Genomic DNA, 144,179 nt, shown 5'->3' with positions numbered 1-144,179 from the left:
GGTTGCCATTGAGATCCATGGCCTTATACGATACCGGTGTGTAACCCATCGGGAATGACGAAGCAATGGAAGATGAAGACTCAAAACTCTTCAACAGAAAGTTGTCTGTTGCTATGGGTACATCCCACGTGACTGATGACCTAGAAGTACTTCCGGAGTCAGCAGGTATGGTGATGTCTGATGGACAGTTTGTGATTTTGGGTGGTTCCTCGTCTAAACGGAAAGGATGGTCACAAAAAAAAAACAATTTGTTTTCCGAGGAAATTGAGGAAGGGCTATTAATAAAGCATGCATTTGTTTTTGTCGAAATCAAAATTCGTGGAAAATTGCTTCTTTCTCGAAAACAACGTCACTTCAGAAGGAGCCGTTTCTCACACTGTTTTACACTATATCAACAGCTCCCCATTACTCGTTACCAAGTAAGGTTTTGAGTAATTACGAATAGTGTCCACTGCCTCTAAGAAGAGTTCACGCTTGACACATTAGCTTTATAATAATAATAATAATAACCAATTCTTATATAGCGCATTTACAATAACCGTATCAATGCGCTTTACATTAGTGCCCTGGTCATAGGGCCAATAACATCCCTTTTTAATGTTTCTCAGCTCCCGTGGGAGTAGGCCTATACAACCTGGGCAACAGTTTATATCGCTCCAAAGGCTTTTCATTCACAATATCAACCTCTACCCTCGCAGGTACCCATTTATTCCCCTGGGTGAAGAGAAGCAATTATAGTAAAGTATCTTGCTCAAGGACACAAGTGTCACGACCGGGATTCGAACCCACACTCCGGTGAATTCGCACCAGAACTTGAATTCGATGCTCTTTATCAGCTTTTAAACGTACGCCCATCAAGTACGACCAGCTAAATAACATTAAAACTGTAGCAAGGTAACAGGTAGACTCTTGTTCTTTGAGAACTTGTCTTGCTCTATATTTTACTAAACCGCGGAGAAGGTTTTCGGAATTCGGGATCTCAGTTCTGAAAAGTATTGTTCTGCTTTTCAATTGCTACCTGGGAGGAAGGTAGTAAATCGGCTAGGACTATTAGCTTTAGCTTTAATGATCTAGGGGACTTCTGGTTTTTAACTTCACAACCGAGGAGTGAGTTCTTAATTGGTTTCAACGTTTCGACTCGGAGCTTGCTTTAATAGTCATCGTCAGGAGACCGCAAACCGAATATTGATACCTCGCCATGCAATGCCTCAAATCCCATAATTTAAACGGGCTTACGGAATAATCTAAGTTGGTTTTGGATTATGTTAGATCATGGAGGTACAACTTTTTTAATTCTACCTCCATGGTATTTTTAGGTGGAGATTGTCTCGCAACCCACATTCACCTTTCGCATTCCTTTACGCCACTTACCATCAACTCGCACCACGAAACTACACGTAACCTTGTGGGTTCCGTCAACCTTTGAGTACCTAACATCATGAGTGCCAACAGGAAACCTGTAAAAAAAAACCGTGAAAATTGTGAACTTGTTAAACTGTCTGGGAACCTCTACACGCCAATCTCAATTTTGTGGTCGAACCCTCATGGGATGGTCATTACCATGTTGACTCGTTAGTTTCCAATCAACGGTATTTCTGTAATTGACATGAAATGTTAATCTGTGACCGAGGTCAAAGTAAAAGGCGTCATCGGTAGATATGATCTCATGTTAGTTCACGATTAGTCAATCATGTTGATGTAAGGGCAGTCAAATCTGGGTTGGTGACAGAGATGAACATTATGTGGGAAATGCAGGTATAAGCACTATAAGAGTCAAGATGGCCCAGTACCCCCCCCCCCCCCCAAATCTTCAATAATCCATAACAGAGTTGATTTGCACCTGACTAGTTAATCATCCCCAATGCCATCCATCTAAACTTTATTTAAAGACAGTGGACACTATTGGTAATTGTCAAAGACCAGTCTTCTCACTTGGTGTATCTCAACATATGCATACAATAACAAACCTGTGAAAATTTGAGCTCAATCGGTTGTAGAAGTTGCGAGATAATAATGAAAGAAAAAAACACCCTTGTCACACGAAGTTGTGTGCTTTCTGATGCTTGATTTTGAGACCTCAAGTTCTAAACTTGAGGTCTCGAAATCAAATTCGTGGAAAATTACTTCTTTCTCGAAAACTATGGCACTTCAGAGGGAGCTGGTTCTCACAACGTTTTATACTATCAACCTCTCCCCATTACTGGCAATAAAGAAAGGTTTTGTGATGATAATTATTTTGAGTAATTACCAATAGTGTCCACTGCCTTTAAACCATTTGGGAGAACTTGGGTGGACAACCGTATAATGTGTATAAAAAATACAAGAAGGCAAAGTTGAAGATAATCTTAATAGCATTTGACGTGTAGGTTCCTACTCAGTAGTTCCTTAATAACTCAGCTATTTCTATTCAAGGGTCTTCACCCAACAAGCTATGCTTCTAGGAGACTTGTTCATTACATTGTAGCTATAGTGTATTGTGTAAGCTAACTGATTGAGTGAAAATATTCTGAACTGAACTGAATAATCAGATGTAAGGAGGTATTTGTGATCGTTACCAGCACAGTGTTGGTATTTTTGCTTCTACATACCGTGGTTGCACACGAATATTCAGTGAGTTTTGTGAGTTAAATCACGAACCTTTCTCCGGGGTTGTGGGTAACCTTAGTCGGTGTTACCTCCACTCCGTCCAGGTCGATGAAACGAGGAATTATCCAGACGACTATTGCCCAAGACCGTCCTAGTTCAGTTGGAACCGAGATACCATGGGGGCATCCCACCACGGAGATTTCTGCTGATGAGTCTGAAAAGGAAACGGTTGGATTCAATTCAATTCAATTCGTTTTTTAAAGACACAGACACTTTGGGTAATTCAAAGACCAGTCTTCTCTCTTGGTTTATCTCAACATAGGCTACGCATAAACTAACAAACCTGTGAAAATTTGAGCTCAATAATTGGCCGTCGATGTGGTGTGCTTTTCAGATGCTTGATTTCGAGACCTCAAATTCCAAATCTGAGGTCTCGAAATCAAATTTGCGGAAAATTATTTCTTCGCGAAAACTACGTCACTTCAGAAGGAGCCGTTTCTCACAATGTTTTATACTATCAACTATTTGGAGTAATAACCAATAGTGTCCACTGTCTTTAACAGTCCCACAATGGAGAGCAATTTATTTGCATACATGCAATAAACAAAATAATTTCACACAATCGTACTACTGAAAATAAATTAGATAAATTAGACAGTATTATACCTCACAATAAACAACAAGGGAATCAATTAAACAATTCCATTAAGAACTTCATCATGGGCAGCCATTTTGAATCAAGTCATAGGTTTGATTATACATCATATTCCCTCTTTGTTCAAAACATACTTATTTCCAGACATGCACTGCAAATGGCGTTACGGCAAACAAAATAATACACTAATACTTCTCTATGCAATGCCTCATATCCCACACAACTTTTTTGTATTGGTCTTTATTTAAAGACCTTATCTAGGTCTTTAAAAGTTTGTTCTATCAACGTTTATCACTTCTTTGTGAAGGCATCGGATAATGGTTCATGTTGTACATTTAGAAAACTCTACCTTCCAGAACCAATAGGAGACTTTCCAACGCTAGGCGGCAGCAGACATACCGGGTAAATTCCCATTGTTTACGTAGTTCTGAACATGCGCATAATTCTGAGAACAATGGATTTACCCGGTAAGTCTGCTGCCCTCTATCGTCCCAGAAAGTCTCCCATACAATGGGGAGATAGAATTCATGAGATGGTTTTACCGCAAACCTTATTGTATCTCAACCATCATCCTATATCAAACATAATTACTTATCCGCTGCCAAAACATAGGATTCGAACTGCCTCTAGCTGCCGGGCAACCTCGGTAGTCTAGTTGGTAAGACACTGCTCTAGAATTGCAAGGGTCGTGGGTTCGAATCCCACCCGAGTAACATGCCTGTGATATTTTTTTTCACAGGACTCGGGAAAGTACTGAGTATACAGTGCTAACACACATCGGTGTGTGGGTAAAAATCAAAACTAATATTTTATACATGTTGGGATACACCAAGTGAGAATACCGGTCTTTGACAATAACCAAACATGTCCATGCCTTGTATCAATAAAGAGCCGCGTATACAGTGCTAACACACATCGGTGTATGGGTAAAAAAACAAAATTAATATTCTTTATCCCCGATGCAAATTTAACATCTATTATATAATTACTTTACCAAACCAAAGCAAAAAATGCCCTAATGTGCCTCTTCGATCGTGCATCCATTAAGGAAATGAAATTAGTTATTAAACTTAGCATAATACTAGAAACTGTCACAGATATCAAACAGTGTTTTTTTGTCCAACTCACACCATGTTTGTGCCGTGACTTCATCACAAAGAGTCATATAGATGACGAGAAGTGCCTCAATTACCCACACTGCTGACGTCATCGTCTGGAGAAATAAAAGTAAAAGGAGAAAACAAAAATAAAAGTTTAAGAACGGTTGCAACATAAAATAAAAGTGCTATGTTCTTTTTAAGTATTCATGAACACTACGAGTGTACATGCATTGCAATCTGAGTGATGTACATGCAGTTGCACCAATTTGCAACCGGGTAAGTTCGTGTAAAGAGAATTGCTGATGATTTCCGAAATGTGTTTCATTCATTACCATGATGGAGATGGGGGGAACTGAAGCGAACTTTCATCCAACCTATACTTTATTCCCCAAGTCTAATCAAGAATGAACAGTTTAACGATCAGACAGACAGCTTGTTCCTTTGCTAAGTACTTCATTTTATCGGCAAATAAAATACTTTTTTTATGCATTTCAAAAAAAGTGTCTTGAAAGCGTTACATTGAAGAAACTATTCTAGTAACTGAGCATAACACCCATGACCACCTGGAACATAATTCTGTTTGTAGAATTATTATTATGTTCTTGGGAGAAAGTTGACCATTGAACAAAATGCAACCATTAACTTTGACCGAGGAAAGTAACTTTTGTAAAGTTCCAAGTTCCTGTCATTGCCTCATTTTTATTTTGTTAACTTCAGAGTCTTGTTAAACAAAATAATTGCAGACCAACGATTGGTGTCACCGAGTTGTTTTGTACCTCGTTTGTAGTTAGCGACGTAATACCACGAGGAGATTTCTGCAGCAGCCACCAAAAATGTTCCCCTACCTCCGTAGCCACTCCCATCCATCTTTCTGAACTACATCAATATATAGGGTTTGCATGGCAAAGAATTTATTTATTTGCGTCTCTCTACATGACTATAGTTCCGGAGTAATATATCGTCAAACACACCATAACCATGCGATAACATACGGCCGAGAGTTAGACAAGTGAGAGACACTATTTTCACCCATTTCGCATTGTCGTCATGTTGTAGTCTGTTTTCTACTTTACTCTTGAAAGTTTAAAGACAGAACAATACAAGTCTTAATTTGTGCCGTCATCCTTAAGCGGATACCACCCACCGATGCCGTTACCAAACTTGTTTAACTGTCAATACATCTCGTCAATGATTCGGTTCAGAAAACTCAAGGAAGTATTTGGGGGTTGATTATGATTTAAGAAAACACGGAAGTGCATGGGCTTGTTTGCAATCACCAAATAAAGATCAACTTCCTTATGGTGCAGATTCAAAAGCACTGGCTGGACACGTTTGGTAATTGTCAAAATATTCTCACTTGATCTATCCCAACATTTGCATAAAATAACAAACTTGTGAGAATTTGGGGTCAATTGGTCAGCGAATTGCAAGAGAGTAATGATAGAAAAAACACCCTTGTTGCATTACTTTGTGAGCACTCAAATGCATAATAAAAGGCTATTTATGTTTGAGTGGAAAGTTGCTTACGGACGCGTTAGCCGTAACAAAGTGCTGGTGAGACTTTTTACCCAGCCTGCATATCGTCAAGCTATAACAAATAACGCCCTCCGAATTAGACCACTTCTGTTTTTAGACCATGCATGAAGCGAAGTCCTAATTAGTTGTGATGTCTTTTTACCAAACTTTGGCTCATTTTGAGTTGCGCAAACTCATTCAGCCAATAATCAAATAAGATATATTTAAACATAATACCCTAATGAGCCGGTTCCTTTTATAAAGCAGATCGTTTTTTTTGTAGGTTAGTCTGTTTAAGGGTACCTATATCTATTTAAGTTTGTGTTGAGTTCCCATTTTGGAGTCTGCTGAGTTCCCATGGGACCCAGTGCTCCGTCTTGGTTGAGAGGTGGGTTTAGGATGCTAGCTAAATTAATAAATTGTTGGCTTCTTTTCAGCATTTCCCATGGTACTTGGTTGAGTGTAATGGTTTAAGGAAGACATTGATTTGTCGTCTTCCAGGGCACAGTGTACTGAAGACTGAAGATGTAAACAACCCAGGTGTTCCACAAGACGTGTTACCGTATTGACTTATACCTTACTTCAAAGTTTGACTAAATATTTGTGTTTGGTGCTTTTTCTATATATATGTTTTATGTTGGCAACTAGTGATTTATACTCGTCTGCTTTAGTTTAAGCCTACACCACTTCTAAACAAAGTTCATGACTTGAAACAAGCTTGGTACGAAATGACCTGGGTGAAACGACTTTGGATACGAGTTTGGATACTTTAAACAAAATGTTAAGGTACGGAATAATTTTGGGTACGAAACGACGTGCTTCTAACCTTGCGAAATCGGCATCATCAAGAAAATTATACCACCTTCAAATTGCGTGGGTACGTGCAAAACGATTTCGAAACGGCCTGGGATACAAAATGACTTGGGTCAGATGTGTTGGTAAAGGGCTACGAAAGTATGAAATGACACGTACGAAACGACCTGGTTATAGAATTGGCTTGGGTCAGAAATTGTTGGTACGGACTTTGGTACGAAACAACCTGGGCATGAGATGACCTTTGTCAAATTTTGAGGGTAGCACGACCTCGGTACGAAACGACATCGATACGAAACGATCTGGTTAAAGTGACTGACTTTGGTAGGACATTTTGGGTTATAGGTACGGACTTAGGTACGAGATGACCTGCTTTAAAACGGCCTTTGCCAAGGTGAATATGATTAAACCGTTAGACAATAACTAAGTAGTCATAAACTAAATGCAGTCCAAATGAGTACCAGGTAGACATGACATTCTCGACATTCACAGAAACTTCCGCCTGAAGAACCTCAGCAACTGAGTTCTTTTCTCAAGTTTGATTCAAGTGATTTTTGTTCAAGTTTCCTGTTTTTATGATCAGTGCATGACATTGGAGTCGTCCCCTTTTCGACCTTCACCTACTTAGGCTACCGTCTTCATTCACAAGGTTTCTGACCTCTGGGGCAAAATAGTGACAATTACTAATTTTGTTTTCAGGTCTCAAAGGACTTCTCCTCAAAGGACTGAGTCAAGTTTATGTTTACAGACAGTGAAGTCGCGTAGCCATCTTTGTAGATTGTAACCATACAGCAATGACTCATCCAAAATTTCGGAAGTTAGTTTTTTCCCGGCAGCATTCTTTCCAGTTGAAGGCAAAAATAACTAGAGCCTATATGCGTCGATTGCCATCTAAACACTATTATGGTTATAATTTAGGGCAAATGATATTTTGGTGTAGGCCTACACTCACACTAGATCCATTTGATAAAAACACCTAGAATATGGAATAATTTGTTTCTTTTAAAGTTGGACTGTTCGAATAATCATCGCTGAGCAGTGACGAGTTTTCCCAGGGTGTTGAAGCATCTGTTGTAGTTTCCTGACATTTTGGTAAGAGTCACCACACCTTATATGGAAAACTGAAAACAACACGTTATTTTATAAAACAGATGTGCCATCGTTAGCAGCTTCATTAAGTTACCGTTGTTCGTTTCCGAAAACTCCATAAAGGTAGACCTGTAGGAATATTTATTACGTGTTTTGAGAAAACCACGTTAAAAAAAAACGTAACGGTAGTTTGTTAACGATGTTTCAGGTTGCTGGTGACTGTTTTATTTCACAGGTTAAGCAAGCTTTCGAAATTCACAAAATTTCGAAAATTGGTGATCTACGAGTCAACGAAAAACTGACTTTACAAGTTCGCCAAACAAACAATACGTACAGTAGTAGTATCAGGCTGTCTCAAGACACACCTGGCTACCGTTTTTGAGTTACCGACAGAAAACTATCAACGGCCAACAGAAAACTATCAACGGCCTACAAGATCCTTACCGAACAATATATCTGCAAGTCTATCTTACGACATAAAACAATTGTCTAGAAAATCCCCAAACTACGTTGAATGCACACGTTTCATTCAGATTAAAAGTCTTATCTGTAGTTTCACTGGCAATATTCATAAGCGTTTTTTCTAATTCTCAGCGTTCAGTGTAAACCTCATAATTTGACTATGTATACGATAACTACAAAATGTCACCACAACATAATTGCCGGTTCACCAAAACGGAACTCTGGATCTTAGTTCATAGTTCTAAATCCAGCATTGTTTCCGCACATCATCGACTGCCATTTCAAATCGACAAATACAGAGAGACCCAAATACTACTTGATATGATTTTATCATTATAATAAGACGATTAATGGCGCAGTAAAAACGTTTAGAAGTTTCCTCTCTGCTGGTTAAACTTGAAGGGGTGGTACAAGATTGACTTTCAACTCATCTAAGAACACAATAAGCAAGTACAGTTTTAAATTAAACAAGGCTAAGAGATATCCGCTTTTTAGTTTGACTCCTTTCCCGCCATTTTGTAGACGATGCATCACTCTCGCGTTCGTTCAAACCAAATAAAACAAGTGGAGTTAAAAATGTGGATATCATCTGACAGGCATGAGAACTGAATTTTGTGTGATTATTAAATAAATCCAAAAGGCTTTTGGTGGTTGCGTGCGAATGATACTTGGTGCACTTTGTAGATTGTGCTGCTTCTCATCATCCCCAATTATTTGGTAAATTAAACTTCTTTAAATATTGCCAGTTGGCGCAGACCTATCTATCTTTAAAATCAACAATATATTGCACTCGGTAGATTGTGCTGCTGCTCATTAAAGTTATCCCGTTGGTTACGTGTGGATGGTGCTTGAAAAGTATATTGCACTTTGTAGATTGTGCTGCTTCTCATCATCCCCAATTATTTGGTAAATTAAACTTCTTTAAATATTGCCAGTTGTCGCAGACCTATCTATCATCTTTAAAATCAACAAGATCTCTATAAAGGCTTATAACCTCTTTCTACAATCCAACGTATTTGTTGAGTGTTCATTGCGCACTGCTTCCTCATCGGGTAAGACTTCGGAACTGGAATTCCTAAAAATAGACACAGCTGTAGTGTGCCATGTTTTTGTCGTTTCCCCGCTGGCTGCCTCGCTTCATTTACGTTTAAATTGAACGCGGATCGTCAGGGTATCAGACTCCGGTATGTAAGCCCTATACATCCACATAGATTCAGGGATCATTCATCGCTTTAGTCAAGAACAAGGATAGCGTCACACAATCTAAACCTACGAAAGAATTAGAATAGGCCTAACTTGTTTTTGTTTTTTTCAAGCTCAGACTATACCCAGTTCTTGCACGATTTAACGGCACTGGGCACTACCGGTAATTTCTCCAAAGTTAGCATAAAAACTTACTTGGTAACGAGCAAGCCAAAAGGAGAGTTAGCTGTTGATAGTATAACACATTGCAAGAAACTGTTCCCTCTGAAGTAACATAGTCTTTGACGAAGAGGTAATTTCTCTTTCAATTAGAAGACTGCATGCCTGAAGCCCTTTTTAGGCATCTGAAAGCACACACATTTTGTGCAACAAGTCTTTTTCTTCATAACTTCGATGACCGATTGATTCCAAACTTTCACAGTTTTTTTTTGTTATCTTGGGAAACACCAAGTAAGAATTGCCAAAGGTGTCCAAGCCTTGAAAGCTTTCAATGTACGTATCAGTACTCTATATTTTCAACATTCTTTTAGTACATTTGTTTTGCGATGGTGTAGTTGAACGAGTTAGGTCAGGTTTATAATTTAACCCATGTATAACATCACCCATAGCGTGCCTGGTTTACAGAAATGGCAACGTTGTAGGATCGGGGACACCACTATAGCTTGATTTAAATAACGAGGCGCCTTATGATTATCAATAACATGTCTCGAGAGATTGCTAAACAAAATGAGTCATACAAAAGAGTTAAAAACAATTAAGTTGTTAGGCTTTTTGCCGATAAACACCCAATAGTTCGTACAAATTGATACCTTGCCAAGTTGGGAGAAATTAATCCTTACAAGTTAGCCAGGTTTTGCAGACTAAATAAAATGTATTATAGGATATACAAAAAATCACCCCAAATACACTCACGACCCAGATAAGCGAACTAAATGTCTTGAAGTATGCATCATTAGAATAAAATGTACTCTATAACACTAAAAGGATACCATTTGAATCGTCAATTTCATCAAAATATTGTTATGAATACATCAAAATAACGATTTATTTTTGCTCTGAAACTTTGTGCACCTGCATATTTTAAAGGCATGGTTATTTTTTTCCCGACTGCACATATCAGACAAAAAAAAAACGTGTGGTGATGTTTCAGGTGTTCGGTCGGTCTTTTCTCTCAACGGGTACTTTGACAGAACTTCAGATTAAAATATATTTCAATGTCTGGACGATTGATACTGGTGTATGAACATTAAAATCACTGGGTAATTTTCCGCACGTCGCCACCAAATTTATCCGCCGTTAATTAACTCCAAAACCACTGAATATTTTTCTTACCTGAGAAGAAGGGTTGCATACATACATCCATAAAACAAGAAGAGAAAAACAGTTTGTAAACAATGGTCAAAATTGGGCCGTTTTTGAAAAAAAAAACCGGCCGGACGTTGGTGGCGAGGTCGTAACATTTTTCCAAATCACTACATGCGTTCGTATTGAAATTAATCTGTGTTGGGTTTTTTGTGTGGTGAAATTCAACTGTTTGCCCATAACTTAATTGTCATATCGATTTAATGATAACTCTGAAAATCAATGGCAATCAAACTCAATTTGGAGAAGGCCTATTAGCAGTTTTGGATTGTATAGTGCATTTTGATGAACTTTTCACTTCGAAATACTGCGGTTTTTGAAAAAAAATATATATCAATTTTATCACAACAAATTGTATGAGAAGCGTTACTTACAGTAAAAGTAACGCTCCTTAGTTTGTGTATAGAATTGTCTTCCTCTTCAGATTTTCGGCAGTATATAAAAAAACGCTACCATCTTTTGAAATTAAATGTTTTACAGGTTAGTGTTATCATCCATGGTTTTACGTTGTATCATGGAGGTAGGAACCATTCCTACATCCATGGTTGTATACAGGATTGAAAAAATAGTGGGTAACATACCAAATGTATGCAATCCCTTTAAACTACTAGTAGTGGTAGTAGAAGTTATTTATGTTAAATTATCAAAACAAAAAGCAACTTATTTTTTGTGAACACGCACAGGTTAAATAGCAAACAGAAGCTATAGTTAATTATCTATGTATGCTCTATATAAACAAGGTATTAAAGCATTGCTGTTTTTGTCACTTCAACGCCATTTACAATCATTGTCACTCTTGCAATATCTTCAACTCAACATACTCAACAAAGAAAGCAAGTTATTGTCTTACCGTATTTCGCAGTCGTCACTGCACCCATAGGATGACTGAAAACGGTTGACTCAGGACGAACGGCGCGGCGCTTGCTTTGCTTGTAAATCCCAGCGAGTCAGTGGCAGCTATTCCTGTCGGTAGGAAGGGGATTGGGTCGCTTCAAGTTCACTTAGAGTGTGGGGCAGCCCAGTCACATTAAAGGGTTAACATAACCACGATCACTCAGGTTTTCATTTTCACTACCCCCCCTTTGTGTTTGCCTTACTGAAGTGAACAAGAAGCTAGTAGTAATAAACTACAGCTATAGAGTTCATACATTGTGAGCAGGGAACATGTTCATAAGAATTTGATGAACTCTGGAATTGAAAGACTGGGCTGATTGGGCTTCAACGGCAGAAGCAGGTAGGGAGTTCCAAAGACCGAGAGAAAGAAAAAACAGAAAACGAAACACAAAAGGTCTTTATTTTATGAGAATTCTAAAGGCTAGGGTGCTCGGAAAGGAATTTGTGATCAAAGTAAATGGGAGGTTCCTAACTACGGGGACAGAACAAAAGGTGTCTCCACAGGTATGAACAAGAATGTGTGTTGTAGTGCGTGTAAACAACACTAACTGCAAGGGAAATTGCTTGTAAACCAGAAACAATACAAACAAGTTTGTGGAAGCTCGCTATATGCAGTCAATATAAGTAGAGTTATAGGACCCGTGCCGATTATTAATCGTGTCAACACAGCAACATTCTCAAAATGACGATGACACTTCTATATTTATTCCAGTTCAAAACACTTACATGAATAGGGGCAGATGGTGGACAAAAAATATGATACTAAACTGGTCCTTAATCGGGAATTTCTAAACTGAAACGGATCACAGGGAACTGAAGGGCAAGATAACCTGGAAATTGGTTTAAAAACTGGTTTCTCTTTTATGTAGCTAGGCGTCAGTTTGACTCAATCGGAGTCTTTTTGACACACATTCAAGGTCAAACTAACCAAGAAATGTATCAGGCATGCCTGGACCTGAAACTGGGTCATTTATTTCTGACCCGGGAGTTATTAGAGTGACAAATACGCCAACGATTTGTGTAATAATTGGACAATATATTTTCTGCCAATAATCACCTTTAATTTCTTGATAGTCACTGTATGACTGTTAGTCCTTGGAAAACCATTCACCTCTGACGTCGTTTGTGTCTGATGGTTATTTTGTGAATCCACACTGACAGACAGACTGATCCAAACTGTGGAGAAGCTTGATGCTTGAAGCAACAACATTTTTTTAAGGAGTCACGTTTTCTAAGATCGGCAACTCTGGATAGTCTGTGATAGAAGTAGAGAAAAAGACCCCACACAACGGAGGAAACCAATGAATACAAGAAGGAATCTCTCCTTAAAGGCACTGTACACGTTTGGTATAATTGTCAAAGATTAGTCTTCTCACTTGGTGTATCCCATCATAAACATAAAATAACACGCCTGTGAAAATTTGGGCTCAATTGGTCATCGAATTTGCGAGAAGATGATGAAAGAAAAAGACCTTTTTGGACGAATTTGTGTGCTTTCAGCTAGGAATAAAATACTTCAAGCTAGAAGTCTTTTAATACTTTAGTGAGAAATTACCTCGTTCTCAAAAACTACGTATACTGTCAACAGCTCTCCAATGCTCGTTACGAAGTCAGTTTGCAAGTTAATATTTGTTTTGAGTAATTACCAAACGTGTACCTTCCCTTCAAAGCAGCAGGATCGCACCGGGTACCCGTAACGGAGGTGTGGACGTTTGGCACCGGGTAAATGAGGACAGGGTCAACCGGAAACCATTGACGAGACGAGAGGCAATTTTTGTTTTGCAGCCAGAAATTGCCACTGTCGTAGTGCTTTTCCTTTCTTCTAAATCGACTCAAAAATAAGAGTCCTTATAAAACAAAAATGGAAATATTTTGAGAATGGAAGTTCTTATGTGCAGACTCCTTATTTGAAACCTGATTGGACAACGACTTGACAATATTAGAATATGTTCCATATTCATAGTGCAGTCAGCCGCCGGATAAACCAACAATGTACAAACAAGCTAATAATTTTTTCGTACCGTACTACGAGATTATGACGAAGATGTGAATTTCGAAAAGTAGCCAGACTATTTGAATTTGCATATGTATCCAATAATTTTGGGTATGCAAATGATCCAATACCAGGGTAAAAGAGCGGTTAAACTTGTAACTACTCGACACACCCTTGGGACGAGGTTGCGGCTTTGGCTTTTGGATTCGGCTAGCTTGGCCCCGCGGTTGTTTTGACAATATTGCGCTAGCTTTGCGTACGTGCTCAGGGATTCAGACGAGAGAACGGAGCCTGAAGCTGATATCAGATGCAATTGTGTCCGCCATGCAATACTGTCCGCTCTGGACACTTTTGCATATGCAATCGTGTCCGGGGCTATGCAAAAATGTCCGGTGGACATGTACATGACTGTATTTATGTGCGAGCGTGCATGCACTGAACCTACGTATGCAGCATGGATATTCACGTATTTTGTGATTGCAGCGAATACCCAAACGGCCAAACATTTCCCATGTCATTTATGACATGCACTTAGCTTGTAAAAAAAAATGGCGAACGTGTTCCGTCGACCAAGGGCGTTTAATTAGTACTGCAAGGGTGGTTTTGCACGGTGGCGGACACAACTGCATATGAAAAATGTCCGGGCGGACACAATTGCATTGTGCAGCAGCGTCTGGGCGGACACGATTGCATATGCAAAACCTTCCGGTGGACATTATTGTATATGCAATAATGTCCTCCAGATAGTATTGCATAGAGGACATAACTGCATGCGACACCGACTCCAAAGAAGAAGCCGTGGATTAGAAAAATAATGACACAGAGCAGTGTCATATTTGGTTAGGAAGACAGCTTCACCAAAACGTAATAGGACATGCCATAATGTGCCCACCATCTATAAAATGGCTTGAAACTGGGCCCATGCCTGCAGATTAATTCTACTCTGACTACACGGTTTTGCAAACTACGAAGTGTTGAAGTGTTGAGGTCAGACAACGCTCTCCTTAAGATTCTATCTATATCCTATAAAAACAGGACGCCATTTATTAAACCATGGTTCCCGAGGGGCAATCGAACATCCTCTTCCAAATGTAGTCGGGAAGAGGCTTAAGATCTTACTCTAATTCGTAAATTCACTACAAATTCCACATGCTTACTTCAAGGTGATGCTTGTGTCTTTACAGATACAGGGGTGATTTCACAAAGATAGTCACAACTTTAAAGTTAAAAGGTCTCCTCAAGGGTTATTGCTAGTTCCAAATTTAAGGACGAGCAAAATCGTCCCAACTCGAGATAAGAATCCACCCCGGATGATGTAGAACATGATGTCGTCATGTTCGTTTGAAGAAAATTTATAAAGATCTTGAACGGGTCAGCAAGGAACGATAAAAGGAACCTGTAGCATGTATTATTTTTAACTTAAATGTATTCGGTGGGACTGGAAATTGACGCTCAATCTGAATTCTTGTTTTAAGGTGGCATGTTTCGGTAATGTTGAAAGGGTGCATTAATGTTTCGGTTTCATGATTGAGTTTTTAAGATGCACCAATGGTTTGTTTGCTTTTGTGCTAGTGACTCGGTGGTAGTATAGTAGAGCCAGTGTCAGCAACATAGGAGTGCCAAGTTACAACAGAAGTCGGTGCTAGTGGAGTCAGTGGTATTTATACCTTCATCAATGTGCAGCCATCTTGAATTTCTCCCATTGGTATCAATGTTCACAAACCGAGGCTGGAAGAACAAAATAGTCTGGTTCTTATTGCAACAATGAACACGACCAAGATTTAGGCAGCATGATAAAGTTCTATTGTAGGCAGTGTTTAGTTGAGTTGGTGCTAATACATAGTGGAGTCGGTACTGGAGCCAGTGGTGTGGAGTAGGCCTACTTGTGGTGAGTGCTACTACATGACTAGTTCACACACCGGGGCGGTGAGTTGACTAGGTCAGGTGAGTCGGTGCGGGCGCTGTTGGTGAATTGGCTGCGGTGTGTGTGAAAGGAAAACGAGAAACGTCTTGCACCAAGACTAGCTTAGGTGTTGGTGGTCTTGGTGCGGGAGGCTGCAGGGTTCAGAAATTAGGGTAACTGATCCACACATACACACACATTGAGCCATTGGGAGTGTTTTTTAGTAACATGAACATGTCTTTTATTACTGATTTCAGCATAAAGGCAATAAAATACATCATTTCTGTTTTTGTCTGTATATACTTTCTTTATCAACGTCCATTAGTTTGTCTTGGGTCCCTGTTATTGTTCAAGGTTTTCGTCTGTCCCACCAATCCTTCTATTCGAAGATACGTCTCAAATCTGACAACCTTTTTTCAAATCTTACAAATTCAGTCTTTCATTTTGTGTTCTACTTAACAAACTACTTGATTAATTAAACGGGTAATTACACAAGAAAGTTGAACAAAGTAATAATTATGGCACAGCATCAGATATTCATAATTCACCAATTCTCAAGTTTAAATTACTTTGTAAAACATTCAATTGTCTAAAGAAAATGTAATGGTGGCATATTTTGAAGGGGAAGGATCGAAAATACAAAGATTCATATTACTTTGGATAACGAAAAAACACCAACAACTCAAAATGTTGCATGGATGGAATCTTTAACGCAAATGTGTGTGTTATTTCCCGATTTAAAAAACCTTACTTGGTAACAAGTAATGGGGATAGGTTGATAGTATAAAACATTGTGAGAAACAGCTTCCTCTGGAGTGACGTAGGTTTCGAGAAAGAAGTGATTTTACACAAATTTGATTTCGAGACCTCAGATTTAGAAGTTGAGGTCTCGAAATCAAGCATCTGAAAGCACACAACTTCGTGTGACCGTGGTGTTTTTTCATAGTTATCTCGCAACTTCGACGACCCATTGAGCTGAAATTTTCACAGGTTTGTTATTTTATGTATATTGTTGAGATACACCAAGTGAGATGACTGGTCTTTGACAATTACCAATAGTGTCCAGTGTATTTAAAGGCAGTGGACACTATTGGTAATTGTCAAAGACTAGCCTTCTAAGTTGGTGTATCTCAACATATGCATAAAATAACAAACATGTGAAAATTTGAGCTCAATCGGTCATCAAAGTTGCGAGATAATAATGAAAGAAAAATAACCCTTGTCACACGAAGTTGTGTGCGTTTAGATGGTTGATTTCGAGACCTCAAGTTCTAAACTTGAGGTCTCGAAATCAAATTCGTGGAAAATTACTTCTTTCTCGAAAACTATGGCACTTCAGAGGGAGCCGTTTCTCACAATGTTTTATACCATCAACCTCTCCCCATTACTCGTCACCAAGAAAGGTTTTATGCCAATAGTTATTTTGTGTAATTACCAAAAGTGTCCACTGCCTTTAAACGGGGTCACTAGTTACTGAATCTGTTTAAGGGAGCGAAGTAGGCTCGGTACTCTCCTAGAGTGTCGGGACAGGGAGACTGCTACAATGTATAAGTAAAATACTTTAGGAAAAGTGTAAAACTCAACAGAACGTTTTGAATCTTGTGGGTCTTTCTGGAGGTAACTAAAGCCGACATTACTGTTCCGGGCAATGTTGATTCACAATTCAGATTTAAAATTTCAAATAACCAGAAATCTACCGTGTTCGTAATCTACACAATAAAGCGCTTCACCTTGCAAACTACAACACTCACTTTTCCCCCCAGCCACAATATTTACAACAAAGCTCACCGTGGCGACGCAACTACTAAATAACTAGCTTAGTGCAGTGGGCCAAGTTCCATCACACATGTTGTCGTGTTAATAAAAATGCACCGAGCCTTTTTCCCCAGGGGTGGGGAAAAGGAAGACCCTTCAACGGGTCTTCTAAAATGACCTGGGTCCAATTTCATAAAGCCTGTAAGCACAAAAAACTTGCTAAGCACAGACAAACATTGCTTTATAGCAGACACTGGTTACCAGCCAACAGTCCGTAAAGTTAACATTGATGTGACTGGTTCCCAACCTATTGTGTTGCTTGGCAAAGAAATTTACGAAGCAGTGTTTTGTGCTTAGAAGTTTTACGAAATTGTGCCCTGTTAGCTTATGATTGACTTCTGACTGTGACCTCATGTATTATTGACCTATACAAAATTCATCGTTCAGTCACAACTTTCGTCTAGTCCCCTCATAACAACAGTAGTGATGACCGTCGATGCTTTGAGGGTGCCAGACTATTTCAAGCCCAGGGCCTTCATTGAGCCTGTGTAAGCACAAAAACTTGCTAAGAACATACCAAATTTGCTTAGCTAAAACAGGTTACCAGCCAAACTTTCACAAAGATATACATTGCTGACAATGGTTTCCATTTTTTTCTTTTTGCTTAGCTCGAAATTGGCTTAGCGGTGTTAAGTTTTGCAAAACAGTTTTAAAAATCGACCCCTTGTTCGTGATGATGGCACACCGTTAGAAAGGCATCTTCCCACACATCTACCGATTTTGCAGTTCTACCGAAATATGATTATTATTTTGCTTACTTTTACAACTGACACTCTTACTAATAACACATCTACGGAAATAACTTTTGAGTTTAAAACAAATATTTTGCTGCGGTATGCCAGATAAGATTAGCCCCCTATTTCTGCAAGTTTTCCGTATTGTTACACTACACTTACAATTGGTATACTGACCCGAATGCTTTGCTAGTTTCCAATTTCAGTAAAATGTTTCCCAACCATCCAGAAATGTCGCACAAAGCTTTACCTTTGCTTCCATTAATTAAGACATTAATGTTGCACTCGGAGACTTTTGGACAGTTCTTAACACAGTTCTCGCCAGTGTGCGAGTGCATGCTCAGACTCGCGCGCACACCCAGAAGCGCAAAAAGAGGCAGGATGTCTGCTGCCGCCAGCGTTCCAAAAAGTCCCCTTTCATTTTCGATTTCGGTTATAGTAGTTACAGAATAGTCATTCTAACTATAGCCTCACAAACCCCTCGTGTTGTATCGTCCAACCCAATTCGTTGGAAACAGATTGCATTTTAGGCGCGAATTTGCATTGCCATAAACCCCCAAACACTTCCTTCCTTTGCTTCGTCTAAAACTACCCCAAACAATGACATCATTCAAAATTCCTCCAATCAAATCAGTCATACAAGTTCCATCAAGATGTTACGTCACAACAAACATTATAATAATTGAGCCTACAAGAGTCGTCCATTACCATCTACGTCGAATTATTTTCTACAATAATTAGTAAGTTGAAGATAAAGATTAATTGTAAATGTCGTTATATTATCAGTTCAATCAAGCAACACGATCAACGCGGATGCCTCAATAAAGTTCAAGATAATGACATAATTATCTTGACTACATTAATTTGTACATGAATATATAATATTTATTTAATATTAACACTTAGTATTATATCACACGTCATCCTGTGATGCATCATTGATAGATATCATCCTTCTATAACGGATAACGGAACTTTCTGTTTCATATATTAATTGGCCTAACCTCTGGCAAAACTATGTACAACCGTTTGTTTACCATTACATAATTAATTGCTATGTATTTGCACATGACCGGAGAACATACCATGGCGAGAAATCGCAACCCATGTATCATCACTATACAGGCACAGCTTTATAACAAATCCTTTAACTAGTGAAGTCAATCTGCAAAATGGTGTTATTGAAGTATTTTGTTAAATTCGTAAAATTACAAGATGAAGAAATCCACTAGGTTTAATTCTGACCCATAGGGTAGTTTGTAACTCGGATTTTTACCGCGTAAAATTGATATTTTGTTTCTTCTATCTCGGGGTGGTCCACAATACATGGATTTAATTGGTGTATATTGTAACGCCAAAGTATGTTCTTTTGAATTTTATCTTCCAAAATATACATGTACATCCAAATTACTCAATATATTATTTCATAATGAACCTACAGCGACAAATACACACTAAAAACTTAGATAGATTTCAGAACATGATTTTCAATAAAATATAGAGAAAATATAGAACGTGACGAGAAAGACGTTTTCTAAGCATGGTTATGGCAACGAATGTTGCAAACATTAATTTATACATTGCTAATCATCCAATTTATAACTTAAAATTATTTGTATATTACAATACAAATACAAATTTGCACATCATGACAAACCTCCCACCTTTGAGACCCTCAAAGGCACAAACCAAGTCGTCTCAGAGGGGAAAATACTTCTTAAGTAAATCAAGTCACCAATATACTGTGTTTCTTCCTTTATGCTTACAAATATAACAAATATAAAAAATATTTTATTGTACATAATTAATGTCGCGCCGGTTCGTAAAGTCAGTTTTATAAGCGTTCATTTTCAAACGTTAAAGTCGTCTCATTCTTTCGTTTTGTTGTTTATACTCCGGGTGTATCAGGTTTTTCTCAAGCGGAGAATGATTGAAAGTTTCATTTTTTTTGGAAAAATAAAAACACGTTGTTGAAGTTTCTTTTTAAATTTAGAAATACTGACCTTTCTTTAAAATAACCAAGATAAAAATGCCAGACACTCTAAACATCATTTTGCTGACGCATGATAAAGTTTATGTTTGTCTCTCGAATCCTTTCTTTTCAAGGTGTGGATGAATCAAAAGGTGATTCTAATATTTGTTGGTCTAAAATAAAGAAATATAAAAATACAGTTGTAATAGTGTGTAAATAATATATTATGGCCGACAATAATTATCCTAGTGAATTTTGATTGGTTTCCACAATATTGTTTCTCGATACACGTGTACCCAACACAGAAATTGAGAGGGGATAAACAGTTCTTGTATAAGGTAGGCCTACTCGGCATTATTAGCTCATAAATCTTGTCAAGCAGAAACAAGTTACCAGCCAAAATTACATGTCATTCACGTCCTATGAATGGTTTCCTCATATCGGTTAGCCTATAAACTTGCTTAGAACAATTTTTTGCTCAAAAGCGTTTTGGAGTTGGGACCGTGTCTCGCACAGTTTGACTTCAACCTACTTTTCCTACCTACTACTTGAAATCACTTGTTAAAACCTTCGCAAATCAGAACATTGTGAATCCAATGACGTGTTATTACTTCAATAGTTGATTCAAACAACCAATTTACACGTTTGGAATCAAAACGTGCCTGATTCGAAACCTTTTCATCCACGATAACCTAGTGAGTAAGATAGTTAGTGAGCCTTATGAAAAAAAAAGAAAAAAAAAAAGAAAAGAAGATAAACATGGCAGTTGGAATGAAATCCTTCCTAACTTAGCACCTAATTGGTACCATACCAACAATTAGTACCAGAACCATTAACTAATTAACGATGCTAATTAAAATGTCTTGACAATGTCAGTTCAAGAATTCAACGACATTCAATGGGTTATATAGTCCATCAGTGCAATGTAACTGTCAAACGTGTGTTTGTGTATGTGTGTCAAATCAGTCACTACATTTAAAAAACAGGGTGACCTACGACCTTATGGTGTGCGACAGCGCGCCACCAAGCGGTGATCGGTCACTCAATTTTGTTTAGCTGCCCAGTGGAGTGTGTTTCTTTTGTAATCTTGAAATACAAAATGGAACGTTTCCTAGAAGGATGTTCCAATTCGCGTTCCGAAGAGATTCGCTGCAAAACTATTTAAGAAAAAATACTCTACAAAAAACTTAACTACAAAATCTAAGTCAACGGTTATAGAACAAAACAAAACTCGTAGGGAAACTTCGTGATAAAAATGCACAATAATCTTGGTGGACCTAATAGAAATTAACTAAATAAATGCATTGCCTAAAAACAGTAAGTCATGCTATAAAAGCAACTATAACATCACAAACCGAATAATCTCATAAGAAACTCTCACTGCAAATCGTCAGTTATTTACCAACACTTGGTGGCAGCAGACTTCAAAGAAGAAAATCCGTTGCTTTACGAAATGTGCGCATGCTCCGACATGCTTAAACCTACCATGTCTGCTGCCACCTTGTGTCACAAACGTTCCAGTTAAGCACCCTCAGAAAAGTATTGCAATTTCGTTACGAGAAAGACTGGACCACAATCAAGCCTTAAATTATTATTATTATTATTATTTAAAAAAATCCATTATGCCTGAAACGATCTGCTACAAAAGGCACATGATCAGACAAGATATCTACAAAACAAATAACAAACTCCTCCAATTAAACCTTAAACAGTGTACCATTTCTTGAACTTGGTGGACGTTCATTCACTTTGTTTTTGAGAGAAGGTTGTCAAATGCTGACTAGAAAAACGATTGCTTTGTTCAAGTAGATCCCGGCAGGCCTACTTGGGCTAAAATTCATCATTTTTGGGGGTAAGATTTCTCATCAGTGTACACAGATTTACTGACCAACTGAATGAGTCGATTATGTTTATAGTGATGTGTTGTAAAGCAGACATCTTTGCTAGTGTATGGTTCCTCTGCTGACATATGGAACTGTTTATGATAGCCTTTTGCAAACCTTTCAAGCATTCGATAGCAACCAATCAAAATGTACATAATAAAATAAATAAAAAGGTTAAGTGGTTAAAACTTACTAGATAATTTTCTTAAAATTACTAATGAAGTGTTGGAAATAAAACAATTATTAATTGAAAGCTATCTGTAGTTATGCTTTAAAAAGGATAACAATTTGGATTAAAAATAATCCAGCAAGCAGCCTGTGCCACTGGACCCCGAACAATACATTAAATAATAAGGTAATATTAAAATCGTGGTTTGTTTTTAAGAGAAACCATTCTGGATCAATTGTGTTCAATTTCGACTGAGACAAATACAAGTTGCAATTTCTTTTTCTAAAGTAAAACTGGTATACTCTGTGGAAAATTGGTGTCTCCTCCAGCTTTAGACCTTCTTTTCATGGTGCATTTTCATGGTGCATTCAAGCCATCTTGAATTTCTCCCATTGATATCAATGTTACCAAACCGAGGCTGGAAGAACAACATAGTCTGGTTCCTATTTGCAAAAGGATTATTAGCATGCATTTTTGTTGTTTGATACTAGGAACAAGACCAAGATGGAGGCAGAATGAAGGTCTATACCATAGCGCAAGGTCCTTGCTATATGGCTATACTATTGATCTAAGTATTAGCAAACAGGTACCAGCATTTCAGAAGCTTCTACAGCAATTCTGATTGGAACTTAAAGTGCACCATAACACAGTATAACAGCTGCATAGACTGGAAACACACAAAGGCAATCCATGTATGGTACCCTCTGCAAAATGAACTACAAAGATACTTCATTTGAAAGGAACAGACTAGTTTTCCTTCTATTCATTGTTTCATCTGTTCTTATCAAATGATCTGGGCCCAATTTCATGGCTCTGCTTACCGTAAGCACAAAATCGGCGCTTACGGAAGCAGGGAATATTGTGCTTATGTCAAGCGTATTTCACGGGATAGCAGCGAATTTTGGGTTCTGCTTACAAGGCTAGCACAGAAATTCGACGCTAGCACGTAAGCGGGGCATCGTGATCGTAAGCGCAGAATTGGATGGTAAAAAAGTAGAGCCATGAAATTGCGCCCCGGTATGTGAAATATCTAGCAAGATAATCAGCAACATTTTAATTTCAAATGTTCTTTGTTTTCCCTGTGACCAGCACAGTACGGATTTTATAACATGTTTAAAAGAACACTTTGTATGTTTTGACCACTCATTAAAATAACACAATTGCATTATTACAAGAGATCCTTAATGTATGAATGTTAGCACCAGCTAGTTGGACATTCAATAGAAATTGAAAAATCTGAAAAAGATCATTGTTAATTTATACTTAAATTCCTGCTACACTTACAATTCAAACATTTTGTCTATGGATTATTGTGTGTGTGGCAAGGGGTTTGTACACACAGTTTGGATGTATCATAATTTTTCTTTGAGATACAGAATTTCAAAGTTATGACAGTAAGATTCAAATAAATAAATATATTTATAAATATATATCATCAAAATGAATAACAATACCATTATAAATGTCCTCCTTCATCTAATAAAAGTAAATGAATACTGAATAAAATGTATCTCCAATTTTAGGTATCATTTATGCTAAGGCAGAAGACATTTTGTAATTTAGTATTTATAGGTCAACAAGTGGTTTTCAAAACATCAATGGTGCAACGAAATTAAAAATAGAATCCTTTAAAATTTCAAATTAAAACAGTTGTAAATCAATATGAAACGGCAATAATAAAAAAAAACTAATGACATTTTCAGTGTAGTTAATAATAAGTTAAAAAATTATTTGATAGAAATTAATTCTTGAAAATAAACTGCTTTCTCTATATTCAGTTGAAAGCCTGCATCGTAATGAAAACAAATCAAAGAAAATTGAAACAAGGATTTGGGGGGGAGTAACTGATTTTTCATGGTTTCCTCAAGGTTTTATCTTTTTACACAGACAATGGGAATCACAAGGCAGGGTCTGAGACTACTCAGAACATCACCCAGATTCTATAAACATAAGAAAATTTCCGCTTCTTTCCTTAAACCTCAATTGTTTCTCTTATCTGCTTTTTTACATGTGGCAAAATACTCCCCTGAAGTTCTTTCATTCTACTCCGATGTTTCATCTTTAAAAAGAAAATGCGTACAGTTAAAACAACTTCCCTGCAAAACACACAATTGCACATTAATCTATTAACCCAACATTATTTAAAATTATTCCTCCAAAAATAAGCCATATGGGTTGCCCATTTTTTCCAAATCGAGACTTAGGCTGTTGCCAAATTAGGCTGGCTCTTTTTAAAGATGTGGTTGTCAAATGCTAATAAGCAGTCAGTGTGCCAGACACATGTTAGACTAGCTATCACTGTTCTTTTTATCGACTTCTTCAATCCTCTTTGTTGATTTGAATTAACTCCAGTTGGCAACAGTCCTAATTTGAGCAGGTCGAAATTAGCATAAAAACAGTTTCATTAGACAAAATTAACTAAAACAGCTGCAAGCAAGGACACTAACTTATTATTCACTCAGTCATCGTTTGAGTTGATGGAAATTATGGGGTTTTATAAACTTCTTGTCAGACTATAATGCCAAGGTGACTACAGGAAGTCTATGATTCATAACACTTGTGCCTTCCGCCATTGACCAAAAAGCAATAATGCACAGAATCACGCTGGGTCTAATAGACTTGCTACAAGTCTACTGAGCTGTGCTGCCCTCTGCCTGGATGAGGATAAGGTATAATGGGGTACATTCAAACCACCATTTTAATAGCGAAGCCAGCCTTGCAATTCAACTTTCTGAAGGCATTGTGTGATATCAATTGACTTTACACAATATGTACATGGACGTACATTGACCTTCCAAATTTTTGAGAAAAACAAAATCGTCCAGAACTCATGTAATCTGTGAACTAATGACTGATGGAAACAATTGACTTCCAATCATAGTCTAACAAAACAGACGAGCAGTGTTCAAAAGACTGACATAATATCCGCACCCTGGCTTTATCACACCAATAGAGGGCGCCTGAAGACACAGCGTTCATTGTTCTTCTCCTTTTGTGCAGGAAGCAGCTACTCAAACTACTGATGACTCGTTCCTCTCCCTTGTAGTGAGTGAGGTTGATAAGTTCAGTGACTGCCAAGATTAAAATCTTGGACTCGGTGTTTCTGCATCTTGAATGCTAACTTTGGTCCATGATTGTGATACAATATAGGCATCTAAATATATATAAAATCTTTGTTTTTAATTCTGGGAGAGGATCTAGGATGGGGGGGGGGGGGGGGTCATTAGCCACTTACTCTAACCCAAACTCATTATTAACAGGTAACTTCCAAGGCCATGACTGCAGTGTGTTGTATTTGACCTTTGAGTGACCTCTCCTATACAGCTGTTTCATGGTCTTCGGATAGCATCAATTGATATCGTTCTCGACCTGTAGATAGAGGGATGGAAAGGGAAGGAATGGAGTCATAATGAGGAGTAAACTTTATCTTGATCAGGGCCCAATTTAATTGAGCTGCGTAAGCATATTGCTTAACAATTGTCTGTTAAGCAGAAATGAGTAGGACACCAGTCACAAACTGTACATGTTTCATTGTAATTTGGCTGGTAACCTTGTTCTGAAGCATAATTTGTTCGCGCTTGGCAGATTTTTTTGGATGGAGCAGCAATTTATGCATTATTTCTGGCACACTCAAATATATGTTCAACTCTTTTTGGGAAGAAAACTCTACACAAGTTTTCTAAATGAACACTTCCATGTTTTGTACCCCAAACTCACTACACATTTTGGACGGCATCCGTGTTTACCCCAGGGTGGTGAAAGGTAAGGAAGTAGGTACTTTATAAAAAGCCAAACTAATCTTTTGTCATTAATTATCTTGGGACTGATGATGCACTTCCAGTACCTCATGTCATTTCTATAACGTCTTCACATTTAAGAGTGTTTCTAGTGTATTTCGACTTTACCTTTACCAGGAATTGGATCTCAAAACAATGTCACCAAAATGTATTATACATTCCAATGGCTTATCGACAGAAATGCATTTCTTTACTATTACCCCTCCCCCACTCCCCTTCCATAACAGTATTTTTTTCTGAGACCAGGCATTTCAGATAGATTCATTATTGGTCTATACACTTTCTTTAAATTGAACTCTTCAAGTTGGTTTGGATAACCAGTAAAAGTTTCATAGCTGCCAACATTGAACATTCTCCTTGGAAATAAATTAGCTTTTAAAAACAAAAGTGTACTTTGAAATCGACTAGTAAGCTATCTTATCAAAACATCAATTAAATCTTCATTAACAAGTTACAACCTAAACCACAAGTAAACGGTTTGCTCAAATTTTGGAACACAGTTTGAAGTTGTTGTGCGAAGTATTCAGTCATTGTTACCAGCAGTACCATGCTTATTGGATTGCCCCACAACTAAACAAAGAGTTTTATCATCGAACACTGATATTCACACTTTTCATTAACTGTTTCTGTCCAATTCGTCATCGCTCAACTTGTCTAATTAAAAAAGTTTCGGACCTTCAAGAGAGTGTTGTTATTGTTATTTTGTGTTCTTATTATTTATGCTTTAATCCAAAATAATGTAATTAAAGCTCCCTGTGAAATGAGGTCCTCACAATACTCCTTCAGGCACCCTTCTATTTTTCTCATAAGCTTTATTCTCAATTACTTGAAATGAGTCTAGTGTCCTGACTGATTTGTGTTAAAGCAGACTGCATACTTGTGGCTAAGGCTGTGTCCATATTGTCAGCTCTAGCCATGGCTATGGCTAACTCATCATAGCGGTTTGCTGGCTGGAGCTGCTCAATCCAGACACAGTCTGTTTCCTACCAGTTACCATCATGAGAGAAAGGGAAAATGTTGTCAGTGCAGGTGACAGGGATGTTTGTGGGGGGGGTGTTTCTGCCAGGGGTGCCAGGAGGAAGGAATTGGTGGTTGGGGATTGTCAGAGGAGGGCTCAAAACTCTCAACATCAGCCAAAAAAGATAAAACCCCAAATCAATCACCACTTTGGATGGATATAATAATGCCATGGATGATTTACATGCATTTGGAGATACACATGGGTTACTGTACGGATGATAAACGTATGTTACCAAACTGGAAACATAACAATGAGCATGGATTTCAACTAAGCGGATCACACTCTAGGATGGCATAATTAAAGCTGTTTAAACAAACTGTCACGAATCAAGCTACAGGCGAGATGATCTTTTATTAAGAAGTCTTCTACCAATAACGGAAATTTTACAAGCTGTTATAATGTTTTTCTAGTTATAGTTTTCCTGACTGGAAATGTCGTAAATTCGAGTAAAGTCAGATGAGGCATGCAACTTTTGCAAACCAAAGGTAGTAAAATCGTTTTGTATGAGATGGAAACTAAAAGGGCAAAGTTCAAAATGCACACGCTTGCCTCTGATGTGAATCTGCGAGGCTGCAATACTAAGGTCAAAATTCACAGTTCGAGGATCATTAACTTCTATGGCTTCATGGAAATCAAAATGACTGTGTCTCAGCAAACAATAAAAACGCTGTTAACACTTGCAAGGGATACTTTTAAGGGCGTCTTTCTTCACATAATAAAGTTTTTTTTTTAAACTGCAAAATTGATTTCAAGATGGACGCCACTTACCCAAAGCGCATGCATGGAATTATATGCCATTATAAATCTCAAAACAAAAGTATTATGACGAGAGCTATATATAGCATGCAGCCAATTGGATCACATTATGAAAAAAGAACAAAATGGAAATATATACAGCCAAACCAACCACCAAACCCAAACCAAACTGACCGCAAAAAATAAAAAAAATAAAATATGGGACACTGAGATTTTTCCACCTGCCTGAGAACCGTTAACCGGTTGCGCGCTGCCTGCCGGCGTTTATACATCCGGGGAAGATGAGGACCGGTCTAGACTCTTACTTTCTAGGTAACTGGCGAGTTCGTGATCGTCTGCCTTGAGTGCCTGGAGGCGTGGAGTGTTACCCTGGTAGTCTGTCTTGGTGAGCGATGCGCCAGCTTCAACGAGCATTGCGCAGATGGTACGGCGCATGTACCAGGCTGCCTTGTGGAGTGCCGTCTGATTCTTCTCAAAGTCTACAGCATCCAGGATGCTCACAGGCGCTGGAGAATGATATCACAATTAAGAATAAATTATTAGTAGAATGAAATTATAAGATTCTCTGCTAGGATAAGTGTGGACCAAGTATTTGTGAAAGTCTTGGATCACAAAGACATAATTTGACAATTCAATCCTAGCCTTTTTAAAGCCTGGGGAAAAAAATCACAGTGTAAACAGGAAATAATATTGATATGAACTCATAAGATTCTCTGCTACAGGTACAGTATAGACCTGCTACAGGCACAGAAGACCAAGTATAGACCTGCTACAGGCAGAGTAGACCAAGTATAGACCTGCTACAGGTACAGTAGACCAAGTATAGACCTGCTACAGGTACAGTAGACCAAGTATAGACCTGCTACAGGCACAGTAGACCAAGTATAGACCTGCTACAGGTACAGTAGACCAAGTATAGACCTGCTACAGGCACAGTAGACCAAGTATAGACCTGCTACAGGTACAGTAGACCAAGTATAGACCTGCTACTGGTACAGTAGACCAAGTATAGACCTGCTACAGGTACAGTAGACCAAGTATAGACCTGCTACAGGCACAGTAGACCAGGTATAGACCTGCTACAGGTACAGTAGACCAAGTATAGACCTGCTACAGGCACAGTAGACCAAGTATGACCTGCTACAGGCACAGTAGACCAAGTATAGACCTGCTACAGGCACAGTAGACCAAGTATAGACCTGCTACAGGCACAGTAAACCAAGTATATACCTGCTACAGGCACAGAAGATCAAGTATAGACCTGCTACAGGCACAGTAGACCAAGTATAGACCTGCTACAGGCACAGTAGACCAAGTATAGACCTGCTACAGGTACAGTAGACCAAGTATAGACCTGCTACAGGCACAGTAGACCAAGTATAGACCTGCTACAGGCACAGTAGACCAAGTATAGACCTGCTACAGGCACAGTAGACCAAGTATAGACCTGCTACAGGTACAGTAGACCAAGTATAGACCTGCTACAGGTACAGTAGACCAAGTATAGACCTGCTACAGGCACAGTAGACCAAGTATAGACCTGCTACAGGTACAGTAGACCAAGTATAGACCTGCTACAGGCACAGTAGACCAAGTATAGACCTGCTACAGACACAGAAGACCAAGTATACATAGACCTGCTACAGGTACAGTAGACCAAGTATAGACCTGCTACAGGTACAGTAGACCAAGTATAGACCTGCTACAGGCACAGTAGACCAAGTATAGACCTGCTACAGGTACAGTAGACCAAGTATAGACCTGCTACAGGCACAGTAGACCAAGTATAGACCTGCTACAGGTACAGTAGACCAAGTATAGACCTGCTACTGGTACAGTAGACCAAGTATAGACCTGCTACAGGTACAGTAGACCAAGTATAGACCTGCTACAGGCACAGTAGACCAGGTATAGACCTGCTACAGGTACAGTAGACCAAGTATAGACCTGCTACAGGCACAGTAGACCAAGTATGACCTGCTACAGGCACAGTAGACCAAGTATAGACCTGCTACAGGCACAGTAGACCAAGTATAGACCTGCTACAGGCACAGTAAACCAAGTATATACCTGCTACAGGCACAGAAGATCAAGTATAGACCTGCTACAGGCACAGTAGACCAAGTATAGACCTGCTACAGGCACAGTAGACCAAGTATAGACCTGCTACAGGTACAGTAGACCAAGTATAGACCTGCTACAGGCACAGTAGACCAAGTATAGACCTGCTACAGGCACAGTAGACCAAGTATAGACCTGCTACAGGCACAGTAGACCAAGTATAGACCTGCTACAGGTACAGTAGACCAAGTATAGACCTGCTACAGGTACAGTAGACCAAGTATAGACCTGCTACAGGCACAGTAGACCAAGTATAGACCTGCTACAGGTACAGTAGACCAAGTATAGACCTGCTACAGGCACAGTAGACCAAGTATAGACCTGCTACAGACACAGAAGACCAAGTATACATAGACCTGCTACAGGTACAGTAGACCAAGTATAGACCTGCTACAGGCACAGTAGACCAAGTATAGACCTGCTACAGGCACAGTAGACCAAGTATAGACCTGCTACAGGCACAGTAGACCAAGTATAGACCTGCTACAGGCACAGTAGACCAAGTATAGACCTGCTACAGGTACAGTAGACCAAGTATAGACCTGCTACAGGCACAGTAGACCAAGTATAGACCTGCTACAGGCACAGTAGACCAAGTATAGACCTGCTACATGCACAGTAGACCAAGTATAGACCTGCTACATGCACAGTAGACCAAGTATAGACCTGCTACATGCACAGAAGACCAAGTATAGACCTGCTACAGGCACAGAAGACCAAGTATAGACCTGCTACAGGCACAGTAGACCAAGTATAGACCTGCAACATGCAGAGTAGACCAAGTATAGACCTGCTACAGGCACAGTAGACCAAGTATAGACCTGCTACAGGTACAGTAGACCAAGTATAGACCTGCTACAGGCACAGTAGACCAAGTATAGACCTGCTACAGGCACAGTAGACCAAATATAGACCTGCTACAGGTACAGTAGACCAAGTATAGACCTGCTACAGGCACAGTAGACCAAGTATAGACCTGCTACAGGCACAGTAGACCAAGTATAGACCTGCTACAGGCACAGTAGACCAAGTATACATAGACCTGCTACAGGCAGAGTAGACCAAGTATAGACCTGCTACAGGCACAGTAGACCAAGTATAGACCTGCTACAGGTACAGTAGACCAAGTATAGACCTGCTACAGGCACAGTAGACCAAGTATAGACCTGCTACAGGCACAGTAGACCAAATATAGACCTGCTACAGGTACAGTAGACCAAGTATAGACCTGCTACAGGCACAGTAGACCAAGTATAGACCTGCTACACGCACAGTAGACCAAGTATAGACCTGCTACATGCACAGTAGACAAAGTATAGACCTGCTACAGGCACAGTAGACCAAGTATAGACCTGCTACAGGCACAGTAGACCAAGTATAGACCTGCTACAGGCACAGTAGACCAAGTATAGACCTGCTACAGGCACAGTAGACCAAGTATAGACCTGCTACAGGCACAGTAGACCAAGTATAGACCTGCTACAGGCACAGCAGACCAGGTATAGACCTGCTACATGCACAGTAGACCAAGTATAGACCTGCTACAGGCACAGTAGACCAAGTATAGACCTGCTACAGGCACAGTAGACCAAGTATAGACCTGCTACAGGCACAGTAGACCAAATATAGACCTGCTACAGGTACAGTAGACCAAGTATAGACCTGCTACAGGCACAGTAGACCAAGTATAGACCTGCTACAGGCACAGTAGACCAAGTATAGACCTGCTACAGGCACAGTAGACCAAGTATACATAGACCTGCTACAGGCAGAGTAGACCAAGTATAGACCTGCTACAGGTACAGTAGACCAAGTATAGACCTGCTACAGGCACAGTAGACCAAGTATAGACCTGCTACAGGCACAGTAGACCAAGTATACATAGACCTGCTACAGGCACAGTAGATCAAGTATAGACCTGCTACAGGCACAGTAGACCAAGTATAGACCTGCTACAGGCACAGTAGACCAAGTATAGACCTGCTACAGGTACAGTAGACCAAGTATAGACCTGCTACAGGCACAGTAGACCAAGTATACATAGACCTGCTACAGGCACAGTAGACCAGGTATAGACCTGCTACAGGTATAGTAGACTAAGTATAGACCAAGTATTTTTGCAAACCTTGGTTCCAAAAGACATCAAGTTCAACCCTAGCATAGTTGTTTTTGAAGGCTGGGGAAAAAAGAAACAATTTCACCGTCTGTCCTAGTACTCACCATTCTCAATAAGGTATTGAACGATATCCTTATGACCGAATCTGGCTGCATGGTGTAAGGCATTCATCCCATGTTGATCTACCGTCATAAGGTACGCCCCTTTCCTGTGTAACTCAGAGAACTTAGCTACATCACCTCGCTTTGATACGTCCATCAGAGCTGTCAAATACAACAATCACCAAAAAATATCAACACAAATAGGAGTTGAGAAAGATTGAGGGATGAATGGCAAGTGACGTACCAAAACTCCATCCCACAAAGAGCTCAGATTGATCTTAACTGCTAAGCAAAGTGGGACGTTACACTGCAAATCACAACTTGTCTTAACTCTCTCAGTGCCTGTCAAGATCGTACATGTGCAATCTATTTTATGTATTCAAAAAGTGTACTTCAAAAAGCTGGGCATTTTAAGTTCACAGCGCAAAACAAATTGTGGACACTAAGAGTCCAGAAAAATCTGAGTGCTTTGTGAAATCAAGCACAGGAACACTCATCAGCAAATAGAAAACTTAAAAAACATTAAAAAAGAGGTTTGGTTTATAAAATTATAAAATAAGGAGTTCATTATGACAGCAACTTACTCTTGTCTAGCGGATTGAGATGTGCTGTGTCAGACACACACAGCGTATCCCTCCTAGGTGGCTGTGGGGAACTGTTGGATACTATCGCCTCACAGCTAAAAACAAACAGACACCTTTGGTAAGTTCCTTCGCAAATTTATTTTATTAATGGCGGTTTATTATGATCATGCATCGCTGCCAAAAGCTGAATTGCATATGATTCACAGTAAAAACAACTTTAGGCGAATAACACTATAACATGTTTCTGAAAATGCGTAAATACAATACACAGAATAACATCAAACATTTAAAAGTTAAACAAACAAGTTTCTTTGGTTGGAGGGGGGATATTTTCATATTATTCATTAAAATTCTTCTACATACAGGCATCTTTGTCATTAAAGAAACAGTGAAGGAACGCACATGTTAGCAGAGATTGTTATTACTGCAGTATTGAAATAATTCAGGGGTAATTGGAGTCAATGCTTACAATAATTTGGAAACAAAGATCCAAATTTGAGAACAGCTGCGTTACCCTGGCACAAATTTACTTGCTCATATTTTTCTTGTCAGAGTGCCAAAAGGCACACCAGAGAGCTTACACACACTAATCGTTGTCGGGACTTCAGTGTCTTTATTTGGCAAACCAACGCTTGAGATAAACAGGGATGCTCAAGTATTCTTGAGAATAATGTGTTATGCACCAGTATTGAATGACCTCATACATGCATTTAAAAATAAAGCACAAATGAAACGACCATGCATCAATCTGGGCCAATCTTCGTAAAGCTCTTCAACACAAAAACTGCTTAGCACACAAAAGTCTTACTTAGCAGAAAAGGTTACTGGCCAAAATGCCATTAGTCTTTTTCAGATTCAATTCAATTCAATTAAATTAATCTCTTTTAGATCTCAAAAAGGGTAATTCAAATACTCGCATATATGGCAGACACTATAAAGGAGTGTACTGTTTGGATCAAGTCTACACAGATTTACCCAAACCTAATAGTTGCTTATAAATGTGCCCGCCATAACTCAAAATGGCTTATAGCATTCTCACCGCCATTATTTAGGTTAGCAATTAACTCTACTGAAAAGCTTTCTGAAATTGGGCCCAGGTGAAGTGGTTTCTGGACAAGCAACTTGGAATCCCATGACCAAATTATGAGGGTACCTGCTGCTTGTCGCTGGCTGGTACTCAATATCAAAGTTAGTGTTCTCCGAAAGGATGCCAATAGCACCTTCAGGTAAGTTGGGCAGTTCGTCTTGGTCTGTACTATCGCTATGGTTATGGTTAAAATAAAAGGGTGAGAGCAAACAAAACCGGAAAAGAAAAGTAAAGTTAGTGCACACTTGTGGTAATGAAGTATTAGAAGTTAAAATGTGAGCACAGCAGACGGTGAATGTTTGTTTCCAAGCCATAAAATGTTAAAAGGGTTTCTGTAAAACAGTTTAGGTATACCCAGTTAAGTGAGTCAAAAAAAAAAATGGATTTCTCCCACCATTCTCACGACTTCTTCAGGGGTCTGAATTTTGCAAAGTTGTTAGGCATAAATATTTGCAAGAGGTGTGATGGTGATCTCACATTGCCCCCCAACAGAGTCTTTCTCAAATGCTAACAAAGACTGTTAAGTTTGAAACATGAGGCAATCTACCATTCTTTAATAATAAATAATAATAATAAGACTTGTAATGCGCACATATCCATCCTGCTGGGTGTTCAAGGCGCAGTAAAACCAAAAACAAAACAAAAACAAAACAAAAACAAAACACAACACAAAGAAAAAACAGACACAACAAAATTAGTCATTGAAAACCTGTGACATAAGATAAGTTTTGAGAAGAGACTTGAATTTTGCAGTACAAAGACAATATCGAAGATTAAGTGGTAGAGAGTTCCAGATGCGTGGGGCGGCTGAAGAAAAAGACCTGTCACCCCATGAGTGTCGAGACTTGGGTTCAATGAGGAGAAGCATAGAACTTGATCGAAGATTCCTTGATGGAGTGTAAACTTGAAGCAGTTCAGAAATATAGTGGGGAGCTTTGCAATTAAGAGCTTTGTGGACAATGAGCATCAGCTTGAAGATGATTCGTTGAGAGATAGGGAGCCAGTGTAGTTGTTTCAGAATGGGGGTGATAGAACAGGATTTTCTAGACAGTGTCACAATGCGGGCAGCAGTATTTTGGAGCCGTTGAAGTCTGGAAATCTGGTTGTTAGGAAGACTGTAGAGAAGAGCATTGCCGTTGTCAAGACGAGAAGTAACAAATGACGAGAAGTAACAAATTGCATTTATACCAAAGCTTATTTTGGCTGGAAGTTTGTTTGTAGTTTTTGTTTATGAAGTTATGGAAGCTATTAAAATGAAATGAGAAATGTTAGTGTAAAGCAACCATTAGAGGGATAGAAAGCCATTATTATAGTTAAGCTGCGTTTAATATGACAATTTTTATTATAACCACCTGAGTAAAAGCACTAAAACTCCTTGGACCATTTGACAGTTCGGGATTCATAACAGATGTTCCCTCTTTATTTCATTTTTGATAACTCGTAGAAAAGTCACATATAAATACTTGAATAAAGCCTCAATTGCAAATATAATTTTCTGCATGGTTAAGATTGCTTATTAGATCCAACCTTCTCCCTAGGGCACCTATAATACTCAAATGCCTTGGGGACAAAGTTGTTCATAAAGTGCATTGTCAGTTACAATAACAATTTGTTTACATCTTGAAGGAGCACTGTCACAGATGATAAAAGCTAGGCCTGTATCGCGAGTTCATCAATCAAATGATAAGGACTAGTCGAGTTATTAAGAACCTTGCAATATCAGATTCCAAGAAACTACCACAGCAATTAGACATGTGTTAACTCTTTCAGTACCCGCTTTTGTTGGTGTTTGAACCTAAAATGCCCAGCTTTTTCGAAATTGTTTGTATCAAAAAAGAAATATATAAACAGATCGTAGATGTAGGACCTTGGCACTGAAAGGGTTAACTCAGACTGTTTTTTTTTTACCATCCAGCAGGGTGGATATGTGCGCATTACAAGTTTTTGTTATTCTTCTTATTCTTATTATTATTAGGTTTAGTAAAATAACAATAATAATATTGGAGAAGTATATAGCCCACATATCCATCAATAAGGCTCTCATCGTAATTGAAATGAGTATACTGTAAAGAGGAGGTGTGGCTGCGAGAAAAATGTTGGCTTTGCAAACCTTTCATACAAAATTGTCTCAATACATTGGTACATACCTCCTTGCCTGGAGCAGTTGAGTGGCACTATGTGTCTGTGGTAACTTGAGGATTGGTGATGGGGTACGATTGGCTGCTCCCAAGACTTCCTGCTGTACCAAGAGGTCAGGCATGGAGCCTGATTTACTCTCTGGGGAGAGGTTTGAGGGTTTGGTTCTCTCGGGGTCCAAGACGTAGAGGTCGTCTGATGAGATATCGGTGATGTAGTGAAGATGTTCCTGGGAGCGATCGATTCTGAAGAAGCGGTCCGCTGTGGTTGCTGTGGTTACAACAAAGTCAACAATATCATTAAATTTGCTTATTTATTTGTTCTTGTAATTCACAGAACGAGGAGATTACTGTGATTGGTCTTAAAATATGTTATGTATATGACCCTTGGCATTATAATAATGCATGGGAATTTTTTTTTCATTTGATTTGAAATGTTTTGGTGATAAAAAATATAATCCATTGTATTAGAGAACTAATAGTTACTTAGCAAATATTCTCTCAGACAAAAACAGAAGTGAGACCATTTTTCTCAAACAGAAATCTACAAAAAAAATATAAATAAAAAAATATTTAAACTGCAAGATAAACTATAACTATAAGTGAGAGAAAAATTTATATGTGGTAGATAAAATAAAAGCAGTACAACAACTCAGGTACATTTTGGCCAATGAACAATTTGTAGAAAGCAACACGTGTGATAGGCTTTTTGCAATTATATGCAAGTGACCCTTAACATTATGCGAATGCAAATCAGTCTGAGCCAATGACACAATGCAGGAAGCAACACATGTGGGACAGGCTACAGGTAAAACTTGTATTGTTCTTAATATATGCAAGTGACCCTTGACATTATGCAAATGCAAATCAGTCTGAGCCAATGACACAATGCAGGAAGCAACACATGTGGGACAGGCTACAGGTAAAACTTGTATTGTTCTTAATATATGCAAGTGACCCTTGACATTATGCAAATGCAAATCAGTCTGAGCCAATGACACAATGCAGGAAGCAACACATGTGGGACAGGCTACAGGTAAAACTTGTATTGTTCTTAATATATGCAAGTGACCCTTGACATTATGCAAATGCAAATCAGTCTGAGCCAATGACACAATGCAGGAAGCAACACATGTGGGACAGGCTACAGGTAAAACTTGTATTGTTCTTAATATATGCAAGTGACCCTTGACATTATGCAAATGCAAATCAGTCTGAGCCAATGACACAATGCAGGAAGCAACACATGTGGGACAGGCTACAGGTAAAACTTGTATTGTTCTTAATATATGCAAGTGACCCTTGACATTATGCAAATGCAAATCAGTCTGAGCCAATGACACAATGCAGGAAGCAACACATGTGGGACAGGCTACAGGTAAAACTTGTATTGTTCTTAATATATGCAAGTGACCCTTGACATTATGCAAATGCAAATCAGTCTGAGCCAATGACACAATAGGAAGCAACACATGTGGGACAGGCTACAGGTAAAACTTGTATTGTTCTTAATATATGCAAGTGACCCTTGACATTATGCAAATGCAAATCAGTCTGAGCCAATGACACAATGCAGGAAGCAACACATGTGGGACAGGCTACAGGTAAAACTTGTATTGTTCTTAATATATGCAAGTGACCCTTGACATTATGCAAATGCAAATCAGTCTGAGCCAATGACACAATGCAGGAAGCAACACATGTGGGACAGGCTACAGGTAAAACTTGTATTGTTCTTAATATATGCAAGTGACCCTTGACATTATGCAAATGCAAATCAGTCTGAGCCAATGACACAATAGGAAGCAACACATGTGGGACAGGCTACAGGTAAAACTTGTATTGTTCTTAATATATGCAAGTGACCCTTGACATTATGCAAATGCATAACAGTCTAAGCCAATGATATACTCACAGTCAAGGAAGCACCATGTAGGGGACAGGCTAGAGGCGGAGCCATTGGCGTTGGAATCTTGAAGGATGTAAACTTCCAGTAGTCGATCTATGTGGGCTCGGATGTGCTCTAAATTACTATCACTGTCTACAACGATGATACCTAGAGGCACAGCTGTAGGTTATTAAAAAAAGAGGTATAGTTCAAATTAGTATAATACGTTTATTCAATGTTGAAGAAATCACCGTAATTCAAAATGAATAATACAAAAAGTTATATATTATAGTGATGCAGAAGCAGGTGACAGACAGACACACCAACCCTTTAAGAAATGAATCGACTGTGAAAAACTATGCTAACCATTTTACTCTGAAGGGAATCCTTTCTTTGGACAGAAATACTTTAATGACACTGTACACACTATTGGTAATTGTCAAAGACTAGTCTTCTCACGTGGTGTATCTCAACATATGCACAAAATAACAAACCTGTGAAAATTTGAGCTCAATTGGTCGCCGAATGTGCGAGATAATAATGAAAGAAAAACCACACTTGTCGCACCATGGTCACACGAAGTTGTGTGCTTTCAGATGCTTGATTTCGAGACCTCAAATTCTAAATCTGAGGTATCAAAATCAAATTCGTGGAAAACTACGTCACTTTAGAGGGAGTTGTTTCTCACAATGTTTTATATACTATCAACCTCTCCACATTACTCATAATCAAGAAAGGTTTTATGCTAATAGTTATTTTGAGTAATTACCAAAAGTGTCCACTGCATCAACAGCTGCAGTGCGTCTGACCAAGTCAGTTTTTATGGTCAGTATTTACAAATCTATGGCCCTACCCTTATTCGAACCCTCTTATTGTCAAGAAATGTATAAATACAAACTTATCTTTGTTCATTTTTTTTATTTGTTGACAATGTTTGGGTTCAGATTCTTTAATTTGTTACCAAAGGAATAAAGAAAGTTGACTCACAAGCTTTCTTGAGTTTTTCCTTGTCATAGTTGAGTCTCTCATAATCATGCATGCTGATACGACTCACTTGAATTCTCAGTCTGTCGTTAGACAACGGTGTACTGTATAAAGAGAATGACAAACAAATTGGAATTTATTATTAAGGGAATCAATGTGTGGTGAAGAGGTTTTCAACTAGTAGTTTAATCCCAACGAGTCCTGGTTCTTGATAATTTTACCGAGACGAAGTCGGGGTAAACTATAAAGAACCAGACCTCGGCGGGTTTAAACCACTAGTTAAAAACCGATTCAACACACTTTGATTCCCATTCATAAATACCTTTTCGGTCAAAAACATCATCACTTTTTGGTCAAAAAGTAAAATAAATGCAAAAATTATAATTGTTAAATGATTCCTTATAAGGGAATGCTGTGCGCGTCGCCCGTATCGCGTGATGTGGCAAAACTGTTTCAGCCGTTGCTCTCGACCAATAGGAATGAAGAAACTGTCTTATAAGAACAGGTGCATGGTCACGTGTCACGCCCATGAATTAACACTTTTTACTGGTTATAAACAAAGGTTTAAACACACCCATGTGACGCGCTCTCCACCAATAGGAATAGCGAAACTGTCCGAGGTATTTATGAATGTTGTTTTACCCTCACACAAATGCATCAAAAACATTCTTTACACAGAGATTTCTGAGTCCTGTAGAAAACATTTGACAGGTTACTTTGGTGGCATTGCAAAAGGTGGTCGCATTTTTGAGACATTGCAAAAAGAAACACACGGAGCGGTTATGTCAATGCAGGAAGAATACTCAGTAATTAGAATACACAATCTGAGAAATATTTTTAACATTAACATTTCTCAAATTAAAATTTTGGGGGATAATAGCTGCAGTGATTCTCAAAACGCTTTACACTACTACTAACCAAGTAATTTGTTATTGCCATTAATGTTAAAAGTGATTACCAACCGTATACCTTCCCTTTAACTATTCTTCTCTTTTCATCCCTTTGCTATAATTTAATAGGGGGATGTCAACATTTGTAATAATAATCAACCATTTTTATAAAGGCATATCACTTTGAGGTCTCTATGCGCTGTCAGTATTTTCCTACATAGAAAATATGTACTTCATATGTGTTGAAGTATGAGACTGATTCTTTAACAAAGCAACATGGTTTAAAAGGTACTGTAGCACAACATGCAGCCAATCAGCCAAGTGACTGAAGCTTGGCAGGACTCACTCTGTATTGATTGGCATTGAGCCTCGTCTCTTTGGTTTCAGCACAATATTTGCCTGGTTCCGCACATTGACCGTGATTATACTTGGTGCTAGACGGCACGGCTCCCCATCTACTTGTACAGGGATCATTGCATTGGTGATGACTTTGGCCTCTCTACACTGGCAGATTCGCTCTCCGTGTCCTCCGACATACAGCGCCGCCTGCATTAAGAGCACAACAGGATTTAGTAATTATTAGTTAAATGAGAGTTGCGGTAGTACCATGTGTAAATCTCTTTTGAGTTATGGTGGACCTGAAAAGAACCAGTGGTTGACAACTCAACGTTTTGATCAGTATGTCTTCAGGATTTAGTTAGGGTGTGGTAAGCTGACTGTCACTGGTGGACCTGAAAAAAACCAGTGGTTGACATCTCAACGTTTTGATCAGTATGTCTTCAGGATTTAGTTAGGGTGTGGTAAGCTGACTGTCACTGGTGGACCTGAAAAGAACCAGTGGTTGACATCTCAACGTTTTGATCAGTATGTCTTCAGGATTTAGTTAGGGTGTGGTAAGCTGACTGTCACTGGTGGACCTGAAAAGAACCAGTGGTTGACATCTCAACGTTTTGATCAGTATGCCCTAATCGTCTTCAGGTTTTAGCTAGGGTGTGGTATTCTGACTGTCATTTAAAGAAATAAATGATATTCTGACTTACAATTTGTGATGGAGTGAAGCCTATAACTTCAAAGAAACCATCGTCATGCCTCTGCTGCTCAAATGTATGTACACTTGGATTCCCCCAAGGTGTGGTCCCGCCTCCATATCTACAAAGTCAAATCACAATAAAGTCAGTTAGGTCAGTGTTTTAGACAGATTGTGAGACATCAAACCTACAATGGGAGACTTTTGAGATGCTGGAGCAGCAGACATAATGGTCTTTTCTGTGGTTTTGAGTGCGCACACATGCTCAGTATTGCGCGCGTAGGTTTGAGAACAAGCACTACTGGCGAGAACTGTGAAAAAGGACCGTCTAAAACATCTCCCATTAGTATGCTCTAGTCGTAGATTGGTTTCCCCAGTATGTCACTCCTCATCAGGGTTCAAATTTGGGGGACAAAATTCACAAGACTTCAGGGCTCAGAGCTCAACACTTTTGCTGGACCAGAACACTTTACACAAAACTCGAACCAAAATGAGAAAAAAATATCTACTGTACACAGACTCATGATTTAACTTTTTTTTTTAAATATGCATGGGTACAACTTTCATAAATACTGACCAGAATAGAAAGATATTTGTCCGACTCGAAATCAACATTTGAACATTTTACGGCTAGATGGCTCAGTTGGTGAAGTCACAGGCTCTAATCAATTCTTATTACTTCAACCAAACCTAATGACAGTAGTTTTTCTCCAACTTCAAAAAGTCTCTTACTTTGGTATATTGAGGAATACTATACAGTGAAGTTTGAGTTCCTGTATTCTGCTTGTGTAGTCTACACCATCACACTCTAAGGTGATCTGTTTTGTCAGATCTTTGGACGTCCGTTTCAGGAGATCAGTGCCTCCTGCTCTTGCGTAGTACATTCTGTTGCGGAATCGGCTGTTAAACTTCTCTGGATTAGCCTCTGAGAAAAGTCAACATAGGAATAGTACATTTTATTCGTTCATTTCATACAGAATTTCACAGTAAGGGTATAAAAGAACAATGAATCCTTACAGAGACAGCAGTAAAAAAAAAAAAAAGGTAACACACCCATTTTGTCTGCAATTCTTAGAACAATTAGAAATTAAATAATTTATCACAACCAGTCCATTTCCTCAAAAAAAGATAAAGGAATTCCCCTTACCTCAAACAAACAAAAACTAGACAAATTAATCCAATCAAACTCACATTATATTCATCAAAGATTACACTAATCACAGAAACTGTTCTCAGAGACCTCTAGGCCAAGTTACTCATTTGCCAAATTAATTATTCATTTCCTAACTATATGAGTTTGACATGGCAAAAGTGTGAAATTAAGCGCAGGCCTTACTTCTTCAAATTTCACAGAATCTCTTACCCCTTGATTCGTGGAAATCCAAGACAGTTCTTGCATCTGCTCCAAGGCTAAAGTAATTATTGAATACATCGAGTGGTCCACTATTATCTGCTTCTCTGTCCTCTTTGGTAAGTTCAACGTCAGGGTTTTTGTCCACAGTCAAATTCCATCTGTAATACAAGAAAAGTATGCTCGAAACGTAAACGAAAATTCTATGAGTATTGGCTGTGTTTTATAGAAAATTCTTTTGGTAAGGTTACTTTTTGGTGTTAACAAGGTATCATACGTCTTTTTTTGAAAAAGTAGGAATATTTGATGAGACTTGTGCACAAAAAGAAACGACCAAACCTTACTAAAGAAAGATCAGGAAGAAAAAATTCTTTTAAAGCAAAGTAAACCTTTGGTTTTTGGAATGAGTCAATTGTTTTATAAAAATGTAGATAAATATAAAAAAATTCTTTCAAAAGGTTTAAGTGTTTCTGAGATATTGCAAACAATCTAGAACAAAATATAATAGATGTTAAATTTGCATCGGGGATACAGAATTGTTTTTGTTGTTTGTTTTACCCGTACACCGATGTGTGTTAGCACTGTATACTCAATACTTTCCCCGAGTCCTGTAAACAAATATCACAGGCATATTTACTCGGGTGGGATTCGAACCCACGATCCTTGCAATTCTAGAGCAGCGAGATTGCCTGGTATTTTTTTACGGGACTCGGGAAAGTACTGACTATACAGTGTTTACACACATCGGTGTATGGGTAAAATATAAATAAATAAATAATATTCTCTTCCCCGATGCACATTTAACATCTATTATATCGTTGCAGTACCCGCTACCAAAACATAGGATTTGCACTGCTTCTAGCTACCGGGCAATGTCGGTAGTCTAGTTAACCCTTTCAATACTCGACCGCGCAGTGCAAGCGCTTCCTTACCATTGTCGAGAAAACTCGACTGTGCGTTGTGTTGTTGCTCCGTCCCAATGTCGAGAAAACTCGACAGAAAAAAGCCTTGCCTTTGAGAGATTGTATTTATTTTGTTTGGCGCCCTCTGTTGTTAGGTTTTATATAGACGGGTTGCTTGTTTACCAAGCATTGCAATGGTATGTATTGTATAGGGGGTCGCCATTATGATTTTCCGAGAAAAGTACGTTTGAAGATTCCACCCTTCGGTTTTTTATGGACAAAAATCACCATCATGTCTCCTCATTGCACGAAGGTTTTGGCTGATATGTTTGCCTATAGTGACTCTATAAAAAGACTTGGGAAGTTCTGAGAGAGAATCTAGTGAACATTTGGCAGCCAATCGTGGTATTTCGTCGCCAGACATGCAGTCAGATGATGACAAAACCGGACTATATAACAACGGTAGCTAACTGGACCGAGCACGTCACCCGTTCAACGCCGTGGGCTTGGGAGTGCATGGCGGGCGGGCCCCGACCGACGCGTGCTGGTCGAAGTGACCGTGGTGGCTGAACACTTTCAAAACAGATAAAAATTTTCAGCAAAATAGGTTCCGATTTTGGAACAAATGGAAATAGAAGCTTATAATAAAAACGATTATATTTTCTGAGTAGTTTTTACAAACTTTTTTTGAGGAAAATTAGGTTGAAAATCTTGTCGTTTTTCGTGAGACAGAAATCCTGAATAAAAATAGAAGTAATTCGTTTTAGCCAGAAATCTTGCAAACAAAATTAAGATAATAAATATACAAATTTGACATCGTAGGAATATTTCATATGCTACAAATTGCATGCACAATGTTTTTCCAAAAAATATTGTCTTCCCACAGAAATTCAAGATTGAAAATTGCGTTATATATTTTTTAGTGTGAAAAAATACGGTACACAGCATTGTGACCTTTGTCAACAATGCGGTATCCGGTTCGGCGCTTGCAATAAACAATGTGGTATTGAAAGGGTTAACAAGACACTGCTCTAGAATTGCGAGGGTCGTGGGTTCGAATCCCACCCGAGTAAATATGCCTGTGATATTCCACAGGACTCGGGGAAAGTACTGAGTATACAGTGCTAAGATGTACACATCGGTGTATGGGTAAAACACTTTTATTTTTATTTTAAATAACCTAGAACAGTTAAGTCCTGTGCAGAAAGAAATTATGAAGGGAACCGTTTATCAGAATTGTATACATTATCAATAGCTGAATTGCTTCTTGATAAGTTTTTATGATAATAATTTTTGGAGTAATTGCCAAAGGCATTATTCCCCCCCTTTAAATGGAGGAAAAAGAGCACATTGTAAAGTGGTATGTGGTAGAATGTTACATCACCTGTCTAGCTGTGTGACAGGCCCTTCTTCTACTTGTGTAAGTATCTTGGATATTGGTTCATCAGTGTAGCCCTGTCAGGAATAAATGGGTAACATGAGATTTAAAAGCACAATCTGCCAATATTCAAGGCTTTCATTCAAAACTAAAATTGAGTTATTGCCAGGATCCCGACATTGTCGCCATTCATCAGCAATGTACAAACAATTTTTTATGTTACATGTATTTTGGCATCTGCAAAAGTTTATGTATGTTTTTCATTTTGAAACAGCACCATATGTCAAAATTCGTTCACAGAAAAACATCTTTAACAAAACTTTTATCAGCAAAAAAACAAGGCATGCAACTTCAAATGTTTTTAAACAAATGCTCATCATTAAGACATACATCTTACTTCTATCTCTAGGACCCAGGACAGTAAAATTACAAACAATATAACGTAAATAACTTACCCTTCCCCAGTTCGTTGTTCTAGCAAGGTCATTACCAGTTCCGAGAGGTAGAACAGACACCGGAGGAAACGGCTTGAATTTTAATTTGTCAATTTCAGAAAGAATCCAGCCCACTGTTCCGTCACCTCCACATGCCAAAATCCGTAGATTAGGAACCTTCCTAAAAATCTCCAGGCTGAATGAGAAAAGAAGAGAGAAAAGTGAAGAAGAAGATTTATAACTTTTACAACAAATACAACTTTTTGTTCTTAACAAATTTTGCAGCCTTTCTTTAAGGACCCCTACATGTTTGTGGAAACAAGTTATTTGCATTTTTTTTTTAATGCAGGTTTGTATTTGTTTTCTGTTTTGGTTCATTTTATTCCATTGTTTAAACTCCTGATGCTGTGTATGTGTTTTGCCATGCTGTATTTTATCAGCATGATTCCAATCAATCAATAAACTGTGGCAGAAGCTGGTTTGGATGATACAAAAATTTGTAATTTGTCTTCTACAGTTTCAGGTTTGATAAATAAAAAAACATAGTTATCTGGAGTAACCAAGTTAAGTATGGCCCCCCCCCCAAACTTCCAACCTCCTGGATATGCCATCAAAGAACCCTTTTGGGAAGAAGTTTTCATTCTAGAGCAGATGTCTTACCAACTGGACCACAGATTCAAAAGGAATTTAAACTGCCACAAGATCTGCTCTATAATGGCAAAGGGTTAGAATAATAATAACAAAACAAATTCTTATATAGCGAATTTCACAATAACCGTATCAGTGCGCTTTACGTTAGTGCCCTGGTCATAGGGCCAATAACATCCCTGTAATATTTCTCAGCTCCCTGAGGAGTATACAGCCCTGAGCTGCCTGTATACACAATATCAACCTGTACCCTCGCAGGTACCAATTTATACCCCTGGGTGAAGAGAAGCAATTATAGTAAAGTATCTTGCTCAATGACACAAGTGTCATGACCAGGATTCGAACCACACTCCGGTGAATCAGCACCAGAACTTGAATTCGATGCTCTTAACCACTCGGCCATCTCAGAATCCCACCAGAGTAATACATGTACGCCTATGGAATTTTTTTCAGAGGATTCAGGAAGGTACCGAGTCTACAGTGCTTTACACCCGACAGTGTACGGATAAACTCCTCACCCTTCTTTTGGTCCACCTTGTGACAAGTCAAACACCTGTCTTGGGTTCAGTAGCCATTGGAACTTGGACATCAACTTTGCCCCCTGAGTGAAAAAAAAAGAAGAGGAAGACATTCAGCTGAAGGAATGTTTTATTGTGGTGGTAAATATTAATTGTATTATGTTTTATTCCAAACTGGAACAAACCCCATAACCCTGGGGATGGTAACAATATTTTAAGAATAAATTACAGTTCATTAGTAATCGTAATAATAATAATAATAACAATGGTTTCTTATATAGGACACATATCCATCACTCAGTGAGGCTCAGGGCGCTTTAACATACAGAATTTTCCTGCAAGGTATTTTGGACTACGTTTGAATTATGAGACCTAATCCGTTTACATAGCACCGTGTGATGGTTTAAACGGTGCTTTGGCACAATATGCCGCCAATCCAGCCAGGAACACTGCGCCGAAACCCTTCTCTTTTCAATGGTGCACTGGGTTCTTTTGCGAGCGTTACTCAACACACATGACCAACGGCTTTACGTCCGATCCGAAGGACAAAGCATCGAGTGTCTTGCTTAAGGACACAGGTGTCACAACTCGGACTAGAACCCACACACTGCTGATCAGAAACGCCAGAGTTTGAATCCGATGCTCTTAACCGCTAGGCCATGATACGCCACGAAAATGAAACAACAAAAAGACTGCTCCTCTTACCTGATTCCCGCCACTCTTTGGATTGATGAAGACAAGGACCGGTTTCATCATCGGTGATGGAATAGGCTTGATGATGAAAGGCCTCATCTTTCCTTCCTCCTTTTTGGTAATTGACTTCCGTTTGAAGGATGGTCTTTTCTTCTTCCTCTGGGATGACTTGAAGGATCCCTGAAAGTGAATAAAACCATAAAGTGAAACAGGTAAAAAGGACCAACATTGGAACCTTGAGGTAACAGGATCACTAAACGTAAGTATAACCATAGTAATATAAGCAATGCAAGTACAAAAGGACTAAGAATGGAACCTTGAGGTTACACGTCATAGCTTTGTCTACAACCAAATTCCCATACCCAAACCTTAGATATTGACAAACTAGGGAGGCTGCAAAAATAAGGTTAGATGGCTCAGTTGATTGAGTGCCAACATGTTTATCTGGAAGTGCAGGTTCAAGTCCCACATTAGTAAGTTTTTCTTAGCTCAACCCACAATTAAGACGCTATTTGAAAATTGAGACCAAACAAAATGGGAGACTTTTAGACGGTCATTTTTTTCTTAGTTCTTGCCAGTAGTGTGCAAGCTCAGAGCCTGGCCCATAATACTGAGCATGTGCGCGCACACCCAGAGTCGCAAAAAAAGACTGCTATGTCTGCTGCCACCAGCACCTCAAAAGTCCTCACAGCAAGGACTATTCATAAAAGAGATTACTACAAAGTGTAAAGAACGATATAGAGGTAAATCCACCATTTTACATACCTGTATTCTCTGTTTTGGAAGTCTTATAATCCAAGATGGAGGGATGATAATACCAGCATGTATCCCTAATGAACAAGGTTCTTCAATCTGTTGCATCATAAAGCACGCTACTTTGTTGTGATACTAAAGTACAAAAATAAAGCAACAATGTTTTTTTAACAAGAAGGTACATTGTATAATAACTGTAGAGACACAATTTTCGAAAGTGTAATTGTTTTTTTCCCACTAGATCTCTTATGATAAATGCCTGAACATCTCTAAAATTTGATATAATCTACGGTTAAGTTTAACTGGTAAAAACAGAATTCAATTAGTGTAATATTTACTTGAAGGACAAAGAACATTTTGCCCACATGAGTATTGACCCCTTGCACGCACGTCACGCACGCACGCCACCTAGTGTTGGAAAGTCTCCTATTGGGTTTTACAGAGTTCTCAGGTTGGATTCGAACCCAAGACCTTTACCACTAGATCACCGAGCATATCCGGTGATGTTAGACAAAGTTTGAAACCTTTAATAAGAGTTTCAGAATAATTCAACCTGCAATACGTTACAATTCCAGAGCTGCCAAAATTTGCATCTTGCAGTCCGAGAGATTTTGTACAACAATCTGGGAGACATTTAACATAATGGGGACAAGGTCTCCATAATCACGAAGAGTTTGTTTTCTTCAGAATCAGGGAATCCAATCTTTTATTGACTTCAGCAGCATTTAGCACAAAAGCCTGGGATGTTATTCTCGAAAAAGCCAATCCACTTTATCTGAGTGCAGCGCTGTTTAATTAGAACATTTCTACAGGGTCCCAAAAGCTAAGTCTATATTTGCAACAGTCTCTCGGTTAAAAATAGACTGCTTGGCACACATATCTGTTTACGATGTCTTTCAGGAAAGTCAGATACGCATCTGAGAAGCTACGAAACCTAAGAATCTAGGCATGTTCCTCTCAATGCCTGTACAAACCATCCTTGGTACTTACAGCCACTTTACACCACGAGCAGCTGATTGCTATGATTTCTTTCTGTTGGAATAGCTTCTGTTGGAAGCTCTTGCCACACTGTTTGCACTTGCCGTCCTGACGTCTCCGATGGACCCAGTGGTGACGCACCACTTGGTTCTCTCGGTAGTTACGGATGCCTGCATCCCGAAAGGTTGGCTTACACTTGAAGTTTATCTGGAATGATAGAAACCATTAAGAATGCCGGGAGACAAAAATTCATGACCTTTTGATAAATTTGGGGAAAAAGGATTAGGGGCTCTTCCAAACTTTTTGTGATGGGGTTCTTACTATACGGAACAATGATGTGCCGCAGTTTTCTTTTAGATGGCCTCTCGCAGTACGGTAAACCCAAGATTGACCTCAAAGTTGAACTTACTTGTAAGACATTTCAGACCAAAACATTACACTTATTTTACAAGTTACTTCCAAAAATCAACGATGCATATTTTGAGTGAATGGTTTAAAATAAAATTCCGTTTTATGCAGTCTTTTTCCTGTTAAATTTAAAAGAAAAAGCACATTGTCATTTGAATTGTAGTAATTGTGTATGGCTTAAATAAAATCATTAAAGGCATTGAAAAACAAAACTCAAAAACTGTAGAAAATGTTTTTTTTTTTATAAGCCTCCTTTCCTGAACAATTACAATTTATAATGAAACATGTTTTTTTTTTCCCTTAAAAAAACACACCAAATTAAATTAGCTAGATTGGCCTACTTCATCAAGGAAGGCACACTGATACTTAAATTCCAAGCAAATCTTAAGACCAGAAGCAGAAAAACTTACTCTCTCCAGTTGGAGCATACATGCTGTGTGAACGATGATCTTGCAGGCCGCACATTTCCTTCTTGATCCAGTTTTCTAAAGAAGGTTAAAGATCATTTAGAGACTAAGATTTACACCCAGGGGTTTCTTGACATAAAATAACAATAAGGAAAATCATAAGAAAGCAGGCATGAATGATACTGAATGATGAACGTCTGCATGTAAGTTTGGGCTTGGCAATAATCTCATGCACAAAAAAGATGATAGCTTTTTGGGCACTGTGATCACGCGAACCAGACTTTCTTAGGCCCGGTCACGCAGGCCTCGGTAACCAGAACAAAAAACGAGAATGCTAACAATGCACGCCCTGGATTGGTTGAATGAGCGTGGGCTTATTCTGCGTGGAGCAATTCAACCAACAGAATGCGTTCTCTGTGCGTCGTGATCATTATCGTTTTCGTTATCGGCCCTTAGTCTTTTGTGCATTGAAACGTTGTACACATCTGTCTAATCAGGGTCCATGTTCATAGAGCTGCTAAGCACACAAATTTGCTTAGCATGAAATTTTGCCTTGATAAAAATAGGATTTCCCAACCAAATTTCTATGTGATTTTCAAAATAACCATACAACAGCTGAATACAAGTAACTAGGAAATTCAACAAAATGGAAATTTGGTTGGTAATCCTGTTTTTACCAAGGAAGAAATTTTACGCAGAACAAACTTTTTGGGCTTAGCAGCTCTATGAAATTGGGCCCTGGAGGTTGCAGGTTCAAGTCCTGCTCCTGTTCATTTTCTCCCCAAATATCTATCTTGGTGTTCAACCAATATTCTTCTTTAAGATAGTCTTCTTTAGGTATTTTTCTTTTTGTAGATAATTATCACTTTTTAATGTTTTTTTCCTTGTAATTGTATTTAGCCATAGAACTTTGTTTAATGTTTTTTGTGTGCGTTTCAATGTTTTAACTGTATGTGAGCATTTTAATTACCCTGTCTGGGATCTAATTAATATTAATTGAATTGAATTGAATTGAATTGAATTGAAATGAATTGAATTGAATTGAATTGATTTGATTTGAATTGAAGATTGATTTCGTCCCGTAATTTTGCATAGCAATATATTTAACCTAATGTATAGTACACTCTTTATGCTACCATTTTTGAGCAGGAAGTGAGACAGTTTGTTTAGTCACTGTTTGCAGGCAGCTGTATATATGACTTGGATTTGAAACTTTGCATGGTGGAAATATGATATAGTAAGGTTTGCGGTATCAGGTAATGATAACCTCTAAATGAATTGGGGTGGTTCTGAAATAAAAAAGTTGACAAGAGTTTAAACCCTCAACTCATTACATGGTGTACCGCAAACCCATCTTGTATCAATTTGAATTAACTGTGGCACTGGGTCTATCGGTAACAAATTTGTTTTAAAAACATTTATCTCCAATTTGGATCCCTGGGAAATTGTAATAGACTAATTAACTTGATTAGTCTATAACTAAATAATTTTAATTATTTAGAGGCAATGTCTATAGTTGTCAGACAATGAGCTCGATCAGTGAAGATCTGCACCTTTTACACATTATTTATGCATCATGCAGAAAGGAGGCTTAATTTGAAACCCGCTTATAGCATGTATACTGTACATACAGGGTCAATGCATGTGAAACCTTCCATGGTCATATTTAAGTGCTTTTCAGCTACACCATCATTGATGCTGGTCAAGTCTTAATCACATTCAAAATTAATACCAAAATTAGATATCGAACTAGTCAGCTCTTGCAAATTACGTTATTGCATGTATACAAATATGTATTCATAAATACCTCAGACAGTTTCGCTATTCCTATTGGTGGAGAGCGCGTCACGTGGGTGTGTATAAACCTTTGTTTATGACCAGTAAAAAGTGTTAACAACATGGGCGTGACATGCGAGCTCATAAGACAGTTTCTTCATTCCTGTTGGTCGAGAGCAACGGCCAGGACAGTCATGCCACATCACGCGATACGTGCGACATGCACAGCATCAAGGAGTTGTTTACCCGAGGGCGGCGGACCTGGGCCTTACCATTTCATAGCTGGAGGGGTGTTATGTTGAAATAAATCATTGAACAATTATAATTTTTGCATTTATTTTACTTTTTGACCAAAGGTGCTGATGTTTTTTGACCGAAAAGGTATTTATGAATGGGAATCAAAGTGTGTTGAATCGGCTTTCAACTAGTGGTTTAAACCCGCCGAGGCCAGTGGTTCTTGATAATTTACTTCAACTTCGTCTCGGTAAAATTACCAAGAACCAGGCCTCGTTGGGTCTAAACCACTAGTTGAAAACCTCTTCACCACAAGTTGATTCCCTTATTTATTGGTATACCATGTTGGAGTAAGTGTAGACCTACAATGTACAAGCTAATTATTATGATAATGAATAGTGCTGACCCCTGATTATTAAAAAAAGGTCATTTACAAAAATGTTATGTGTACATGTAACACGTGCCTGAAGTGATATAGATGCCAGAGGCTATGGCTGAATCACCTGCAAAGGCTAGTTCTACAGTAACTACAGTCGTAGCCAAAGACTGGACATGGTCTGTAAAACAAACTCCCTCCCCCCTCAATTACAATTTTTACTTATACAAAACAACCCCCCCCAAAAAAAAATAAAAGGGACATGAATTATTTTCATTTTGAAGTCTGGTACAGACTTGTTCATTATTGTAGACAAACAATTAGCAGATAGATCATTAAAGGCACTGTACACATTTGGTAATTACTGAAAACAACTGTTAGCATACAAACTTACTTGGTAACGAGCAACAGAGAGCTGATGATAGTATAAAACGTTGTGAGAAACGACTCCCTCTGAAGTAACGTAGTTTTTGAGAAAGAAGTAATTTCTCACTATAACAGACTTCTGACCATAAAAGCCTTTTCTGAGAGCACACTGTTTTCTACAACAAGGGTGTTTTTTCTTTCATAATTTTCTTGCAGCTTCAATGACCAATTGAGTTCAAATTTTCAAGGGCTTGTTGTTTTATTCGTATGTTGGGATACACCAAGTGGGAACACTGGTCTCTGACAATAACCAAACGCTGTGTTCAGTGCCTTTAAACAACATATCAGACATAGTAACAGAACAGATGTTCCTTCAGAAAGGAAAGCACCAATTTCCCTGCCTTCTACAAAATATAACCATGCCTCAAAAACAGTTACGTTGTTAGCTTCCTTCACACACAAAGAAAAAAATTGTCATTAAAATTTGACAAGGACCTCTCCCTATGCCAAAGAATTTAATTTAGCTCTTAATAAAATCCATGTAGATTGAAGTACAAGGTGTTGTGTAAGTGAAACATCTTGTCTTTAGTAACCGTGGCATTTAGACAGTGCAAGCTATCAGTAATTACACAATGGAGTACTGGCCTTATGTTGGCATAGTGGCAGATTCTGTTATGTGCATTTTTAGGTCTACATGTACATGTACATGTACATGTAGTGGGCAAGTGCAAAAATCATAACGGTACATAAATGCCTGGAATTGTTTTACAAGCATATACATGTTGCCCTACAAAATTATATTTTCTCTGCATTGTTTTTGGATAAAGGAATTAGACAGCGCAAGCTATTCAGTCATTCAACAATGGAGTATCAACCAAACATTGCCATATATAAGTAACAACGTTGAACATGTACACTTAAGGCAAGTGCCAATTATATAATATGGTACACAAAGAAAACAAAATTGCTGCCTTAAATTTCATCAGCAAACATAAAGAAATAATATTTTGGGTGAGCAATTTCTGTAATATTTTGATTTAAATAAAGGCATGTGAATTTTGTATAAATGCTTTTCATCATAAACAGACCTTTATCATAGTGTCTAAGTGTCGTATGGTTCCCCATAGCAATCGTACACATTGTCAATGACTTCATTTACTTTTCATGGAAGGAGGCTGACTTTTTTCTGTTATCACATACCCAAACACCATCACTGTGGTAAATAAAGACCCATCATTTGACCCCAGCGAGGTTGGTCTTTGCAAGGAGTCTATTCAAGGATATCCAGAAAGGAAAAAAAAAAATGCAATAATAGTATGAGGCATGTAACATAAATAGATTATAAAATAACACAGCAATTTCAAACAACAAAAACCAAAATAAAACAAAATAAAACAAAGTGTGTAAAACAAATTATGCATACAAATTGAAATGAATGCAGTAATGATGTTTTTTTATTTTTACTTATTTATATTGTTGTCATGATATGTTTGTAAGAAGCAACGATAAATACTTAATAGTACAAAAAGAACCGGTGTGATATGACTTTGTAAATGTTGATCAAGGTACCTGATGCTGGGTAAAACATATAAATCTAGCCATGATATGTCACTATATCTATCACTGTGTTCTCAAAGATCTGAATGAATACTTGATGATTATCAAATAATGTCTTTTTTTGTGTTACATGTATTTCTTACTGTATTTCATTTCATTGATTATGGTTGTGAAGCCATTTTGACTCACAATGTATGATTAGCACACAGTACAATTTCTAAAAGAATTATTTCAACCCCCTATCCTTCTACTTTCTGTGGCCTGTAATAAAAATTCTTGAACAACAAATAAAGTAACCCTTGCTAAGCTTAAACTTTATTTATCATCAACCTTCTACAGTACATAATCTAAATTTTCTGTGGTCCTGGTAAAAAAAAACTTGCCAAGAGTTTTTTTAGCATCAGCCTTCAATCAAGGAATGAAACAATCTATAAACAAAAACTTTCACTATTTCTATTTCTTGATCACTGTTTAAAAAAAACTTGTAGTACAACAATTCTTCCCTTCCCACTCTCCCCCATGGGGAATCAATCTTGCAAATTCATTGTTTCCGAAAGCCGCAATCTCTTAGGGGGAAAAAACATTCACTGGAGCACCTACTATCCCGGAAAAGCGTATGACCAAAAAATATTCTCAATCACAGGTGGAAATATTAATTAATGGTTTTCAAGGTTGGCTTCACACCGTGTTTACTCATGTCCTATAGCAGGATATCGTGTAATTCTTCTTCCCGAAGCAAGCTCTCAAGCAAAAGGAAAGTAAAAACATTCCGGTTTGCCAAAGTAAAAATAGTAACACCATCAGATGATGAGTACATAATGTTTTCTTATAATGTTAGACGGAATATCATTTCATTAAAATTATGAAATGTGGTTTCAAGAATCAAGTTGCTGGTTTAAGTAATAACAACTAGCCAAGTTCTTTAAAGACCTTGTGATAAATGAAATCTTCAACAGCTGTTGCTACTTTCCGAGGAAACGTGGAAGGTGAATCGGAAGGACTCAGAATAGAACAGCGGACATTTTTTCTTCTTCAGATGGGTTAGGAAATTAAGCTGGACAGTTGAATTGGACTAATTGGAAATGGGAAATTATTTGCTATGTTGCCAGCATCCACTTTATAAACATTCAGTTGGCAATCATGCATGACACTTTAAAATTAGATTGATCTATAAAAGAGCAGGGATTTTTCAGTGGTGTCTTAACCATTATAAGCCTTTTTGAGGTATGGCGGACGTGATACGCGCGCGTCACAGGCCGTGACTGATGCCACGCTCACCATGTTGGTGGTCATTAGGTTTACGTGTAAGCGCCGCGTCACCTAAAATGCGCACTTCACTGAATAACATACGTTCTATTTCTATGGTCAATACGCACAAATTTAATACAACTTTACAGTGTTGTAGCATTGTGTCCGCCATACCTCAAAAAGGCTTATTATAGGCTAAGCGAGGTCGTTTTTCAATGATCCAAAACAAAATGATATGTATATTCCAAGTACAGTACGAGTTTAATGAACCATTCTGATATGTTACCATTTCATGTTATTGAAGGCAGTTTTGGAACTGTTCGAATATTTAATACTTTATCTTCAAGTACGTGCTTATCCTCCAATCAGATTGGCAGAATGGAGTGGTGATAAAAACCTATATTGCACGGCTTATGTCACTACCTGCGTCTTGGGGTTCTGCGCCAAGTTTGCTTGAAGATAAATGCGTTATCACTAGGCGCTTGTGGAAATACGGAAAATATAGCACATCTGTGTCCCATTTCCAACGAGGCCGAAGCGCTATTTTTCCGTATTCCACTCGCACTTGTGTGATAACTTATTATATAAATATAGATACACAATGAAACTAACAGTTTAGAGCGAATTTGTATACGCAGGAAGAATAATCCCATTACACAATCTGAGAAGTGTTACGGGGTAGCGCTTCTCAGATTCAAATATTTAGGTTTAAAAACTGTCATTTTACATAACAGTTCCTTTGAAGTGAAATATTTATCAAAATGCCTCATACTATTGAAAGCTGCGGTAGCTTCTAACCACAAGCTTTTATTGACATTAATTGTTTAGAGTGATGATCAAACATAAACCTTCCCTTTTACATTGTACAATCTCAGTCTGTGGAGGCTCTCAATTTTGTTTTATTAACTTATCTGAGAAAAGATAAAGGGTTGTCTTAAAGGGATTTCACATAAAAAAAAAATGGGTATTTGTTTTAATTAGAAACATTGTCCTTCCATAATGTATGTTTAATATAAATTTAAAAAAAATAATAAAAACACTTTATAAAAAATCACTTTTGAAACATGTCACTTTCACTTGCACCAAGTCAATGCAATGATCTGAGTAAACATTCCTCAGCCTCATGTAAATTTGCAGTGATGTATTAATCAAAATAACGGATGTGTTTGAAACAAAAAAATCACGTCAGAAACTAGAGCCAACAGATTGGATGGAAATGATGATAAAATAAAAAAAGATTTTGCAACTGATAAAATAAAAACTTAAAATAAACAAAATGAAAGTCATGCATACCTTGATGTTTTTTAAGGGACACATGGCCTTGGATCGGGCGAGTTGGTACTTTAAAAGCGTTTGAAACCGTTTGTTATAAAATGCATAATTATGGTTAAAAATATGTCAAAAGTGGAATATAATGATCCACACAACCATGCCTCAAAATTGCACTGTTGTCCTTATACGTCGCGAACTAACTAACCATTTTGTGAAGTCTAATTTTTGACTACACAAAAAGTGACCGTCTGTGTTAGTTTAAAAAGTAAAAGGAAAACCACGCAATTTCAAGGCATATTTGTGCTGATCATTATATTCTACTTTTAAAACATCTTTCCAACAAACATGTATGCATTTCATAACAAATGGTTTGAAACGCTTTTCATGGACCAACTCACCCGATTCCAGGGCAACGTGTCCCTTTAACTGCAAAGAATATTGTGACGACAGAGCATCAACCAGCAAACACACGAACATGACGATCACTAGACACAAAGCAGGCGCTGTATCATCAGGGTACAGAGATGCAGTCCATGCTTGTAGGAAGTGACAATGGACTTGAAAAGGGGAGAGCCCACGGTTGTGATTTTCAAACGCGGATTTCTTATTTTGATCAAGGAGCCCATGGATATGTTTTTTTTTCTTTTTTTCTTTTTCACGTTTACCTTATTTTGATCGAGGAACCCATGGCTGCCTTCTTTGTGCAAATCTTACTTTGATCAAGGAACCCATGACTGTGTTCCTTGTGCGCATACATCTTATTTTGATCATTTGCAATGGTGCTGCAATCTGCATGTTACTGCCAATAATGCAATAGTTTTGAGATTAAGATGAACATTTCCTTATTAGTGTTGTGTTTTATATTTTAGGGAATATGGAAATTGTATTTTAATCAACTACATGTGTTTAAATAAGCACTACAATACAAGAAAGCCCCTTTTCTTCCCAATTGCTTTCATAAAATTTCTATGGTTATTGCAGTAACCTTGCTCCAAAAAAAAAGGTAATAAAAGTGAACCTTTTCAGTGTATCACATTCTTCAAATCCTATCATTAAGAGCTACCCCATTGGTAATTGAAGGAATTCAACATTAATGTTGGGAGGTAGAATGTTGATATAGACAGTAGCAGCTGCAGCAATGACAATGTCTATTTTTATTCAGCACATACCGTTGGGCTCCCCCCGTGCAAGTCCAATGGCCGAGTGACAGCATTTTTTGGTTGGACACTTACCCAGTACTGACTTACCAAGCAATCTTGCTCACCGACGTAACAGAAGTCGCCCGAAGCGTTCGTCTCCGTCCATATATGGTCACCGCTGATGGCGTTCTCCTATATGCAGGGGTCAATGAGAGGTCATGAATAACATTGAGTGATGATGATATCTTTGATTCTGTGGCTGGAGGAATTGCTTTTCTTATAAACAATGACTGACGTTGATGCAGCTGATCACACTGTCTTGAGTCACTTCGCTCCTTTTTTTTTCTCCTTCTCTATTTTTTAACCCATCTTAAAGGGATAGTGCAGCACTTGTAATCAGTTAACTTGTTTCTGTTTTTCCTCTTAAGTGCAATTTACACTACAGGATAAGTTAGTCTTGGTTCAAGTCGTTATTCTGTTGAGATAGTTAAAACCATGCGCATTCAACACTGCATACGTGTACTTGCCGGGACTATTTCACTAATAGAGGGCTGGAAGCCACATTGTGTGGTGATTGGTAATGGACGTTTTCCCAACATCGTCTACTATTGTTTAATAGTAGTGTGCGCACAATGGGCCGGATAAATAAAATCTAGCAATTACTTATCAAGTTAAAGGTTCAGCATTAACAAGAAGACTGAAAAGTAAAAGATCAGGCATGAACATTTTGCTCGCTGGATTACCTTTCACTTATAGACATATAAATAAAAACGACATTGTACAAACATTTGTATTTTTACAAGCTACTGCATGAGGAGCTTGAGATTTTACTTGAACAACAGTGTTGCATATATGGCTCGGTATCGGGTCAGTATTAAAGGGTTATTTTTCCCTTGGTCTAATGATCCAACGATAAATATTACTTATAAATTTGTTGTGTACTTTAACTGCTCTAAAAGAACCAATCTCTGGAGCGCTGGCGTGGAGAGGCTGGCTGATTCCTCATCATAGCCACCGCAGCCATCAAAAACTTGACTGAGTGGAAACTGCCCCGCCTGCATTTCAGTTAATCGCTATTGATCAGCAAGTCCATGCCTCTATTGTTATACTCCTGAATACCCCGCTATTGTGCTTTTCTCTGACCATTTACTAATCCGTTCAAGTAAATGGTGTTTTTCCAGTAAAAGGTTATTTATAGAGATTTGAGCAAATTCTCATGCCTGATCTTAAACTTATCGACATTTTGTTAATGCTGGCCTTTACACGGCCCAGTATCTTGTGAAACTATCAGGTAATAGTAAAATGTCTGTTTTATTTACATCTCAATAAGAAGAGTCCCTCAAGCATTGATTTTACCTACTAGTTCGACCAATTACTAGCAATATTAAGGCTTACTTTTATTTAAAAGGATTTAAGTAAAAGACTAGTAAAAGCAAATGCTAGTTTATATTTATCTGGCCCAATGTCTTGCACCAAGACTAAGAATGTCAAAATGGTGGACTGCATGTGGAACTTACAAAGTCAGATTCTGAAGTTCCTACTCTGTTAACAGAGCATACTGCCTATTTTATGTTCAATCATTCATTACCATGATTACTGGTTCATTTGATAAAATCATGTATTTTAATAAAATGCTAATAATGAATGTATTTCAAGATAACTTTTTAGAAAACTACTTTTGTCCAGCTTTAAAAGAAGCTGTATTACAATACATGACCTGAAATAATTGAAAAGGAATTGGTATTAAACATTTTCAACCTGAATGCTTACACTTTACAAAATGAGATATATGTAAAAAATACTGTTATGTCCTTTGCAAGAACACTCTCACCAAAACACTTGATTTCCTTTAAGTTATTAATATCTGTATTCATCCAAACTGGGTATAAACTTCAAATCTTTGCTAAAGTGCATTGGTAAAAAGTACATTTTTTAGTAAAGAACTGAACAGCAAAATACCAAAACATGAATTCAGAATGGTATTTTTTATCAAAAGGCACCTACTGTGTTTTCTAGCAAAGCTCCAGATAATTTTCATGAGCACCACTAAAAAAAATGTCATGAACTTTACGAGCGCAGACATGGCCTGATAATAAAGCAGCCAAATAGACCCAGCCAGAGGCTGTGTATATTTTCCTCTCTCACGATGAGGGTTTGCGTGGGCTACCAGTGCAGACTCCATACAGCAAGGAGACCACGCTCTTGTCTTTTAATCTAATTGGGACCCAAACGCGCTGCCATAATGCCTTCATGCCATCATGTCTCAACTGATTCTATCATGTCTTAAGTGGATGTTAAACAAAACAAAAATAAAGGTCTAGAAATTGTATAATTTGGAAAAAAAGACCAAAGAGAAAGACACATGGTTGTATAATGTTTGATTTGAATCAAAATTAAATCTGTACCCCAAAGATAACATTGTTTGGAAGTTTAAGGAGAAAGGGTATGTGTGGAAAAAAAATAAAATAAACTCTTGTCAGATGTGGAGTTGGGAATGTTTTTGGACAGATGATCCAGTCAAACTATATTGAAATAGCAAATAATGTACTGAAGTTATTCATGTCCGACCGTTGTCACCTGTGTGAACAAAATGGCGGCAGCCGACAGAGTATCATGGAGATCTTGAGCAGTCTGCGCCCCACGATCGCCATGGGTGCCTTGCACATGTGCACTGCACACTTGATTGACCTTTCATTGGTAATATTTCGATCTACTTACGTTCATAAAGGTGAATCAATGCGCAATCATACTGAAATGGGAAGGCGACTGTGATTTACGTCTGTGATTAATCCTTTTGCAGGGTCAGGATCCCATAGTTGTGGATCTAGTGGGAACACGGTCTAGGGACCCGGTTGGGAGAAGATTCCCAGTTTCTCAAAGAAAACAAATGAGGTCCACATAATGTAGAAACTTGAAACACTTTGTGAACTTACACACATCCACACAGTGTTACAGAGCTGTGTGCCGGGAGGGGGAGGGGTCACTGTGAGAAGGCATTGAGGTCCATAATGTAGGAACTTGAAACACTTTGTGAACTTACACACATCCACACAGTGTTACAGAGCTGTGTGCCGGGAGGGGGAGGGGTCACTGTAAGAAGGTGTTTGGGGAGAGTGGTATTCTACTAAGATGACTTCAAATATTAAAGACAACAATACATACACTCCAATCGACAGTGGTCCGAATCTCCTTCTCTGTTGCTGTGTAGTCACGCTGGGCTGGAAGGTGATGTGAAGGGAACCCATGAAGCTGGTTTGCGTATGCATTGGATTTAGAGATTGCTTTCCTGTAGAAAATAAAAAGAAAGTAAAAGAAAGATTGTCATTAGTTTATTCATCCCCTGTATGAAGAGATCTATTCAAGGTCAGGCAAAATGTTAAAAAGGAACCAAACAAGAATGGGATCTCGGTTGTGACCACTAATGCTGATGAGAGATATATTGATATGATCTGCAATAAACCCCCTTGGTTTATCATTCCATAGACCTTATTTACATGACGTCATATCAGTAGGGCGCCCTCAGAAAGATGCCAAAAAGCGGCCCATCATTGGCCAAACCTGTGCGCTGGGCATACAAATCTGTATGTTTTGATTGTTTCAACATCGTTTACCTCTAAGATGATGGCTGGATGACGTCAACGCATAAGGTCTATTGTGCGATTTGATTTTGCCCCCCCCCCCCCCCCACCCCCCCCCCAAAAAAAAAACAGGGATGAAATCAAGAAGAAGTTTGTTATGTTGAGGTAGTTCAAAAACTGTCAATTTCATGGAACTGCTTAAGCACAAAAGTATCTTAGCTAAAACCAGTTTTGTTACCAAATTAAGGTTAACAGTAAAAATACCATTTCACATCTGTCATTTGTGGCTGGTATTCCGCTTATTTTTGAAGAGCAGAAAATTGTTAAACAATATTTCCTGCTTAAGCAGCTTTATGAAATAGCTCCTTTGTCAATTATTCATAAAACTCAGCCTTCCTTTATAACTTCCCCTTTCATTATCTTTAGCTATAGGAAGAGACACGCCCTTCCCAAGCTTCTTGCTGCTATCAACGATGCAAATTAGAGATGAAGGCGGCATCCATTTAGGCCAAATAAAAATAAAATACGTCGAGCGTCCCAACCCGCTTCCTTTTAGAGACCAGGCCTCCTTTTCTTTTCAACTATACGAAAAAAGAGATACATTCTAATGATCTCAGGCAATTTGTTTTTTTTATTTTTTACAGCCATCGGCCGGCAATTTTGTGAAGAAGGAAAAGGCACCTCCTCCTTACTTTTTTTTAAAAGACAGGATATTTCGCCGATATATGTATCCTCATGCAGCCCCAACTGTTATAAAGGATCGCTTTATTTTGATTCACTTGAGTAGATCTTTTCTGCTATAGGAAGCAGAAAATTTGCTTTCCAGTAAGGTTTAGCTAAATAGACTTAACGGGCTCCAGGGAAATATCGATCACCCTGAATGAGCATTTGGAGCATGTGGATTGTCCCCTTCTTTTTAGATACCTGCTGATTACCACGTTCAGTGTATTTTACATTTTACACTTTCACCATCCCCCAGAGGGTTATGTGTAACTGGCTGTCATAGGGATGTGCAGTTTGGTGTTACAAGATTATGCCACGGATCCTTGGTTATACACATTAGGGCGTTATAACATGCATAGACTGTGCAGGTCCGCCGTATTTTCAACGTTTGGAACATAAAAGTGCATAACTTTATTCCTTCACACATTAAAGAAATGTAAATAATGGGTACCTAAGAGTACCCCCAAAATGATGCAAGCTTATGCCAGAGCTAATAATGCATACAACACCATCAACAGATACAGATCTCAGTGTAAAATCTGTAAGAATGTGCCCATGGGCATCACTAGAAATTTGACCATTGGCAAAACAGCCAGAGGACAGAAGTTGAAAAAGTAAAAAAAAAAAAAAAAAAATCCTTTCTTTTTCTGCTTTTGAACAAATAGGGTATTGAAAATGAATAGGGATGAAATACTCGGTTCTAAGCAACCATTTAAAAGCTTGCAGGGTCATGACATGCAATTAAGGACTGTCACGTCCATTACACTGCCATGACCCCCCCCCTTGGTTTTAAATGGCCATATAAGACCTCATCACAACTCTTTCAATTCAATTCAATCCAAAATCTTTTCATCCTTCACATCAGTTATTAATTGATGAGCAGAATGTGACTTCACAGCACAAATCACCATCGGATACAGACAACCTATTTTAAGATAAATCTTAACATTTTCTTAAAGCAAGCTACAAATCCGGCAGGCAAAATGAAATCATATTGTTCCCTTCCCAATGCAATATTTCATGACTTACAAAATGATCGTATAAGTTGATGGTATAAATCTCTGTTGTGTATAAAATTACAATGAATCTCACTGGCAAGATTTTACTTAATTCTTAACTGAGGTGTAAGAAGACAAAGAACTTGCTCAATGACTGCAGGCAAACTTCAAACATACTCTGCTGTCTCCAATGCAATATGACATCACTTAAAAGACGACTAAAAGCTAACAAATCGATCTGAGTTGTCAAGTCTTTCAATCAACACTCAACTGACAAGGATGGTTTGTCTTTCACTTAAGACATGATTAAGGTGTATTAACCCTACAGAGTTCGTCCACAGCTGGCCACAAGCAGCCTGTAAAACCCAAATGCCATCAGCCAGAAAGTCAACTCAACCAAAAAGTTCAAACGAAAGGCTAAGTCAGGAATTCCTGTTTCCCAAACATACATCAACTCATCTGCTCAGATGTATATAAGGTCATTGCATTTTAATATTAGTATATTTTGGAGCTCCTGATAATATTGGTAAATAAGGTTTATTGAGAAAGAGAGGTCTTCAAAGTATTGAACACTCATTTTTTAAGTGACACATTTTATTGTTGATTTTGTTTTTTCCCCTTCTATTTAAATGCATTTTTCATTTTATGACCTTTCGATCTTTACGAGTAAGAAATTTCAATTACTGACCTTATAGCACAGAGCCGACGAACTGTTTCTATTCTATTACAAAATCAAGTTTGTATTATTTATCTACACATTTTTAGTAAAAAAGGAAAGAAGAAAAAAAACCTCAATAATATTAGCCATAACCTGGCCTATGGTGATGGTTGCACAAAGATGAAAGGTCGCTAAATAAGTAACGTACATGCAAACATAGTAAATAGAAAAATATCTTATGCAACCTACTTAAAACTATCTGGTCGGTGAGGCAGGCCAGAAGAAAATCTTATGTCTGTCTCAGCGTCACTATCCGCGTCTCGATGGACAGATGCAATGGGTATCCCAGAACGTTGTAGTACAGTTAAATCCAAGGAATGAGATCGTGGCTTCATTCGCTTCATGAAATAGCTGCTGCGACGAGCCATCTTGTTGGCAGCACGGTTTTCTTTGGCACGAATTGTTGACATCCGATCAAAAGGTGAGCTTTTTGCGCAAGTACGGTCAGACGAAGGCAACATAAATCAGCAGAACATGTGTTCAAATACAGTGTCATCAAACGACACACTCAGGAAACATATAGAATTACCAGGTATAATGCAAAGGCATACAGTTGTTGTAGTAGTTGATAGCCCCAAACACAAATGATGAAATCAAACATGAAGTATTTCTGCTATTTCTTTAGAACATTAATCAATGCCGGAAAGCAAACAAGATTTCTCAGTGCCATCCCCCGATCTGCTGAATTTGAACATCACATGTTGTTACCAAGGTAACCAGTGGGGGGGATCTTGCCAGGTTTTCACTGCATGCTATAAAGACATCTTACTCTAGATCCTGGCTCGGGTGATGACGTCTGTTTTGAAAGATCGTAATCATGGGGTTAAGTTCGTGATCTCCATTGTGTTAAATGCCAAATCAATGGAATTCTTCTCCCATGTGAAGAAGAATGTGAACAATGTGATTAACTAGAGATGTTTTATATTCTACTGATGATTATCTCCCACACTATATCAGATCATTCGATTATTGGTGCTTTAAAGTAATTCATAAGTGTGGAATAATTCCGCTTCAATAAAGGGACTATCCTAGTTTAAGATTCAAAGCATCACAGGAAACTGCACATATATTTCATTACTTCACTTTCCCTAGCCAGTTTGTGAACAAATTTCTGGGAAACAAGGAAACTAAACCCCACTGGTAAAATATAAGAAAAACTTTCATGTATGATACATGTAATTGTGCCATACAGTGTCCAACAGAACAAGGAACTAATTAAATGAAATCACAGGAAACTGCACATATTTCATTACTTCACTTTCCCTAGCCAGTTTGTGAACAAATTTCTGGGGAACAAGAAAACTAAACCCCACTGGTAAAATGTAAGAAAAACTTTCATGTATGATACATGTAATTGTGCCATACAGTGTCCAACAGAACAAGGAACTAATTAAAAGAAATACATTATTTTACAAACAGAAATTTGTGACGTCTTCATTCAAAAACAGAGAGAAAAAGCTGATCGCTCGTATATCAAATACGAGTTTTTGGTAGTTTTTAAAAAGAGTATAGTTTAATTTCTGGACGAAGCTGTTTGTAATTAACATTGCATCACAAGATTATCAATGTTTCAAGTTGGCTAATTGTGTAATATCATGAAATATTAAGCAATCATCAAATCTGACAATCTTTGTAAGTCTCATGGTTTTATTTCCCATTTTTAATTGTTGTTATTCGTTGTTTTCATTTCCTTCAGGCGGTCAAAAGGTCCCAGAGTATCAACACAACTACAGAAAGAATTTGCCAGCGGGCTGACATACAGTATAAAAATAACTGAGCGTCTCACTGACTTGACAAAACAAAAATACAGCAATTCCTCACATACTTGCAAGATCTACACACTACTACTTCAGACCGGAATCTTGATTGATTCCCTTTAACTGAGTCAATATTTGTCCAAAGTCAGAGAATTTAAAATATGATACAAAAAAAATCAAAGACCAATATCCAAAGAAAATACGGGAAAAAATTGATCGTGCAAATATGGCGACTGCATTGAGGAAGGAACTGCAAGATTGCAACATAACACTCTGATCCGCTAGATTAAATTCACTCTTTCCTCATAAGTGACACAAAAATGTTCTCCATACGACTAGAAAAATACAAGTCCATGTCAAAAACGTCAAAACCACAACACAAATCATTTCATTTGTTTCCCAAAATAGCACTTGACTTCCACTGGCTGAATTTGACAAACAGAGAAGGGAGAGAGAGTAATTTCCGCTCTATTTTTAGAGCGCCCGCCATACATAGCGAGACAATCACGGTGAGAAATAGACAGGTAATTTGTATTAGTGGCCAACATTTCTTCTCCAGAGCAACGTTCAAAGAAAGGCATGAATGTAAACAAGCGAACAATTGTGAGGCCAGTTCTTAAAATAGTCATATTTTTTATTTTCGTCTTGTTTACCCGGATGTGGCATTAAGACAAGGTTGATAAAGTAACGCTTTGTCAATTTGAGGAAGTTGTTGGTGACCTACTGCTCTGTCTATGAGCTTTGGATTAAGGAGCTTTTGAAAAGTATCAATCATTAAGTAATATCTTTGCATCCATCCCATCCATAATAAATAAAGAAAGAAAGAAACACCTAGAGGATAGTCAGATGACCCTGAAAGAATCTCTCCTGATTCTATTAAGCTGTAAAAGAAACGGAACTAAATTCCCATTAATTCTTGTGCTTAAAAGGGTTGTGATACCTTTTGTAGATCAAGTTTTAGGCCATGACATGACTCCCTACTCACTGTGAATGAGATATATACCTGTAGAAACTTCAGCTTCAATAGTCATCAAGTTTTTGTGGGGAAAAAACAGTGAAAATCAGGGAGCAGTGCTTTTTGGAGAGTCCCATAAATCTGTCGCACAAGCTAAAATAATTTTTGTCTCATTGAGACAAAATTATTTTGTGAGATTGTTCGACTCACTTCTCAAAAACTACAGCACCTCAGCAAGTAAAACTTTATGGGACCCTTTCTACTTTCATAATCGTTAAACCGCGTAGTTTAATGTAATGTGTTTTGTGTCTTACAAAAAGTACCCAAACCCTTTAACGAAGAATGATGGTCCTCTATGGAAGCAGTTTAACATAAGTCAAAATTTTGCCTCAAAATAATTTCTCACTTTTTTGTAATATTAGTAGGCATAAACAAATATATATATATACAAAAAGGTAATAAACCTTTTAGCCGCAAACTCAACTTAAGGTTTAGTTTCAAAAACAGCTGAAATAACTTTTAACCTGATTGGAAGTGGACAGAGAAATCACTTAAAACCTTTGGTCAAATTCTGATTTTCCTTAAATTCCAAGTTTTACGTCAAGATTAAAAGAAGCTTGTGTTACTATGTCTCATTTTCCCTCTCGGTACGCACACATGTTCTACGGTTTCATTCTTTAGGTACATGTATGCTTCTACATGACTTTGCATTACCGATAGCAGGTGTCTAGTTTTAGTTCAAGTTGTTTGTTTAGAAATCTGACAAAGTCTCTTAAATACCTGAAAAATCACCCAGACAGGTGTGTAAAAATTGATCACTTAATATATTTAACGTTCTTCCTGTTTCAGATTTTCCAAAATGATATCTGGTCATTTCTCTTCCTATCTCATTTTTTAGACGTATTTTGCAAAGTTAGTTTCACACAGAAAGATTATTAAATTTTGCAATTTTAGTTATAAGCAGCAATGTACAAGACCGATGCAATTGATTTATTTGAAATGGTTGGTCAACTTACTGGAAGTTTTTAAAAAGGACCTTCAATGTCAAATTCAGATGCATAAGATTCCTTATGAAAATGGGTGGAAAAACTACAAGTGTATAATCTCATTTTAAAACTGTGTAAAATCTCTTTGAAGTGAAATGATTCTTAAATAAATTCCTTATACTGTCAAAAGCTGCTGTATTTCTAGCCAACTTAGTTTTTATTGCCACTAATTTTAAGAGTGATTACTAAACGTATACCTCCCCTATAAGAAGATAGCGATTCTAACAAAAAATCTCAGTCTGCTCAGAATTTAATAAAAGTGGAATCCGATACAGAGCGGATAGAAAGAGTACAAATCACTACTCAATACAGCCTTCAATAATTACCACGACCAGTGGCCCAAGAATCATGTAACAGTATACAGTAAAGGTCTATTTTTAACCATATCAAATAATTGTTTCTTTGGTAGATTGAAGATTGAACCCCGCATGAGAGAGTAAGCACGAGCTGAGGTATTGACATAGGTCTGCTTTCTACTAACCAAAAAATCCATATAAAATAAAAAGCAAGTTGAGCTCCCTGTAATTACCACAATCGATTCAAGGTTTCAAATACATGTACTTTCTAATCATTTATTAGAAGTTCATGAAAAATAAAGTGTTCAAACAAAACCTTCTGTATGTAGGTTTCAACATCTGGTAAAAACTGCTACAGTGGAAAAACGTTTCTAAAACACAACGTTTTCCATCCATCCACATATTCTATCTGAGGGAAAATAGTCTGGTCCCAAGACAAAAATAAAGCTGACTACTTTATTCCTATATAATTGTCAATGCATGTTTCACTCCTGCAAGTGTAATATCAGTAAATACCTCGTAAACATAATGGCACTTTGTATAAAAAAAAAAAAGGTTTTGCCCGCAGACATTGTTTACAAACACATTGTTTTTTTAGACCTATCGGGATAGTTCACTTCATTAAAAGCAAATGTCAAACATGCGCACCTGAACTGTGCTGTAGTGGTTTGTATCAGTGGTAAAGTGACGTATCAAGATAGGTCACTTCGTGGAAGTACAAACTGGAATTCTATTAATATGTCGTTTCTGACTAATTAGTGTAATTTCGAAACCATTGCTGATTAGGCACTGACACTAATTGCTGACAATTTTAACAGTAATGAGTATTATTAATAGTTTATATAAACACCAATTTGAAAAAAATTGTGACTTGTGAGAGGGACAAAATTGTATATCTTAATTCTTACAAAAGATATTTAGAACTCATTTATCACCAGATTTTGATCACTGAAATCTATTAAATTAAAGACAATCTTTAAGATGTTCAACAAAAGAAGGGGGAAAAATGGGGGTAAAAAATACTTGGTTGCTGAGAGTGTTTAGTCCACAGGAGATTTCCAAACAACATCAGATTCTATACCCTACATCGGCACTGTGACTGTACAACACATGTGTCTCTTAGTTCCTTTGCACTTAGTCAACTTAAAAAGAAAAGAAAAAAATTACCTGAAATACATATTTGTATTGGCCTAGTATGGATAGATTCTAAGACATTGAACCAGAGGAGTAAGGCCTCCTGTAAGTCTGTATTTTATGACCTCCCTAAGGCATTGATAAGTGGATTGGGAATATATTGATGATGCCTTTAACAGCTCTGGTGCACGTACCTAAATATTAAGACAGAAACACAGTGCCACAAGGCATCAGCTCTCCATTAAAAACCATGCATCGTGCACTCTCTCAAGACATTATTTGTCCCAAATAAAATCCTCAGAAAGATCATAATAGAAAGGGACGTCTTGGGATTTTTTAGTCCTTGTCTTGATGCACTCGCTATATTCTGTAAAGTCCACTTAACAGAAACACAAGCTTAAAATACTGTATTTACGGGGATCACCGCAGAAAAAGGTGGATCAAGTAATAAACCACAAGGGAAACTGACCGAATAATATTTCCCCCCAAAAAATTGGGGTTAAACAAAGAAAAATTGACTTCAGCGAGACTTGAACCAGTATTCTCTGGACTAATGTGCCGGAACTCTACCAACTGAGCTATGGCCCTATGTTGGCTGTCTCCCTACTTTGTGTGCTAGTATATTTTTTTAAGGGAGTGTCTGTCTGAAGCCTTTCAACTGGCACAATTCTGATTGGCACCCTGAAATTGACAAACTAGGGAAACTGCCAATGAAGGGCTAGATAGCTCATTTGGGGGAGCATCAGCATGGGGAACATGTTGCCTTGAACCAGTCGGGTTGGTCTTTGAAAAGCGTTTGTAACCGTTTGTTATAAAATGCATGGTTGGAAAGATGTTTTAAAGACCCTGGATACTAATGGTAATTGTCAAAGACCAGTCTTCTCACTTGGTGTATCTCAACATATGCATAAAATAACAAACCTGTGAAAGTTTGAGCTCAATCGGTCAACAAAGTTGGGAGATAATATTGAAAGAAAAAACACCCTTGTCACAAGAAGTTGTGCTTTCAGATTTGCCATTTACGGGAGTCAATTTTTTGACTCTCATAAATGGCTGACCGTGTTAGTTCCCAAAGTAAAAGGAAAACCTCGCAATTCTGAGGCAAATTTGTGGGCTTCAATGTATTCTACTTTTGAAACATCTTTCCAACCACATGCATTTTATAACAAATGGTTACAAACGCTTTTTATATGCGAAGGCAACGAGTTCCTTTAATACGGAGGTTGTGGGTTCAAGTCCTGCTCTAGTAAATTTCCCTTTGTTCACAAGGTGACACATGAACTGTTTGGGGCAACAACTGTGTGAGGCTTGATATTTCTTAGTTTGGTGTATCTCACAAATCCCCCAAATGACATGGACATATGACCAAATGTAGGACTATGGATGAATAATGGGTGCAAATATCTTAGCCTAATGTTAGGAGCATTTCCATTAAATTTCTGAACAAAATGTTTCCCAAAATAAATGTACCTGGCATTTCTAAGAACTAACTGCAGCTATATGTGAAGCACAAACTCAATGACTGGTGTTTTGGATGAAAATAAAAGTCCCATTAGAAAAGTTGAATTTGCTTTGAGTCTGTTATGAACTTACAAACTCCTGAAATGCATGAAATGTTGACATTAAAATGGTAGTGTGGTGGCAAGCAAAATATCATTAAAATATACCTATGAAGTCCATAAATGAAAAAAAGAGGACATTTTCCATCCTATGATAAAATTTAGTATCCAAAGTTTCTTGAGTTCATTCAAATGAATAGTCATTCACCGAAACAAAGAACTATAAATTTCCTTCCTCCACAATCCAAACTTACTAAACCTTATGAGTAGGCTATGCAAATACAATGCACATACTTGAAAAACCCTTAAAGTCACCTGGAAGTGGTATTTTTTCAAAATAAAGCTTTTGTCACTAATATATGTGTTTTGATGAGTGGAATGTGAATAAACAGTTAGCTAAGGTTTTAAAAAATCAGTTCTTATTTTATTTACAAATTTAAGAGTAGACCCCAACCCGAGAGGGCGCTGTTCGTGACGTCAATCGAGGCAGACTTTGCCTGTAATGCGTAGAGTAAACACAATTGCAAAGTACATGTACGTTTCAAAATTTACATGTACTTTGCACGTGTGTTTACTATACGCATTGCAGGCAAAGTCTGCCTCGATTGACGTCACAAAAGGGGTAGGCGGAGTCAGCCCACCAAACAACTTTATATATTTTTTTAACATATAAATCGTGACAAACAATTACTAAAAAAATTGTTTTGTTTGTTCGTAAGCATATACTCTTATGTTAGAAAGAAAAAAAATTCTATTTCCAGATGACTTTAACGTTATATTTATTGCCATGGTAATAATTTCAGTGTAAATGATTCACCGATGAATGTAAGAATAAATCACTCTAAGAAAAAAGAAAAAAAGAAGAAAAAAACAGCTCAATATCATTTCTCATATCCTGGCTGTAAGTTGTTTTGAAAAGTCAGCAAATTCATATGGCCGAACTCAACAATTACACAAATGAGATTGCAAGTATCTAGTTATTGATTGGTGCAGTGACCTGTGTGGAACTAATTGATTTAACTTATTAAAATACACTTTAAATGATTGCACCGCTAATTATGGAACAATAAAATGCAATTTTGTCATAGTCGTTTATAGCCACCTTCGATCTAATTGTAGAGATCACCCAAATCAAATTACAAAACAAAGTAACAAATTGCTGGATTTTCCTCACAGTGTCCATCATACAGGTTCTGGAAATTACGATGAATTTCAACTGACAAATAAAATGAAAACCTTTGTTTTAGAAAAGAAGAACAAAATAAACCTATGCTAACTTACTTACATGTACACCAGGGTAAAAACAAAAACCCTTCAAAATAACTATTTTGGCCTATTTTATACACAGAAGATTAGTATTAAAGCTAGCCTTTGCTATTCCGTGCTCGAGGTTGACTCCTCCCACTGACTCTGCAAACAAATCTGTTTTATCAACACAAAACCTCACAATGTAGCGCTGTATGAACAGGATGCTCAAAGAACAAGATACCGAAATGGGCTCCACAATTAACACTGCCAGTTGTTGAAACTCTTTGCTATAATTCCCCAATGGCGTACTGCACATCCGAATTCGCTGATTTCTGTAAATCTTCCTTGATCTCAACGGATATCATTCTTTGATCTCATCCACACGTGTCAAAGTTTCTCCGTCGGTGGTGCCCGCACACACTGTGATAACAATAAACTTGCAGTTAGCAGTCAGACTACGCACAGCGTACTCCACTGTTAGTATACACAGCGTAGACAAAAAGCACACCCTGACAGGCAATGCCGGGACTCATCTAAGCACTGTTACACACAAGCGCTTAGAAAAAACAAAAAATTAATAACAAAAACAAAAGATGGTCTTTAGTGCGGAAGATAGAAACACAACATCACGCATCCTGAAGCTTCTGACATCATCTCCTCAGTAAACACTTTTAATTAAGTCTCCCTCAGTACAGTCATAATTAATTCATCCTAAATTGAATATGACCCCTATGAGGTCATGTCCACCATGAAGCCAACCACGCCAGCCCAACCAACAGCACATGTACTTGCACATACATTATACCCCAGTCCGATACCATGTACAGTGTGCATGTAAATGTAGCACTGCTGCTCATGTACAAGGCAACGGCTCGAAGACGGCAAAATTGTAATAATGGCATCCTTTAGTGTTGATTCAGTGCACAGGTTATGCTGACTAGATGCGGCATGCTGTAATCCAACTGTCACTCAGATACTGAAGAGCATGTCAGGCGTATGGCACATGCAGAGTATCAAAATTAAATTAATATTTGCATTCATGAATTGTGGCCAGTCCGTTTAATATTGAGAAAGCTGCATCAGTTAAATGTTCAGCAATGTACTCTCTTTAAATTCAACAATGAATTTGTTGTTAAATATTTGAGGGGAGAATGAGAACTATGGAGATAAGAAGAATATATCTCAACGGTATTCTTACATTCTGAAATTTACTGAGGTTCTTTGTTGCCACAGAGCAAACATGACAAATTGGATTTTAATTTGGGGCAAAATCTGATCATAAATACCGTTTTGACAAAAGAATAGTTTGTTGACATTAAAATAGTTGCCAATTATTAGTGGGTTACAAGTGGTCTTGAATTAATTTAAAAGGAATAACATGGTGTGTTGGGTTGACAATGTACCATATTGCCCATACCAACATATTGTAAAATAAATTAAAAATAAATCTTGCTCATAAATAAATAGGTAATGACTAAAAAAGATAGACAAATTATACAGGGCGTAAAATGCAGACCTTGCTTATTAAACATTAATTCACATATATGGAGATTAAAATATTCCAGCTTTGCAACAAATGGGACATGTGTGACCTAGTTGCATCAAAGCTTGTGACACAAGTGTTCCCTATTTGAATAAATTTAAAAGAAATGTTTTGGAGAAACCCGGAATTCACCAAATACACAGACGTGTAATTGCAACAACATTGAAAATGGCCAAAAATCAATTTGTCAGGTTTTTTTCTTCTAATTTCTTCAGAGGATTTGAGCTATGACCTGACAACTGAAACAGTGCTGCCTTCATTAAGACAATGGCACAATCTCCACAGGAGAAAGGGGAGGAATGTTTATGAACAAACATTTTAATCACTAAGAACTTATTATTATTATTTACTGAACCATAACAATTATGTTTTAGCGCCTGTCGACAATATTTATTCTTAAATTATGCACCATTTATGTCAAGGATAAACAGGTCATTTTGCAATACTAATTGGCAACATCCCCCACCCCAAATGTAAGTGCGAACGCGCTATGTGCAATTTACATATTTCATGGGAAGGGTCTATTATTTGAGGGCTTGTATGTCAGGGGTGCTTGTAGGACGCTTGAGGCGCACGCGTCAAAATGCAAGTATTTTGTCCCCACAGTGGTAAAAAATAATCCATCTTTACCCTCAAATGCATGCAGTTAGACATAAGATCAAAGAATGAAAGATGACCAGTTGCTCTTAGACTTGATGCCTTTTTCGCATGCTAACATACTTGAGCTCGTGCATAGAGTGAATAGCCACAGGGCTAATAAAAATATGCCAAAAATTGGCACATTTAAATTAACCAATAACCAAGTGTTATGAGCAAGCAGTGTGGCTTCAAAAGGAAATGCTGCAGGGAGACCGATCACCTCTGGGAATGAGGTTGTTACAAAACGGTTTTGATACGCAGGTCCTACTTGGAAATAGATTTGCCCTCATTAAAATTGTCTAATTTGAACCAAGTACATTCATTTAGTAATATAAGTCAATGAGAACACAGACTACCATCATAAAGTACAAGCAATTAAATGAAAACAACAACAGTATCAAAATGAAGTCCATGACCCCACATATCAGTTGCTATATGCACTTTTTGAATGTGGATTTGTTGACTGCTGCTCCAGTTTAAAAATAAACAAGCATGCACTTTGCTAGTTGAAATTTAACCCACTTGCTTTCCAACCAGCACTTAAATTAAAGGCAGTGGACACTATTGGTAATTACTCAAAATAATTATTACCATAAAACATTTCTTGATTACGAGTAATGGGGAGAGATTGGTAATATAAAACATTGTGAGAAACAGCTCCCTCTGAAGTGCAAAGTTTTCAAGAAAGAAGTAATTTTCCACTAATTAATTTTGTGACCTCAATTTCTAAATTTGACGTTTGAAAGCACACAACTTTGTGTGACCATGGTGTGACAAGGGTGTTTTTTCTTTCATTAATACCAAGAACTCTTTTATTTATTACTAAAACTTTCACAGCTGACTTTTATTGTATCTTACTTGATAACTTTGCCAATAAATCAACACTGCGTTGACAAAAACCAAATTGATGACCCTAACTATAACACAAGTGCAACCACAAGTAATCTGAGCAAGCTCATCATTACATGACAGATCATGGAACAATAAAAAGATGAATAATTGACACAACTGGAATTCAAGGACAGTGTAAATCAATCAAGGAAATATGTGGTAATTTGTTTGTGACCTAACTTGTGTTTGTTTAAGTAGTGTTTCTAGATGTTATCCTTCAAAATGGTGCAGGTCTAGAATTTCGTTCTTGAACATGTTGAAGGGAGGAGCATTTCTCTGACGGATAACTTTCCGTATGGCGCCACCACTTTTTCACTCATTTTTACAAAAAGGGATATATCAATCAGGTAAATTAGATACTATATTATGTTATTGCGAATGAAAAAGTGGTGGCGCCATACGGAAACTTTTTCCCTCTGACAGCAAAAGGGTATGACTCAGGCAATTTGCTGTGGGGTACCTAATTTCAAGGCCTGATGGTGCATGCTGAAAATATTTCAAAATGTCTCAAGCATTATAACCAATTTAACAACATGTTGCAAAACTAAACAAAAATAACAATAGTATTTAGAAGTTGATAAGTTGTATAGAAAGCTTTACAGCAATCCCTCAGTTTAACATGGTGTCTCTGTATGATGTTCATGTTTTGTTGGCAGTGTTGTCAATGGTATTTTATTGTTATTTAATAATCAAGTTAAATTAAATAATTTACTTTCCACCATCTTATGTTTAAAAGTAAACCATCTCAGACCGTTCTTCAAACATAAATTTGGCTGATTTATTTTAATTTTATTTTTTCATCTTGTCACAGCATGTAAAAGATAGATAATTCAGTTGTGCCGGTAATTCCTCAAGTCGAGCCACGTACACTTAGATCTCAAGGGTCTTTATCCTCGCTTTTCCCCAAAGCGCTATTATTAGTATCGTTATTATTGTTGTATTTTGTTATGTAAATATCAACATAGCAATTAGCAAGTTAAGAGTTAATAAACAGCAGCCTTGAAGTCAGATGAGAAGAAAAGAATGAAGTGATGCTTAGACTAAGTATGGGTAACCATGGAGGCGTTGAAGGTCAAATAAATTTAAATACAAATGAATTATTTGCCTTTGAAAAAGGGATAAAGCCCTCTTGGCATTATGGTATTTATACAGGTACATGTCTAGGTGCTTCTGTAATTAATTATTGTCAAATTTATAATGCAATGCAGTATTTTTAAGAAGTATTTCTCTAAGGGGATGAAAATTATTTTATCATGGGTACAACATATTTACCAGTGGAACTTTTCTCAAAAACTACAGCACCTCAGCAAGTATTATTTTAGGAAGCTTACTACCGTCATTTTCTTCAAACCGTGTAAGTTTAATGTAAATCTGTGGACATTGTGCTTTGTGTCCAACAAAATGTACCTGAACCCTTTAAGAAAGGCTTTAAAATGATCAGCTTCCCCCGATATGTGACTTTTTAAATGTAAACAAATGTATTTTTTTAAGAGACAGACAATTTGTTAAGATGAAAAGTAAAACTATGTTGCAATATTACAATGGGAGACTTTCTGGGACGATAGAGGGCAGCAGACTTACCGGGTAAATCCATTGTTCTCAGAATTATGCGCATGTTCAGAACTACGTAAACAATGGAAATTTACCCGGTATGTCTGCTGCCGCCTAGCGTTGGAAAGTCTCCTATTGGACTCCAACTACTGAAATGTAAACAAATTTAAAATCACGAAACAGACAATTTTGAAAGACAAAATAAGAAAATATGTTGTGTTACAACTGGAACCCATTCCAATACAGTCTCCATCCCCATCAGAAAGAAGGCAAAATGTTGTACATTCCCTTCAGTCATTAACATTCAGGTTGATTAATATGTACGGACACAAAGTGACATATACTCAGGATCTGGTAATGGCAAAGTGCCCAAGCTTTGTTAAACTTGCAGGAAGAAAAAAATGCAACCCCCCAAGCTATCAATCCATCATGAGGAATATATCACCTAGAAACCACATCGCTCCATATCTACGGGTCATTCGTATAATTGCTAGCAACAGATAAATCAAATCATCCCATCATCAGGTATGGCTTAACTTATGTCTGATTTTCTGACGAAGGGGAAAAGAAGGGGGAAATTATTTGTGTAATTATGTAGGTGCCGGGTACAGGGACGATGAGGGTCCACATACTAGGGTTACCATGGTGAAGGGGACCACTCATCTACACAATACTAACTGATGATTTGATAACGAGTAACTAATTTCGAGTAACTAATTTGACATAAATGAATGTAATTGCAAGAGAAAATATGTCAGAAATGTAAATGCTTAGCGTAAAGAAGTTAGAGCACGGTATTAATTAATTTGGACAAACTTTAGGGCACAGTTTTGCCACAGGAAAAAAACCATGAACGATAATGCTCTCACTGGTAATGTATGAGTACATGTAGTGCAGTGATTAATTATTCAAAAACACCTGCAATACTTTTCTTAATTTGAAGAATATGATATGTAAATCAGAATCAGATAGGCCCCTATCAGATTTTGACAACAAATTTTTGAATATTAAAGTGTTTATAGGTTCTCAACTAATCTTCAATTGTAGTTTGAGTCCTGCATCATGATGGAAAAAAAATTTGAATCGACGAAACTAAGATGACGAGAATTAGTTGTTCAAGGTTACACAATGAAGCTAAACCTAACATGACCACCTCATGCATTCAGTTAAATAAAACCATTAATGCATACCATACTGATGCATACAGAAGTAATGTACATGAAATTAATATGTTTCAATTGGCCACTTTTACTCAACAGAGGGGGCTATTTACTTTGGTAACACAGTCATCAGCCTCAATTTGCAGTAAAGTGTTCATAGCTAGATGAAACTAACTGCTGCCATCAGTGACAACTTCCATTCAGTGAGTGTATCTAACTTGAAGAATGATTTGTCATGCATGAACTTTTGAAGGGAAGGGGGGGGGTTACAATTTGTCAATGTTTTCAAGAAGGGATGGGCATGTCGTAATTTATGATTTATTTGTTTTCGATTTGTTTTTCTTTCTTCTTCTTCGCTTATTCTGGCCTTTTTCCAAACCAAGACTTCGGCTTTGGATTCGGCTTTGGGCTCTGTCTTCTCGTCTGAAACCCTGGGCGCGTATATGCAATTGTCAAATCCAAAGCCAAATCCAGTGGATTCGAAGTTGGCCTATGATTATCACATGATTTATTACAATCCTGAACCATTCCAAATGAGAGAAACAATTATTAATTTGTTAATTACATTTATTATGCAAATTATAGGACATCCACAAACACGCGCATGTTTTGATATTTTGATGTTATTGATAACATTTGTGGCTGTTTTCTAACATAAATTAGGTTCCAGATAAAAAAATAAACAAGTTAACATTCAACTATATGCACCCAGTGCAAATAAGACAACACAATTTTATAATATTATGGAGTAAACCAATGGGTATACAAACATATGAAAATTAATACTTGGTAGCTGACCATCATGTTATCCAGTTATGCCAAACATCTTGAAGGCCATGCTACCGACACACAGCATTGTAAAAAATGAGTTAATTTATTTCAATGAACCAACTGGGGATTCCAAAACTGATCATAGGCAAGTTGATCCCCCACAGCAAACAACTAATTGATTCCCTGTGGCCAATAGAGAAGCGTCTTGATCAAACATAGTACTCTAAGGTCAAGACGTGTACAGTGATCTAATATTAGAAAGCTACAGAGACGCTTTCCATGAAACTAATCTTAGGATATACGTCAGTGTGCGGTAATTGAGCAAATCTTAATACCACCGGTTCTCTTTTATCATCACATCAACTGACCCCTTGTTAATACTCTCTCTCTGTCTGTGGTCTGTGAGTCAAGGTAATTGGTGAATATCAACCAATCAGATTCTATACCGACGATCACATGTTGTGACTTGTTATGATGGATTGATATGCCCCAGAATCAACTTGTTTTTTTTACAAGGGATACTTTTGACCAGATTCGTAGCTGTAATCAGGAAATAACATTAAGTCAGACTTTACAAGAGCAAATCATATTTTTTTTTTTGGGGGGGGGGATCAGCTGAAGTAGAATTGTCCAAGGTTACAGCTGTTGAAGTCTGACAACTTGAATGTGACTGGAGTTGTACAAAATAAAATAAAAAAACACATTAAAAAAAACACACACACTAAAATATCAAAACCTTAGCAGGGTTGCTGTTAAATTTTGTAATGGCTCAGCAGAAGAAGTTAACTTACCATCCCACTCATTTTGCGGCTTCTTCACTCATATACATGTAGGCCTATATTCTTTCAGAGTTGTAAAGTATAACTTTACATTTGATTAGTTTGCAATACAGTTACTCTTAAATTCATTTAGATTTTTTTCCCTTTTTTTCTGGAAATGTTTCTGGGATAAAGAGTCGACTTGACTGAGGAAATTCAAGGTAAACGTTCTAGTCAACAACTACTGTAAATAATCATGTGAAATTCTTTTCAATTCAACATTCTTGTTTACCTTGAATATTATTGTCTAATGGAGTCATCTCTCTTATACTAGTCTATTTTTAGTGTGCTCTATGAATAGAATGTTATGATGGAATTATATGCCCCCGAATCAACTTGTTTTTTACAAGGGATACTTTTGACCAGATTCGTAACTGTAATCAGGAAGTAACTTTAAGTCAGACTTTACAAGATATATAAATTTGAGTAAGTTTTAGGATTGGGGCGCTCACAAATGTAATCATGGTTTATGGAATGACTTCCGTCTAGTAAATAGTAAAAATAAAAGGTGCATATTTAAAAGCTAAATTTGTTATGCATTTTCTTATAGGACCCATAATCTGAAACTGTCCCAACTCCTTTGGAGTATGCAGCAGCCACAGCCAAATGGGCATACATGTACAGGTTGTTAATCAACCAAATCAATAGATATAAAACAAACGAAGCTGTTAATAATCAAGATTTGTTGTTGTTGCAAAAATGATTCACTTCATTAGAAGACTAAACCAGAACCATTCGACTCTCATTTAAAGACACTGGACACTATTGGTAATAGTCTAAGACCAGTCTTCTCACTTAGTGTATCTCAACATATATGCATAAAATAACAAAACCCGTGAAAATTTTAGCTCAATTGGTCGTTGAAGTTGTGAGAGAACAATGGAAAGAAAAAACACCCTTGTCACGCAAAGTTGCTTGATTTCGAGACCTCAAAATCAAATTCTGAGGTCTTGAAATCAAATTAGTGTAAAAATACTTCATTTTCATAAACTATGTTACATCAGAGGGAGCCGTTTCTCACAATGTTTTACACCATCAAAATCTCCCCATTTACTCGTTATCAAGTAAGTTTATTATGCTAATAATTATTTTGAGTAATTACCAATAGTGTCCAGCACTGCCTTCTAAACCAGAACCATTCAGCTCTCACATAAAATACACCTAGTCCTGCAAGACCTGATCAGAAATGACACAAAGGCACACGTGAACCAAACTTGATGAAAGAAGAATGTGACAGTGACGGACACGCCCTGGCATTACTGGTATAAAAGTGCACAATTCTTTCCCCGCAAACTTCTATTTTTATGATGTTTTGTGTTGACATGCACTTCTTGGAATGAACTGCTATGTGATGCATAGGTACAGGATCATGCAATGAGATTGAGTGCTCAAAGATCTTGCCAACAAACTGAACTTTCCTGCGAACTTCTTGAAGTTGAAACCAAAGGGATCCTGAAAGGCATATGTGATACACGTAGGTACCAAATCATCAACTCACAGGTTCCTCTTCTTCTCCCACATGTCAGAAACCCTCTAATAAAGAAGGACTTTCCTGCGAACTTCTTGAAGTTGAAACCAAAGGGATCCTGAAAGGCATATGTGGTACACGTAGGTACCAAATCATCAACTCACAGGTTCCTCTTCTTCTCCCACATGTAAGAAACCCTCTAATAAAGAAGGATTGGCTTCAAGTCAATTTGCTGGATTGCTACCTTGAGAGCAATGTTCCATTGATTACTGCGCTTCTCTGGTTTGACATTGTCATCAAGACAGTAAAGAGACACAATGCCGTTGGCCTTCAGACAAACCATGATTCCCCTCGCCTGTCTTTGAAGAGGCGAGCAGCAAAACAGCAGTGCGCAATAACCCACCCTGGACCCAATTATCAAAATTACTACAGAGACTCTATTTTCTCTAGGTTTCAAAAGGCTGTGGAAAAAAAACCTCACCAGTTCAAAACAAGATTCGTCCTCAGAGACCCAAATCACCACGCTCAAACCAGGTGTTTTTTACCATAAATAGAAACCATACTACTCTTTTTTTGCCAAGACGTAAACTGGCTCAGGTTGAAATTTGAACGAAACACGTCCTGTCCTAAATTCCCCCAAGCAGTGCTAATAACCCTTTCACAGTTTTACAATGGGGGTCGGGAAAAGGTCATCAGAGATGTTTGTCCTGGGCAGATCTTTCTCGTCCCTTCCCTTGGGGACATTAGCGGGGACTGTTGCCAGCGGCGATTCTCTGAATCATAATTTCAAATGCACTTGGTTGGAATTGAAAGGAATCATAGCGAGAAAAGGCGAGATGGAAATCAAAACAGATGTGGATATGGAGAGGAAAGATCAGTCTTGCCTACTTTTTACTTTTATCCGTTATGTCATAGCAAGATTAAAAAAATTCAACAGGATTCTAGAAAAAAACAGAAACGACTTTGCAAAAAAAAAAAGTGGATACTATTTCTACCTCCATGCTTATACTAAGTAACTTGTTTTGGTGACCTACCTCCCACTAGAGCACTATTGATGATAGTATAGACTCCCCCTGTACTGGGCCCAATTTCATGGCTCTGCTTACCGCCGAATTCTGCGCTTACGATCACAATTCCCCGCTTACATGCAAGCGCCAAATTTCTGCGCTAGCCTTGTAAACGGGGAGTACGCACGCAAAATTCGCCGCTAACCCGTGAAATACGCTTGCCGTAAGCACAGAATTCCCTGCTTCCGTAAGCGCCGATTCTGTGCTTACGGTAAGCAGAGCCATAAAACTGGGCCCTGGTGGAGACCAGGGAAGAAAGCCTACAATAGAGTATACAGGTTGTGACTGGTTCCCTACATGTACAATGTACAAGCTGAACAAATGATGATGACACATAATTACACTACACGTACTTATTACACTAATCAAACACCATCTACGTCATATTGATTCACCCTTTTGCCTAATTTTTGTTTACAACGTCATCTATCTCTGCCAAAAACATGTACACATATTATATTGAAGTCAAAAACAGTTGGGACGTCACTCGTGTTTCTGAAACTACATTGTGTGTAGGGCAAACAGCGTCATGGGTTACTTGATGACTGAAGACTGTGTGAATTTGACTGATGTCATTAAGTTTGTTTTGACTGATCGACTGTCCATTACTGCATCACTTCATGGTGACTATTGTGGCCAGTGTCCGATCATAATCATTGCAAATACAATTTGACAAATTTAGCAAAAATACAAAATACTGTGTTATGTCAAACAATTGATGACTCCTTAAATAGATTAATTAGGAATCTCCATTAAAACTTCAGTAAATGTTATTTTTTGTTTACCAATATTCAAATTTATGTATGAAAAAGGAGCGCAAACTCACATTTTTCAGTGACATTTAACCACTACACTAGTGGCTTCATCGGAGCTTCTGAAAGTATAAAACAATGATGCCCTTCAAAGAATATCAGCATGAATATTCATGTTTTTTGTTTCATTGATTTCCCTTCAAGAAAGACTCTACTCAGGTCGAAACATCAGCTATAGTTTTTTTAACTTTTGTTTCTTTATAACAATTTTGTTCAACCAATCAAATGACTAGACTCGGACCCTCCAAAATATTGCCTTGAAGGAGAAACCCAGATTGTTTAATAGAAGATGGAAACAATGTAGCGCAATCTATCTATAATTTATTAATTAGGTCAATTAATAAAATGGCTTTTTTTCTTGTAGGCAGCTGATACCTTGGGATCCATATTCAGTGTATACATCTGGGCTCCGTCTTCATTGATTAATGAAAACTGGGGTAAACAAAACAACTTACATCAAGAACAATCCCTTATTTATAGAACATGATTAAAAACAGTTGTGTAAAATTAAAGAGTTTAATGATCGTCATGTAAGCTACATGGACACAGACACGTTTGATGGAACATATGTTGAAGTTGTGTATTTAATAAATTGAATTGTTCAAGCCGTAAAATGACTAACGGGAAGGTAATATTACTGGGAAACAAAACAGACCGGACGTCTGGAGCAACAACACAAATCATTCTCTATACATTTTGAAGAGTTTTGATACCTTTTGTAGATCAAGTTTTTGACATGAATCTCTACTCACTGCGACTGAAGATCTATGTAATATAATTTACCTGTAGAAGTTTCAGCTTCATAAGGCGTCAAGTTTTTGAAAAATAAAGTGAAAATCACAGAGCAATGTTTTCAGGAGAGTCGCGAAAAACCGTTGTACATGCAAAAATAAATGTTGTGAAACTTTTTTACTCATTTCTCAAAGACGACAGTACCTCAGCAAGTAATCCTTTAAACTGTGAAAGTATAAAACATTGTGAGAAATGACACCCTTTGAAGTAGTGCAGTTTTAGAAAAAGAGGTAATTTTCATACTGAAAATTATTTGAGTCTGAGAAGGCCTTAAGCATCTGAAAGCAAACAATATTATGACCAGTTGAGCCATAATTTTCACAGGTTGCTTATTCCATAAGTTGGGTACACCAAGTGAGGATACTGGTCTTTGACAATTACCAAAAGTCACAGTGTATGCTTCCTTTAACAATAAAAATAATTTTAATTTGTAATTAGAAGGAACAACTTCTTACAAAAAGCATAGTAAAAACTTTGTGAAATAAATATTATTATAGGACTGTTTACTCAGTGCTTTCCAAGTCCTGTGAGAAAAAACCCCACAGGTTACTCGGTTTTGATTCAAACCCATTGTCCCTATATTCTAGAGCAGTGCACCTGATAATAAGAGACAAGTTAGAGGCCTGCAAAATGATGGATGCTGTGTGCTGATCAATTTAACAGCAAAGTGTACCTTTATCTCACATCGGTGAAACGGAAAAACCAAATCTTCATCTCTATGTGGCTGTCTCGAGTGAACGATTATTTTCTATCCCCATAGAACTCTGCACGATGCAGCCATACTGTTTCCCTGCTATTCACATGTAACAAACCCGAGTCTAGCCATGTAACTCTAGACATGTATAGAGAGTTGATGAATTCGACAGGGGTCCATAGTCACCAACAGAATAACTTGACAAGCATTTTAGCCTAATCCCATGTACCTTATAAAAAGAAAGCCATTTGAATGTATTCAATTGATTGAATAATGCAACCCCATTTTAGAATACTTATAAAATAACACAGGAAAAATTACTATCGATCATAAAACATTTTTTACTGGAATCAAAATAATGCCATAAATATTAATGGCCTGATGTTTTGACCTGAACAGAATCTTGCTCGAAGGCTAAATAAATAAATAATAAAATACTTGATTGTACTACAAGTGAAAAGATCCAGAGATGTCATATAAAAACAGACGCAAATATGTTATGGAAAACCAGCATTTCTTCATGGTGCTCTTTTGTCAGTAATTTATGCATCCACATGACCATCTGATGGCAGAATAGCCAAGGGCCATCCTGGAACTGGCTTTTCATAATACAAAAATATGTATGAAGAAAACCTGACGGCAGACACAACTAAAATTGAGATTAAGTGTGTAATAATACGACGTGTAGTGATTAGCGCTACACATGTTTCGCCTGGATGGAATATTGTTATCAGCGATGATGGAGATAGTGAGTTGAGACATAAAAGCCAACAATCTTGCATGATTATGGGGGAAAATGAATTGAGAGTGAACATGCACTGCTGTTTTTCAGCACTTGATGTCGTACGTGTAGATGATCAACATGATGGAAGAGTACTTGAAATGAATAAAATACCTCAAGTAGGTAGCGAGAATCGATCTATGTAAAGTTTACTATTAGATATAGTTTATTCTTATCCTTCACACCATATGAAGCTTCAAACATCACTTATTCCCTAAAATGTAATGTAAAAAAAAAAAATGAAAGTAGAAATGTATTTAAAAAACAGTAGCAATTAACTTGTACAAGAGGAATGTTGAACGAAAACAACAATAAAGTTATAAAAAGCTACAGCTGGGCATCTACTTTCTTGTTTTCCTTATACAATTTTTTTTTTTTCTCAATCGCAACCTTCAAGTTTTACTGACTTAGTTATCTATTTTCCCCCCCAGTCCAGAGAACTGTCTCATTAATTAAAAGAATATATAGGGGTAGATTGTAAATAAAGTATCGCCTAACAAAACAGATGGAATGACATGTATTAGGATGACAGCTCTGTTTATTTATAAAATATAACACCTGTTCACACAAAACCCACAAACAAACCTTCTTAAATTATTGTTTTTCTAATTAATTATCCCTTGCTACAGTTCATACTGTTGCAAAGATGGTTAAATGTGCCCAATTTAATTACATTTATCTTTAGAGTTCTCAAAAAAAATCTTCTTTTCAAAAAGCTTTTTCTGAAAACTCAAAGATATCAACATTTCAACAGGCATGATATTTGGTTCAAATGGAAAAAAGTATGAACATTTGGTGGAGTAAAACGAGGTTTGACATAATAATAAAATAATAATAATAATGAGAACTTATAAAGCGCACAAATCCATCAAAGTGCTCATGGCGCTAAATACAAAGAATAATATTTACATGTATAATAACCAAAATTGAAACGTAAGCCTAAGCTAAGAAGAAATCCAGAACATGACATGGCCTACATGTACACATGGAATTGGCTCTTATAGACTTGTCAGGCTGTTTTATCAACAGTTTTCCTATTTTTTTCAAGGTCAAAACAAAAAGTATGAAAATCAGACTAAAGTAGGGAGAATATCCTGCCTGTTTCAAAGACTAACTGATGGACTCCGAGTAGGGCATTTGAGCGTCTTGAGCTAGTACAATGAGATTAGCGGTACACTCCACTGTCATAAAAAATTACATTGTGCAAATTCGCAGCTTTTGTCCAATTACACTAAGCAATCAGAATCATCAGAATCATCATCTGATTAACTTTCCAGCCAGGCTTTCTTTTAAAAAGTCCTCCAGTATTTAATTCAAAATCTTTGGTTTATTCTCTATTTTCGTCTTAAAAATAATTGCTTTTCAACAATGCAGGCTATCTGAACAAACACTAGACTTGTACTTATTCCCAGAATAGAAAAAAGATGCCCTAATTTTTCTATAGAAATTAAATTAAATTGAATTGTATGGGACTGCCTACCTGCATAAAGTATAATCCATCTCCAGCATTGTATTAAATATTAATAAATGGATATGCAGTAAACTGCATGCTTGTAGCCTTTCAAATTGCCAACGCTCATGTTAATTTAACAGCTGGAGCAAAAGTGAATAATTTGTAACAGAGTTTCAATTTATATTTCAATGTTTGAATTTTAAATTTTTATTAAGAAAGGCACTTCCTGATATTATAATTGGGAAACCTTATCAGAATATAACAGTAGTTCGTTTCAGGATTTGATGTTGTTTAACATTACACATTTTGCAAATTCACATCTGAAACATTTCTGAAAAATCTACTTCGCGGCAATCTCCCAAATTCCCCCCAAATTACTCTGCGGCAGTAGAATAACATACAAGTTCTCAAAAGCACATAACCTACAATACCCAGTAAGTAGATGTACACATGGTACAAATTTACAAAGAAAATTAGAAAATTGAAAGTGAGAACATTTTCTAGTACCATTAGAAAATTGTACAAAGCTTGGTCCTTCAAAGTGGCAGGTGAACTGTCGAATGTCATACATGAGTTTGTTAAGGAAGCAGACAAGGTTGAGCAATTACATTCTATTCACCGTTTATCAGTAATTGCTCTTCTTAAGGTTCTTTGGTTGTTTCATTCATTCATTGATCAATGGTTAATTAACAATTTATTCAATTTGCTGCCAGAAGCAGAACTACATGAACAGTTACATAATTAAAAAACTACATACAAAAACTATATAAACGCATAGGGACTTGCGCTATGCGTTATACAAATATCTAATGTTGGTCTGTTTCTTAGATTGCAATATACTTTTTAAAAAATTCTTCAGGGGCCGCCTTTTTAAAACTGCTAGTATAGTCTAGTGTGAGTATATGAGTATGTTCTCCATACCAGTGAAAATAACAAATGAAACAAATGAAGTGAAATCAAATTTCATACAAATAGTACACTTTAGATGCCTACACATCCTTTAAAATAATTGACATTTCCAAATATTATACTTATTTCATAATAGACATCACTCTTGAAACTTGTTTTTTCCATTTTTTATAAAAGTAATTGACATTTCCAGATGTTAGATCTATTTCAAAGACATGATTCTTGAACTTGTTTTCCATTTTTGAAGAAGTATGTATTCACCCTAACGAATTTCAAATCAATATTTTTGTTCAATAAAGATCCATAGTTTACATAGATGCATCTCTCGGCAAAATATCAAAGTCTACAATTTATAAATTACTGGTATTCAAAAACAAACAAGTGTCAGGAAAAAACAGAAAATAATGACACTATGAAGTTTGTCCTATATTTTCATACCCAGTGAGAACACATATGGTGGTGTTCACAAAATAAACACAGTAGACAGGATTTGATGCTGTCTGTTCACATGTAGAGCTTGGTCCATCAATCAACAAACTCGTCAGTTTAATTGTGAATGCTTATACCAGGGATATATATGAAAAGGGAATTATAACAAGACATCTTAGATGGTACTCATGGGAGTACAACCATAGCTGATTCAAAAGCGTTGGGGTATTACATTTCAGATGATTTACAGACCTTCAACAGAATTCCATCTTAAAAAAAGAAAACTTGGTGAGATGCAAAGAGTCTGTTTTCCCTTGATGATTTAAGATTTGAAATGCCTCGGGCAACATCGGTAGTCTAGTTGATGGTAAAACACTGCTCTAGAATTGCAAGGGTCGTGGGTTCGAATCCCACCCGATTTTTCACAGGACTCAGGGGAAAGTACTGAGTATACAGTGCTAACACACATCAGTGTATAGGGGTAAAAACCAAAATTAATATTCTTGATGATTTACACGTGCTGACCAAATAAATTTACCACAATCAACTTGTTGCCTGTATTCTATCAATAATAATCAACACTGATTCTCATTTAACTAAAAAGGTACCAGTTAACCAGAAAACATTTCTGTGATTTGGTTTAAATGATTAGTTTTGGACAAAGAACGAGATGGCAAACTCACAAAGATAAACAAATGAAAAATCCAGAAATTTGTATCTAGCACCATTGAACATTCACTTTTTAAACTAAATGGTGTTAATTCTGGATACTGATAAATTGGTTTGACATTTTAAAATACTTTCCCACTTCCCTCTAGAGGGGACAGTATTCCATGACAATTTATCACAATTGTTATTTCATTTTAGAAGGAGATGTAAATGCTTTGAAAAATATGTAATAAATACACTCTTGTCTCCATTTGAAAGAATCTTTTATAGGCTTGTTTCTGGACTTTGGAATGTTTATCTGGATTGACAAATTTGGCCTTGGCTTTGTCTCCCCATCTGCCTATACATCAACATCACCGCAAAGCCAGAACCCAGCAGCCAGATCCGCTTAATTTAGACAAACTAACATTCATTAAAAGATGTTTCTTGAGACAAAACTGAGATGGTCTGAAAAAGAAAAGAATACGAAAATGGAATATTCACCTTTGTGCAGTGTCACCTGGTGACCAGCTTCCAGACCTGTCAATAGACAAAGCACATGCCCCACTACTACATGAATAGCTGTCACAATCTGAAGAACGATCCATATCGCCAGTTAGATTCTTACACAAAGTCTCAATCCAACTCTTGTTTTCCCCCTCTCCCTTGGTTAGGGAAAAGAAAATATCGTCCAACCCAGATCTTCAGAAGATAGTGATAACAAATTTAATGCATCTGCTGTTCTTTCAAAAATGATTTCACTGATGCTGTCCCAAACACCGACACTATGAATTAATATCAGACAGTCAGACAGGTTGTACAGCACCTGTTTCCCAAACAGTCAAAACATTGTCTCTCCTCTGCTAGTTGAATTATATCAATTCACTGAATTGTCTGACAGTTTTGACAGGTAGATTTTCTCATCTGAGTTGGCAGTCTGAAGATCCACACACAGCAATACAAATCTTAAGCAGCCAGCAAGATGATGTACACCACATGTGTGTCTCCCAGAATGAGAAGAAAAAAAATCAATTTCTACATGTCACACAGGATACTCAGTCCTTCAACTGCCGAAACCCCCAGTCTCTCCCGGTCATCTTATCTCATTTTTGCTCCGCACAAGAGTCAAGAATTCAGATGTTGGATCACCCAAAAAAAACTCCATCAAGTCCTCTCAGCCTGGGAATAAAAATGTCCATATGGGGCATAAAATGATGGCTCAGTCCATTAAGCCATTCTGCGATGACCCATAGAAGCACCATGGAGGCACAAACTGGAGCGAGTTGTAATAATATTAGCAGCCAAACACTGACCGCACCAGAGGAAGCGTGAACATGTCCCACTATCCTCCTTCCCTACATACTGCTGCCCAATCAACTGCCTCCTCGTTAACCGACTGCGCTGTGTTTATAAACAGCTCAGGAAGTTCCCAAGACAATCTAGGCTTTTCTTGAAGAAGAAAATGACGACGGGAGAATATCCTGGCTTATCCCTGCGACGACGGGATGATAAGTGTGGATGTCAACATGGGGGGGGGGGGGTGCAGGCAGACTCAAATAGAATTCAAAATGAGTGGAGAGCACAGACCCTGATCCCTGTGTGAATAACAAACCACTGCAAGTGTGTAATTTTACTATTAATAAAATGCCATGTTGTATAAGCTTTCTGATAGTGCTGCACACACACACACATCGGTCACACACATGGAGTACATACATGCATAGAGCATGGTACATGCATAGAGAGCGCATGGTACATGTATGCACTGCAGTTTAACATCTCATCACAGAACCAGCCTAACTCATCAGCATTCTCCTTAGACTGACGTCACGGATAATCCCTAGGGGGGAAAGAGGGGTTAGGTAAAGGTACAGAGTTCTATTGACCTCACAATTTATAAACCATCACAACTCGTCCAAAATTTGACTAATTTCATGCCAGATCGTAGAGACAGGTCAATTGTAAATTCGATTTGGGAATCAATGGGTATTTTCCGACCTCATTTTGTAATTTTTTCCCTCTTACGACATGTACAGTTTTCACATACATCTAGCATCTTTTGTGGTTGAATTGGTAGAATATTTTTGGCAGGCAAATTGTATATTTGATGTACACAATTACAGGGCATAAATTTCTATTTTAATACATCGTTAAAAACAAATAATTATATTGGGTCAACTCATTGATTGGCTCTTTCAATGTCAAGGTCATAAATAGTTGATCTAGTTAAATGAATTCCGCAAGTGCCATTATTGTACATGTACAATCTTTTTGATATACTCAAAAAGCGTCATTAATTGTACATATGTCGCATAATGTTATCATGAGTACCACTCAAGAAAAACTACCATGGCAGCATAATTCAGCAGAAGTTTTGTTTGGCGAGAAAGACTTGTTAACTTTTTTGTATACAGAATAGTTCTTTTTTTTAAAAGGTCAAAAAGCTGGTTAATTTTGGCTCATAACACAACACAAAAGCAGGTACTGAAAGAGTTAAAGGTGACTTGAACCAAAAGAAATTTAAATTATTCTTTTCATTGAAAGCATAAAATGATATGTGATCCAATTTTTGACCCCAAAATCAGACTTGGACCAAAATTTAGCATATCCAAAAGCTGCAATGTGAGCATTTGAGTTTCTTCACTTGTTACTCTGGCTTATAGAGAATGAGAGAGAAAATAAGATTTCTTCCTCTGGCAATCTACTTTGCTTCATCTCTTAATAACGTACATTGTAGGATGCGCTTTAGAGGATCATTAATTAGCCGGTCTTTACTGCGACATAATGACCAAATTGGTGCCTGGCCGCTGTTAATGGACCAAGCTGAAGGTTAGGTCCATTAATATAAAAAATACATAAACCATTAATAACAGATACCTGGAACATATAGACCAATTAATATCAATAACTACCTTGAATGGGAATAACCGGTAAAGCTCATTAGAACTGGTGATCTTTCTTTCCTGAAGATTGGTTAGAATTTGTTCTATTTATGTTCAAGATTCGTTCTTAGGGGGGTTCATTTGATTGGTGTCCAGCGTTATGCTTTGCATTATGTTGGTTTCATGCAAGTACAGCTACCTTAAAGTTATTGTCTGCGCGGTAATTAAGCGCGTACATATGGTAAGCGTGTGCATGTGCTACAAAAAAAAGAAAAACAGAAAAACAATGGAACAAAGCAACTGGAACCGGAGACCACACGCCTCATTTGACACAGCCATGAGGGCCTTTTCCAATTTGTCAGGAGTTTGTTGTTATTCTCTATTTCTTGTTTTTAGCTAACCTCCCAGGGTGGCAAAATTCCAAACCAATCATAAGCGATAGGGTCAGCATATATTAACATATGATGCATTGTGATTGGTTAACTTTTCAGCACTTATTTGCATATAAATTATGAATAATTTGTTTGAACCTTAATGAATACTAAATAAATAAAAAGTTGGAAAAGGCAACTCACACCTGCTCATGTGAGCCCCGCCCCCCTTCCCGCATTTACCTGCGCTTCCCAGCCACACAGCTAAGTCTAAGCTTTGAAAGCCTTTACGAAAAGCTACAACAAACAGAGAACTTGGAGATGTTTCTTGGATATGTAGTTGTGTTCTGGCTATCTTTACCAAAATGAAGGATGCAACAAAGAAAACAAGAGAAGTTCTAATTTTGTCGTGAGATGAAATTGTTGACAGAGTCAACTTTAATATTTGTAAGAATCTTTGTTTCTTGCACAAACTTCAGATCAAGTGCAGAAAGACGAAGACTTCTGTTTGGATTGTAACCTTCTTGTGCAAAGAAAACAATGATACAGAACACTTACATGTAGTATAGCGCTGGCATCCTAAGGAAGACGCTCATGGCGCTTGAAACGTGCACACCTCGCATAAATTTGCAGCTTTGAGTTAAACTAATTGACAGTTATTTTGGGGAATGATTTTTTTCTTTCTTGTCTTGGAACTTGCTCACACTCACTAAATAAATACTCTTCTACATTCAACCTTGTTTCTGCCTTTCCAATCTTTTTGTTCAATTTGCTGACTAATTTATCACAAGCGACCGGTCGGCAAGGTTAGGGGCCAGATAAATTGATTTAACAAATTACACATAAATCACACATCTGATGGATTTTCCATCACTTGGGCACTTTGCAAACAGCTTGTTATTTGGCAACGGGGGAGTTACAGCATGAGGTGTCCCCATGGGTAGGTGGGGAGGGGAGGGGTGATGAAGCTGTAGGAATTGGTGGATGCAGTGTTAGGAGAAACTGGCATTCAATCACAGATTTCTTCACCTACATGTACACTTGAAGATCTTCCCAAAGGACCCATCCTTCACCATGGGAGAAGAGAGTATGGCAATTGGAGATAAAAGGTGATGCTTGCTTGCCAGCCTGGGCCCAATTTCACAAAGCTGTTAAGCAGAAAATATTTCTTAAGGAATTTCTTTGCTAAGCAAAAATTGAGTTGGGCACCAGCCTCGCAAACTTAATGTAATATGGGCAGACAATTGCTTAGCAATACTTTTACTATATTATTTACAGTATAAGGGTTCAAATAATGTTCATATGAATTGAGGATTTCCGGAACCTTTTGGGTTGGAAGGACAAGGCCAAGATCATTCTACGAAGGGCACTTCCATTTGAGACTTTTGAAGGGGCACCAGCAAGGCCAAGACAAGGGCAACAGAGGCCAAGGCCCCTAGAGCCACCGTGTAGTTCCAGACCCGTGAAGTTAATCAGCTATTTGCAAATTATGCTTAGTGTTTTAAAGCCATTGGACCCTTTCGGTACAGAAAAAAAAAGTTCACAGATTTACAAATAATTTACAGGGTTTACAGAAGGTAATGGTGAAAGACTTCTCTTGAAATATTAGTCCATGAAATGCTTTACTTTTTGAGAAAACGGTAAAGCAATATAAATTCTCGTTAGGGAGAATTACGGATTTGTTATAAACACATGTCATGACACGGCGGAACGCGCAAAAAAAGGAGTGGGTTTTCCCGTTATTTTCTCCCGACTCCGATGTCCAATTGAGCCTAAATTTCCACAGGATTGTTATTTTATATATAAGTTGTGATACACGTAGTGTGGGACTTGGACAATACTGTTTACCAAAAGTGTATAATGGCTTTAAACAGCTGTCAAACTGGCGCCATGTACAATTGGATTTTCTTTAAATACGTTTTCTCCAAATTCTATTTCTAAATCTTATCAATCAATTCAGCTTTCTCTAATTTGAATCCGCATGCTTCTACATGTCGCACCCTGCTGCCCAGGGTCGCTCAAAGGAACTGTAATTATGGAGGAAGAAGAAACTGTTTTGGTTCGGACTGTTATACCTCTTATTTTGTGAAGAGTCAGACCAAGATATTCCATCCATTTATATATTTTTTTTCTGAGATAATTTCACTTAAATCTAATTCTGCCAGAAATACCAGGTCTGCTCCGGGGGCGACTGATCAGAAAATTCCAGAGATAATTCAAAGTGTGGAAACAAATTTTCCTGAAACTTGTGAATCAGTGTGGCTAAATTTTTCAGACGTTCGGAGGTAATGACCTTATCCACACAAGTATGTATTTATGTTGTATAATAGTTTGTCTTAAAGGCAGTGGACACTATTGGTAATTACTCAAAATAATTATCAGCATAAAACCTCACTTGGTAAACAGTAATGGGGAGAGGTTGATAGTATAAAACATTGTGAGAAAAGGCTCCCTCTGAAGTAACGTAGTTTTTCGAGAAAGAAGTAATTTTTCACGAATTTGATTTCGAGACCTCAAGTTTAGAATTTGATGTCTCGAAATCAAGCATATGAAAGCACACAACTTCGTGTGATTAAGGTAATTTTTTATTTCATTCATATCTCGCAACTTCGACGACTAATTGAGCTCAAATTTTCACAGGTTTGTTATTTTATGCATATGTTTAGATACACAAAGTGAGAAGACTAGTCTTTGACAATTACCAATAGTGTCCACTGTCTTTAAAGGCACTGGACACTATTGGTAATATATTACTCAGAAGAATATCACTCTTATGCTTGAGCAAACTGTTCTGCTACAGTTAGCATGAAAATGTGCTTACTGTTAAGCAGCGCAATGCAATTTGGCCCAGCACATAAGTCCAGTGCACCAAACCACCCGGCCCGGACTCATCACAACTTGTAAGAAAGTTTGCCGCTTCCTGCTTGCAGTGAAAACGAATGTGCAAAGAAAACGAGACACGTATGTGGGGTACAAAGTAAATATCCACGAAGAGCTGCGACTGAACTAAAAGCTATACAACCACAGCATACTGATCCAAACTTTGAGTTGTCAGGCTTCTAGAGTCACCACAAACCTCTCAAGAGAAATTGACACTGGGCTTACCACAAACCTCTCCAGCTAAGTATTGTGATCCTCATCCGTAAGTATTTCTTTAAGCCAGGGTATTATTGGAGCACTTATATTAATTAGGCATCTAAAACACTACTCTGTGTATTATCAAGAAAAGAAACACACATCCATTATCATACATTGAGATGTAATTTTTTAAGCAGCTGATTAGCTCAGGCCCCCCCCCCCCAACCCATTCCCAAATCAACATGAACCACTTATTAATTTTGTCATCCAAGCATGCCCTGCCAGGACCAACCCAAATAATCCCGTTCTGCTTTCATCTCCCCTCTAAATCAATAAACAGCTTCGAATTTCAACACACACAAAAATGTCTCCTACAATTGCCTCAGAACGAGGAGGATGCTGCACACATCTTGGGAAGCTCACACTGGGTGAGCAATATTTACCAGCGGTTTCAACAGCGAGAATTTTAAGTGCGTAGTAGCTATATATAGAACGTGGCTCCATATTTTGAGCGGGACGTCTGTTGATGATGAATTGGGGAGTAGAGGTTCGTCTACTGATCTATGGAGACGTAAAGTTGTTTTTCAGTTACTGCTTGGGTTTTTCCTCTGTACTTTGCGATGGCGTACGTGCAATATGGAATCAAAAAATATCCATGGATCATCTAGCAAAAGTGGATTGCTTGGAGACTGCTGAATCAATTCTTTCTGTATTTGCGGATGTTTTTACATGTTTACTCTTTTTGTAGAATTTAAACCACCACATGTCAAATAAGACTCAGCCTTGTAACTGCATAATATAGAGTCCCGGGATTTCCGGTTGACACTTCCATTACAAACATTAGCATATCTAGAGTTCCCAAGGCAAATAATTCATAAAGCAGTTTTTCTGAAGAAACAAAAATCATATTTGGTTAATAAATGAAAGGCTGAAATTAACCTTTAAAAAAATGATAATAAACCAACAATATTGCAACTAAATATTCAAAACAAATCTTTTTAAGGGCAATATTGGTTATTGGAAATATCATTTTTAAGTTGCATCATAAAAAATGTGTAATCAGATAATATTCCTTATCCCTAATGCAAGTTTAACATCTATCATTACTATTATGTTCTATTATTTATGTCCTTGTCTACTATTTTTGTCCTACACCCTCGACATTCATGTAAGCTTTGTAGTCCTCTCAGATGGCATTCTAAATTCTTATTCAACAACCATCCAACTGGGTGGCCAAACCTTGGCAAAATAAACCACACACACACTCCACTGGGCTTAAAATAGACAGCACAAGTTGCTTCTCAACACAAGTTGCTTCTCAATAGCTAAATGGGGGTTCAAAATCAACAACACGACCAGAAAATTACACAGACCCATGTCAATCTGTTACAATTCAAAGGCAGTGATTCAACTTTATCTCAGTTAACTCATCCAAATGAGAATGGAGAGTCAAAAGTGAATATTATTTAAGGTATTGGTCACCTTTGGTAATTGTCAAAAATATTCTCACTTGGTGTACTCCAACAAAGTTACAAGAGAGTAATGAAAGAAAAAAACACCATTGTTGCACAAATTTGTGTGTTTTCAGATGCCTAAAAAGGGCTTCAGGTCTGAAGTCTTTTAATATTTGAGTGAGAAAATCCTATTTCTTAAAAACTACATAACTTCAAATAAGAGGGAGCCGTTTCTCACAATGTTTTTTTATTTTTTATTTTTTACTATCAACAGCTCTGCATTGCTTGTTACCAAGTATGTTGTTATGCTCACAATCAGCGTTAGAGCCCAGTGCCTTTACAAGAACTGCGCCTTGAACACCCAGCAGGGTGGATATGTGCGCATTACAAGTCTTATTATTATTATTATTATTATTATTATTACATGGATAGTATGGGTGTTGGCGTTTCATCTTGTTTTATGGAAAGGAACCTTGCTGCATGCGGTTTACAAAGGATTTGCTTGAATTACCATTCTCAATGAGTTTTGCTAAGAATTCCTAGGGTAGCAGAAATATCCTCATTTCCCAAAGGGTTTGCTGACTTTTATTGATCTACCCGCCTGTAAATAAGTGGGGAAGTAGAGAAAAATTATAGCCAAAGAAATATTACTTTTCTTTGTTGGTGTGGGTGGGTGGGAGGGGGGGGGGTGTATCCATCCACAAAGCCTGTCCCTTTTCCCCCATCCATGTTGGTGAACGTGAAAGTGAACAAATTGATAGTTTTTCCACAGAAGTAATAGAACATAGGCTTTGGCAGTCTCTAGAGCCATGGACAAACAGCCAGGCTTAATTAAAGGCAGTGCACATTATTGGTAATTACTCAAAATAATTATTAACATAAAACCGTACTTGGTAACCATTTATAGGGAGAGGTTGAAAGGGTAAAACATTGTGAGAAACGGCTCCCTCTAAAGTAACATAGTTTTTGAGAAAGAAGTGATTTTACACGAATTTGATTTTGAGACCTCAGATTTAGAACTTGAGGTCTCGAAATCAAGCATCTGAAAGCACACAACTTTGTGTGACAAGAGTGTTTTTTCTTCCATTATTATCTCGCAACCTCGACGACCAATTGAGCTCAAAGTTTCACAGGTTTGTTATTTTATGCATATGTTGAGGTACACCAACTGTGAAGACTGGTCTTTGACAATTCCCAATAGTGTCCAGTGTCTTTAACACACTCCCTAAACTCCATTGCATCTTTGTCTCAGACTAAAAGTGACTGTACTTTGGTAATTCATTGACTTGTCTGCTGTCCTCAAGCCAGCTACTAGTTGTACAGAAGCTGTATTTTTGCAATTTTAATTAAGAGATATTTTGTTATTTTAGAATACAACTAAAAAAGGACAGGTGCTACAGCTTTTTAGGTGTTCCTAATTCACAAGTGACTGACTTCCGGCTGATTGTATTCCTAAAACCCTCATCAACACATATCTCACCATCTTTGTTATGTTTTCAGTATGCAACAGATGTTTATCATGCTACTAAAATATCAGTTTTCTTTGCAACACTAGTTTGCGGATGATTTAAAATTAGGTATTTGGGTTTTACCCTTGGATAGATGTGTTAGCACTGTATACTCAGTACTATTCCGAGTTCTGTGAAGAAGAAAACATCCCTGGGTATATTACCTTGGTGGGATTCGAACCCACGACCTATTGCAATTCTAGAGCAGTGTCTTACCAACTGGACCACCGAGATTGTACGAATCCTATGTTATTGCTCTGTATTATTTTGTGATATATAGTTCTGTGGGTGCCCACATTTCTGAGAACCTTGGATTTCTACTGGTGAATATTCCACAGACCTTTACAATCTATAATGATGGGCCTTAATGGGAATATAATTATATCAAATGATGTCATTTGTTTTCATTTAATTCACTCCAATAATAAAGCTCCTGAATAATGGGAAATTCGAGCATGATGTGGTGGTCCTTAACAAAAAGTAGGAATATTTTATCAAGTACATGTACACGGGCTAACCAACATGGTTTAGACTTTAGTATATGTGACCCACTCTGTGAAAGTGAGTCGCAAGTCGCCCAATGCATTATTAAGTTATGGACAGTTTTTTTTCCTTTAGTTGCATCGTTAACTTTTGGAACACTTACTTTTAGGCAATACAGCTATGAAAACAACAGTTTTGTGGTCATACTTATGTCTAATTTGGATCCTTTTGCTCGAAATGGTAGTTTAAAATATAATTTTTCGTTTTTCACAAAAAATTGTGTAATGCCTAATTTCAAATGGAAGTAACTCAGCAACGCGATACACTCCAAAGCTTAGACATATACCAAATTACTGCTGCTGATGTGTTCTTTCCAGCCATGCATACAACTCAATTCTTGAAATTGCCTACATGTGACTCATTTTCACAGAGCGCGTCACATATAGTCTTTTCAGGCTACTAAATCACAATTTTTCTTACTTTTTTTTAAAGGGTCAAAAACATGGAAATCATACTTCAGTAGGAAGAGAATCATGCTTGGAAATTGCATATTTCTCATTATGGGTGAATAGACTAGAGGGGAGTTGTGAGCAAAAACAATTCAAGAAAGGATAAGCTAGAGTTGTAAAAACTAAAAAGCAATTAAACAATTAAAACATTTGCTGCATTTAATCCTTGCTGGTTGAAACATTGGTAAAGTCAAGAAATAAATGTGAATATTTTAAAATAAATGTCCATGTTGTAATGATTTATTTTTCTATTACTTTGAAATTACAGATCTAAAACATAGCCTGACTAACGATGTGGCAAGTCTCTTATTCAACACACGACTGTAGCTCTACTATAATCAACGATCACATTTTGCTGATAGTGCTGTTTTCATTTTGATAAGAAAAAATTAATGCACTTTCACTCTCTGATTTGATGAAGTTTAATTTCAGATGGGAAAGCATTTTTATAAATTGACTGATAGATTCAAAATATAGACATAATTTCTTTCCTGTAATTGACAGATCGTGCGCTGTTGATTTGGACAAAACATACAAATATAAACCTTTCAATAAAATGTTTGTGACATTATTATACATTGATACCTCACCATGCAATGCCTCAAATCCTTTAGACATTATTAGTGTTGCACTTATGGCAATTTGACAAAATAATATTAATAGCCAACGCTTTTCAGCCCTTCCAGTCACAATTACTCTGATTTACTGTAAGAATTTCATCATCATCATCATTATCATTTAGGCTGTGTTCATCCAGTGTAAAACATATAAAGCCCTCCTCCTGTAAATGCCATTCACGAATGTAAAGAAATGGCTTGACACGTGCAGACCTTTTTGTTTGCAGTCGTCGACATTTACAGACACAATACTATGCCTAATTTCATGCTTTAAGAAAACGTGAAGTAGCAGGTGGGAGCAGGTGTTTCAGAAAGCAGTATATTTTTTAAGACAGAACAGTAAAGGCATTGGACACTATTGGTAATTATTCAAAATAGTTGTTGGTATAAAAACTTACTTGGTAACGAGCAGTGGAGAGCTGTTGATAGTATAAAACATTGTGAGAAATGGCTCCCTCTGAAGTTACATAGTTTTTGAGAAAGAGGTAATTTCACACTCAAATAATAAACGGCTTCAGGCCTACAGTCTTTTAATATTTTTAAAGGCATCTAAGAGCACATACGTTTGTGCAACGAGTGTTTTTTCTTTCATTCTCTTGCAGGCAACTTCGATGATCAATCAAGTCCAGATTTTGAGAGATTTGTTATTTGATGTATATAATGTTGGGATACACCAAGTGACAAATATCAAAGGTGTCCAGTGCCTTTAAGCACAGAGGCGCAAAAATATTTTGGAAATACTAGGCACAGTCGTCAAACATTGGCTGTCAAGATCACTCATTAATCTGAAAGTTTAATGTCAACTAGTACAATGGTCCGATGGGAAAAAAAGGATAAAATATTGAGTGAATGGCTACAGCTGGAAATGTCACGTAAGGTATTTATACATGTCGAGACTCTAATGTACATGAATTGGTGATATTGATAATAGAAATAGATTGTTTTCATTCTAAAAGCTCACTGACTTCCATTATAAAGTTCTTGCCAGTACCAATTCCCCAGAGAAATGATAGAGGATTTATAAACAAATCAAAAAGGTTTCCTTCACAGAATATAAAATTATTTGAAAAGCTGATCAAGCAAAAAATGTATTGAACAAATCAAAGAGGTTTCCCTCTCTGATACAGAATATGAAATAATTTGAAGAGCTGATTAAGCGAGAGTTTATATACAACTCAAAAACGTTTCTATAACAGAATCTGAAATGATTTGAAAAGCTGATCATGCAATTTTAAACAAATCATAGAGGTTCCAATTACGGAATCTGAAATGTTTTTGAAAAGCTGATTGAGCAAAAATTTATAAACATTTAAAGAGGTTTCCATTTCGGAATATGAAATGATTTGATGCTCATCAAGCAAGGGCTTAAAGACCCTGGACACTATTGGTAATTGTCAAAGACCAGTCTTCTCACATGGTGTATCTCAACATATGCATAAAATAACAAACCTGTGAAAATTTGAGCTCAATTGGTCATCGAAGTTGCGAGATAATAATGAAAAAAAAACCACCCTTGTCACATGAAGTTGTGTGCTTTCAGATGCTTGATTTCCAGACCTCACAATTCCAAATCTGAGGTCTGAAATCAAATTCGTGGAAAATTACTTCTTTCTCAAAAACTACGTTACTTCAGAGGGAGCCGTTTCTCACAATGTTTTATACTATCAACCTCTCCCCATTACTCGTTACCAAGTGAGGTTTTGTACTGATAATTATTTTGAGTAATTACCAATAGTGTCCATTGCCTTTAAGACAAACTATTATACAACATAAATACCAATTCTCCGACTGTATTTTGCAAAGAACACACAAAGCTGAGAAAGGTCCTCAATACTAGTAAACATGCACCAAAGATCCGACTAATAATCGCCATCTTTACATTCCCAGCTTAAATTTAAGTCCCTTTAAAAATAACATCATCATTAAAACTCCCATTAAAACATTCACTGGTATCATTTTACCTTTCTAATCTAGCCCAGAGGAAAAAAATCTTTATGTACCACATTTCAAGAGCAATTCTCTTGAGAAATGGCCATAAACAAAAATTTCCGATCACGTGGCCCTAATTATTTTGCAAAGCACAGCGAGCCTGTTTTTCCAAAGGAGCTGTAAATGTCAGGGTTCGTCGAACGGCCAGTATTCAGTATTTAGTTTCAATGATATTTTCTTTGCCATTCAGGTTTTACTAATGATCATGTCTACCTGCTAGCCGCCATTATCATTATTGTATGGATAGAATCCTTTCAATAAAAAATGTTTGTGGTACACGTCAAAGATAATTTAACAAGAACACACTTATTTACGTAACATTTACATAACATTTGCAAAATAACTCTTTCAAAAGTACAACCCTACTATTTTTGCCAATCAGCAGCGTTCTTCCATCAGTAAACATATCTCCAATTGCCATTTTTATTCGACAGGCTAATTAAAAGAAGGGACGACAAAACAACATGTCACGAACTCTTTCATGTTATATCGTTTTCTGTTAATTACTGTATTATTAAATAAAAGTATTTCTGATGCAGCCACAAACTCCCTCAGCAAATATAAGCTTCCAGAAAGCTACAACACATTTTTGAAATAAGAAAATGGTCTTGCCAATGTATGAAAATGCCAGTCACACAAGAACTAAACAGAGCCCAATTTCATGGCTCTGCTTACCACCGAAGTCTGCGCTTATAATCACCTTTCTCCACTTTCAGGGGAAGCGCCATATTTCTGCACTAGAGCTGCCTAGTAACCTAGTAACATAGAGTACACACGCGTGCAAGCAAAAATTCCCTGCTACATTTGTACCCTGTGAAATACCTGCTTCCGTAACCATCGATTCTTTGCTTACAGTAAGCGGTCAATCCTGAATTTGGGCCCTGAAGTTTCTTCTTCAGTTGCTTGGTGTAATGCATGCAATGGACAGTATTTGAGCAAGTTCGAGCAAGGCACTATAGTCAAGCATTGGGTAATTTTGCCTGGTACCCAGGATGTATTTAATGCAAAGGTAACCATGGACACTGACTAGTGGTTGACAAACTAATGTTCGTCCTTGCCCTTGCCAGCATCTTCATTTAGTAAAAAAAAAACTACCGTCATGTAAAATGTATGCAGCCCTCATACAATCGCTATAAATAATTCTCCTTAGTCAATTTTGAGTAAATTTTTGAGTAAATTTTTGAGTCAATTTTGAGTTAATAACCTTCCTTGATTTCAGAAAGGATTTAACTGTTCCACAAGGACAATGTCAAACAATGGAGGAAGGAAGAGAAGGAGCTCGAACGAAGGGACTTCAAAAGTCGAACCTGCGGTACCGCGGTCGTTTAACAATACCTCGTAATCACCGACATACATTATACAGACAATGGGCGACCTGGCGTATGTGAGTTTGCGCATGCGCACTTGGTTCTTCGCTCAACCATGGTGTCGTATGTCATATTGATATAATACAGAAAAACAACTTTTTTGAGACCTGATAAAATTTGTGTACACTTGTGCTCACCAAATTGAAAAACACAATTGAATACCAACCACCCTCGTGTGCTAATACCCAAATTTTGAATCACCGCTAGTGACCGGAAAGTCACAAAAAATGAAAAAATATGCCATGATGTTTCAGTGAAACACCACAAACGGTAAATGAAAACGTGTATATTCACAATTCTTGTCTCCAATGATTCAACTTTACACGAAGGCAACGGTGCAGAGCGGCGGTACCGCACGTTCTGTACAAAGAGATCTAATCCTGCTCGTTAATCGGTCGTCCAGCTGGAGGTCTTCTATCTTTTTCTACTGGTCAGACAGGGGCATTGTCAGGGTATTCTTTTGTTACTCTGCGGTTTTGCGGGTCGTTCGAGCTCCTTCTCTTCCTTCCTCCATGGCCAAACCATGGTTAAACTCAGCTAAAGTGGACTACACATACTTAGACAAGAAACTTAGGCCTTGGAAGAAAGTAGGCCATTTTTATTGAGCACAACTACATGTAACAAGGGCTGGCCCACATACACATTATTGTCTATATAGGTTTTAATAGACTTTTCAGGCTATTTGATCACAATTTTGCTGATTTTCTGAGGGCCAACAAATTGGAAATCAGACTTAAGTGTGAAGAATATAATTCCTGATACTGTAACATTAATATGTATACAGTAATGGAAGAAGACCACCTGTGAAGGCTTTGTACATCACTCGGCAAATGTCCAATAATCATACTGGTTGAATAATAAATTGACATAAAAAAGTCAGTAAAATTAATAATGACACATCTTTGAAAAGGGAGGTCAAACATCAGCTTAAAAAAAGGACATTCACTCAAAGAAGGTTTAGTCTAAAAAACAATCTATGAAAACCACATGGAAAGAAATAGGAATATTTTATTGAGTACATGAGCTGACCTACATGTACACAGGGTGCAAGCTTTAATAAACATTTCATGCTGTTTATAATTAATCGAATTATTTTTTCAATGGCAAAAATTTCCGAAAACACACTAGGCAGAATATCCTGCCTGAAATCAGCAGTACAACGTGCTCACATTTTCACGAAAATTACGCCCAAATCAGTTGCACTCTGAACCCTTACTAGAAATAGAACGAGCGCAACCTTTAGTCATTTCATCCCATCCTACACATTCAAGATTGATACTTGTACATGCCTATTTTGAACATTTGACCAAACCAATTAGGGCCATTTTAGCAAGCTAATTGTGATGCCTGAAGCAGACATTTCTTGGAAATAGTGAAGTAATAATAATAATAATAACAACCCTTGTGGCTAAAAGGGGCTATGTCATCATGCTCAAAGCAGGCCTGTGGCTGTACATTGAACTATGAACTCTCACCAATTACTGCATGCGTTAATAATAACCGTATTTATAACGCGCCTTTCGCCAAAGGATACAAAGCGCCAGGTATTATTACTGCAAGGAGTGGGGCGAATTTTGAGATATAAGACCTAATCCTTACGCACCATGTAATGGTTTACAAGGTGCTATGGCGCAATATGCTGCCAATCCAGCCAGGAACACCGGGGCGAACCCCTTCTCTTTTCGATAAGTGCACTGGGTTCTTTTACATGCGTTTACACAACACATGGGACCAACGGCTTTACGTCCCATCCGAAGGATGAAGCAATGGTTATGTGTCTTGCTTAAGGACACAAGTGTCATGGCTGGGGAGTGGCATGAGAGTGAACACAACCAAAACATCTTCAAGATAACAAGGTGATGTGATGTCTTTAACTTATCTTAAGAAATTCTTAACATACTGGCCCCGATGAGGCTTATTTGAAACCTTGGATTATCATCTGAGCGAATAACCCAGTTTTTGACTTTTGGCAGGAAGTGCCTTGTTTTAGGCTTGAGGTGTTTTTTCATAATGCCCATAATATCATAGCTTGTTAACATTATTTAAAAAAATTACCAACTCAGTTTCCCTTGCGGTTTATAAATTGACAAAATGAAGAACAAAAAACTAATTTACATATCATTCACAGTTCTAATAGTGGAAAAAAAACATTTAAATAAACATACAAAATAAAATTATTCTAAAATAACTTTTTTTTTGTATATTTATTTTTAAGTATAGCATAATATTTAAAACACAATCTATTATGAAAAGGAACAATTTCAACTAAGCCATAACGTGCAAAATTATTTACACTATAGCCCGCAAAGAGTACATTAATGAAAATTGAAAGGGTACAACCATGTACAACTAACAAAGTGCTTATTACTATTAGCTATCACATTAAGCAGTGCTTGAAAACATTTTGCCTGTGGTGTTATAAACAGCATTTGTATTTATTCATTTATCTTTTGACAAGAAAAATGCAGTCTGATTTTTACAAATTAAAAATGGGAGCCCATCTTTGCTGTTCTTTCCTATGTGTAGAAAGAACAACAAGATGGCCACATCGTTATAAAGGCTTCACATTATCATATCATACATGTACATGTTAATGAACAGCGGGCACTATGCACGAGTTGCCAATAGAGGGCGGTATTACATTTACATGTCTGTATTAATTGATGACTGACAGTCTTGTCATCCAAACAACATGATCCTGTAGACCAAAGGGCCTACTCATCAACAGAGGGCGCTGTTACAAATGTCTGTGATAGGGACACAACAGGTCCGGATTAAGCAACACCCCCCCCCCCTCCCATAATAATGTATGAAATTAACGCATTGGCATACATACATATATAAATTTTAAACAAAGGCCAGGACATGTTAACGGCTTCATTTCGGTAGAGCTCGTCTCCTAGGAAAATTGGTCCCATAGATTCTGTCCCCCAAATGGGAAATTAACATTGGCTGAAGGAGGATGATTCAAAAGATGGCGCTATCCGTATCAGAAGAAAATTGTACACAGTTTGCCATGGGGGGGGGGGGACACTAAATCTCCGGGGGAACAGAATCGTAGTAGGCCAAAAGAGCAATTTATTAATTTTCTTAATGTCACTTACCTATAATTCGTCAATCAATGGTAGAGCAGCCATAAATATGAAAGAAAACAAACAAAATAATACAATATTAGTACAGAAATATTAAAAAGATAAAAATGTTAATAAATATTCAAAACATACACTTTTCTTCAACAAAACATGCAGAAGGGTCCAGAATACAAAAGATAAATGTTATTGGTAATTTCCAGCCAATTTGCATTAGATTCAATAGCCCCCTCTTGTGCCAGAGCGAATCAATTCTGTGTCAGAAAAAAACCCAGGTTTCCATGCTTTCCTTGTTAAGATAAATTCAACTGCATCAACTTTCTTATAGCCCTTTTTCCCCTCCATTTTTTACCCTCAAACTATATGAAGTAACTGTGGCAACTCATGACTAAGAACAAGTAAAAACATCAGTGTTTTTAAGATGCATTTTTCTCTGTTCAAATTATTCCTTGACCAAGTTAAAAACACTGAAGTTCATACACAAGTTAATGTCACACATTTTATGCTTTGAAGTATTTTGGGGAAATTAGTAGTTGGCAAACTGTTTTTCTTAAACTTTCCCCAAGGAAAATGTTGCTGCTTGCTCCTGACATTTCTTTGAATTATATGGAAATTTGCAAGTCTCGAGTGTATTCGGAATTCATCAGGGCCTGGTAAAGTGTGCCAGGTTATTTTCTTAACGTAAGTGGGACCAAAGTGGTCCCAAAAATGTTTGAATATGTGTGAGACTTGCATTATCTATAAGAAAGACATTATTCTTAAAACCTTTCCGATCTCCATTTTTGTTATTCTTATATTTTATACAATCCACTTTGAGACTAATAACCACTTACACACTAAGATGCTTCCTTTTCAAGAGAAGAAAGATTTCATAACTCGAGAAAACATCTAGTGAATGCGTATAGGCCCCGTTATAGTTGGTCGCGCAATGGTCACGTGATGGAAATCTTGACGCGCGATCATAAAAAAAAACAGTTTATAGGTCTCAGCGATGACTATAAACTGTGTTATTTACGACCATCGCCCGACCGACTATAAACCGACCTTAAGTCACAGAACATTTCAAGATCTTGTGACGTGTGGACATATTTTCTACTCAATATCACCCATGGTTTCTTATTCTACACACACACAGTGAGTATTGTGTGGATGTTGATAATGCATAAAGGCATATGACAGACATGATGATATGCTGGATTGCACGGGATGGATTTTATTTATAGTGAATTTTACATTTTTGCTCCGTATGCTTCAGCAGAATTACATCAGTGGCTGCCATTGATTGACAAGTACAAGCAGGGCCCAATTTCATAAAGCCTGTAAGCACCAAAAAAAATGCTTAGCATGAAATTTCTTCCTCGATAAAAACAGGATTACCAACCAAATTTTCATTTGTTGCATATTGCTTGATACTGGTATTCAAATGTGGTTTGCTAGATCCTGAAAATCACGTGGAAAATTGGTTGGTAATCCAATTTTTATTAAGGAAGAAATTTCATGCTAAGCAAATTTTTGTGCTTGCCGGCTTTATGAAATTGGGCCCATGCAGGGCCTAACAGTTACATGAGTGATGATTCTGCAATGTTTTCCATTTTATTTACATTAGGTATAGTGCATGTATACACACCAATGCATCAATTGGACCCATTTGTATGAGGTGCTATTAGTTCTAAGGAGGAATCTGAAAAGAAAAAAAGGAAAAAATTGGGAGGTGGGGGGGTGAGAATGTTCGATCTTGCTCTACGGTTCAAACCACCTTTTTTATAGATAATATATATAAAAATTATACATATATCCAATAGTTTCTGGTTAAGATGGGGGTATCTAAGGAAACATTCTTGTTTGTCACCTTCATTATAGATGTACACATATCCCTTCAGGCCACCCATTTTAACTGGTTAGCGCAAGTTCAAATTCACACTTGACAAGGTAGTCCATTGAAAGGGAAGGACATTGTGAAGTGGAGCGAATGGGTTGAACGAATTTCCCAAATCAGCTTACTCAATTATACCAGAGAACATCATGCCCTGACTACTCAAATGCACAGAACACTCACACTGGACTTCAACACACTGCCATTTGTGTACATAATATGAAGGCATTTATTGAATGATACAGTTTAAATCTTAAAGTCACTGGACAATATTGGGAACTCAAAATAGTTGTTAGCATTAAAACTTATTGGTAACAACCAATGGAGAGCTGTTGATACATGTAGTATAAAACATTGTGAAAAACGGCTCCCTCTGAAGTAACATAGTTTTTGAGAAGTAATTTCTCACTAAAATATTTGAATTGATTTCGAGACCTCAGCTGTGGTCTCGAAATCAAGCATCTAACAGCACACAACTTGTGCGACAAGGGTGTTTTTTTTCCATTGTCCTCTTGCAACTTCGATGACCAATTGAGCCTTATTAGCAATCGGTAAACCAAACTAAAAAAAAAAAGACTGAACTTTACATACTTAAAGGTTTGGTTACAGCTTACTTCTAGCACTCAGCAGATTGTGCATTTTGGTTACAACTCACTATGAACATGCTTAACCAGTAAACCCTTTTAGCCATTGGTCACATCTGTACTTCAAACAGATTGTGAATTACAGATATAAAGGTTTAATTCCAAATCACTTACACGCTTAACCAGTTTTAACCATTTGCACATGGTTAATCTGCACTCCAAACGGATTGCGCATTACATGTACATACTAAAGGTTTGGTTACATCTCGCTTACACTGTTACACGCTTAACCAGTTAACCTTTAGCACACGGTAATCTGACTCCAAACGGATTGCGCATTACATACTTAAAGGTTTGGTTACACGTACCCTACACGCTTTACTGGTTTACCCTCAGGTAACTTTCTCTCTCAAAGCAACCTTGACAACTGCTCATTAAATAATCATTCAATATATTGAGATACTATTATTTCAATTTCCATCGGAACACCTGCTACAAGTAACAAAATCATTGCTGTCGTTCTCCTAAATGACCGATGAGGAATATGAGTTAAATGCCTTGGATGATGGAACTTGAAAGCAATGCCTGGCATTCACAGCAGTGGCATTGTAGGGGGTAGGATAAAATACCTGCAACACTTACAACTACGGGAAGCGGTCCTGAGACAAACCTCTAAACTTTGCAGGGTCTTGCATTTTCAGGCATGATACTAAGCTCATCATTGGAATTTTTTCATTGAGTACAAGGGCTGATCTACATAATTTGACTGATTTGTTTGAGGGCCCCAGATAAAATAAATCAGTCAAAGTAAAATGTAAGATAGCAAGGTATGTGCCAGGATTTGGTCAAAAGGACGTTCAAATTTGCTAGAAATCGGACACTGCCTAGGTCAGTATATGAATCAACCAATCAAGTGGAGCATCCAGACTACAATTCAGACTTCAATTTCACCAAACTCTTCCTCACTTAATAGGATTAGTCTTAGTCTTAGGACTTACGACGAGTCCCAGCCTTGCACTGTAGTATTGGCAACTTAAGATTAATCCTAAGTTAGGACGAGTTACTCGTCCTAACTCGAGATAAGACGAGTCCTAACTCTTTGTGAAATCTACAGCAGGTCACTCAACCTACCAATTACAAAGAGAAAAGAATTTGAGAAGATTTTGTTTCAGAAACAATTTTTGAAAGCAAACACTAGAAGGTTAACAAACTTTTTCCACTACATCTAAAAACTGTGATGTATGTAAATTGATCAAAAAGACTCCAACCATAATGGCATCCTGACAAAAAAAGCTGAAAAGCTCAAAAGATTTCCGACTGAAGTCTCGACTTCCTTCTTAATATCACCCAAAATTGACAAGTCATCAAAATCCAAAGCCGGCTATAAAAACTTCCTAGGACTGTGAAAACTTCTTATAGTAAGGATTTAAAAACAATCACAGCAGCTAGCTGTGGACAGTTTGAATTATCACGCTGAAAATAAATGACATGGTTTCCCGCTCTTTTAAATATTCTTTCCAATAAATTTACAGCATTTTAATAGATGTTAAATTTGCATCGGGGATAAAGAATGATAATTTTGTTTTTACCCTTACACCTATGAATTTCCATAGAACTCTTGAAAGTACTGGAGTATACAGAGCTTAAAGGCACTGGGCAGGCACTGGACACTACAGGTAATTACTCAAAATATTTGTTAGCATAAAAAACTTACTTGGTAAAAAGCACTGGAGAGCTGTTGATGGTATAAGACATTGTGAGAAACGGACCCCTCTGAAGTAACATAGTTTCTGAGTAAGAAGTTATTTTCCACTAAAATATTTAAATTTTCTTTCGATACCTCAGAATTAGATTCTGAAAGCACACAACTTCGAATGACAAGGGTGTTTTTTCTTCCATTATTATCTCGCAACTTTGACAACCAATTGAGTTCAAATTTTCACAGGTTTGTTATTTTGTACATAATGCCGAGGTACACCAAGTGAAAAGACTGGTATTTGACATTTACCAAAGGTGTCTAGTGTCTTTAACACACATTGGTGCTAAAGGGTAAAACCCAAATATCTCAAATTGTTATACATTTTCAGCAGCAGCCTTGCTTCTTACAAAGTAAGTTTTTATGGTTGTAACATTGTTTGAGTAATAACCAAAGGTATACCTTCCCTTTAATAAGCCCTGCTGGGAATGGCAGAGCTACGCTAGTGTCATCTTGCTACCTCATGCTATGAAGTCATTATTCTTTAGCAACTTTGATGACCAATTGAGTCCAAATTTTCACAGATTTGTTAGTTTGTGCACGTTTGTGCATATGTTGGGATACACCAAGTGAGAATACTGGTCTTTGACAATTTACCAAAGTAAGCTTTTATGGTCGTAATTGTTTCGAGTAATAACCCAAGGTATACCTTCCCTTTAAAAAGCCCTGCTGGGAATGGCAGAGGGATGCTAGTGTCATCTTGCTACCTCCTGAAACAAAGTCAATATTACCCTGCCATGTGATACCCTTTAAGTTGTGTATATAATGTAGCGTCGCCTGATTCATGGTTTGTCTGTCCTGATGTACCTCATTCAGTTGTTTGTGTCACTCCTTGTCTTCGTCAACAAGACTACCGCAGGATCTTACAACAAAATAACTGCCCTTGTTCTTTGAGTGGGCTTAGCTCGATGTACCGTCTTGGGAGTCATGTGAATTTGCACATAAACGAGGTTGTCAGTATTAATTAAGATGCAAAAGCAACAAATGAAATGAAAATCCCCAAATCGAATTGCATTATTCAAGCAAGATTTGAGTCGGTTTTCCAGCAACAACTATTTGATTAACATGTCTGTTTGATGAGGTGGTGGTTCTGAGAAGAATTGGAGAGATGAGACGGAGTAGAGCTCAGTCTAAACGCTTGGAACTGTGTGCTCTGGTCATCTTGAAGAGGATCCTTGGATGCTTAGCAGAGCACAGTGAACAATCTCTCTGGAACATTCTTCCCCTTCTTCTTCTTCGAAACACTTCCTCTGCCAGCTCTTTCAAACAATTAGTCAGAAAACATTTGTTCCTTTTGTAATTCTGTTTTATTGAACTATAAGTTGCTCCTTACCATGTTTACTTAAAGTCAGCCTTAGTTATTTAATATGTTATTTGTTGAAGTTGCAAGAGAACAATGAAAGTTCAGATGCATTAAAGGCATCAGATCTGAAGTCTTTTGTTACTTAAGTGAGAAATTACCTCTTTCTCAAATACTAGGATACTTCAGAGGGAGCCGTTTCTCACAATGTTTTATACTATCAACAGCTCTCCATTGCTCATTACCAAGTAAGTTTTCATGCTAACAATTATTTTGAGTAATTACCATTAGTGTCCAGTGCCTTTAAATACTGAACAGACAAATGGCACCATTATGCCAGACATGTATGAAGCTGCTATTTGGATGTACAATAGTAGTAGAGAGCTGAATTAAAAATACTCCTTCCTGCTTCCTTCTTTCATGTCAAACCTACTTGAAGTAATTCCAATAAGCTTTTAATCTGCCCATGGGACTGCACAAATGTATGTCTGATTCCTCCCCCCCCCCCAGTGAAGTTATTTATCAATAATGAAGGGTAAATTCTCAAAGATATAGTTGAGTTTGAAGTTTGCTAATTTGCCTTTTTATGTTCCACATTGTCTGATTCAGGGCATTATTAGAGGCAGTGGACACTTTGGTAATTACTCAAAATAATTATTAGCATAAAACTTTACATATATGGTGATGATGGGGAGCTGTTTATAGTACAAAACATTGTGTGAAATGGCTCCATAGTTTCTGTTAAAGAAGTAATTTTCAATGAATTTGATTTTAAGACCTCAGAATTAGATTTTGAGGTCCCGAAATCAAGCATCTGAAAGCACACAACTTCGTGTGATGAGGGTGTTTTTTTTTCTTTCATTATTATCTCGCAACATCAACAACCAATTAACTTCAAATTTTCACAGGTTTGTCTGTTCTCACCAAATGAGAAGACTGGTCTTTGACAATTACCAAAGGTACCCAGTGTCTTTAACCAGCATACTTGAATGAAAGTGTTGAAAGGCATAAGCCTACAATACTAAAAATCCCATCAAACCTTAAAGGAACACGTTGCCTTGGATCGGACGAGTTGGTCTATAAAAAGCGTTTGAAACCGTTTGTTATAAAATGCATATGGTTAGAAAGATGTTGTAAAAGTAGAATTAATGATCCACACAAACATGCCTCGAAATTGCACGGTTTTCCTTTCACCTCGTCGACTAACACGGGCAGCCATCTATGGGAGTCAAATCTTTGACTCCCATAATTTGCCGACCGTGTTAGTTCGCACAGTAAAAGGAAAACCAGGCAATTTCGAAGCAAATTCGGATGGATCATTGTATTCTACTTTAAAAAATTCTTTTCAATCATATACATTTTATAACAAATGGTTACAAACACTTTTTATAAACCAACTCGTCCAATCCAAGGCAACTGTTCCTTTAGGCATAAGTGACAGCATTATTTAATTGGCAGTGAATTATATCCCCTATTATTATAGCAAAGCAAAATGCTTCACAAAATGAATGCTACTCAAAAACCACTGATTTGCTACTAAATGCTATAGCATTCAGTGTGCACTTAACAAGATCAGCCTAAGTATTTCGCTATGTAAAATTGCTGAACAAAATTATTGCCTGAACTAAACCAAGAGAAGAAGAATTTTTTTTAGATGCATCTGAACTCTTAAACCAATTGAAATATTCTATTCTGTGGTCAGGTAGTGCAGGGTCACATTTCATACAGCCAATTCCAAATTCCTATGCACAAAACACTTTATACCGAACAGCCATAATGCCATTGCCGAGTCATTCACACTGGTGAGACATTTTAGTTTTGCTTAGTTAGGTAGTGTTGTCTTGCCGTTGTCTAGCGTTGTCTTGTCTTGAACTCTTAAACCAATTGAAATATTCTATTCTGTGGTCAGGTAGTGCAGGGTCATTCATACAGCCAATTGTAAATTCCTATGCACAAAACACTTTATACTAAACAACCATAATGCCATTGCCAAGTCATTCACACTGGTGAGACATTTTTGTTTTGCTTAGTTAGGTAGCGTTGTCTTGCAACATGCTTCAGTGACCAGCTCTATTATCATAAACAACACTCAAGTTCAAGACCATACAACACACCATGTCAGCTCTGAAAAGGCTAGCACAAAATTTGTTCTGCCCTAGCCGTGTAAGCAAACGATACAAAAAATCCTTGCTAATCTGGGCCCAATTTCATGAAGCCATAAGCACAAAAACTTGCTTAGCACAGAATAGTATTGCTTAGCAGAAACAAGTTACCAGCCCAAATTACAATAAGTTTGCATTGTTGTGGCTGGTGCTCGACTCAATTTTTAGCAAATTGATTGCTAAGCAAAAATGAGTTGGGCACCAGATGCAACAATAAAATTATAAACTTCATGGAATTTAGGTTGGTAACCAGTTTCTGTCGTGTCTTGCAGTATCTCGGTGCTTACTAGCTTTAACTTCACCCCCCCCCCCCCATTGATGCATATATATAATAAAAGATGGCATTTTAAAGCGATTAACAGGCTTAAACCTGGGATACAAGACGACTATCTTGTGTTTTCACAACGCATAATGACATTCATCCATCAGGGGGGACCACCTAAAGGCTCTCCGTGGTTCTCTTTACAGGCCGTTTGGTTTCTCGCTGTGCACGTTCTTCGATAATCTTCAGCATATTGCTGTAAATCAATTGTGACGTTGATTTTCTTAATAAACCCCCTCCATTATCTGGAGGATGTTATTAGCTGCCGGTAAAAGACTGGCACAACGACAATTCATTGAACACTCTTGATATGTATCCTGTGCACTTTTATAAATAAAATACATGCGCGGGAACACATCACCATGATTAGTTTTTTTGTACAATTCTCCATTTCACTACATACACAATGGGATACTTTTGGAAGGTAATTTTTCACAGTGCTCACGCACGCAATACTGAGCATGCGTGCGCACGCTAAGAGTCACAAAAAAGGAACGCTAAGTCTGCTGCCGCCAGTGTCAGAGATGCCAAGTCCAGAGGCCAGCTATGCGAGAGATTTTTCAAAGCTCACTACCAACCCCCCCCCCCCCCCACCGGATTTTTGCGGGGGAAAGTACTGAGTTCATCACTATCCGTGTTGATAGGACATTTGTCATCATGTGATCTCTTTGACTGTAAAGGTCAGACCTCTCTTTACACCTGTGCAAAGAGAGGTCTAACTCCTTTCAAACTTATCAGTAACAATTGAGCTTCACTTTCCTGCTTACTGCCTCTTCATACGCCCTTTGTAAACCATGGCTTAGGCTTCGGCTTTGTTGGCTCTGCCATGTGTGCTTTTTGTAATGACTTCATGATAATAATACCAAAGTCTTACATATTGAACATATAAAATATTTTCATTGATCCATTGACCATCTCAGCCTTGGTTGGGAGACAGTTACCGATGAGGCCGTATTCAATTTGGAGGCTACAGCTACGGCTGATAGAAAGGGTGTTGCTAGTAAGGTAGTCCTATACTTTACTGTATGGTGAAGAGATGATCCAGCTGTAGCCACAGCCACCAGTTCGGACATGATCTTATAATAATGTTGACATTCAACAAATTTAAAATCAATTACATCATCAGTGACAACATGTTTGATTGGGTACTGTAATTTGAAGACAACCGGCTATCTAGGTACCTCTTTGGGTTGATCAAATCTGCTTCATCAGGGAGTCCAAACAGACCTTCTCAAACACGACCCATGGTCCTGACACAAAGCAGTCCAAACATTGACCACTACTCAACATTACTATGATGCCCTGTAAATAACCTGCTGAAGAGACTCACAAAATATTGGCTGAGTCCGTTTCTGCAGCCAAAGGAATAAAAAAAGTACGTGCAAATTTGTCGATGCCCTCAATCAATTTACAAGTATTTTGCGGTCAGTATACACGTGTACTTTAAATTGATCTGAACGCTTCAATTGGTGGGATGGCCAGTTTGCGTGTTCACTCACTTTAATGTAAAGCGTAGTGATTGGAATTGTAGAACCATCTCAGTGGATTCTAACTCATGAATCTAAAGCGAAATGCACAGGTGGCTACTGCCTGTAATAAACACCAAAGACGTTGCAGAGTCTGTCTCACTTTCTTTCTCTGACAACAAGAACAAGCATCAGAACAGAACTATTCACCATAAAAAAATTAGCTTGATTGTTTTATCGAGTCTCTCCCAACACAGCTACATGTACTCTACAGCTTCTACATATGTAGACTTCACATTCGAATCTAATTAAAGGAACCTGTGCCTTGGATCGGTCGAGTTGGTCTTTGAAAAGAGTTTGAAACCGTTTGTTATAAAATGCATACGGTTAGATAGAGGTTGTACAATGATTCACACAAACATGCCTCGAAATTGCGTGGTTTTCCTTTTACCTCGTGGACTAACACGGTCGACTATTTATGGGAGTACAATTTTTGACTCCCATAAATGGCCGACCGTGTTAGTTCGCAAAGTAAGAGGAAAACCTCGCAATTTCGAGGCAAATTTGTGAGGGTCATTGTATTCTACTTTCAAAACATCTTTCCAATCATATGCATTTTATAACAAACGGTTACAAACGCTTTTTATAGACCAACTCGTCCGATCCAAGGCAACGTGTTCCTTTAAAGACGGAAATGAAACTTGTCTGGTTTCTTGAAGTATTTCCCCCTTGAAAAGATGTGATGCTGACCTTAACAGAACCTAGACTTCCCCTATCAACAGTGCCAACATTGAAGCATAGAGGTAGGAAGTGAGGAAGTGAAAGCCTAACTCATCAACTGATGTTGAATCTACATCTTCGGATTTCTACTAAAAAAATAGTTACACTTCAGTCCTAAGAAACACTACTCTCACGTTTCAAAACACTACACACACACAATCACACACACGATATAATCCCTTCCATATTTAAAGGCAGTGGACACTATTGGTAATTACTCAAAACAATTATTAGCATAAAACCTTACAATTTCTTCTTAGGGTGACCTTTACCATGAAGAAAAAATTCCTTGGTGCCCTTGCCTTTTCAAAAAGGAAGAACACAGGCCTGAGAGTACAAATAATCGCTTTTAAAGCCATTGGACACGTTCGGTTAACAGTATTTAGGCCCACACTTGGTGTATCACAACTTACATATAAAATAACAAACCTGCAAAATTTAGGGTCATCGGAGTCGGGGAGAAAATACCGGGAAAACCCACCCTTGTTTCCGCACGTTTCGCTGTGTCATGACCTGTGTTTAAAATAAATCCGTAATTCTCGTTATCGAGAATTGATAATTGTTTTAATGTTTTCCCAAAAAGTAAAGCATTTCATGGAATAATATTTCAAGAGAAGTCTGTCACCATTACCTTCTGTAAACCTTGTAAGTTATTTGTAAATCTGTAAACTTTTATTTTTGTTTCTGTTCCGAAAGTGCATAATGGCTTTAAACTTTTATCCCAACCATGGACATACCGCCCTTGTTAGGTATGCCCAAGAAGTGTTCAAACAAGAGCACAGTTCGCAAAACGACAAAAATATCAGTCTCACCAGTCAGGGCAAACACTGTACTTTCCCTAATGCGCAGATGTTGTCATTTAATATCCATTGACTGCTGATGGGCAACGCGGCAGTAACTACGCTGAAGAATGTGTTGACTGCAAAAGAGCAAAATATGAATAGATGAATTTTTTTTTGTAACTTAGTGTGAAGATGTCATGAATATTTGAGTGACCTGCAGATTGCAAATTGCAAAATTGAAGGCGGACAATAAACAACTTTGTTCTGCTCAAAAAGATTTATGAGGTTCAAGCATATAAGCTTGTCAAACAACAAATCTAATTACACAGGGGGGAAAAGTACAGTGGCATATTAATATTGAGATGTTATAAGATAAATATCTTTCTCCAAAATATCCACTCTATCGAGCCAACCCTCAAAATGTCCCTATTAAAAATAGCCAGCTTTTTGCCAGGTAGTGTGAAAAGGCAAACCACATTTTCCCACTGATATAAGATGTTGAGTAACTATTAACATTAAAGACAGTAGACACAATTGGTAATCGTCAGAGACGTAGTCTTCACAGTTGGTGTATCTCAACATTTTATGCATAAACTAACAAACCTGTGAAAATTTGAGCTCAATCAGTTGTCGAAGTTGCAAGATATTAATGAAAGAAAAAAACATGTCACACCATGGTCACATGAAGTTGTGTGCTCTCAGAAGCTTGATTTCGAGACCTCAAATTCTAAACTTGAGGTCTTGAAATCAAATTCGCGGAAAATTACTTCTTTCTAGAAAACTACGTCACTTCAGAGGGAGCCGTTTCTCACAATGTTTAATACTATCAACCTCTCCCCATTACTCGTAATCAAGAAAGGTTTTATGACAACATTTATTTTGAGTAATTACCAGTAGTGTCCACTGCCTTTAAAGCCATTGGACCCTTTCGGTACAGAAAAAAAAAAAAAAGGTAATGGTGAAAGACTTCTCTTGAAATATTAGTCCATGAAATGCTTTACTTTTTGAGAAAACGGTAAAACAATATAAATTCTCGATAACGAGAATTACGGATTTGTTATAAACACATGTCATGATACGGCGAAACGCGCGAAAACGGGAGTGGGTTTTCCCGTTATTTTCTCCCGACTCCGATGTCCGATTAAGCCTAAATTTCCACAGGATTGTTATTTTATATATAAGTTGTGATACACGAAGTGTGGGACTTGGACAATACTGTTTACCGAAAGTGTATAATGGCTTTAATGTGAGTATTTTTACCTTGAATAATTATATTCAGAAAAGAATTGGAATATAAATTTCATTTTGATTTTTCAAGCAACAGCAACAAAATATCTTTCCTTCCTCAATTTACAAAAGATTCATCTGAACAGTGCATGGTATATTACAGTTTTTGTTTATTTTTGGTATTTAATATTGCAAGCATGTAAAGTATGGATTTATTCCTCGTGTGAAAATGTGAACATTATCAATTCAGCAGGTGGATAAACTGCTTTTGGCTGTGTTCCTAATTGAGTACAGTGCCTAGCCATCCTTTTCCCTTGAGGACCATTGGATAATTTGTTATAGCAAGCTGCCAGTGATATGTAATGCTCCATGTAGACTTGTGGACAAGTCGTTAAATGTCTGGCGCGGTGATAGCGTTCGGACTCTCTCTCCGAGCGGTTCCAAATCTCCGAGCGGTTCCAAATCTCCCCGCGATTCGGAATGTCCCCACGATTCCCGCATAACTGGCTGTATTCATGCGAGACTGCAGTTTGCGCAAGAGCAGTGATCTCGCGAGAGCAGTATCCGATCGCGGAAACCTGAATCATACGCCACAACACCATGACGAATCGACTATCTCACCAAAACAGACCATTAACGACTTGTCCAAACGTCTATGTTCCGTGTGATCTATCAATCGTTTCTCGGAGCATGATGATAACCTGCAGTTTTCATTTTATGAGAGATGTACATGAAACTCTAAACGTTGGATACTAAAATAAAAGTAGTTGTAGCTCTTCACTTTACAAATAAAGCAACAATCACTGAGGATCGGGATTCTAAAAATATAAATCTCCTGCAGGGCCCTGGGTTTGGAAATGCAGGTCTATATATGCATATCCTTAGTCTTAAACACCTAAAGCTTCTTCTAGTTATTTTTTGTTCTCTGTCTCTCTCTCTTTTTTTTCTTTTTTTTGTGGGGGGGGGGGAATTTTGCTCTTATTAGAAAGAATGAAAACCTATAAGCATCAGGGAAACAACTCCACATACATTTATTTTAATGTTCATTCTTTTATCCTGGTAAACGTGTACTGCTTAAAAAAAACTATTGTAAATATTGACACAATTTAGGCATTGGCTACAAGTTCAGCCATCAATAATAATAATAACAATAATATTAATAGTGTTCTAAAGACGTCAGGATAGTAGCATTTGCTGCAAGTGGTTTATTCACAGCCCATTACATCATCATACAGCAAGGCTATGGTGGCCTATTAATGCCACTCCATAACATCCCTTTTCCTTAACATAAGGAACAATCTCATTAAAACTTATGAGGCCATAAAAAATAACAGTGGCTAGGTATTTTTTGTGATAAAAAAAAAAAAAAAACGCTTAAAAACTGGTTTGTTTTCTGTTTTTTTTTTTTTTTTTTTTTTTTTTTTCTTCTTAAAAAACCCCCCCAGCTTTAACACCAAAACAGATTGAAAACAGATATTCAGAGAGATTTGTTTATTTCAAGGGATGGGTGTTGACTCTTTGCTTTTATGGAAAAGGATAAAACCTGCATAATAAACTGCATCTATACACACTTCCTTCTCGAATCTCAGTAGATTTAAACACCTAAAAGGGGGGAGGAGACTTTTTGCTGTTATGAAAATAAAAACACATGAGTGGGAAAAAGCTGCACAAACCTTCTCCGTTGAACAACATTATTCTGTAACTTTAATCCCTGGACACAACTTGTCCCAGGCTGGCCACAACAATATCAAAACTTCACTTTGCACTACAGCTACACAACAGGTACTTATGAAAGTAAATTTCCTGTCCAAACCGGTCCAGTCTCAACCACAAAACACGCCTTCCCAAAATAGGCAGCGTGCTATTTCTGCTTCTCGTCAAGTCCCAAGACAATTGATTAACTTCCTGGCAGTTACGCCAGCCTCACTTCAACTCCTGTAGACCATCTCCCAAATATTGCCGAGGAAGAAACAAGAAACAAGACTTACCCCAAGTGGCCAGAACCTCAGACTTTATTTTCTACTGACATTTACATTGCCCTTTTCATTTTCTTCTTTCATCATGCACGACGACAGGAGACAAACGACAGAGTGGAAACACAACTGAAAACAATATTAAACACTGACAACAGCAAACTTGACAAATAATGAAGCACATTCTACACGTGTGAGGTATGCCATAGCAAAAAGGTTACTCGGGTCAAACAGTTGACATTTGCTTTTTATGGGAATTAATACTTCAGTCTGTTCTGTCTATTCAATACCCTGGATCAGTAACTTTGTTCAGTTCAGGTTCTATCTTCCTACAAATATTGAACTCATATTTCACGTATGTCCTTTCTTTTTGGTAAGAATTGCAAATTTAATCAAATGTCCCATGACCTTTGAGGATTTTCAGCACAAACTGAACTACTGGCAGGACTCCAGAAGAAAAAAAGTTGAAGAAAAATGGTCAGTAACCCCTGTCACCAAGCAACTTGCAATCTTGTGATTTCTAAACATAGTAAGACTTCAGTAAATTAAGCTTTCCAATTTGAAACATCCTCCAAATTGAAGAGAAACGAAATGTGAGGTAATATATGTTAAAGTCAAAGGAAAGTTCAAAGTTATAAGAGCTATACTCTGGATATTTGTATGAATTCATTACCTTTATTTAGATAATTTCCTGGATTTTCAGCTAATTAGGGTCAACCTTTTTTAAGAGTCATAGAACGTTAAATGTTAAATGTACCCTGTTGATATTATAAACTATTTTGAGAAACGGTTCCCTTTGAAGAAATATGGTTTTGATAAAATAATTTCCGGTTAAAAAAAAACATATGAATCTGAGAAACCATTTATGCATGATTTGTTTCTCAAAATTCTGAGGGTTGACTTGAAGTTAAAGTTTCTGTGGAACCCATTCGCAAAAGCTGTCAGTGGTACCCGGTGTCACCTCACATGGACAATCTTGATGAAAATACTTGCACAGGTTTTTTTTTCCTCGACAAGTAGACACTGTATTCAGCAGAAATTTTCACAGGTGACTTTTAATGCAGCTTTCTTAATAGCTTGCCTATAATTCAGTACTATGTTGACAAAAACCCATCTACTGCCCTACCTTTAATATTTCCATAACAGAAATGAATAGGAAATTGTCAACTTTTGACCCGGTCTTGCCTGCAGCATTTAAAGTGAGAAGACACTATCGATAATGTCCATTTTCCTACGTGGTTTTGCGTAGGTTGTGAGAATCAATGATTTATACAAGTAGTGTAACATACACGACTTTTAATGTTGAAATAAAACAATAATGGATTTCTATGCTGACATTTTATTCTTGAATACTAACTGTGTAGATCATTGGAACAAAACTGATTTCACAATTCAAAGAGATGCAAGTCAGTTTCCTATTGAACCCATAAAGATACTAAGGAGGACAGTTGTCTTATAATGAACTAATAAAAGTGGCCATTTATAATGCACCATATCTGTCTAAAAGACACTCCTGGCGTACGTAGGAGAGATAACGAAGCAAGTTGGCCTATGAGTTACATACATGTAGATTTGAGCACAAGAACTTGTCTACGTAAGCTACTTTCTGATCCTATTTGCTTTCTTGTGATATTTTGCAATTTGTAAGAGTAGCAACATAAACAAAATGGAAGTTTTGATACGATGGCGACAGCAGACATAACTGTCCTATTTTTGCGTGCGCATGCTCAGTACTGCGCGCTTAGGTCTGAGCAATCTGTGAAAAAGGACTATGTGAGAAGCATTTTTCTAAAGAGTCATTACTCTGAGTCAAGTCAAGCTGATGAAGTTTCATTCAAATACAACTAATAGATATTAATTTGCAATAGAGAATACAATTTGGTTTAAAGGAATGGTGAAGTTGGTCTTTGAAAAGCGTTTGACACAGTGTTTTTGAGTGCGCATGCTCCGTATTGCGCGTAGGTCTGAGCGAACTGTGGGAAAAGGACTATGTGAGAAGCATTCGTTCTAAAGAGTCATTACCCTGAGTCAAGTCAAGCTTATGAAGTTTCATCCAAATGTAACTAAATAGAAGACGTTAATTTGCATCAGTGATAAAGAATACAATTTGGTTTAAACCCTTACGGTAATTGTTCAGGCCTGATATTTCACGGAGGCTATTGCCTCCATTGCCCTTGTCATTGCATGTGACCTTGAAATGCTCAAGTAGAAATTTACACTTCCTTCATAGGGTGCCCTTTACCACTTAAAGAAAATGCCTTAGTGCCCTTGCCCTTAAAAAAACGAAGCATACAGGCCTGGTCGTTGCGTACCCGCTGCTATAAGGATTCAAAATGCCTGTAGCCATTCGGCTAGCTCAATGGTCCATTGGTGAGACATCTACTCTAGCAATGCAAAGGTTGACGGTTCAAATCCCACCCGTGTGTTTTGACTGTTGATTTATTCACAGACCTCAGGGAAGTACTTAGTATATAAAGTGCTGTAAACACATCAGTGTACGGGAGAACACAAAACAAATTATACGTCTCTATCATTCTATCAAGGTTCGGCCATTTTAGGTATTTTTTCCCCATTAAAATACATGTTACCAAACAAGAGGCCGGAAGTTAGTCTGGCTCTTTTTTGTATAATAACTATCAATAGTCTGGATTGCCACTGGGTACACAACATCCATCATGACATGTTTATTTTGTCATGCTATGTCTACAAATAAAATACAAAGCACTTTAACAGAGAGACACACAGCTAGTCAGGTTTGGCAATATTATTCTTAAATCATCAGCATAAAATAAACTAAAAATAAACTATGTTGACATTTCAACTGATCCAAGATTTACAGTCAGACTGAAAAACATTTTTCAGAGGGTTTGAATATTTTCCGCACATCAATCTGACACTCATTAAGTTACATGATCATAACTAAATCCTTAAACTCAGATAGGGAATGACAAACCTCTGACATTTATCCAGCAGACACAAGTATTGCATTCATGATGATGCTATAGTACATGTACCTGTACCTGCTTGCCAGTTTGTTAGGCCGAGTCCGAAACGGCGACTTCGGCTACAGCTACGGCTAGATCGCGCGCGTCTGCTATTCTTCAACACTGGTAGACGCGCTGATCTAGACGTAGCTGTAGCCGAAGTCATCGTTTCGGACACGGCCTTATATTCATTTTGGTTTTACCCATATACATCGATGTAAAGTACCACTGTAATGTACATAAGGTACATGATCAGTAATTACTTTCCTGAGTACTGTGAACAAAATCGCAGGCATATTTCTTGGGTGGGATTCGAACCCACGACCTTTGCAGTTTGTTATAGTTATAATGAGTGATAGTATCTCATGTGATATGTTTGAAGCTTCGCATGGATAAGAATAAACTATAGATCATGTAAACTAGCAGGTATACACCCATGTAATAATTCTCTTTTGAGGGACTGTTGTGTCTGAAAAGCCCGTTTGGTCTCAACATTTCAAACGGTATACTCTGCTGTTTTCAGGTATTCCTGCAATGGCTGATGAGGTCAATTTGTTCCCATCAGTGGACAATTTCCTTTGTTTAGCAGAGCAAATTGCTAAACAAATTGTATCAATTGCTACACAAAAACCACCATTTGCTACACATAATTAGGCAGCTACAGCTGTGGCTATTTGCTAAGGAAGTTGCTAAGGACGACCCATTCTTCAAAGCATGATTACGCAAAAACCTAGCTGTAGCCATAGCCACTAATTCAGACATGGCCTTGTGCATCCAGAGTGCACAAAAGAAGCTACAAGGTACATGTAAGTGTATACTTTGCCATTTAAAGACACTGGACACTATTTGTAATTGTCAAAGACCAGTCTTCTCACTTGGTGTATATACCAACATATGCATACGATAACAAACCTGTGTAAATTTGAGCTTGATTGGTCGTCGGAGTTGCGAGATAACTATAAAAGAAAAAACACCCTTATCACACGAAGCTGTGTGCTTTCAGATGCTTGATTTCGAGACCGCAAATTCTAAACTTTGGGTCTGGAAATCAAATTCGTGGAAACTTACTTCTTTCTCGAAAACTACGTTACTTCAGAGGGAGCCGTTTCTCACAAAGTTTTGTCTCATCAACCTCTCCCATTACTCGTTACCAAGTACATGTAAGGTTTTATGCTAATTATTATTTTGATTAATTACCAATAATGTGCACGGTCTTTAAGGGTGCTGAAACAAATTGTTCCCTGCCCATCACTAGAGTCCTCCTTAAGTCAGAATCCCAATATGTATCTTCTTTACTTCTCTGCTTAGGCAGTGGACATTATTGGTAATTACTCAAAACTTTACTTGGTAATGAGTAATGGGGAGAGGTTGGTAGTATAAAACATTGTGATAAACGACTCCCTCTGAAGTGGAATAGTTTTCGAGAAATAAGTAATTTTCCATGAATTTGATTTCAAGACCTCAGATTTAGAATTTGAGGTCTCGAAATCAAGCATCTGAAAGCACACAACTTCGTGTGACAAGGGTGTTTCTTTCTTTCATAGTTATCTCGCGACTTTGATGACTGATTGAGCTCAAATTTTCAAAGGTTTGTTATTTTATGCACATGTTGAGATACAGCAAGTGAGAAGACTGGTCTTTGACAATTACCATTAGTGTCCATTGTCTTTAAGAATTGAGGGAAGGCTTTCTCGCTTTGTGTGTAATTGTCAAATTTGCCAATCTTCAGCCATCAGGAAATATTGACTTCTATGTTGTCAATGGCAAAACCTAATACCTGGTACAAGGGTTCAAGCACGTACATTAAGTTGTAAGTGAGTGATTTGTAATATTATTTGCAATCTGATATATTACCAGCCCTTTGTGGTTACTTGGGCCATGACAAATGATTTAATGGTAACCAAGACACTTGCAGGAAAATGTCTCTTGTGCTACCAGAGTGTTCCTTGTGGGGTGTCACAGTTGAAAGGTTCATATCACCCTAACAAGCTCAGTGTTGTTTCTGATCAGCATTGAATGGGTTCGAGTCCCGGTCTTGACACTAAACAATATTGTTTCATCCTTTGAATGAGATAGTAAAGCTGTAAGGTCCTGTGTTTTGTGTGATAATAATAATAATATGGATTTTATAATGCACACTTTTCCAGAAAACCGATCAAGGCGCCAACACAAAATGAAAACATTATACAATAGAAAATGAAGAATAAACAAAACATAATGAAACCCAACGAAAGTCTAAGTGAACAAGTGTGTTTTCAGTTCCCTCTTAAAGTTGTTGAGAGATGTTGTTTGGCGAAGTGAGACTGGGAGCTTATATTCCAAAGGGCAGGAGCAGCTTTGGCGAAAGCACGGTCTCCGTAACGAATTGTTCTAGACCTTGGCTCTACCAGCAAGTGAGATCCAGCAGACCGTAGAGCACGACTGCTGTGCTTAGTGAAGATGAGTTCACAAAGATACTGTGATGCACATAAAACCTAGAACACTTATTGTTATAAGTAGGGGTTCACCCCATTGTTTCTGGCAGTGGCCCTTGAATGCACCCCGTGCACCTGTTAAACCATAAATGGGTCTCATAATTCAAAAACATAACTCTAAATATGAGCGCTTTGATATGCCCTTTTAGGAATGTGATATAGACCACATTGAATATGACGTCACGCGGCTCAAATACCTGACCTACAAGATGGCGTCTGTGCATACGGTGCGTGCGTGTGCGTGTGTGCGTGAATGTGCTGTAGAAATCAAACCGGGAATGTTGCGTGTTGCGTGCTGCGTGCTTCGATGATGTACGCGTTTGGATGTGCATACGGTTTGCCCTACAAGATGGTAACTTTTCATAGCAAAAAGGGGTTGTTCAATACGGTCTATTGCACATAAAGAACCCAGAACCCACTACTACATGTAGATCATGACACTGCTTACCAATGTTTTCTGCCCTTACGACACTCTGTTTAGTAACATTTGTATTTCTACAGGCTTCAGCAAGGCAAAAGCGCAGAATTCCACAGTAACACAGTCCCTGGTTTCGATTGTATGACCTTTTCAAATAGGGTCAGGCTCTGTCAGCAAGTTTAGAAATGTACCCTTGCGATACCGGACTCAGGCAGATGGAGACATAGCCGGAGAAGAAGCTTAAACTATGACCATGTAGATGGCCTCTGCTCAAAGATCTAATTTTCTTTAAAACCATTGTTTTTAGACACATGTATTTTCTACACCGGAAACTAAATGACCTTTAATGCATGATTAAGATACAGGTAGTGATACAAATTATAAGGATTGGGTAAACACGTTTCGCATTCAATCAAAATATATAACGACTTTATGTGAATAATTAATTGTTTCAAAAGGGAAACGCACCAAGCAATTTATATGCTCATACTTGTAACGTCGAGAAAACATAATAGCAATTCATGGACAATCCCTCAAGCAGAAAAAACTCCTCAATCATAACATGAGTTTTGTTATTGATTTTTGGGGGGATCTGTGAACAACCCTGGAGAGAGTCAAAAAAGAAAGCACAACACAACCGTACACACTTTAAAACATGTTTAAGATTTTTTCAATTTACAAAAAGAACAACTGGCCTTTCTAAGGTTGCGTCTTGGGGATACACCGCCCGTGTAACCAAATCCGCAGTGCCCTCCTTGGGTTTTGACAATCGATTTACTTGACATTTTACTGCACAGATCCAAATTAAAAAAACGAGAGCGTGTATAAGATAGGCTTCATTCATACTTGGACTGACTAAGGCTCCCGGCCTACTAATTGTACCTACCTAATCCTACATCATACTATCATTCTCATTTCAATAAAGGGGTGCTTTTATGGCTGCCAATTCATCAGTAAATGTCAATGAGCCATCTAAAATAATGAAAGGTCACAATTACCCCTTTATGCATCAATTTCAATCCATCATGTCGTTGGTGCTCCGGTGCGTAATAAAATAAATTCAAAGTGAGTAGATCATTTTGCTGCATCGTTTTATGGCGTGGCGATGCGTCGGGTTCGGTTGACTAAACTACGCCTCATCTCAAGCAGAAATTTTAATCATCTCGTCAACCACAACAAAAGAGATGATGACTTTATTTGAGTGTTGAAACAGAAATAAACAACATTTGTGATTTAAAGGCACCGGACACTTTTAGTCAATTGGCATAAAGTAACAAATCTGTAAAAATTTGGACTCAATTGGTCATCAGAATAATGCAAGAGATAACGAAGGAAGCCTTTAATTAGTAAGAACTTCCCTTGTTTCTCACAATGTTTTATGCTTTCAACTGCTCTCCATTGCTTCTTACCAAATAGGTTTTTATGCTATAGGCCTAATAGTTGTTTTGAGTAATTACCAATAGTGTCCATCAGTGCCTTTAACTATAAGCCTTTAACTAAACCTGGGTGATGGACATGTCATTATTTATTTTTTCCAGGTTTTCTGAGGCAAATCCTTTTGTTCTGTTTTTCCAACTCTTCATTTCATGTGAGTATAAAACACAAATTAATCTGTTTTTTATTTGACACAGAACTGCACCAACATACCTTTTAAAATTCTAAAATATTTGTTTTATTTCCCCCAAATCTGTGTTGATAGTCCACAAACTAAAGTATTTGATTATTATTGTCAAATTGATTGAGAACGAGGCATCAGAATTAAATGCCCAATTAGGCCTGAGCATCTTAGTGAAATTCACTATACTAGTCGCGCCTCAAATAGTCGCAACTTTGCGACTAATTTTTAATTCCCAAGATGCATTGTGGATAATGTTTGCTGCAGATGCAATAATAAAATTCTCGCCATAAAGGATTGAAGGATTGTGTCACTGACGTCTGTTCGATTGTGTTTCGTAAGTAAATTATGTTGTCGTGAATAGTCGTGATCGACACAATTCTTTTCACGAAACAGGTAGTCACAACTATTTTTGTAGCAGTCATGCCAGCACGATTAATCAAGTAGTTGAAAAATATTAGTCAGGACTAGACTAAGCAATCATTAGTCCCTACTAGTGCACTAGTCACCCAGTAAAACCCAATACAGTCTTTGAACCAGTCTTGGTGAAAGGTTCTCTTCAGTTTTCTTAGAGACCAATTTATTTGGTGCTTCCCATTATGGCAACATAAGCTTTTGATAACTCTTGTACATGTTCATATATCCTGCAAATGCGAATGCGAAGCGAACTTTGATGTCACATGGCTGTTTTCGCAGTGAATGTTTCGCAGGAGTTGAACACAACTCAACAGTGTAGGTCCTGAATAATTTTTGTTGTGAATTTGTGAAGTCAAAACTTGTATCGCATTCGCATTCGCAGGAAGAACGAACCGGGCTTTAGCCCCCAATATACAGGTTAATTTTGTAATTGCCCATTAGTTAATTGAAATACTGTATGACCATTGAGCAAGGACAACACAACTCATCTGCATGTATTTTTTTTTATAATTGACAATTTGAAATAAGTTGTATTTGCAAACATTCAGTACATACCAATAGCTGCCTCTTCGGCTGTGAGGGCGCACTTCGTTGACCGTTCGGCATCCCGTCCCGGCGGTACTGTACATCATTTTGTCCTCTCCCACTGTTAGTTGGCTATCCTACAAGTCCCAATGACTTTCATCTCTTTAGGTGGATTGACCGCGAGACAAAACAAATATCTCAACAAATGGAGTAGTTTCAAACTGAAGATGAGATTGTTCACCGGCTCGCACAGTTATCAGCTTACACCAACCGCATATGATACAATTTTTCAGAAATATCTTCAGCTAGAGTTTGTAACGTCTCTCTCTGCAAATTGAAGCTGTTCTCCTGAGATGGTTTCCCTCATGTCCATCCTCTGTGCTAATGGTCAACTTTCTCCGACTACCACAGTGTACAGACACGACTGTCGACGACACTCACACACAGCGCTGGGAATGCATGTGAACGTTCAATGTGGTTGAAACTCCAAGACTCAATCTACGAATTTCAAGTAGACCGCTTTAGACTTTAAAGGGGAATTCTATACAACACATGGTGTGATGTGTTTTGATAGCACTGGTTGTACAAACTCTTATAACATGAGAGGGTTACACACGTGTGTAGGAAATGCTACTTGCAATGTGGGTGGAATTAACATATCAATAATAATGAGTCTTATTGTAGAGGTAGACATCCCATAAAGGTTAAACAAGTCTGTCCGACATATACACACACGTATGTGTACATGTAAAAGACTGTCATAAAAATGATAAATGATATGTACTTCCAGTTATTAAAATTACCTATACACACAAACAACCACTAAAAAATTAGTAATCTTTTAGAGATTTTTGTCATTGAACTAATGCATTGCAATGCTATAAAATATCAATCACGTAGAGTTTGACTGAGGCTTGGATGTAATTTTTTTATTTCTCGCTTGCGGCAATGCGAAGCTGATTTGCAGTTGCCTTGGAAATACAATTATTTACTTGCTCACCGTGCACACTATATTGCTGTGTGCCTATACTTTTTGCAGAAAGTGTGTAGGAGATGATGATGTTACTTAAATTATTATTTTTCCTTTCTTATTTGGAAAACAATAATAGTTATTAGACAAGAGACAATTCTTAGTATGTTTCTATCCAGGGGCCCCCATAGAGCAGCAAAACACCTCGCAATAAAATCCCGGACTTAAGGAAGAAATTAAATCCCTCAGGAAAAAAATCCAGTAAGACGCTAGAGGGAACTTAGGTAAATTTTTTAAACGATGATAAAACTGAGAATGTTTGGATTTTTTTTTTGTTTTGTTGAAATAATAAGTTTTGTTGGTTCATTCTAATAAAAACTGTTTCAGTTAAAAAACTAACATGATTGGAACAACTTATAGTTTGGGGAAAAATGATAAAATTTTTGTTCTACAATGTCTCTTAATCTCCAAACCCTAAATTGAATTCATGAAAGTTTTTGATTTTAAGATATTTTTTTTTATTTATTGTTATTATATGTAAGTGAGAAGCAAGAAATTAAATTTCAACTATCCTAGGGAAGAAACTGAAATGTGGAAGGTTTTCTTTCATAACTTGTTTACATATATTGGGGGCCTGACTCTGTTTGATGTATTCTTCAGTAAATTTGATGTTCAATAAATATTTACCCCTCCCTTTCATAACCCCCCAACCCGAGTACAAAACATTCTTCCTTGTCATCTCTCACCTCAGATCACATTTGTTTTAAACGCCTTGTTTTGCCAAACTGGGCTGTTTATTTATCTCCATTCAGTAAGTACAATAATGTTGTACAATAATGTTGTACTTATAGTTGAAAGCAGAAGTGTAAACCTTTCATCATATCTTAATAAAAACTTAAGATGTCTGCATTTTTTGAAGTTGATTTATTTGTTTGTTTTTTTCCCCCATATTTTGGTTTTGAACATGAGCAGGGTCAGGAGTATGATGATGCTGTTCAAATTCTAAATTAGGAAAACTATTTACATCTCCGTATTAATACAGACATTTCACCCCAAAACCAATTGGAAGAACATCATGGCAATATCCTGTGCACAATAAATAAGCATGTTGACAGAGTTGTTGTAGGTAGTGTAGAGCCATTAATATTTAAAGCTCTCGGATATTTACTTTTGTGGAAGAAATCAGGAAATGGATAGTTATTAGTTTCTCATCTAGGCACAGTATATGGCAAATAATCTTATGACGTAATGAATAATGAATGAAAGTGTTGCCCAAAGCAAGAAGAATGTGTGATAAAGCTACTATTAATCATCAACATAACTGCTTAGCACTGATTGTATTACCAATATGGGTTTGCAAGCCAAAATACAGTGTATCGAATATTGTGTGTGTTGTCTGGTTTTCCTGCAAAGTTTTGCGTAGCGAAAAATTATGCATGATTTCTGTATAACATCTTCATCAAAATTTGTCAGCAACTCCAATAAGACCTAGATTACTGAGGCATGCAAATTTTTTGATTTCCAGAAAATCAAATTGGCTAAAAAAGTGGGGGGGAAAAGATGTAAGAAAATCAGACAACATTGGAAATAAACATTGTCAGTTTCTTTCTTGTTCTATTTGATAACACAGAGTCTTGACTTACTATGGCATATAATTAGTGCTTAAGAAAAAACACACATTTTTATTAAATGGGTCCTTTAAAATTTGCCTCAGTCATCAATTGTCCTACCATGGTTAATTAAGATTTAATATTCGGAGCGGAATTAAATTTGAGTTTTTTTTATATATAAGTGTTTGCTTGGCGTTAAATCAAAACAAAGTGTTGTTGAACTAGCGACACGTTTATGATTTAATATTTGCACCATACGCCTGGTGTGATAAAGCAGTATGGATTTTACAGCCTCAACCAAATAGTTGACTACATAAACAACATCTGTTTAATAATAAACAATCCTTTAAAGATACAGGGCGTATCATTCGTAGATGTTTGCAGCTCTTGGATTTTCCTTTCTTATAATGTATTGTCTTGTTCCCTTCCTTTCCTTGTAGCCCCACTCTTAAAGGCACTAGACACCTTTGGTAACGGTCAAAGACCACTTTGGAGTATCACAAGTTCACAAATTAATGCTTAAAACAACAAATTTGTGAACATTTTGACTAATCAATTGGTCATCCAAGTTGCAAAAGAAAATTAACAGAAAAACATATCTGTTTGCACAAATTTGTGTGCATTCAGATACCTAAAAAGGCTTCAGGCCTGAAGTCTTTTAATATTTGAGTGAGTGAGAAATTACCTCTTTCTCCAAAACTATGTTACTTCAGAAGAAGCCGTTTCTCACAATGTTTATTATCAACAGCTCTCCATTGCTCGTTAACAAGTCAGTTTTATGCTCAATGTTTTTTTGAAAAACCAATTAATGTAAATTCTTGTACCCCTGCCTTTCCTTGTAGTTGTGGACTCAAAAAGCACTGAGTAAAGAACTGAGTGCACATCAGTGTATTGTGAAACAAAATTAAGATCATCCATGAGTTTTCTTTACAGAACAAGAGTAACCAAATAATAGTACTAACCATAACAAAGAGCATTTGTATAGCACATATCACTGCTAAGTCCATATGTGCTGGAATAATGAAAGAAACAAACCTTTGTTGCACAATTAATTTGTATGCATTCAGATACATAAATAAGGCTTCAGGCCTAAATGGGAAAGCTCAGATTGTGAAACAATACAAGAAACAGCAAACTCATGAAAATATTTTTGAATATGATTACATGTCATTTATAGAGTGTTTACCAAATTATTGTTTATGTACTTGTAAAATTTATTTTCAACAGGTACATTTCACTGGTCCACTTTCCAATAAAAGTGTTTGTTTTTGTGTTTTTTTCTCAATATTTAAAAAAAAAGTGAAGATGAACAACATCAACTTGCAGGAAATTGTGTTTTGATTTTGAGATTCTTACATTCTTTCTAACCAATCCACACCATGCACTATCAGGAAGTTTCCAGCTGTCCAGTTACGGAACAGACTTTGAGATGTCAATTCTGACTTGTTTGGAATGTTTCGAGGGCCAAGAAAATACTGAACATGGCCATGGTTTGAGGCCGGGCGTACATCACATGCAGTGGTGAGTGAGTTGCATTAAAGTTAATCCTCTTGCCATTTACCTCTCCGTGTCCCCTACTGATGGAAAAGCAATTACTTCCAGCAGATGTGAAGGTAATACAATCGAGAAGAGGCACATGACCAGGGCTCGTAAGCAGAAAATATTGCTTAACAATTGTCTGATAAGCAGAAATGAGCAAGATACCTGTCACAAATTACACATGTGGAATAGTAGATTGGCTGGTAACCTGGTTAGCTAGTTTTTGAAACAGCTCTTTGAAATTGGGCCCAGGGCACAATTTCTTAGAGCTGCTTCAGCCCAAAAGTACAGCCTAGCACAAGCAAAATAATATCCTTACCGGAATAAGGTTACCAGGCAAACTACCATTTCATGAGTACAATTTTTTACTTGTATCCTACTCGTATCTGCTTATCAGAACCTTGTTAAGCATTTGTTTCTGCTACCTTGGCCCAGGTACGGTTGTAGGTAAATGAAGCATGAAAACACCATGAGGAATCATGACCAGCAAGAGTGATCCTGTGACGCCCAGTAAAAAATGTGGAAAACTTCCTCTTCCATTCCAGCCTGATGATTACGATCTCCTTAATCTTCTTCAATGACACTTTTGTAAGATACTAAGCAGCCTAAGCTGTTTCCATTAATGGATGGCAGTTATGTGACCATGGGTGATTGTGTAAGCGTCATGCAGGACTAAACCATCACCTTCAGAACACATTAGGGTGTTATGTCGGTTTGGTGTAATGTTAGAATGAGTTTGTTTTGTCATTTACTGATGTACAGCAGTACACAGTTGGATTTTGTTTTTGGTAACACCATGTGTTTGTCTACTTACCAGGTAGATTTCGTTCTTCAGAGACCTGTCTTGTTTTAATATTCTACTACCCCTTAGTGGATTTTCAGATTTCGAGAGACTTCTCATCAGTTCTGAAAAGAACTGTATTGCCACCTAGACTACTAGTACTACCTAGGCGAAAGGTAGAAAATCTGCTTGCGACTTTAACTTTTACTGAGTTACTTCTTAATTGGTCTCAACATTTCGACTAGCATGTTCTAGTCATCAGCAGGAGACGAGTATGTACTCAAACAGTGGGATCTTGATAAATTAAATGTATTAATAGTAATATTTTGTATTGTTGTATGTCCTAAATTAATAAGTAAAGAAGGCACGTTGAAAGTCAGTTTGTGAAACCAGGAAAGGCTTGTCATAACCATTTGACTATATTATTATCTCCAGTACAAAGGGATCGGGAAAATAACCTTGAAAAAAAGCAAATACCAAGGGAGCTTTGTGGCCATATTTTATAAACTAAACAAAACATCTGCTAGATTCCTAATGAATAGATAATCCTGCAGTTACCATGGTGATGAACTGATTGCCTTGATGGGGAGAGGGGGGTTGTTGTTTGAGATGAAAGTGACAATCTCATACAGAACAAAGTCCGAAGGCTGTCAAAGGCTATGAAATGCTCATCATTCTTGAATTCAGTGTAAATTTGCTCGCAAATTTGACACAAATTAGTTATTTGAGGAGGAACACTTGACTGACAGCTCAAGGATAACCTGGCAGCATTTACTTAAATAGTCGAGGCTGTTTTCATTGATTTGTTTTTTGCTGTTTTTGTTTATTTTTTCGTAACTGGTTTTGTTTTATTTTTGCTTTTGGTTTTTAGGAGGGTGTCAAAAGTTGAAATATCCGAGGAGTGAGTTATTGAAAAAAACTGGCTGACCTGCTCCACATCAAACTTACAAGTTTGGCACAAATTGTGGAGGAGAACTGTATAGACGATGTGACCTCTGACATCACACGAAAACCATAACATGATTCGCGCACATACCGCCGGGCAAAACCTTTGTGTTTTGGCAGCCACCTAGAAAGTGTACGCAATCTTACTATGACTACACAACTCAGTGCCCGGCGAAACATGACGTATATAATGTTTTGTCAACAGAGGGCGGTTTGAATGTAAACATAGGTCACATCGTCTACAGCAACTGAAGATTAGAGAGATCAAGATTTCTTATTGAGAGTACCATCTCATTAGTTTACAAGAATTGGGTCAAAATTGTGACACTAACAAGCAGGACCTTTATTTTATATAAATGGCCGCCCGCCATTTTTAAAGACAACTGGCTTGGCTATTTATTTTCATCCGAGGTCTTGAAAATGCACCCTTTTTTTTCCATAAAATTGTGTTTTTGTTCAAACAAAAGATTTCGTTTTAATAGGAGGTGGCCTCTATAAGGGAAACAGACAGGGACGCTAATTATGTTTCTAGTTTTTTATTTGGCCTAAATATTCAACATCAGAAGGATGGGCCAGCCCTAGGGAAAGCTTGTCTACAAAATCGTATGTTCAAAATCATTAAAATTCCTCATAACATAAGATTCATGACCATGTTTGATTGATGTTGTGAATTCTTGGTGAATTCTTTTCAGATGCCAAGGCTAATGGAGTTCCAAAATAGCTCATGGTGCTGAAATTTACAACATTTTCTCATCGCAGCATTTCTTAACCAATATGTTGTTATTTTTTAAAGGTATAGGGTATGCCTTTGGTATTTACTCCAAAAAGTAATTGTCATAGACAACCTTGGTAAATAGCACTGGAGAGTTGTTGTATTATAAAACATTGATAGAAATGGTACTCTCTGAAGTTATGTAGTTTTAGAGGAAGACTTAATGTTTCATTTCACCCAACACATTTGAATCTGGAAAAAAAAATCAGTCTCACAGGCATCTGAAATCACACAACTCTGTGCAACAAGGGTGTTTTTACTTTCAGTATTTTCATGCAACTTTGGAATTGATGACCAATTCAGTTGAGCCAAATTGTTCACTGGTTTGTTGTTTTATGCATATGTTGGTACACACCAAGCGAGGTCACGCATGGCCTCTAACAATAACCAAAAGTATGCCTCTAAAGACTTTTTCTTCATTGGCACATACAATTAGAATGGACAGAAATATCTCTGTGATGTCTTTTCATGCATTCAACATACATGTAGACATAAAAAGTAGTTTCTTATAACATTGTCCACCCCTTTCTTTTTTTTTGTATATATGCTTTCTAACCTCATTCATGTATTTCCACTTCACTGCTTATGTTTCACTTAGTCACCTGTTCATGTTTGTTGTGTTGTCATTCAGCCTTTGAGAAAGACTCTGCTAGGGTCGAAACGTCACGCCATTAGCTATTTTTTGCACTTTTACAATCGGTTGTTTGCAACAGCTAATTCTATTTTCTCATCTACTCATAACAAGTGGACATATTTTAACAGTTTCAAACTTTTCCCAATATTTTTACTTGTATTAAATGTATGTGCACGTAGCAAGAAATATCTGTACAATCGTAGTATATTCATAATTTTCTAAGATTTTTACTTGTATTAAATGTATGTGCACGTAGCAAGAAATATCTGTACAATCATAGTATATTCATAATTTTCTAATATTTTTACTTGTATTAAATGTATGTGCACGTAGCAAGAAATACCTGTACAATTGTAGTATATTCATCCATGTAAAAAAGCAAACTAAGGTAGAATGGACAACTAATGCAAGCATTTCAACGATAACGCTTTTTGGAAACTAACATTCCCACCCACGCTGCATTAATATGTGAAGTTAACAAAACTCTGGTGCTTGAACATGGTTCAACCATGGTTCAACCATGGTTCGACCATGGTTCAACGCTCTGTGTACGCGTAAGACTTTGCACTACATCACAATTTTTTACATTATGAAGAAATCTAATTTAACTAAACGTAATTCTCATAACCACATTGCAAGGAGCATTTCAAGTCAGAAAAAAAATGTATAGTAGAAAACACAGAAGAACCAAAATTCCTGCAAACAGCAAGTGTATAATTTTTAGATACGGTAGAGTGGGTCTTTAATATAAAAATACTATGACTATGATGGCAAGATATTCATATTCATATCATGGATTTGTAGACATACCAAACTCCGTAGTTGTAATCTCTCAGAACAGGAAGGTTAGTCAGCTTAGACCCTATAAACTAGATTTCCATCCAAATCCACCACGTAAATCCACTAACAACTTGATCCGCTACTACACGTACACGTGATCAAAATGAGCACATAGCCACATAAGGTGCCTGACAACTTGACAAAACTTTTATGGGCGCCAAGTCAGACATAACTTTCGGAAACATTGCCAACTCTCAATATAACGATCAATATAAACTGTTCTGCATGAATGAACTGGGAACACTACGAAAGGAATTTTTGTATGGAGGGATAAAAGCCTTGCACTTATAACCAGGATATCCCTAACTCTCAAGAGTGCTATTATTAGAAGTGTCCTCAAATTGAGGTCACTCCCCTATTCATTAAGTGAAACACCCTCACCTGGTTGAAGAACAGAGTCATCCCCGGAATGATCCATTCATGTCTGGAGGGGTGTTTGGATCCGTCTGTCATGCTGACATACTGTACTATAGGTAAGCATTTTAATTATTAAAAGTCTCTCATTATTATCTGTAATTCATGTCACTAACTCATTTAAAAAGTTAAACTCAATACAGACCATGAAACCAGATGAAGTGGAATATACCACTCAGTAAGAGGGGGAATGGAAGTTTATAGTTTGTGGTTTGCTTATTTTAAAATGTCACTGTAGCAGCATACCGCTGAATTGTGCCATAATTTACAATCATTAATATTATTACAATATGAAAACCCAAATTGGACAACACTGGGTTAGGATAATATGCCAACCATTAGCATCAACAAGCAAAAGACCTCTCATGTGAAACAAAGCCTCCTAAAGACCTGAATGGTCAATCAATTTATGATATAAAAGCCCATTGTGCAGTATCAACAATGATCAATATGCCAATATGCATCATCCTGCCTCAACTACACCAAAGTATCAGAAAAAGATTACACTGTTATTTTTTTATATTTTTTTTACATTCAGATAACAACCAAGTAGAAGTCAAATAACTGGACTGCTTGAAGACACTAGGTGGCAGTAGACTTCAGGAAAGCCCAGAGCTGTATATTGGGAGAGTTGCGAAAATTTTTGATTTTGAAGCCATTTTGTTCCCCAAGAAATACAAGGGCAAACACGGGGTGCCAGACTAGTCTAGCCATTGGATTGTGCTGCGTTTGGAGACAACATGGCGTTCAGCAACCACGTGACCAAAGAAAACCGGTCCCTCCTACTACTCCAAACTGTTTCAGTAAACGAGGTGTACCCATTAACAAAATGTTCAAACTTATACAGCATGCTTAGCTAACAAAACCCTGAACAACGTCCCTTCCTTCAACTATTTCCTTTTTCTTTAATGCTTTCTGTTCAATCTTGGAGAAGCCTATATCCCATCCATACAAATATTTCCAGAGGAGCACATGGCTTCCGGAATTACTCCCCCCCCCCCCTCCCCCACCACTACTCTGTCCTCGCCAACCTCCCCTTATGACTGCTCTTTGCTCTGTCTTGATGAAATCAAGAATCACTTAGCTGTCACACAAGTCCCACAGATGTCCCAGTTAGCCAATTACAGGTACTCTCCCCAGCCCACAATCTAATCAAGGGACCCCAACCAGAAGAAAGAACAACATCATGTGACCTCAATTAGCCTCCACCATGAATGTTAATTGCACGCATCACTGGACACTGTTAATGGAATCTAGTTGGGATCGCCATACAAGAGGCAAGGCTGTTGCTCTCTCAGATATATTAAGAGCTTTTATTGGTTGTTGTCAACAGGGTCTACTTGTTGTTGGAAAAAAAAAAAAAATAAAATAAAATCCTTCCCAGTTACCGAGGTGACAGTACCATCCGCATCTCTGACCACAGCAATTGAACTACTCTCAAAAATCTGAGCCACGATTCACACAGGAATCATTTCTCAGATTCAAATGCTTTCAGGTGAAAAACTATTCAAACATATTACTTCAAAGCAAAAAGAAAAGAAAAAAACAAGGAAAACGCTTTTTTTTTTTTTATACAATAATACAATACAAAGTATGGTGAGGAATTGCTACGACAGCCACATGCCAATAGCGGATGATCGTCCCCGGCAGTGTACCCCTTCCAAACCAGCGTACCCCTTCCAAAATAAAGGAATGACCACCCCCCCCCCCCCCCAAGAAAAAGTTACGCCGCTGCTGAGCTGGGGGTTGGATTCAGACCAGGGTCCCCAAAGTCGAATGAAAGAATCACGATCTTGACAGAGAAAGGCAGTAGATAGATGCAGTATAGATAGATGGCTTTGAAGATGTTGAAGCCAAAAGAGGGCGGTATATTCTTTGCAGTTGGTTTACTGCAATAAATCTAAACAGATGTTTAAAATCAAGAGAGGGCGCCAACTAACACTTTATTGTAAGGTATGGTTTGTTTACACATACAAATCACTACAAACCTGATAAGTCCTTACAAAATCACAATAAAAGGTTAACAGGTCAACAATTAATATTTCTCAGGAAATTCAGAGAAAGATGTTTGTTGACTCCCCTTAGTAAAATAAAAACTGACTCAAACTATAACTCTGTTAATGCAATATGAATTATAAGCAGTTGATATCAATTGTCTAGATGATCACTGACAATAACCTACTCATAGAAATGAATGACAAGGAAAACATAATGAAATAATTGGCTGGCAACAAGCTCAAAACATGTCAATATTTAAGTTTGAAAAATATGAGTTATATTTTCTACTTTGGACTATACCCTTACATCTACAAATGTATGCAATACCCACAGCTATGCTCATGATTCAAGCTAGCATGCAGTTACTGCGATTTTACGATGTTAGGTCTGCTCTGTTCTATATTAAAAGTAGCTTTGATTTGTTTTCAACCTTCAGGGGTTGATTTCACAAAGAGCCTAGTAGATATACAAAATGTATGGGTAGTCCTAAGTTAGGACGTGTAACTCGTCCTAATTCGAGATAAGACTAGTCCTAACTCTTTGTGAAATCGACCCCAGGACATTGATGTAGGCCTATGGCTCCTCCACACTACGCCACTCTCTCTGCTGATACTAGATGTCTGAACTATTTAAAGTAGCATAGCCCCCTCTATTGGCCTGATACAAGCAGTTTCTAATATCAATGATAGATTTAGCCTGAACCCTCTTAGCATCACCTTTCAAGGCTCATGAATAATTCCAGATACTTGCCTGACCGTATGTTGCCAAATGTTCTTCTGACCTAGCATTCATTTCACACAGAGATTTGCATTCAATTTACACTTTCGCCATAACATAATTCATTATGCAACACGCTGCATGCATTATGACATGAGCTCAAGGGCGAGCTGATAAACTACATAATAATAATAATAACGATAACGATAACGATAACGATAACGATAACGATAACGATAACGATAACGATAACGATAACGATAACGATAACGATAACGATAATGATAATAATAATAATAATAATAATAATAATAATTAAAACTTATAAAGCGCCATCTATCTAAGACTAAACTTATTCCGAGGCGGATAAAACAAACAAAGAGAGTAACAAAACAAAAAACCAAAATACAAATTACGAAGCGTGGAAAAAAATAAGGGTACGTTGAATAAAATGTTGAATTACATAAACGTGTTGCCAAAAATAAATGGTTAAAAACAGACAGAAAGTCAATCAAAAGAAATTTTGAATAGGTGGGTTTTGAGCAGAGTTTTAAAAATGTCCAGAGACGTTGTACACGTAGCTCAGATATGTAAAGGAAGAGAGTTCCAGAGTTACATCACCTTGGACCAATCATAACTCAGATATGGAAAAGCTTATGTTACAGCACATTAATTATCCAATGAAATCATAAGACCTTATTGCGATTACTGCCTGGTAGATTTTCTGAACGGCCAAAAGGCACTGTGGGAGGGTAAAGGGGGCATAGCGTGCTCTTTTTCGGTCATTCAGCAATCAACCAGGCAGTTGGTGATAAGATAAGGTCTATGAACTCATTGGGCCGGCAGATAAAGAAATAACCTCTAGATATGCATCATCTTTATAATAAGACTTAACAACAAAAGTCAATTATCACATCCATGTGAGCCAACATCGTCAGCATTTGGTTAATAATAGTAATAATAATAGAACGTTTTTATATAGCGCTTTTCACGCCCGAGGGGTGTCTCAAAGCGCTTCCGACAATATTACCCCTGGTCACTGGGCCTTAAATCATTCCTTAAACCATCTCAGCTCCCTGGGGAGTATACAGCCTGTGCGCAATATATGCGCTACTCGGCTAAACCAATCACAAGAACCATCTCTGCCCTCACAGGTACCCATTTACCCCTGGGTGGAGCGAAGCAATTATAGTTAAGTGTCTTGCTCAGGAGCACAAGTGTTACGACCGGGATTCGAACTCACACTCTGCTGAACAGAAGCATCAGAGCTTGAGTTCGGTGCTCTTATCCACTAAGCCACGACACCCCATCACAAAAGGAAACTTTGAGAGGCAACCAACCATACTGCATGGCAAATAAAAATAATAATCAACATTTATACAGCACTTCATGGTACTGTTTCAAAGTGCTCATTACTTTGTACTACAGGTGTGCGAATTATATTAGCTTTGTTCAAAATAGCACCATGTTACAACAGTTTACAAGGTGCTGTTAGGCAACCTGCAGACAAACACACCAACAAATCCTGTGGAAAACCGGTTCTCCTAAAGAAAACTGTTAGTCTGTTTTGGTCATTACACAACACACAGGAAATATGACTTTACAGCCCATCCAAAGGATGCAGAAATAATAGCTAAGTGCCTTGCTTAAGGACACAAGTGTCAAAACTGGGACTCCAACATTTGTACACCCCAATAACCCACATTCTGCTGAACAGCAAAAACACTAAAGCTTGAGTCTGGTGCGCTTGACCGCTCAGCCACAACGCGCCAAATTAGGAATGGTAGCACAATATATAATTTCCTGGCAAACTAGCCTCAAGAAAATTCTGTGGAAATTATTTAGATGTGATGTTCTTTCTTCTTGGAAAGTGCCTGAAAGTGATTAGGAGTAGATTGTGTGACATGGCCCAACTATAACCACAGAGGGCTCTTTCTAGCCAGAAAGTAAACCTTTGATCTTGGATTTGTATTTTACTCTAAAGACTGAATGATAATTATTAAACTACAGTCAATGATTATTAAACTGAGCTTTCAATTAGAAAATCCTACCTTGGCAGGGTTCTCCACATCATACATATCAGGGTGTTAATGCACAAATTGTGATTCATCAATGTAAAAATTTCAGTTGTTACAAAAAAAGGGTGAATAGTATTTATTTTTTAATTTAATGCTCAAGATTGCAGACGTAGAAAATAGTTTGAAGACCTTGTTTTGTACCTCAGCATTCTTTGGCCAAATTGTAAAACTTTGATCAGAACGCCCCACAGATTTGAAAAATCTACAGGGGAACTCTTCTTAGTATAGCCTATAATTACCAATTAGTAATTACAATGGTGAAAATGATAATAATTGAAGGCTAACCAGTAAGGTGCATGGGTTAATTACTCACAAGATCCAATTAGAACCTAAATCAATACTTCACTTAAGCGTACAGGCTTTGATGTTGTCAGCATTTAACAGCTTTCAGCCTTGTATGGTAAAATTAATTACCATCAAGGACTTTGGTAAAAATAGATACTTGATTTATCAGTGAAGAGAGGGTTGAAACTCCTCCTCTCAAGTTTTTCAATTTCTTAACTCATCACGCATTCTTGAGCATAATTGGAAAGAGAAATTTGCAGCAGAATATTCGAGAGTCATACTTCAAGTCAGTGCTTTTTTTATTTATAATAAAAAATAAAAAAATAAACATTTACCATTGCTTTGTCCTTTGGATGGGACGTAAAGCGGTTGGTCCCATGTGTTGTGTAACGCATGTAAAAGAACCCAGTACACTTATCGAAAAGAGAAGGGGTTTGCCCCGGTGTTCCTGGTTGTGGCTGCTGTATACGCCTAGCACCTTATAAGGTACTACATAATTGGGTCTCAGAATCCATCACTGCAATAACTTATCTTTCTGAAAGTTTGTATATATACTCAGCGCCTTGAGTACCTTGTTTGGTAGATGCATGTGCTACATGTATATAAGACTTCGATATTACTATTATTGTTATTATATTTTACAAGGATATCCCATGAATCTCTGTTTTCGATATCACAGTAGTCTTGGTGCAAGACCGTAGACGGTTGTTGAGTTGATAAAACTATAGGGCCTACGTTCATGTACACTCAACACTACACATTACATCGCAATTATTCCACTGATAGAGGGCGTTTCTGGAAGCCGCGAACCCGTCAGGAAGAGTGTGATGTGGCAGTGGTGGAAGATCTCCCAATTGCGAATAAGGCGTGTTACACAGCAGTCGACAATAAATTTAAATGAACTGAAACATCACCATTTGAACTTTCATTAAATGTGTCTAAAATGGCTGATGACGCCAGGCAAGAGAGCCTTGAGTAGGAAATGAGCTTAACTTAATATCACCAGCTTTAAGTCCTTATTATATTGAGATAAGATTTTTCAGGTATCATCTGTCACCTAGAGATGAGACAGAAGATACCACATAAAGTGTCTGGACAAGGACGCTACAAAATGTCAAGTGATAAGAACTTAAAGGGACAGTTGGCTGTTTGAATCCTACCTCAAACTGAATGGGGCTACTTGCATGTGGATTGGGTTTGGTCCCATACCGAATGTGTGTGTTGACAAGGACAAGTGTATGAACAAGGACGCTACAAAATGGCAAGTAAATACTCAAACTTAAAGGGAAAGCTAGATAATCGAATGCTACCTAAAACTGGCCAGGGCCTTGCTTGTGAGGTCCCTTACCGATTGTGGGTCATTCCATGTCAGACCAACGCACTTTTTTACCTCATGTCTTCCGATTTTGATAAAAATTGCTGTGCTTGTAGGTCCTAATGAGCAATGAATGCACACCAATTTTCAGCCCGATCAGACTTTCCATGTGGTCAGGGCAGAAACCACTAAAATTTGACATTTTTAGGGTAAAATACCACCTTTTTGGTAAAAATTCGTCATAACCATGTCAATTTTTATCACATATATGCAAATTTGGTATCAAATTGATGAGTATTGCATGCTCAAATCAATTCTTTCATCAAAAATAAATTTTCTGAAATGTAGGTCACTGTAATCTTTAATATGTTATCGTGACCTTTGACCCCGTTTTTGAAATAATGTATCATTCCAAAAGTCAATGAAATAAAAATCATTTGATAGAGCATGTCTTCCTCTATCAGAATCCACTAAGAAACAACTGGGCTTTTCAAAATTTACAACTTTAAGACTATTTTTGTACAGTTGGTAGGTTACAAATTAGTCAATTTATACATGTACTTTACTTTATAAATAAATAAAAATAAAAAACTTTCCAAAGTTACTATTGGTTTGGGATTTTTTCATGTTGAGGGCTGATGTGGTCTAACCAGAATCATACTTTAAAATACCAGCAGTGACGCACCCAGGATTTAATTTGGGTTGTGGGTGGAGGGGGGTGGGGGGGGGGGGGAGGGCATTTTTCCGAAACAAAATTCTTTCCAAGATGGTAAACAAAAAATGTCACCATGCTGCAACTCTGACTTCATCAGAAGGTTAGCATGCCTTTTCTTCCTTGATAAAAACAGGATTACCAACCAAATTTCCATTTGTGGCATACTGCTTGTAACTGGTATTCAGGTATTGTTTGCTTATCCTGATAATCAAGTGGAAATTTGGTTGGTAATCCTGTTTTTATCAAAGAAGAAAATTTCATGCTAAGCAAATTTGTGTGCTTAGCAGCTCTATGAAATTGGGCCCTGGATTTACACAAAGGCCACAGACTCTAATTTTTTAAATTATTTTGGTGACATTTTTTACTCCCCTCTCAAAAACTACATCACCTCAGCAAGTAATATTTTTCAAGGGAAGCTTTCTACAATCATAATCTTCAAACTCTTTAAAGGCACTGTTATTGGTAACAAGCAACGGGGAGCTGTTGGTAGTATAGAAAATTGAGAGAAAACAAATCCCATCTGAAGTAAAGTAGTATTTGAAAAAGAGGTAATTTCTCATTAAAATATTTGAATCTGAGGATGGAAGCATACAAACTTATGCAACAAGGTGTGTTTTCTTTCATTATTCTCTTGCAACTTCAATGACCACTTGTGCTCAAATTTTCACAGATTTGTTATTTTATGCATTGGGCTACACCAAGTGAGACTACTGGTCTTTGACAATTACCAAAAACATGTACATTGCCTTTAACATCCAGAAGTGACTAATCTGAAGAAGTGCAAGAGTGGATGAAATTAAGTCTTCTTCGTCCCGTCTTTAATTTCATTATCAACTATTAGATTTACAATCTTGACTCAGGATGGATAATAAGGATTTGGGTGTCTGGTAGCCTTGGTCAGTCAGTTGACAAGATGACACTAAGAAGGGGACAAAGTCCTCTCTATGTATGCATAAAGCGAAAAAAAAAAATCCTGGCGAAATGTTCTCAATGCTTTCAAAATATTACAGAATGAGCTTTATGTGAAAGG

At 37.4% G+C, this 144,179-nt stretch overlaps 2 protein-coding genes across 8 annotated transcripts in view; both read right to left on the bottom strand.

Moving 5' to 3' along the window:
- LOC117291924 (tenascin-R-like) overlaps positions 1–11,993 on the bottom strand; it is a 21,746-nt gene extending 9,753 nt beyond the window's left edge. Inside the window, exons 1-5 of one of the 2 annotated variants that reach the window (XM_033773930.1) lie at positions 11,636–11,993; positions 4,370–4,454; positions 2,638–2,800; positions 1,372–1,457; positions 1–213 (exon numbers count right to left, since the gene is read on the bottom strand). The exon at positions 1–213 is cut by the window's left edge and continues 33 nt beyond it. In XM_033773930.1, the coding sequence (XP_033629821.1) occupies positions 1–213; positions 1,372–1,457; positions 2,638–2,800; positions 4,370–4,451 (544 nt within the window). In that variant the 5' untranslated portion in view covers positions 4,452–4,454; positions 11,636–11,993. Of the gene's footprint in view, positions 214–1,371; positions 1,458–2,637; positions 2,801–4,369; positions 4,455–5,117; positions 5,176–11,635 lie in introns of those variants that run through there. The other variant, XM_033773931.1, reaches the window with a different exon arrangement.
- An 11,016-nt stretch (positions 11,994–23,009) lies between these two features.
- LOC117291819 (diacylglycerol kinase zeta-like) lies at positions 23,010–89,027 on the bottom strand. Of its 6 annotated transcripts, XM_033773740.1 has the most exons (23): positions 71,143–71,600; positions 63,300–63,906; positions 60,256–60,379; positions 57,187–57,285; positions 49,129–49,203; positions 48,323–48,517; positions 47,345–47,467; positions 46,592–46,759; positions 45,887–45,969; positions 44,742–44,916; positions 44,293–44,363; positions 42,019–42,167; positions 41,388–41,580; positions 40,669–40,777; positions 39,975–40,174; positions 38,742–38,842; positions 37,782–37,934; positions 35,879–36,137; positions 33,798–33,905; positions 32,645–32,739; positions 32,064–32,222; positions 28,028–28,228; positions 23,010–25,517 (listed from the first exon to the last, which is right to left on the bottom strand). In XM_033773740.1, the coding sequence occupies exons 2-23, from the start codon at positions 63,569–63,571 to the stop codon at positions 25,465–25,467; spliced, it is 3,165 nt and encodes a 1,054-aa protein (XP_033629631.1). In that variant the 5' UTR covers positions 63,572–63,906; positions 71,143–71,600; the 3' UTR covers positions 23,010–25,464. The 6 variants fall into 6 exon arrangements, with proteins under 6 accessions (XP_033629631.1, XP_033629636.1, XP_033629632.1 ...); XM_033773745.1 differs by lacking the exons at positions 63,300–63,906; positions 71,143–71,600 and adding an exon at positions 88,036–89,027; XM_033773741.1 differs by lacking the exon at positions 71,143–71,600 and having other exon boundaries at positions 27,948–28,228; positions 63,300–64,336.
- Between the last annotated feature and the right edge of the window lie 55,152 nt (positions 89,028–144,179).

This window comes from Asterias rubens, chromosome 6 (genome assembly GCF_902459465.1).
Source record: "Asterias rubens chromosome 6, eAstRub1.3, whole genome shotgun sequence".
Lineage (NCBI taxonomy): Eukaryota > Metazoa > Echinodermata > Asteroidea > Forcipulatida > Asteriidae > Asterias > Asterias rubens.
This window is presented reverse-complemented; position numbering and strand designations above follow the sequence as displayed.

Coding starts and splice junctions, on each gene's coding strand:
- LOC117291819 (XM_033773740.1), bottom strand. CDS start 63,571: ATGTTGCCTTCGTCTGACCGTACTTGCGCAAAAAGCTCACCTTTTGAT. Junction 37,935..38,741: donor GGAAAAACTCAAGAAAGCTT/GTGAGTCAACTT, acceptor AATAACCTACAG/CTGTGCCTCTAGGTATCATC. Junction 36,138..37,781: donor TACATGGTGCTTCCTTGACT/GTGAGTATATCA, acceptor TTGTAACCACAG/CAACCACAGCGGACCGCTTC.